At 33.0% G+C, this 121,896-nt stretch overlaps 4 protein-coding genes and 1 long non-coding RNA gene across 15 annotated transcripts; all 5 read right to left on the reverse strand.

The window, feature by feature from the left end:
• Positions 1-56,181: 56,181 nt before the first annotated feature.
• On the reverse strand, positions 56,182-61,558 carry LOC125059204. Its single transcript, XM_047663510.1, has 4 exons — positions 61,086-61,558; positions 60,669-60,932; positions 60,101-60,293; positions 56,182-58,331 (listed from the first exon to the last, which is right to left on the reverse strand). The coding sequence occupies exons 1-4, from the start codon at positions 61,219-61,221 to the stop codon at positions 57,986-57,988; spliced, it is 939 nt and encodes a 312-aa protein (XP_047519466.1). The 5' UTR covers positions 61,222-61,558; the 3' UTR covers positions 56,182-57,985.
• A 1,991-nt stretch (positions 61,559-63,549) lies between these two features.
• On the reverse strand, positions 63,550-68,002 carry LOC125059310. 2 transcript variants are annotated; one of them, XR_007118638.1, is made up of 6 exons: positions 67,972-68,002; positions 67,506-67,656; positions 66,560-66,779; positions 65,886-66,071; positions 65,190-65,367; positions 63,550-64,734 (listed from the first exon to the last, which is right to left on the reverse strand). It is a non-coding gene; the product is annotated as an uncharacterized LOC125059310 (long non-coding RNA). The 2 variants fall into 2 exon arrangements; XR_007118637.1 differs by having other exon boundaries at positions 67,913-67,992.
• An 821-nt stretch (positions 68,003-68,823) lies between these two features.
• On the reverse strand, positions 68,824-74,077 carry LOC125059042 (proton channel OtopLc-like). Its single transcript, XM_047663223.1, has 5 exons — positions 73,009-74,077; positions 72,430-72,618; positions 71,907-72,084; positions 70,085-70,252; positions 68,824-69,736 (listed from the first exon to the last, which is right to left on the reverse strand). Exons 1-5 carry the CDS (start codon positions 73,101-73,103, stop codon positions 69,611-69,613), a joined length of 756 nt encoding a protein of 251 aa, XP_047519179.1. The 5' UTR covers positions 73,104-74,077; the 3' UTR covers positions 68,824-69,610.
• On the reverse strand, positions 72,742-74,076 carry LOC125059043. Its single transcript, XM_047663224.1, is given in 1 exon segment — positions 72,742-74,076. A coding segment is annotated over 1 exon segment (738 nt). The 3' UTR covers positions 72,742-73,338.
• A 1,072-nt stretch (positions 74,078-75,149) lies between the features above and the next one.
• LOC125059041 (proton channel OtopLc) lies at positions 75,150-119,176 on the reverse strand. 10 transcript variants are annotated; one of them, XM_047663215.1, is made up of 16 exons: positions 118,987-119,176; positions 92,251-92,406; positions 91,213-91,376; positions 82,676-82,860; positions 82,252-82,451; positions 81,952-82,029; positions 81,450-81,564; positions 81,104-81,264; positions 80,861-81,026; positions 80,607-80,792; positions 80,155-80,514; positions 79,668-79,884; positions 79,007-79,291; positions 78,485-78,722; positions 77,847-78,014; positions 75,150-77,078 (listed from the first exon to the last, which is right to left on the reverse strand). In XM_047663215.1, exons 2-16 carry the CDS (start codon positions 92,377-92,379, stop codon positions 76,938-76,940), a joined length of 2,793 nt encoding a protein of 930 aa, XP_047519171.1. In that variant the 5' UTR covers positions 92,380-92,406; positions 118,987-119,176; the 3' UTR covers positions 75,150-76,937. The 10 variants fall into 10 exon arrangements, with proteins under 10 accessions (XP_047519171.1, XP_047519173.1, XP_047519175.1 ...); XM_047663217.1 differs by having other exon boundaries at positions 79,007-79,237; positions 92,233-92,406; positions 118,987-119,175; XM_047663219.1 differs by having other exon boundaries at positions 78,485-78,665; positions 92,233-92,406; positions 118,987-119,175.
• Between the last annotated feature and the right edge of the window lie 2,720 nt (positions 119,177-121,896).

Genomic DNA, 121,896 nt, shown 5'->3' on the forward strand with positions numbered 1-121,896 from the left:
CTTAAATTAATATTCTCTTATTTGTTGCAGAAAGCAAGTAGTAGTTTTAGTTTTGGAGAAGCCTCGTAGATGCACAACCAAGTAATGATTAATTTAAAATTACAACCAAAATTCTGATGAAGACATTAGAGTCACTTAAAAATAAATAGTATAATGAAATAAAAATGTTTTAAAGATAAATAGGGTTTTATTTGTTTAATGTAAGAGAATAATAATAAATATTTATTTATTTAATTTTTCAAATGTAAACTGAACTTTATTGACTTTAATGACTCCTTTTCCAGTCTTTGATTATTTAATTGTAATTAATTATTTGCATGCAATCAAAAACTATTTTTAATAATGCCAAAGAAGTATAACTTCTTACGCGCGTACATAAGTACACGCACCCTTTTTTTATATTTATTTATAGAACAGGGGGCAAACGGGCAGGAGGCTCATCTGATGTAAAGTGATACCGCCGCCCATGGACACTCTCAATGCCAGAGGGCTCGCGAGTGCGTGGCCGGCCTTTTAAGAATTGGTACGCTCTTTTCTTGAAGGACCCTAATTCGAATTGGTTCGGAAATACTTCAGTGGGCAGCTGGTTCCACAAAGCATGCCTTGAAAAACGCTTAGTTGTGGAACGGCGGACGTCGAGGTGATACGGATGGAATTTCGTATTCTGCCTCGACGTACGATGATGAAACGCAGCAGCAAATTTCCTTTTTCAAAACACCATCAATGTCTCCTCTTAGTTTGAGGCATGTATTCCATCCATACTTCGTCCGTATCATAGTGTAAAGTCATAAAAATTTGCATTTGTCAAAGCTATTATCGACAAGACAATAGAGTTTTGTCTGCGCAAAAAATTACGATACTATCGTTAAAGCGAAAACTGCCTTCATGCGAAGTCATTTAATCTAATAGCTGCAATTATCCATATGAAATGGCTTAACGGCACTCATGAAGCATAAAGGCTACATTGAGACATAAAACGGCCGCTAATTGGCTCGCCCATCGAACGTACAGCCTAAAATTTAAGGGTCCCTTAAATTTAGGGTGACGATAAATTGACGCCTGTCCGGACATGGGTACGGGCGCCTCTTTAATTAAGTATAAATTTTCAGTGGTCTATAACATTCAAGTGTGAACATAGCCAGGGAATGAATTTGAACTTCGAACGTTTTTCGAACAAAGAAGCTTTGTAAACCCCTTTTTTAGTTGAAAACAAATGAAGGTTGAAAAAAAGTTGTTCAGTTGTACGTGTTAGCATAATTTATTATGCAATGTTTTGAGATTTGTTAATTTTTGAACAGTTAAATATGAAAACGGAAAAGTAAGTAAGTGAAAGATAATAGCATTATATTAAACCTTCTTTAAAAAGCCTAGTACTACTAATCAAATAGATTTCTTCTTCTTCAGTCACACTCTTTATTTCTGAAGGTCGTGTTAGTGTCTGTCTTCGGCAAGCCTCTGCGCCCGGGTGATTGCGTTATGGCCTTTACTTAATCCGTCCAGCGAGTAGGGGGGCCTCGAGGTCTGGTGCCTTCCACTCTGCCAGTCACGATGAGGTTTTTCTAGGCTTTCTGGATCTCTGCGTGTTACATATCCAAAATTTTTTAGAAAGAAGTGGAAAGACTATTTGTTACTTGTAACCGTCTTAGTATGGACACGTTTGTTTCCTTCGCTGTCCAGGGAATACTTAGCCTCCGCCTCCAACACCACATATACAGAGCATCTATTTTTATCATTTCAGATGTCCGTATTGTCCAGGATTCAGCGCTATAAAAAAACCGGAAATACCAGAGTCTCAACCAATATCTTCTTTGTTTTTAAGGAAATGTATCGGTCCTTCCATAAACACGACACATTATTTAACACGTTGCAGCGATACAAATAATTACAATAAATTCATCAATCACTCATTTTAAAAGCTCCTTATTGTATAGATCCCAAAGAACCATCCATAGATTTATACAAAACATACATTTTTTTAAAATCGAATACTCGATCTTAAATTATGCAATTAACATAGATATAAAAGGGACAATTGGGACCAAATTGGGGTTATTTTGTCGTAACTATTAATTAATTTCGATGCAGGGCTCTCCAGTTAATCCTCTATACATTTTAATTGCATCCATTATCAGCTATTTTGCAAAATGCTGACTCAGCACAATGACCGCGCCCCTTTGATATGAGCCCTAATTATCTGAATATAGATTCATAATACTGAAATTTGAGTATCAATTATTTTTGATATCATAGTCAATAATTCTCATGAACCAAATTTAAGATATTTCAAAACGTTGAATCAAAACCTTTTTTTAGCCCAAAAACATTTTCTCGTACAATAATACTTTCAATCTAATTTATAAAATTCCCGTGGTTTGTAATTGAACTCCTCTGAAATGGCTCGACCGATTTTCGTGAAATTTTGTGTGCAAATCGGTGAGGTCTGCGAATCAGACCATATCTATTTTTCATCTCCCTTAATGTTAAGGGTATACCAAATTTATTTTTTTATATTTAGACAAAATTTGTTGTTAATTGTTTTTATGATACAGCATACAAAAATACATACAATCCATAATTTTTACCCCTCTACGATCACCCCCTATTTTTTATTTGTTAATTAAAAGCATTAATTTATTTGGCACATTTATATGAATCTTATATTGTTAAACGCGACCAGTAACCTTATGGCTTCGATCCCCGGCCATGCCACCTATAGGCTATATATATATTACCACCTATATATATTTTACTAGGTCCGAAATTAGACTTGCTCGGTGAAAGATGAAAAGAAAAAACTACAGAGATATTATTCCAATAATTACATTATTAATTAACCTACAATAAAGTCATAATGCACACAACATCATTGGACATAATTTATTTTACCGATTACAATGCAAATGCATCAAGCCCGAGTCATTTACATAAAATATAACAAGCGGGGATAAAATCGACATTTAATTTCTGTAATAAATACTCTTTCCTGTAAATTTCTGGCACGCAAAACGTTTCAATTATATTTCCGGCGTGATTGTATCCCTCGGTGAGATATTTCTACTGTTGTACAAAAACATAGATTGGATAATCCTTTGTTTCAGTTGGCATTCAGACAGATTAATATAATCAGTTGCCCGTTTCCTAATAACGCTTTAGAGGCTACGTCAAAGTTAATCTTTGAATTCAGTCAAAGTTAACTGAAATTTTAAGTACTTAAAGAAACCACGCAGATCAAAGATTACGATATATTTATTTGGAAGATCTTCACAATATATAAGAAAAAAAATTCCATTATTATTAAATAAATGTTTATTCATAATTATAATTATGTTAAGGTTAGTTATTTATTTCAATGTATAATGATAGCATTTATTTATTCGTTATATGTCGTGGAATAAATAATTATAAACATAGTCCGTAACTGAAATATATAAATTACTACCTGAGGGACAATACCAAACTGAATAACTAAATATATAATAGGAGTAAAAGGTTAAACTACGGTAATAATAATAATAATTTAATAATTTATTGTAATATGTGTTTTAACTGCAACCAAATATTATATGAAGGGGTCATTTAGGCTGCAGTATGAGCGATAATTGCTAACATTCTGTTTGACTTCTAATATATATGTAACTTAACTAATGTTAGGTTACATAACTCACGCAACGATTTTATCCATACCTACTGATAGATTTATTCTGCTAAATTCTCTGCATAGTTTTTGCTTGGGGCGGATAAAACAACGACTCTTATTTTCCCATTATGACTCCCTTTATCTGTCTGTCCGTCGTAGCAAAAAGCATTAAGAAAGAAAATTTTAATCTGTTTCACAGAGCACTTACCAGTTCTTTATTTTCTTTAATTTCTTGCCCATTGTTCACTTTAAAAATTCCAGATAGCATGAGTAGAAGCTAGAGTATTTTTTATTAAATACATTTAAAGCGATTCCTATGAACAGCGGAATTGTTGTCTATACGGTGAATATAAACCCACTTTCAACGCTCAATGCTTTTCTCTTCTTCAGAGGCCTTTCCATCTTTAACCACTTAAAAACAAAATTTTCACTTATAATACCACAAGAGCTTCAAAATTATCGGGTATTTCCCGATAGGTTCGTTGCAAACAATTAATATAGTCGTCATGACGACTATAGTCTATATGTTTGCAGGGAACCTTGAGGGAAATGGCCGATAATTTTGAAGCTCGTGTGGTATTCGGGGGATTATTTTTCCGACCCAAATGTCGGCCAATAGAATTGCACCATGAGACGAAATGTACAGTTAACAAATAAGAATTTCATAATGAATAAAACAACTACTTAATACTTTTCTTGAAGCAACGACCAGAGAAAATTTTCACAAAAATTTTTCAGTATAATACCATGTAGGTTGTACCACGTGACGTCGAATGGTGCAATTCTATTGGCCGATATTTGGGTCGGAAAAATAATCACTAACGATTCATAACTTTATACATTATTTATTATTACTATTATTAACACACTGGCAGCTTTTAGTAAGCTGATGCGCGTGTGTCTATTTTTAAAGGTGTTTACAGATGGTGCACTGATCATTCACTAACAATCTTCTCAACCTGTCCTATGCTGAAACGGAAATTATTCCTGTGTAACAGTAGTTCAATTATAAAATTTTAACTAGTAGCTTTTAACTTTTTTCACTAGCTGGTGACACAGGGGATCCTAGTGTAGTGGCTACACTTTTTCTTTTAAATAAACTTTTGTTTTGCTATATGTAATAAAGTTTTTTCTTTCGTTCTTTCAAACCAATATGAAACAAAGATATATGATTAAGTGTTAATACGATACTGTGAACTATTCAGGATTCACTCAAACTTTATATAAATGACAATCAAGCTTAAGTTTGGTTTCAGAAGCTGTCAAACCAGTTCTCCTGTGAGTAGATGCATTTGACAGCGCTAAAGACGAGGATGTAACTTTATATATGAACTAGCCGTTTCGCGCCCGCTTTGCTGGACGAATTAAAATAAATTTTATGTTTCATTATTTAATTTTTTTTTCATATTTTTATTATTCTTCTTTTTAACTTCCCGCTAAGAAAATTGAAATATTTCGAAAATCGAGTTTTTAACAGTTGTTGACGTTTTGCGGTTCTAGGAAGCCTCTTTTGTTTTTATTAGCGGGAAAAATTTTCATAAAAGTAAAACAGAAATAAAAAAATGAAGGAACGTTGGAATTAAAAAAATAAATAGCCAGTAAAATTTCGCATCGAATGGTGGTAGTTTCATGTCGATACGATCAGTGGTTTAAGCGTGAAAGAGCCTCAAACGAACACCATTTTCTTTTTATATATATATAGATTACAATATGGACCTAAGAATATTTTTAAGTTTCAACCTAACAACTATATATTCATTTGTTTTTAATATTATAAATCTGTCAGGATTAAATAAGTCTACGGCACACGTTAATAAATATTACAATTAATTATAAATCAACACGTTTTCATCCAATAAAATATATTTTCCTTAAACATAAACTAATAATAAAAGTAATAAATTTCAACATATATACAACCACAGTGAATAAATAGATTTAAACTTTCCTCAGGAATCACACCATCCATTGGTGAAAACCGTACACCAATCCGTTCTATAGGTTTTATTTTCGTTCTTACAGGCGGACAGTCATTATTTTATACCACGTTATCGTAAAAGACAGTATTGCCAATCAAAAGCTTTGTATGTGGTCTTTGATGATTTCGAATTATGTTTTGATCGAGTTTCCGAGAAAATCGTTTTATGATAGTATTGATAAGATTGAAAAACAGCCGTTTGGCGCCAGCCCCCCACAACGCAAATGGGATTTGCTCTGATTCAGAAGGAATGATATCCTTATTGGGACATAAAACAAATTACATAGACAATGTTAAATGAAAGAGCATTGCTATATCTGCCGTGTGGTTATTATATACATTATATAAATGTATGTTGGGTACAATAAATTGAAAACCAGACGGGGCTCACAGTTGGCCTATTACGTACTGAAAGTCTTGAGAGCATAGTGTATTCAAATCAAATCAAAAATACGTTTATTCAGTTTAGATGCATCTTAGCGTATACTTATGAATGTCAAAAACGTTTACAAAATTCGTGAAAGATGAAGACTACGCCATCCGTACGCAAAACTACCAGGAGCCCTTGTTCTGAGAAGAACGGGTAAGAAACTCAGCTAGTTTTACCCGTCCATTGCATTAAAATTATTCAAAGGAAAATGTCATTAACCCCAACGTCATTATAGTTACAAAAGTAAATAAAATTGCTTAGGCTAGGTTATTAATACAAAAAAGAAAAGCATGAGTCGACCAGACACCGACAGTAGCACCTTTTCACAGGCATGACGCATGACGTGTAGTGTGCAACCCAAGTGTGCTCCAAGAACTGGGTTTGTACCTATGGGATATGTGCAACGGCGAAGGCCTAAGTTATTTGCGATATCAAGGACCAGCCCTGCGATTCTGTAACTCACTTTTCGAACTCGCACAGCGATTTTCGCATCGGCGGTCGCTCTCAAATGAGTCGTGAAGCAGTCATTTTATGATTTGGCATTCTGAAAAGGTGGGAGCTTGTAGTTTATTGTTTATTAGAATGCCAAATCATAAAATGACTGCTTCACGACTGATTGCAGAGCGACCACCGATGCGAAAACCGCTGTGTGAGTTCGAAAAGTGAGTTACAGAATCGCAGGGCAGAACCAGTATGTTGCACAGATCCCCGTTATCAAAGACGTTGCGCCTACTGAATGCTATCTCCGACTCTATCGACATATTTATATGTTCGCAGAGTGAATTCACAGTAGCGATATTGTGTTTAATACTATATTATACGTTATTATATTTTATTTTTCTCGACATCGTATTGGCATAGTTTGTAAGGATAATGTATGTATTTCTGTAATAAATAAATAAAGTTTACTTAGTACATTAGCGACTGGTAAATAGGTTTGATTCCCAACTTAATTTACTCAGTTACGTTTCTTTATGTATGAAAAGACAAACATCAAAGTCCACTTTAATTATTATATTAACTTAAGATATATATAAAAAATGGAGTTAAAATGGATTTACTACTGTAGAGTAAATACTAAAACATTAATGTTTATTTCTAAACTACAATTAGGGTCTGTTTTACAATGTACGGATAAGTTCCGAATTAGCTATTTATTACTTATTGGTAGGATAAACTAAACACTATTGTTGCGTTTCACGACTGTCAGATAGCGCTATACGTCACATAAAGTCCATCATAAGTTATGAGTCTGATGAAGTGTCAAATAGCACAATTTATCTTCCAAATAATTTATGTGTTGCTATTTGGTACTTATCCATACATTGTGAAACCGACCCTTAATCTCTTAATAATCCAAAGCAACCTGAGCTTAGCAGAAACCTATCAAAATATTAGATTTCTTGATTAACATGTCTAAAATGTTATCTATGAAATCCTATGGGTGCTATCGAATAATGCCCTCGTTGGAAGATACTTTCAGGCGTGAAATTTTATCGAGAGAATTAATCTTAAAAGTTACTTGGTCCCTTTTGTTTTCTTAACTGAGCAATAAAATTTATTCCTTCGTTAATCGAAAAAAGAACTTCTAAATGTTTATCTTAATACGGAGAAAGAGCAGATAAAAACTTTATCCGTTCGTGATGTTATTTATTTTATACGCAAACGTTTTGTTCCGTAATAGAAAACAGTATTTAACAATTAACTAAGTCTTGTACAATAAAGTAATATGAAAACCGTAATTATGAAGGTTAATACATAATAGAATTTTAATATTTCTGTCTAGTATTTAAATATATCTAGTTAATTTATCTTCCGTAATACAGGAGGATTTTAATTTCTTTCATTATAAGTCAAAATTCAAAATTCAAAAATCATTTAATCATGTAGGTAACACATTGTACACTTATGACTTGTCAGTAAAGAAATACATATTAATGCTTCTAATTTTACATTTAGTGCCAGTTCTCAAATCAAGGCGTAGAACGGAAGAGAAGAACTGGCAATAAACTCTCCGCCACTCTTTTTAATCGCCTTGTTTTTTTTTTTTTTTACACAACATTTGTAAGGAGCTGCAACCATTAAACCATGTTCCACATGACATCTTAAGTAATTAATAATAATAATATAAATTAAAAACAAAGAGTTGTCCTCTATCAGCAGGAGGCCTGGTGAAATAAGGGAAAAAGTAATACATAGTTATCTATGCCCAGGCATAAAAATGTCATAAATATTTTTAAACTAGTGTGAATATTACTAAATTCATTTAATTTAAAGGAATAAATAGCAATGCTTATGCTTCTGAGATAATACATTTTTGTACGTAATTATCAGAAATATAAAACCTTACAAAATTATTTGAAAACCGGCATTATACTTAAAATATATTGATTTAAGATAGAAAAACAATAAATCTCTCATCTCATATATATATTTATCGGTTCATTAATTACTTATCTCGCAACCCCAAGTGTAAAAAGCCATTCAAGTCTTTCACTAAAACGACTCACCGACATTAATAACGGAACATTTAATTGCATATAACAGTTAGTCGTCGAAATTAAACTCATTACGTCGACAGCAGCGCCTCTGAGCGACCGCAGCTTTTTGTAATTTCAGTGACAAATGAACATCGCATGGACTCAACGAGATCCCGTCGAGAGCTGCTTTAAAAGATAATGTAGCGTAACCATTGGGAATAAAGTGTCAGGAAATAATTTCAGTCCGAAATGAATCTTTCGTAAATCTCCTAGCCAGGTTCAGACTTTGTGGTAGAAATCTGTATTTGTTCTTGTTACTTATAAAAAACCGGTAGAAATAGTAGTTTATCACAATTTTATACAGCACACACGTGCGTAGTATATTAGTAATATCTTAGATTTTTATATCGCAATGCTAAGATAATGTGTAGCGTTGCATTGCATTGGTATAGCAACGTGATGTCTTAATTATTAAGTTACTAGCTGATCCGGCAAACGTCGTTTTGCCATGTCTATCATTTATAATAAAAAATAGGGGTTGATCGTAGAGGGGTAAAAATTAGGGGTTGTATGTATTTTTTAATGCTGTATCATAAAAAAATTAAAAATGTATCTAAAAATTTTAAAAAATTAGGGCTGGATTACCCTTAACATTAGGGAGATGAAAAATAGATGTTGTCCGATTCTCAGACCTGCCCATATGCACAGATATTTATTCCAAAAGTGGAAGCACTTTAAACGTAATAAAATAAAAAACATTAAAAAAATATTTTTAATTATTTCACACGCGGTGAATGGGTAGAAAAATTCATAATTTATAGATAAAAGAACCATAATCGTGTCGATGGTGACATTGTGTGACAAAGGATGTGAGGCCAAATTCGTCGCTACGTTTAATCTCAATAAAACTTGTGTCTTGTGTTTCAATCCATCCATAGATTTTAATCTATGGATGGATTGAAACACAACACAGACAAAGACCTCATGCGCGCGTACGAAGAGGTTTTGAAATCTTTCCAGAAGTTGTCGGCAAGAGTTAAATACGCTTAAACAGTTAAAACGCGACAGACCGATTCAGGGAATGAATTACTCTTATAAGTCAGAATCATCGGTACTTCAAAGTTACACGTTCATAAATAAGTGCATGACTTCACAAGCTTGTTGGTTAATTCGATTTGTTACCTCGAATATGTTCAATGAATAAGGATCCAAACTTTGTCCGATTAAAGTTAGGTGCTCGTTTTCACATCAGTGATAGATTACATTAAAACTTCGCGTATTAACTTAATTATTACTGTTATACACACACATTGATAAGCGCAATGGTTACCCAACGGTTGTGTGACTCATTAACGTTGTGGGTTCGAGGCTGGCTTTTATGGTAGGAAAGTACCTATGGTTGACTGAAGTGGACTTACCAGGCACAAAAGGCAGATGCAAAAGGTCTATAAATTTCATTATTATTTTGGCATTTGTTCTACCTAAGTTAAAAATATGTATATATATGTAAATTACCGATATGAAATCGGTTACATTGCCTCTGTTCCATTGATCATTAAGACATTGCACTCTTATGGTATGGAGTCTTATGTTCTATAACAATCTATGATATGCTTACCACAATTAAACTTTATATTATATCGTTGTACTCGTGTTACGGGTCTCTTACTTCTATTGCTATTTGCTTCACTAAACGTCTGGAGTCAAGGGTAAATTTATTTTTCTAACAATTTAGATTATTAAGACAAGATTAAATATAGATACAAGAATGCACCTCAATGCTTTTGAGATGTAGTGTTACCGTCGTAAGCTTCGCATCAGGTGGATACAAATAGTGATAAATGAAAAAGTCCTTCAACGAAACGGGACGACACCAAAGTTTATGCATAGCACGTGTTTGGTACATAGCCGTATTTCGAACGCACGAACTTCGTCGTACGGAGTCACTTAAGCAGGCCAACACTACTCTCTCACGAAATATTATCAAGGTTAATAAGAATGGCTTGAGCAGTTGGCCTAGTGGCTTCAGTGTGACTCTCATCCCTGAGGTCGTAGGTTCGATCCCCGGCTGTGCACCAGGACTTTCTTTCTATGTGCGCATTTAAAATTTGCTCGAACGGTGAAGGAAAACATCGTGAGGATACTGACTTGTCTTAGACCCAAAAATTCGACGGCGTATGTTAGGCACTGGAAGCTGATCACCTACTTGCCTATTAGATTGAAAAATGATCATGCAACAGATTCAGAAATCTGAGGCCCAGAACTAAAGAGGTTGTAGCCACTGATTTATTTATATTTATTTTTTAATAAAAATTGCTAGCTAAGTGAGACGAAGCAAGAAATTAACAATTTTCTAATGGCATCGTCGGAAAATGTTTAATATTTTAAGTAACAAGATAGTTTATGAAACAAATCTGTAAGGAAATCCTTCGCTCCCTTTTTCAGTCATATCCTCTTGGGCTTTTCTTTTATATCAACTTCGGGGGGAGAAATGTTTGCATTTCGAGGTTGAGTGAAGTGGCAATTCTATTACCTATAAAAATGTATCACTCTGAAATATAAAGTATTTTATAGAGAGAAATAAGAATCTATGGTATTATGAATTGTAATTTTTGGTTTATCCAATTAATAATTTTGAAAATAATACATATAAAAAGAGTCAAACTGACGTCACAATAAAGTGACTGTTTACAAATTTAGAACAAAAATCCGTTTTACTATTAAAGCTTAAAAAATTTAAAATACATCACAAATTTATAAACAAAATACTAATAGTTAGCACGATTATAAAATGAGTATTAAGGATCAAGAAATGTTAATAAAATCGTGTTAACATAAGCGTTATTTATTTATTTATTCATTTATTATATACATGATCTTAAATAGAAAGAAGTTGGTGTGGTGGAAACACAAACTGGACACAGTTTTTCTGTCCACCAGGTCGTCGAACATATTTAAATAATTAACTTATTACATACTTAGGCCAGTGACATACTATACAATATAACTTCTACTATATAAGCGTTATATAGTAGAAGGGATCCACTGATGTGTTAGAATTAAATAACCAAATTAGAAGCAAAATTAGTATTTTTTTATTTTTAAAGGAGATAGCAAAAAGGTTAGTCGACATCACAGGAGACATCTGGCAGCTGCCTCGGACAAAGAATTAGTCTAGCAAATAGCAATTCAAAGGGGGAACGCTGCCAGTATCTTCGGAACCTTGCCTAAAGTCCTTCCTTTAAATAATATATTTTAGTTATTACATTTTAAGGTTAGTTATTGTTTTAGTTAAGAAAATTGTAAATACTGATTTGATTGTTAAAGAAATAAAATCACGTATTTCAAATAACATCTAATATATCCTCTACAAAATATGCGCAATCTCTATAAAGTTCATCGATAAATAGCGTCGCCGGAAAGCCTTGTAATTAACTCTGTAGTTACAACTACATGCCCCTGGCAACGTTCTTAAAGCTCCCAGCCCCGATCACAAAAATCAAAGTAACACAAACACTCGTTGAAAATGCGTTCTAAATAATAAAAAGGTATACCTGAGGTGCGAGGGTTGTCATCACCATTGTAGCAAACCATTTTCCCCTTCACAGCGGTTTATTTCAGATTCAATATGCACTACGCTTCCCTTCCGTGAAATATAATATGTTAACGCAGACACTCGGAAGACAAGCTCTTGAATAGTGATTGTAGTCTATTTCGGTCATATCATTAGTAAATTTTTCATAGATTTTTAGATAAAAGCATTCAAAACCTAGCTTTCTGTCTACCGAAACAATGATTTAATTAGCGAATGACAATTGTTATACGATATAATAGGAATTCTTAGTTGCTACAATATTTTAACACCCCAACGTTAAATAATGTAATAAATTTTAACAGCTGCATTTTAAATGGACTTGTCCCAGTTCGAAACTCTTAACATTCATTTTGAATATTTTGGGTCAACGCCTGCATTTTAATTTTAAAAATGTGGTCATTACTGAAGAACAAGAAACATTAAAAGTATTAAGTTTGTTCTCAACTCTCGTTTAATATATTATGGTGTCTCTTTTGTTAGTTTGTTTTTATGTCATAGATAACCCTATATACATTCTATTTTTATTGCGTTTATTTAAAAAAAGTCAGATTGTGAAAGGATAATAATACTATTAGGATATAACTATAAGAAGGTAACATATTTATTTATAGAAGCATTAATATGTATTTCTTTAATGACGAATCACAAGTGTACATTGTGTTACCTATGAATACCTTGAATACCTTGAATTTGAATTTATTTACAAATTATTGCGAACTTCAATTCATGACGCTATGCACACAATACATTCATTTGTTTAAAATGTCTGAAGAACTAATTGAACTTGTGTTGCCAACACATCTTCGAAGTGACCAAAATATTTTGAACGTTCAAGCGCAGCAATAATTGGATTGATACAGATCAAAAATATAGAAGAGCGGTTAGATCGATTAGATCGAAATTACCTATATACAAAACTGTCGAGATCCATGGAAGTTACCAGTAACTACAGTGTGTATAATAACCGTCCCGACACAATGCAAAGCATCACGTCACAGTAATGCATTTACAGCATAAATTTAAAAACTTATTCAATGACAACAACGTATTCTACGGGTGTCATGGTCCGCGCTAAGTCTCGGCTCTGAATCTATAGATTTTTGTCGATATGCCGTTAACAAATTATAACCTTCGTTTTATATTTCTAATAAAAAATTCAACATGGAATCAATTTCTATGGCTTTACTTAATTAAAAGTGAAACAGCCGTCGCCATGGAGACAACGAAAACAATTGCATGTAATCGGCTTTCCTATTTCAATCCTACGTTGAAGAGCCCTATCTAATTTAGACTGACTCCCACGGGACAATATTATGATGTCTGAAAGAAAACTTAGAAATATTTCCAACTTATTCTGTACGGATTACTGCAATTGCGTGGGTATTACAGTAAGAATAACTAAGGTTTATTGGTAAACATTTATTTCGAAAGCTTATATTATTTAACAGTATTTGACATAAGGCAAACCAATAATTCACACTTACCGTCTTAAAAATGTAAAAATATTTAATACACCACCATAGTTCTGGGCCTAAAACCTCTATCTGTTTGTGCACATTTATTTTTCTTGAGACGATTAGATGATCAGCCTTCTGACACAGGCCGTTAATTTTCGAGTCTAAGGCAAGCCAGTTTCCGACGTTTTTTCCTTCACGCGTTAAATGCACACCTAGAATAATCCATTGGTGCTCAGACGCGATTCGAATATACGACCTCAGGGTTTAGAGGCCCACGTTCAAGCCACTAGGCCCACAGTCCACACTGCTCTTATAAAAACTATGGCTAGGCTAGGTATTCATTGCCTACAGATTCATTTTAATTGTAATAACGATAAAAATAAACTATTTGTCCAATTACTTCTTGTTTTCAATAATTCCAAACAAGTATAATATTTTTATATTATTTTTGTTAAATAAAAGAAACTATAGCAGAGTGCGTGTATATGTATATGTCACCGTAAAATTGTAAAAACCGTTAGATTGTAATCTATCTCGCGAGATTGTAAACTGTCGAAAGATTGTGAACCTCAACGAACTGCTTACAATTTAAGGTATTATTATTCGGTAGTTATATGAAATTGTTGGGAAGTAAAATTAATCTCTAATTGACCAAAGAAGTTTGAATGATAACTAAGTTAGTGTAGTACAATCTACCGAATAATAATACGTTAAATTGTAAGCAGTACGCTGAGGTTCACAATCTTTCGACAGTTTATAATCTCGCGAGATAGATTACAATCTAACGGTGTTTACAATTTTACGTTAACATATATACAGTGGTATATACATGGATTTGTTGAAAGTAATAAACTAAATCGTTTCCATCGTCTCGTTTAATAGTGGTTTAGGGACTTGGATGTTTGGGTTCGATTCCCGAATTACCAATACTTGGTTCATATAAGATAGACGCAGGAATCTGTCTTCTACCGAAATCCCTACTTGTATAGATAATGTCACATATGAAAACGTTCATAGATAAATTTATCATATAACCTATTTATTGTATTTATCTTGTTGTTTATTTCTGTAACGACGGCTAACTAAATGAAACTAATAATAAATGCCATAACAAATCATCTTAACATTGTCTAGAAACTGAGTCCATCACACATAGATCACCGGTGCGCTGGCTTGCTAGCCATTTGGTATAAATAAATCAACATAGTACCACCTACAATTATAATCTGCATACATTCACGACTACTACAGAGCCAAAAGCTTAGAAATTACACTGCCTATTCCACTTGGCTCCGGATCTCTAAACCTACAAATAGATTCTTTGTTTTACAAACTTCAAGGCTGAGAACTGTAATTCGTTGGAGTAGAACAATAGTTTGTTTTACATTGTTACAGTTTATTAATATCTTAATAACAGGTCGTATAGTAAAAAAGGAATTCTACCAAACTTAGTATTTTATAGAAAATAGGTTCACGTTTTTCGCTGAAACATAAAAATCGGATTTATTTGATAAATGTTTGTTGTACAGCACAATCCTGTTAATGGAAATTAAAATGTTATGTAAAATGTTCTTGTGAACCTGTAGGTCTACATGTGTGTATTACTATCACCCAACTATGGCTGATAACTATCACTTGACAACTATGAACCATAAACTAAGATTTCTTTAATTATTACGTATAACGACGAAAATCAATTTTGATATTCTTTTAATATCCGTAGTACTTGTGAGCAGTGTTGGCCTAGTGGCTTTAGCGTGCGACTCTCATACCTGAGGTCGTAGGTTCGATCCCCGGCTGTGCACCAATGGATTTTCTTTCTATGTGCGCATTTAACATTTGCTCGAACGGTGAAGGAAAACATCGTGAGGGAACCGATATGTCTTAGTCCCAAAAAGTCGACAGCGTGTTTAGGCACTGGAGGCTGATCACCGACTTGCCTATTAGATTTAAAAATGATCATGAAACAGATTCAGAAATCTGAGACTAAGGGCTAAAGAGCTTGTAGCGCCACAGATTTATTTTTACTTATTAGTTGATTAGTACTGAAACTTATCATCAGAATCACAGTGGAAGTTAGTTGGTAAGCCTACAGGACTAAATGATCTTCTTCTTAAGAAAGCTATCTACTAGATGTAAGTGGAATAAAATAAGGGTGATCAGTATAATGGGAGCGATGATGAGTTCAATTATCGTTATGAGTTCCGAAGTGTAACGACAGGCACATCTGTGATCCGAGCCTTATTTAGCTTCGTGTAACATAACATAGACAATGTCGCTTATAACAAAAACTTTTATTATACACTATTATAGAATTAATCATCTGTATTTAAAATATATATTTAAGATATAAAGATCTGGTGTTGTTCTATTATTAACGTACATTTAGACTTAATATTACTATACATAAATGCAATTACTGAAATACACTAGAAAACTTACTACAAATGTAATGAAAAATAATGAGTGGCGCTACAACCTTTTTAGGCCTTGGCCTCAGATTTCCGCATCTTCTTCATGATCATTTGTTAATCTAATAGACAAGATCAGCCGTCTGTGCCAGACGCACGCCGTGGATTTTTGGGTCTAAGGCAAGCCGGTTTCCTTCCGATGTTTTCCTTTACCATTCGAGAGAATGTTAATTGCGCACATTGAATGAAAGTACATGAAATGGTGCACAGCCAGGGATCGAACCTACGACTACTACGATACTGCGCTACAAATATAATTACATGCCCTAAAAAGGACCTTTGCTTTTCAGGGTATTTATCCGTTTCAAACTAATTTTATTTACTTTTGAGTTGACTGTGTCGATAAATTGAAAATAATAGTTATAATCATAAAAGCAATAATGTTAGATTTTGAGGAACATAACTATTTAAGGCATCTTGTAAGCATAAAGGGTTAAGGGCATAAGCGATACGCAAACAAGACTTGCAAGTGTTATTTCTACTGCTACTGTTACAAATGTTCTATGCAATATTATTAACGCAAAACTCAAAAAGTCGCGCTTTCTTTTTTTTTAGTCATCATGCTGGAAATAAAACATTCACTATTTAAGTCTTCGTGTAAAATAAAGAGCGTTACGCATACATTTGCATGACAGTATCAATACTCCTAAGCGTTATTTCTACTATTACTAAAGTTCTTTGCATAATTATTAATACAAAACTCAAAAATATTCATTAAAGAAGCGCTTTCATATGTTTTTAAACGTCATGCTGGAAATAAAACATTCATTATTTAAGTCTTCGTGTATGAATAAAGGCGTTACACATACATTTGCATGACAGTATTAACACCCCTAAGCGTTATTTCTACTTCTACTGTTACTAAAGTTCTTTGCATAATTACTAATACAAAACTCAAGAATATTTATTAAAGAAGCGCTTTCATATGTTTTTAAACGTCATGCTAGAAATAAAACATTCACTATTTAAGTCTTCGTGTAAAAATAAAGAGCGTTACGCAAACATTGGCATAACAGTATCAATACTCCTAAGTGTTATTTCTACTTCTAATGTTACTAAAGTCCTTTCCATAATTATTAATACAAAACTCAAGGACATTTATAAAAAAAGCGTTTTCATATGCTTTTCAACGTCATGCTGGAAATAAAGCATTCACTATATAAGTCTTCGTGTAAAAATAAAGAGCGTTACGCATACATTGGCATGACAGTATCAATACTCCTAAGTGTTATTTCTACTTCTACTGTTACTAAAGTTCTTTGCATAATTACTAATACAAAACTCAAGAATATTTATTAAAGAAGCGCTTTCATATGTTTTTAAACGTCATGCTGGAAATAAAACATTCACTATTTAAGTCTTCGTGTAAAAATAAAGAGCGTTACGCAAACATTGGCATAACAGTATCAATACTCCTAAGTGTTATTTCTACTTCTAATGTTACTAAAGTCCTTTCCATAATTATTAATACAAAACTCAAGGACATTTATAAAAAAAGCGTTTTCATATGCTTTTCAACGTCATGCTGGAAATAAAGCATTCACTATATAAGTCTTCGTGTAAAAATAAAGAGCGTTACGCATACATTGGCATGACAGTATCAATACTCCTAAGTGTTATTTCTACTTCTACTGTTACTAAAGTTCTTTGCATAATTACTAATACAAAACTCAAGAATATTTATTAAAGAAGCGCTTTCATATGTTTTTAAACGTCATGCTGGAAATAAAACATTCACTATTTAAGTCTTCGTGTAAAAATAAAGAGCGTTACGCATACATTGGCATGACAATATCAATACTCCTAAGTGTTATTTCTACTTCTAATGTTACTAAAGTTCTTTGCATAATAATTAATACAAAACTCAAGAACATTTATAAAAAAAGCGTTTTCATATGCTTTTCAACGTACGTGTGGAGTACATAGTTTATTCCTATCCAGACAATACGTAAGCAGTAAGCGTCTCGTTATTACCTCCACGGCTAAACAGTCTTTGTTAACGTGCGAACCTTCCCTCCTGAATTTAAATGGGGAATTATTTTCAAGTATTTTTCGGAAGAGAAGTTTTATTGTATTGTTTGATTGCGTGTCACTCTGATAGATGAAGGAATGGCTTCTAAATGGCGTCCCTTTTGTCGTTCGAGCCTGTAGGTAATGTCCTTACGTTTGGATGGATTTATTAAAAAGTTCACCGTCTTGGGACGCCTCGTAAAGTTTAATAGTCGCTTTCAAATTTTCGGTTGAACGCTGAAGTTTCAAAAAGTTATACAATGAGCGTCATACAGCGGCTCACCTCAAGTTCATTTAAGTGGTGAGTAATGATCTGATGCCATTGTTCTAACTTATAACAACTCGCAAATGGATTGGTTTTATTTTTGACCCTTTTTCGTGATTTGACTTAATGTTAGGGCGACGTTAAATTTCCAGGCTTTATAAATGTATAAACAGGATTTAAACCAAAAAATAAAATAAGAATAAAACATATTAACTAACTTTAAAATATAATAACGAAAATATATTAAGAAAAGGAGTCCTTTTTGGCAAGTTTCCGAAGATACTGGCAGCGTTCCCCCTTTGAATAGCTAGACTAATTCTTTGTCCGAGGTAGCTGTCAGCTCTTCGGTCTCAGGTTTAACGTTGTTACCCATGTTTAATACATTGAAATGGATTAAAATGAGTGCCGTTTTCTTTTTCATGTGTCCTTTTTTTGCCAGTTTCACTGTTTTAATTGATTTGTTCCATTAGATTCCTTTAAGTAATTTTATGTGTGAAGTTTTGCACTTATTGCACTCATCTTATCTCATTTAAATTGTTTTCTTACAGTGGTTGGCTGGAAGAGATTGCTGGAAAGCGATCTCAAGTTGCCCTCGTTTTTATTTAGTTACTTTAATTGTACTGTATTTCTGTATGTAACAAAGTGTAAATAAATAAATTTATCAAGATTTTAAAATTAATTATTCTTACTAAAAGTAACATAAATAATTATTCATGTTACTTTACTTCTATTATAATAGAAGTTTACGGGACAGACTTAATCCATACCTTTTTTGCTATAAAGCGTTTAAAATTAAATATATTAAAACGCATAGATTTAAAGGAAAACGTTAGATAATAAAAGTTTACGGAGCTTCATCTCAGAGTAGACTTCATCTGTCTCCTATTCTCGTCGAGAATACTTTATAACATTAAAGTCAATTTAATTGTCGAAACAACGCATTTATTTTCAGCATGTGTCAATGTGCAATGCAAAGTTTGTACAATGAAAACTATGTACAATTCTAAGTATTTTCAGTTGAAAATAGCAAAAAACACCTTCTCACCACTTTTAAAACGACCAAATGAAGCTAAACAAGTGTATTTTGATTAAACTAACATACAACACTAGTTTCAGTGTTGTAACAAGTACTGTATTTAACACAATCAGAGTAATCCAGCTCGACCCAATTTGAACAACGGGTAGAAACACAGCGAAACTTGTATTCCCTAAAGTACAATTGTACCGTTCGTTACCCTACAGATAGACGTATTTAAAGCTAACAATTTTAACCCACGGTTAACTTTCACCGTTAAAATGGAACCCTCAAGGTACTATTCGTCAGTGGTTTAAATGAATTAAGTGTGTGGGATTTATAGATTCGCCTTGGGAATAAAGTATCAATTGCCTATATAGTGCGCATTTTAAGCACCTGCCTTGCGATACTGTAACTCACTTTTCAAACTCTCACAGCGGTTTTCGCAGCGGCGGTCGCGCTCAAATCAGTCGTGAAGCAGTCATTTTACGATTTGACATTCTGATAGCGAGGGAGCTTGTAGTTTATTGTTTATCAGAATCCCAAATCGTAAAATGACTGCTTTACGACTGATTTCGAAAAGTTCGAAAAGTGAGTCACAGAATCGCAAGGCTGGTTTAATGTCTAAAAACAAAAGAAGATCGTCGTTCAAATTCAAATCATGCATACATCTGTAGCGATCGATAATCAGTGCTTATAAATTACTCTGATGACGTCATATCATGAAAGGCGCTAAGTTATTCCGGCCGCTAATATGTTCTCGATCATATTCACTGAGGCTTTCGGCCCACTCAGTGGTAAGATTGGTCGAGAATCCTCTCTTTAGGTTGGAAGACTAGTACATCATCCTTCTTCCACTCGCTCTGTGCTTTAATATATTATGCTCATATCTTTTTAAATTCCTTGAATTTAATCATAAACTATCATACAACAGCAAAATCCTGTTTTAATTGCAAGACCGAAGGCGAAGCAGCGTTTGGCTTCCATCAATGAGGTGGAGGATATATAAATGATAAGATTATTTTAATGTTAAAAATTCCTTGAAATGAGTTCAGTAACTATGATTTGCCATTTAGATAAATTACTGCGTTGAATACATTTGGTTATCTATTGGATCCACATGCAGGTAATTTTTTTAAGTTCAACCAGTTGAACCCGAAGTGATAAAACGACATTTCAAAAATGTTTTTTTATAGAGAGATATTCATTATTATTAACTTAGGTAACTTCTCCACACAGATAATCTTTCATAATTCTATGAAAATACTATTTAAATATACAGTTTAACAATTTCCATTCTCTTAGTTACTGAATAGATAGATAATAGCTGCTTAGCATTTTAAGTAGTGAGAAATAAAGCACATTGCAGTGTTAAGAAATACGAGATTGGTCTCAGGTGTTACAGAAGTTTTCAATCAAATCAGTAGAAGGAAACGAAAGGAAATGCGTGGACTGGCGCTGACTGATTGACAACATTGTAACATTTACGAAAGAGGACGGATTCAGAATTATTTGCGGCCCTAACTCATAAAGATTCGTAAGAATTTGACACATTTTAATGTCTTAAATATGTATTTAAATTTATAATTCTATCGTATCTGTATCTCTTCTACAAACTCTAAACTCTTCTCACTTATTAAATGTTATTTAATAAAAATCACATTATAACATTACTTACCCTCAATTTTTAGACTTACATTGAATTTTAAATAACAAAATACGCTGAATACTTGACCCCAAATGAAAAAAATTGCATGTAGTCAAGTACTATAATAATTAAATTAAGTTTATATTTATTAGTACACGACCTAAGACAGAGGTAAGGCCTCTTGAGGAATTATTTGTTCAATTGTCTAATATGGTAAAATTTTCCAATCATCGCTATCACTTTTATTTCATCTTCCCTGGTTTCTGATGGGCATCCTCTCTTTTGTCTTTCGACTGGGCTAAGTAAAGTTTTGACCCATCTGTCATCACAAACGCGGGCAATGTCGCGGCCCATTTCCAATTTAACTATTTTTAAGTGTGTGTGTGTAAGGCTTCTGTTCTTTTTGTAAGACTTCGTATCTAGTGGAAGTTAAATGCAGGTTGTATCACGCACTATAGTAAACTGTTTTTAAAATATAAAGGTAAAAATATATAGGATAAAGTATACCAAAATAAAAGGTTCGTTCAATGTTTGGGCCCCAAACGAAATGTCCTGTTCGTAACAGTACAGCCTACGCTTTTAGACGCGCGTTCTTATTGTAATTCGAAAACTCTGAAATTTCAACCATTTGTCACACTCACAACAGAATCCATCTGACATACTGATGACTTAACTTTGCAGTGACATTCTTTTTTACAAAACTTCTTTTCTTTACGAGGAGAGAATATGTATTACCCAAAATGTAAGGTAGCTTTTTAAACATTACGTTGTGGTTTGATTAACTACAATCATAAAAAATCTAATATTTTATTTTTTACCAAAACATCATTGTTTTATTACTTTATGTGTTTTTTCGAGACATAAATTTGGGAAAATTACAACGATTCGAAGTGTAAAAGATACTTTAGCCATAATACTGATAACCAATTATTACTAACGAAATACCTATTAAGCGTGAAGACATACAATAATTGAATGTTTGAAATTCGAATGGAATCTATAAATCAAAATCCGATAATTAATGTATCAATAGATATGAAGTTCGTGCGGATGCCCAGCGCAAAGTTAGAAAGTCGCAAACTTCGGGACCACTAGTTACAAAAGTTACTACAAAGTTGCACCAAGTTACACTTCACAACTTACGTTTATTAGAAAACCTTTAGATTCATTAATTTTTTATAGAAAATCCTACAAACTAGGAAACTTTGCTATGCCACCGGTTGATTAAAATAAAACTGTATTACAACTACTCTGAAAAATATTTTTTCTGTTACAAAAGTTGCACCTAAATCAAAATTATCTATGAATTTGTAATTGGTTACTGCAATCTTTACTAGCCTCCATAGCGTAATGGTATAATAGCTTGCAGCCCGTAAAACACCATTGTTGGGAGCTTGTAGTTTATTGTTTATCAGTATGCCAAATCGTAAAATGACTGCTTTACGACTAATTTAAGCGCGACCGCCGCGCCGCGGCGAAAACCGCTGTGTGAGTTCGAAAAGTAAGTTACATAATCGCAAGGCAGTTCGTCAATATGTACGACTTATTTGATTAAATATGTAATGTTTTATTGTAATTAATAATAGTTAATTAATAATAGACAATTATTAAACAACATCGATAATGTATCGGTTGCTTCAAGCCATTGCTGTGATCCACATGAAGTCCGAAACTATTTACCTAAACATAATAAAGTCCTAAATATTATAACGCAAAATATTCGGAGCTTATCGGCAAATTTCGCGAACTTTGAAATTTTACTTACAAATTTTCATACTATCCCGGATATTATCATTCTCACTGAATGTTTTCTAGAAAGCAACCCGGTAATACCAACCATAAAAGGTTTCTCCAGCATCTCTTCCTGTAACCCAGTTAATAAAAATGACGGAGTCCTGGTTTACTATAAAAATTGTATTACAGGCATCTCAATTGAAGAACCCTCTGTAGCAGAAGCCAGCGTTCTCTTAATTAAACTTAATATTGATACTGCAATTTTAGGTATTTATCGACCAAGTGCTTTCAAAAATAAAACGAACTTTATTAACTCTCTAAATACCTTGCTAGAATCTCTTAAAAGTTTCAAAAATATAATAATCTTAGGTGACATAAATATTGATATTACTCCAGAGAATCTTAACCAAGAAGCTGAAGATTATCTTAACATGTTGGTTTACCATGGGCTTCTCCCAACTCATACCTTCCCTACTCGTTTTCCTTCTTCTACGTGTCTTGATCACGGTATTCTTAAATCACCTCTTACTGCTCTTACTCTTGTCATCAATTCTTCAATCACTGATCATAGTTCAGTAGTAATGTCCTTAGATATAAAGAAACGCTACTCTGCTCCTACCCGATCTATCAAAAAAGTGGATCATGATAGCCTCTCACAGTCTCTCCTGAATACAGATTTTTCATCTGTTCTCAATAACACTGACTGTGAAGAAGCAACCAACAATTTGATAGAAATTCTTCAATCAGTTATCTCTATGCACACCTCCGTAATGACTCGCTCTCACCGCACTAAAATCATCAAGCCATGGATGACCCCAGGCTTACTTAAATGTATACGTAATAGAGATAGAATGCATTACAAACTAAAAAAGCAACCTGAAAATGATATTCTGCGTAAAACATACTACAGATACCGGAACTTCTGTAATAGTCTACTGAAGAAATTAAAAAAGAATTATGAAAAAGGTCTACTACTAAATGCAGGAACTAACACCAAAAAACTTTGGACAGCTATAAAAGACGTTAGTAATCTTAATAAAAAACATGATAGACCAAGTGACCTCCTAAAATGTAGAGCGAATCCAAAAGACTCAACAAACCATGTTAACTCTCACTTTGTGGGTATCGGAAAATCGCTTGCCTTAAATATACAATCCAATCATCAACACGACTCTCCACCTCCATTACGGCCAAATCCTCCTTTTCCTCTCCAATCATTCGTCATGCTCGACACTTCTATTGAAGAAGTCGAAATCACTATAAATTCCTTGAAAGAAAGCTGTGCTGCAGGTTGGGACAACATCACGTCTGCCATACTTAAACGCAACCTTAAAATATTAGCTACACCAATCGCCCATGTATGTAACTTAAGTATGCGTACGGGAATCTTCCCATCCGCTTTTAAAAAGGCAATAGTGCATCCCATTTTCAAATCCGGCAACCGTGGCAGTGTCGACAACTATCGCCCCATCTCTATTCTGTCAGCACTGTCCAAGATCCTTGAACGCCTAATAAACAAACGTCTCGTTAGTTATCTGGAAGATAAACAATTACTTTCTCCGAACCAATTCGGTTTCAGAGCTAAAAGATCTTCATCGGATGCCATCCATGAATTAACCGATCACATAGTTAGGAACTTGGACAGCCATAGGAAGTGTCTGGGCATATTCTTAGACCTCGCGAAGGCATTCGACACTGTCTCGGCCCAAATCCTTCTACAGAAACTGGAAGCGCTTGGAGTGAGAGGAGTTCAACTTTCCTTATTTAAAAGTTACCTCAGCGGTCGGAGTCAATGTGTAGTGGTAGATGGCCATGTCAGCTCTTACCTTCCAGTGGAATTCGGAGTCCCCCAGGGCAGCATTCTTGGTCCTACGCTGTTCCTAGTGTACATGAATGATCTGTGTTCCCTGAAAATACCTAATTGCAAATTGGTCTCTTACGCCGACGATACTGCTCTTGTTTTCTCTGCAAAAAGCTGGAGGGAAGCTTTCTCTTATGCACAGACCGGATTTGATATCGTTTCGTGTTGGCTGCGCCAAAATTTATTAACTCTTAATATAGAGAAAACTTGCTATCTTACCTTCTCCATATATACTCCTCCCATAGCCTTAATCCCGTATTCCTTAACTGCCCATACACATTCTTCTGTTCCTTCTGTTCCATGCTCTTGCGCTACATTGAAGAGAGGTTGTACGGTTAAGTATCTTGGCATCACACTAGATAGTCGACTCACGTTTCAGGCCCATCTTATGAATATGTGTGGTAGAGTCCGCAAACTCATGTTTATCTTTAAGAAAATTCGTCATGTTGCCGAGCCTCATATAGTCAGAATGATGTATTTAGCATTATGTCAATCTGTTTTATTATATGCTATCACCACTTGGGGTGGTGCAGCCAAAACCCATCTGCTGTCCCTGGAACGTGCCCAGAGGGCTCTTCTAAAAGTTTGCTTATTCAAACCCATTCTTTTCCCTACTTTCACCCTCTATCAGGAAGCTCAGATACTTACTGTACGTCAACTGTTCATCCTAAACACAGCCCTCAAACAGCATCACGAACATAAACCTAGTCCTTCTTCCTCTCGATCTGCTCGCCGCCCACCCCCTGTTCACCTTCCTTCTCTCTACACTGCCTTTTCCCACCGCTTCTACTGTTACCTCGGCCCTTTTATTTACAACAAACTAAATCGCAAGCTGAATATTCACTTACTCTTATCCTTCAGTTGTAAAAAGAAGGTCACTGCCTACATACAAGGTCTCAACTATGATGAGACTGAAAACTTAATCCAACCAATGGTCTAACTTACAATTTATAGCTTATTTTTGATTTACTATTTATTTTTATACTTATTTAAGTACTGTTATCTATTTATCTAAGTACTAATATATATATATTTATCTAAGTACTAATATATATATATATATAATAATATATATAATAATTAGCACGGATGTTATATCGGCGCGATTGCACACCTACATATTTTAATTAGGTACCTCTTTTCTCCATGTTACATCTGTAAAATGTCCTTATTAATAATTTACTCTTGTTACTGGTTACTTTTTACACCATGTGGGGAGAGGCTGGTGGTCTGAGATACAAGCCCTGCTTAGTTCAGTCACCAGTCTCTCACAATCTTATAATGTTTCCTTGTGACAATATATCTGTTTCTTAATATTAGTTAATATCAATGTAAGATTGTGGAGAAAAAATAAAGATTTGTTTGTTTGTTTGTTTGTTTATTGTACTACAGACTTTTAATATTGATGTCTTTTATAAAACTGTAGTATATCACGTTGCTCTAATTTCAATAGTTGCCACAGCGATATAGGGATTTTTATTGTTATTTTTCTTTACACCTTCGGTTTCATTATCAAAAAATTTTTTTTTAAATTTTATTTAGCTTCTATTATTGAGGGATAATGTAGGGTTCTAATGGTAAAGGAATTCTTCAAATCGGTTCAGTAGTTGTGGAGCAAACAAAGAAACAATTAAATATTTTCTCTTTAATGTATTAATGTAGATCTGTATTTTAATCCAATGTTAATATTTAAGTAAGTGATACTCGCGTCAATAATAAATATATATATATAATATATATGTTAAAACATAATTGTCCGACCTCAAACATATCAAGAATATACTCAACAATGTTAAAAATGATAAATAATTTTTGTACAAAAGAAAACAATGGTATACGAATCTTGATTAAAATTTCAATACAAAGACCGATACGTGAGTAAGCATAATTTTGCATTTCCCCTTGTCTATCATATTTGACTGCATGATTATTACTGGACGTGGGTGAATTAATGACAGCCTCATGGTGGCTTACGCGAAAATAGGACAAAACTTATAAAACATGTACATTTATTATGACGTTATTAAAGTTAAAAATGTCGATCAACTCACCCTTTTCAAACCTTCTAGCGGTAATCTCTTATTCATTAACATGAACAATAAATTAAACACAAATAATTCGGGTTATTGTTAGAAAGTATTGTTTTTTTTTTTAATAATTTTCAATCATGCGCGTTATTCTTAGTAAAAAGATTAAAAAAAAACGTGGCGCTACCACCTTTAATAGGCTGGGATTTCTAGTCTGTTTTTTGATCATTTCTTTTTTTTAATAGGTGATTTTCTGTGCCTATAACACGCTGTTGACTTTTTGGATCTAAGGCATGCCAGTTTCTTCACATGGAAAAACTCACCGTACGAGCAAGTGTTAAATGCGCCCATAGACAAAACATGCCTTGGTGCAAACCCGGGGTTCGACCCAACGTTCTCAGAGATGAGGGTCGACGCTGAAGCCACTAGGCTAGCAGATAATCAAGAGATATTATATTTATGGATATAAGGTTTGATGACCGGATAAGGTGAGCAGTGTTGGCCTAGTGGCATCAGCGGGTGACTCTCATCCCCGGCTGTGCACCAATGGACTTTATTTCTATGTGCGCATTTAACAATTGCTCGAACGGTGAAGGAATACATCGTGAGGAAACCGACTCAAAAAGACGACGGCGTGTGTCAGTTACTGGAGGCTGATCACCTACTTACCTATTAGATTTAAATATGATCATGAAACAGATTCAGAAATTTGAGGCCAAGAACTAAAGAGGTTGTAGCGCCACTGATTTTATAAGGATTGATGCCTTAAGGAGGTTCATCATATTGCACTGAATAGGGAGCGTTCAAGTATTACGTAACGCAATTTTTGGAGATTATTGACCCCCCCCCCCCATGAACTCGCCGTAACGTTTTTCAGTATCCAAGTACAATACTGTACCCAAGTCTAGTAAATCGATTCGTGATCACCTATTGACTCTTTAGTTACTATTATGTGGTGTAAGTAGAAAATAATATTAAAAATAACGCGTAATTCAATCCCCGCCCCGCATCGTAACGTTTTACAAAAGGATGAAAATTCGTTACGTAATACTTGAACGCTCCCATAACCATTTCAAATATATTTTTCCACAATTAAAATCATTACCATTTTATACAGTCTACAATTTCTGTAGGCGCTACGAGTTTTGCTACGAAGTTGAATCGTATAGCCATTTATTAAATATGATTTAATATTCACGTTCTTAAGCTATATCTAAAATAATACAGGTGTAAAGTGATATAAACTATACGAGATTGCTTTATAATATATCGAGTTACCTGCTAGCGTGTCTGCACCCTCATAAACGTCAATGTACTGGACGTGGGTCCTTCTTAAATTTCACAGTACCTTTGTCGTACTCTATTAGAGGCTTCTAAATTCAGCGTAGGTTTTCATTATTTTGACATCGCTTACTTTGTGATCTTAACGTATAACAAATAAACAATTCGTAGTTTTTTTTCTTATTACCAAATATATTATAAATAAACTAACCTTGGTGTCTAAAGGACTACACTACAGTAAAAAAATTAAATTCCTTATTAAAGAGTTAATAAATAAAATTAATACAAAAATTTAAATTACAGCAAACAAATAAAAAAACATCAATTTTTACATATATTAAATATATAAGTTAATCCTACAGCTAACATAAATTAATATAATAAAAAATCAATAACTAACCTTAAAATATAATAATTAAAAGGAGTCACTTAAGGCAAGGTTCCGAAGATACTGGCAGCGTTCCCCCTTTGAATAGCTAGACTTATTATTACGTATTTTTATATATTATACATAATATTACATCTATCTTAAATTTTTGGAGCCAAGCAATCACATACTCGGTTGGCAGAAAGACAAGTTCAAAAAAAGAACGGGCGAGGCAGACGCCATGTTTATAATATTTTGGGCCATAGTGTACCTCTTCATAATCTAAAATCTATTCAATATCTTGGGAACCTTCACGAATAAAATACAATTGGCTCCTAGAGACTATTCCAACACATATATACATATATAAAGGACAATCTTACGATAACAATTATATTACCTAAACTCAAAAATCAAAATCAAAATACGTTTATTCAATTTAGATGCGTCTTAGGGCATGCTTATGAATGTCAAAAACGTTTACAAAATTCGCGAAAGAGCAAGACTACGCCATCCGTTCGCAAAACTACCAGGAGGCCTTGTTCTGAGAAGAACGGGCAAAAAACTCAGCAAGTTTACCCTCCCTCTACATTACAATTATTCAAAGGAAAATGTCATAAACCACAACGTCATTAAAGTTACATAAGTAAAAAAAAATTATTCTGTGATTTACCACATTCACCATTACACACAAATCAAATTATGAGAATATAATTAGAACTATTGCCAAGCGTTTTTTATCTTCCAGGTAGTCATTTATTGTAACCTTTACACATTAAGGTTTTTTGATGTGTTAAACTAATTATAATATAGCCTTATAATATTATTTCCTTATTGTATGTATGTTAAAGTACATCGTAGAACTATACGAAGCATGCATATGTCGGAGTAAATTACAGTACCCTAGAACAGTCCATATCTCTTCGTCAGGCTCGGTGCAGCTCAGCACGGCGAGTCAATTTGTCCCGACGACATTTCACACGAAATATGACTACCTACATTCGCTACGTATGAAGAATGGCTGTGCAGTGTTACCATTATTTAGTGAAATGTATTGTGTGTCGTAAATGGTCGTTAGTTATAAAGTATTGCAAAAACATCTGTATCACTTTAACATTCTTTTCGCAAGGAAAGTTTTTTTAAAAAGTATATAATACTAGCTGACCTGGCAAACGTCATTTGTAATAAAAAATAGGGGTTGATTGTAGAGGGGTGAAAATTAGGGGTTGTATGTATTTTTTAATGTTGTATCATAAAAAAATATAAAAATTAAAATTTATCTAAAAATTAAAAAAAAAAATTTAGGGGTGGACTACCCTTAACATTTAGGAGGATGAAAAATAGATGTTGTCCGATTCTCAGACATATCCAATATACACACAAAATTTCATGAGAATCGGTCGAGCTGTTTCGGAAGAGTTTAACTACAAACACCGCGATACGAGAATTTTATATATTAGATAATGTATATTGAGACTTCTACAGATATATGGCATAGCAACTTTGGCATGGGACAGACGCATTTCGACGTCTATTAATCCGTCACTTTATTGGCGACTTATTAACCTTATATGTAAATATTATTTACATAATGCATATGAAGTGCTGAGTGCGCATTTGTAGCATAAAAGAATAACATGTTAACTCTAAAACAGTATTTTTGCATTACCCGGAAGAAACGTTCTAGTCTATTGGATGTATATGCTGCTAAAAAACTTCACTTATCAATCTAATATATAACATTCTCGTGTCGCGGTGTTTGTGGTTAAACTCCACCGAAACGGCTCGACCGATTCTCATGAAATTTTGTGTGCATATTGGGTATGTCTGAGAATCGGACAACATCTATTTTTCATCCCCCTAAATGTTAAGGGTAGTCCAGTCCAACCCTAAATATTTTATTTTTATATTTTTTTTCTGTTTTTATTTTTTTATGATACAACATTAAAAAATACATACAACCCCTAATTTTCACCCCTCTACGATCAACCCCTATTTTTTACTATAAATGATATACATGGCAAAACGACGTTTGCCGGATCAGCTAGTATTATTATAAATTTGCAGGTAATAATAATAATCAGTGGCACAACAACCTCTATAGGTCTGGGCCTCAGATTTCTGAATCCGTTTCATGATCATTTTTCAATCCAATAGGCAAGGTGATCAGCCTCCAGTGTCTGACACACGCCGTCGACTTTTTGGGTCTAAGACATGTCAGTTTCCTCACGATGTTTTCCTTCACCGTTCGAGCAAATTTTACATGCGCACATAGAAAGAAAATCTATTGGTGCACAGCCGGGGATCGAACCTACGACCTTAGGGATGAAAGTAGCACGCTGAAGCCACTAGGGCCTAGTGACTAGGCCAACACTGCTCAATTTTCAGGTAAGTCCTTATTAATCCTTTTAACATTTCACACTTACAACGCTTTAGTTGGTAACGCGTAAGCAATATCTTCAAGTAAATAGAAGAAAATTTCATCGAAACATGAATCGTGTTCCAGTAATAAAAGTCGTAAATACTTAGGTAATAAGACACGTACTAGCTTAGTTCTATAAAAGTCAACAGGCGTTATTAAAAGAATAGGAGAGTTTAATTTCTGAACTCATTAAAATCTTGTTGACTGCGAGCTCAAGGAAAATACAAAGAAAAGTATGTAATTCTCAGCATCTTGGAAAATTGCATTTGTTACCTGAATCCGCCGTCCACTTGCATTGTTATCATAGAAATGTGTTTGCAGATTTTGAAATATAACTCTTGTAAGGATTCTGGATGGATAAAATATTCGAAACCATTTTTGTTTCACGCGTGTATTTTGAAATGTATTCCATGTAATATCTTATACTACGTATTTGTCAAAAAAATAGTCAATTGCCGTAAAAAGTTTACGATACGTTAGCATCATATCTCTTCTGGTTAATATAAATGTTAGCCAACCCAGAGTAAAATCATTATATCTTACATGATAGATTACATTTAACCGTGTGCTTCTAATTGCTATTAATGGAACCACAGATATTTTTTCACTTATGTATTATTTTATCATCGTACATATCTAACGATCAATCTATATATATATATATATATATATATATATATGTTATGTTGGCTTGTGTACGATTCAAAAACTAAAAAAGTTCTGCACCGATCGAGCTGAAATTTTAGCACAATTTTTTTTTTAATAATCCTCATCTTTTTGTTATTTTTTCCACAAGTATTACAAAATTAAACTTATATGAAATGTATTCTTTGTTTTGTTTCTCATTTCTCAACCATTCAATCACAATGTGCCACAGCGAAGCGTGTCGGGGCAGCTACAGCTACTCGTAGTATTAAATAAAAAAGCAAAAAGTTTAATTGCTTTTACAGTGCAATAAACACTAAACTTTATTAAATAACTTATAAATACTTCGCAGTAGAATGCAATACGTTTTCCGGAGCCTCTCTAGCAGGGCGTTAAAAAACCACTGTTTCTGAATAGCAGAGATTCTGGTGTGGATCGAATCCCATACCCCTGCTTCGCACAGTAGCAATAGCAGATGCGCAAATGTATATCTCGCTCTGATAGAAATATATGACTTTGTCAAACGACGATATACAGTCTCTTCCCGGAGTGATTGGGTTATGCCAAAGCCTTCGGGCATACTCCAAAAGAAATTCCAAGTATTTTTGGTCAAACCTAGAAGTTTCTAACTTTTTAGTCAAACGTCGAAAGTATGTGTTCGAGCTTCGCCTAGTCAATCCTAGAAGCAACTGGCAGACTCGGTCAAAAGTCGACTGTACTTGTAACATGTTGAAACAGGTAGTAAAATGTAATTGTAACAAAAATTATGTAACAGATCTGTGATAAAGACCATGTGAATAAAGACTATTTTTTTAAAATATGAAAATACCAAAACATTTATCATTAAAATAAAAATAAAATATTATACCTTATCTAAGAAACCATTCTAGCACTAAATTGAATTTATGAAATTGGGTTTCAACGTTACCCTGACCAAATTAGGTTCTCCTAGGTTTGATAAAAATTATTTGGTTATATTCCAAAATCTTCATTTGTTTAGGCTTTGACTAAGAACTCAAGTCAGATCTGAGAATTGACTAATCAGACCTAGGAGCGCCGGAGCTTCGAGGTTTGACTATATCATTTATGTACGTACTTACTATGCTGTCACTTTTACTTTTTTATAAAACAGGGGGCAAATGGGCAAGAGGGTCATCTGATGTTAATAGATATTGCCCATGGACACTCTCAATACCAGAGGGCTCGCGAGTGCGTTGCCTTTAAACATGCTACATAACAGAATAAATTATGTGTAACCAATTAATAAAAATGACAATAAGCAAAACAAACGATTTTGATAATTAAACTCGCCTCGGGCTTGAAGCAACACAAATATCAAGATGTGCTCATTCCGACTGCAAATGGCATCCTACATGGTATATTTACATTTCATTTGAGAGAATATTCGCGTTCAAACTTGCGAAGTATTCTCGCTAATGTTTCAGATCTGATAACAGAAAATGTTATTATGTGTAAAATATTTAATGTGGAATAATGTAGAACATTTCATTGTTTAGCTCTTTCGCTTATTAGATTGTTTTGTTTGTATAACTTTGTAATCGCTTTAGATTTCGGAATACTTTGCGAATTTCAGATTATGTTTAAGTTTAATCACATTTTGAAGATTTGTACTATTTTATGTGCCAACGTTGTGTGTATCTTTATATGTATAATGTTACTGTACGTGTGTATGTCACTGAACTCCTCTTAACCGGCTGAATTTGAATGAATTTTTTTGTATGCGTATGGGTGTAGCTCTGGATGGTTTAGATTTACAAATCAGCCCGGCAGATTTCGCTGCTGCCGGTAACTAGGTTATTTATCTATACAGCAAATACAGCAGGTATATAAATCTTCTGTGCATGTGTTCTTAACTAAACAACGGATGGACAGATTTTGATGAATTGTGTGTTCAAGTGGAGTCAGGAATGATTTACATTATTAGATATTTATTTTTGTATGTAAGACGTGTGTACGTCTGTCGAATCTGCTAGTAGTGTTATAAATATATTATTATCGCTTTTTATACGAATTAATTAGATTGTCAATTTATAAATTTTTTAATTTATTAGTTTATTAATTGTATCGTGTATAGATAGATAGTATCGTGTTCTTTGGATATTATTTTATTTCTAGTTTATAATACATATTTAGAATTTAAGTTCAGTAAATCAGGTAAGAAAAAAACTACTTTAAAAAGGTTTATAATATATACTGCTATTTGTAATAAAAACAATTTTAATAATCTTGCTTCTTGAAGTTTTCCCTAACAATTTCGTAACACGTACTCAGTAGAGGCAGTAAAGGCAGGTGTTCCCACTTTCCCTAGACGATTGCATTCGGGATTTAATAAAACTTTCACTGAACGGTAAAGGCTCACATGGGGTCTGATTACATATTTACCTTAAAAACCTTTCTTTGTATAAACGTAACATTTGTAATAGTGTGTATACTTGTAATACACCTAATATTTGGAGTAACTTTAGGAGCTTAATTTGGAGCTTTTATTAAGCTTAGTATTCAAGTAAAGTAAATAAAATAACGTTTTTTTTAATTAGTGTCATTAGTAATCATTTGTTTGTTATTATTTTAATATTATAAAGTTATTTCAACTAAGCTAATTTTTTTTATAAAGTTATGCAATATCCTCGCTGTGAGTCATCTGCACTGTCAAACAGAAGACCCTTAGATCTCTAACAAGTGTTTAGTCCATGTACCACAAGCTTAAAGGTCAATCAGACAGCAAAAAAAAATTGTTTTCAAACTATATTCGACGCGATATTTAAGATAATGCTAAATGCGTTACTTATATTCTTTATATATAATTATACTGTACCTGTGTATGTCACTAAGCTCCTCATAAACGGCAGGACCGATTTGAATGAATTTTTTGTATGCGTAAGGCACCATGGACGGTTTAGATTCACAAATCAGCCCGACAGAAGACGGCGCTGCAGTCGGTAGTTTCATACTTTGTTTAATACAATCGCTTGAAATATCATACTTTATACATATTTTATTTTGTATTTATTAAAGATATTTGCGTCTAGGCCGCGTCTTCAAAAATCTCCATACATAAGCTTAAATGGGTTACAAACAATTCAATTAAATGTGATTTTTGACTTATCTTCATTATATAAATTACGTGTCACGCTGTTTGTCCGCTATGGACTCCTAAACTACTGAACTGATTTGTGTGCAGTTTGATCTAACTTAAAAGATAGGACAGCTTACATCTTCATACTTCACCCGCAATATTATTTTATTGCAAATTATTTGTTTATTATTTGACAGTCACAATTCTAACAGATGGCGCTGTGTTGAAAGTACCATCGTTTCACATAAGCTACAATTTAATGACATAACCTTAACTGGCGTTCGACGTTTCCCTTGAATAGTTTACCACTATGTAATCTAACAAAAACTTTAGCCACAGCACCGCTTGGCCGAGTCTGCTAGTTATATATATGTTAATAAAGTATATTGTAAAAATAAGCCTACTGTTAAAAGAAGTTATCCCGCGAGATATCATTAGATGAATATTACTTATTCCTCACAACCACGAAATCGAAATCGGACCCTGAATCCATTACATGATACGGCTGCGTGTACAATTTCTTTTTTTTTTTTGTGTTCCGTAGTCAAAGTTTCGGCAAAATTGGGGTTCTGAAAATTATTATTATTGGCCTTCAAGGTGAAGTGGTACTGGGTCCTTCAAGATAACAGCGTGCCAATTCTTAAAAAGCCGGCAACGCACTCGCCAACCCTCTGGCATTGAGTGTTCATGGGCGGCAGTTTCACTTAACATCAGATGAGCCAAGACAAGCAATACTTGTGTGTGTATTTTTCGATGCAAAAATTAAATAATTAAGAGGGGAACGGGCAGCCGAATTGGTTTAAAGCGGTCTCTTTCAGGCAACGATTGTAGGAAAGAATACGCATGGTATAGCTTTACACACGTGAATATATAACGTAACACATATATTTAGTGAATTACACACAAATACGCCCTTACCGGAGGTACACTTACAACATTAAAAATCATTATTTTGTTACAGAACACTTCGAAAGTGAGGCCAACCCACACTTGACCGTTTTTTGTATGAAAGCCTTCCCAAGGGCCGTAATGGAGAAAAGTTTTTCCTCCTCAGTAATTGTTAGGGCCGATGTGAAGTAATAAATAACCGCAGGCTGTGGCCCTCTGATTGAACTTGCTAATGAATGAAGGATAAGGAACGATATCGAAACCTTCATTCATAAATGTTCATTCCCTTGAAAAATCGTCCAAGTTTCCCGTTTTCACACTCAAAGAAAATGTTACACCTGTAAGGGGAAGAATGATTTTTAAGTTCGAGTTATAAAGTGTGGTATGTAATTTGATTTCGTTTCTTTTACAACTCCACAAATCATGTTCCGAAATTACGTAGTCTTTATGAAAATTCTTATTTTTAAATTTTACTGCTTCTGTGTAATATTCTAGTTAATTTTGATTTAGACCACTTCTGTAAGCCGTATAAGGTCCTGGTATAATGCCAGTACAACACCTTACCTTGAGTTTAAGTACTTATCTTTAATAGATCAAGTTGTATTTAACTCTATAAACGAAATAGATATATGAACACATGACTTATATATGAAAACCTCCTTTAAGTAAAAGTACCTTTTGTATATTATTATATTATATTATTGTATATTATATATTCCATCTTTGGCTATAACTTAAGTATAAGTTTTGTTATTTATAATTTATGTTAGCTGTTACGAAATAAATAAAGTAAAATCGGAGTGGGATATACTACTAACAAAAATACTATTGATTATTTTTCCGACCCAAATATCGGCCAATAGAATTGCACCATTCGACGTCACGTGGTACAACCTACATGGTATTATACTGATAATTTTTTGTGAAAATTTTCTCTGGTCGTTGCTTCAAGAAAAGTATTAAGTAGTTGTTTTATTCATTATGAAATTCTTATTTGTTAACTGTACATTTCGTCTCATGGTGCAATTCTATTGGCCGACATTTGGGTCGGAAAAATAATCCCCCGAATACCACACGAGCTTCAAAATTATCGGGTATTTCCCTCAAGGTTCGTTGCAAACAAATATAGTCGTCATGACGACTATATTAATTGTTTGCAACGAACCTATCGGGAAATACCCGATAATTTTGAAGCTCGTGTGGTATTACATATGAATATTGTTTGTATTCATGTCTGATCTTTTATCTATTTCACGAGTTTAAAACGGCATTTTCAGCCATTTCATGACATCACATGCAGGCAGAGATGAGGAAACATATTTCTGCTTCAATGCTATATTTTTCTTTACGCACATTCTATTTCTGATAAACCTTGCAATGTCTTCCGTTAGCAAGTATTAATTTCGCAAAAAAACATAAATCTATTTATGCACGACTAATGAACGGAAAGACTCGGGATTGAATATCGTATGCTTAAACAGGTCACATCTGGAACCCCAAAATCAATAAAAAATCAATGTCTGAAACCGGTCTCTCAATCTTTAAGATATGCATTAAAAAGTCACTCTCTCCGACATCAAAGGAATGATGTTTTCCTAACAAAGTGAGTGCGTGACCAGAAAGTCAATGAGACGATTGGCAACCCTATTTTTGTTTAACAACTCACTTTAAAGCCCTGACCGATCGCATCTGGGAATAGGCCCTTCAAATATTTTGTTTGCGTACGCTGTTTGCTGAAAATAAAATGAAACTATCCCGATTGGTAAATAAATATATAGAAATGTGATAACCACCAACAACGTTTCGTAATAGTAGGCACATACCTCAACTTTCCATATAAATAAGAAATAAAACCGATACAGAAATGGGTTTGGTATAAACTTAGTCTTTACCTAATAATAAAACAAATCAAAACCCATAAAAGTGAACAAGTTAACATTTATTTTGATCTATTTTGATCAATACAGAGCGTAGAAGGCCGAAAACCCGGAATTTTAAATACATGACGCGCGCAAAAACTCGACTCGACTCCTTAGACTAACACAAAATATAGGTTCTGTTAAATGCAAAATACTAAGAAGAGACCGAATGATAAGATGTTTGTCTTCACTCTATAAATTTTTCATTTACATATTTTACACACGTACTGTTAGCATTCAAAGCTTAGTCGAGTTCTAGGTGGAGCTACTTAGCACGAACTTTAAGATTTGTCATTCGTAACGTTGACACGACAGCTTGCGTAGTTTACTACACGGATTTTATTCAAACGACGTATTAATAAAATATTCTTCAAACATCGTAGAATTAGGATACAATTTTACTGTGATGTTAAGGTCTGAAAAAGAGATAACGCAGGTCCCACCAGCGGGATCCAACTCGCCCATAAGTATCATGAGGATATTTTCGGAGTAGCTCACCCGGCGGGAGACGCCAAGCCTTTTAAGCAAATAAAGTCCCTTTTTAGGAATGGGGAGATTAGACACTCCCCTGCTGACTAGCTTCTCGGCCACAGACCTGCCTGATCGGGTACCGTTAGGCTACTATGTAGGGTCTGAAAATGTCTAAAATGTATTCTACAAATAAATAAACATATTACATTCCAAAATTATATCAAAGCTTAACAGAGGATTTAGTTTTGACCACGTAAATACCTAAATTTATTATAAACGATTAATACCCTAATTCAAATTACAATTTACATGAATTCATGAAATATATTCAGCGAATTTAACATGTAATTCCCAATTGGATACTAAATTATCTCATATTAACATAAATGAATCATTGAAATAATTAACACTACCAATACATAGAAACGCGTATAATTTACTATCTCATTATATTTTATATATCGGGTTTTACTCTTTCATTAATTTGTAGAATATAAAAAAATACTTGATACATTCAGGGTGTTCCATAATTTTGAATAATATGCAAATGGGTAGAGCACGTTGTGGCGGTTCAGAATTGCCCACGCGGTCGAAAATAGAGAAACTTTTGCGAAACATAATACTTATTTTTCTGAATAATAATTACGCTACACTTGTAGGGTTAGGGTAGTAGGACTCCTTTCTCCGCAATTAGACTCGTAATTGGTCCGTTGTGCGTAGGAGTCCTGGCTAATTTAGCCAGCCTAGCTCCTTCCAGAAGCACAGAAGTCTCCTGGGCACTTCACAGGCTTCCCGGAGCGACCTCACCGTTCCGAGGATTTTTTCACGTTGATTAGCCACAGCCTCGCATTCCAGGACTACGTGGGTGACTGTTTCCTCTGCGCTGAAACAGCCTCTGCACAGGGGGCTGTCTGTCGCGCCTAGGACAAAAATATGTTTATTTAGGAGGCAATGACCCGTTATTGTCCCTATCATTGTTTTAAGGTTGGTTCTATTTAAGCTTAGTAGTCGCTTTGTCAGTTGCGGGTTTACTGCTGGCAGAGCCACTTTGGACTGTCTGCAGGCCGCACCATGCGACCATCGTTGTTGCTGGAGTTCAGCGGATCTCTGGCGAATCCAGGTTCGCACCAGCGAGAAGGGCAAGGGGAGGAGCGGATACGGGCCAGCAGGCATCATTCCGGAGCCTCTTCTCGCAAGCTCGTCTGCAGCATCATTACCGAGAGATCCACTGTGTCCCTTTATCCACTGCAAGGTTACCCTATTGGTTCGGGTTATGACCTCCAGTGCTTCATGACACTCCAGTATTCGTTTGCTGTTGGTTTTTTTGTTTCCGAGCGCCATCAGCACGGATGCACTGTCGGATACGAATTTAATGCAAAAGTCATTAATCCCTAGTTGCACGGCTCTGGCTGCTTCGGTTAAAGCGACACATTCACATTGAAATATCGTGCTCTGTGTGCCCAAGAGTATGTTGATGTTGAGATCAAGAGAGAATATGCCAGCGCCTGCTGCTACACTTGTATAAAAAACTAATTATTTTACATCCTATCTTATAGTGTTAGTGTGTCTGTATTTATAACATCAACGATTATAGATCTCAGCTGTATTATAATCTAAATTAAGTCAATTCAATTCAAACAACAAAAAAATATTTAGTTTGTAAATCTAGTGCGTAGAGTGGGCAAGAAGAACTGGCAAGAAACTCTCAGACACTCTTTTTAATCGATTTTTTGGTTGAGATTATAAACTATTATATACTATAAGGAACTATAACGCCATGTTTCACTTGACAAATTAAAAAAATGTCATTATAATAAAGTAACAAAGGTTTAGCATCAGCGGACAAAATAGTCGCACATACAAACACAGAGTAACACACAAGTAAACGCATCTGTAAAATGTAAAATGCACTAAAATTTAATATGTTTGTGTACAGATTCGTAAAAATATGTTTTAGACCTGTTAAATAAAACGAATGAAGTCGTAAATGCGGCGGTCTTTATATTTTGAATTTCAATTAGAGTCTACGAAGGGGGTACGTTTGGTCATCGTATAACAAAAGTACAAAAAAGCTTATCGGTACCTGGCCAATTAATTATCGGTTCTTCCACAATGTCGACAATTCTATTATTATCCTATTACATGTCTTGTAATTTTCTTTATCTGTTATTCTTTGTAAATACCCTCACTCTATTTATTAAGGTATTGAAGTGATGGATATACCTATATGTTTTCTAAATTTCATTATTTATATATTTCTAAAATTATTTGCATGTATATACAAGAAACTTTTACATACATACACCACTTTTTCGAGATTATTTGATTACCTTTCCCAGAAATAACAGCAAGACCAATATAAATTGAAAATTTTCGCTTACTCTTAAACATTTCCAAATAGATGAAAAGGCTAGATTAACTTTACAACTATTTGAAATTTAAAACGAGACATTACAAATGTATAAAAAAAGGGTGCGTGTACTTATGTGCATTGTACGCGCCTAAGAAGTTATACTTCTTTGGCATTATTAAAAATAGTTTTTGATTGCAAGCAAATAATTAATTACAATTAAATAATCAAAGACTGGAAAAGGAGTCATTATAGTCAATAAGGTTCAGTTTACATTTGAAAAATTAAATGAATAAATATTTATTATTATTCTCTTACATTAAGTGTAACATAAATTATATTATTATTCGAATGTTGTTTTTAAATTATGTCCAATGTCGTAGCATCTTCATTCTGTTAATATTGTGTCACGGTGCGCGCGCATCGTAAAATTTCACTCTCATCAAATTTTCATAACGCGCCTAAAGAAGTATTACTTCAAAAACCTTCAGTTTTTTCATATCCGTAAATATATGGACATAATATAACCACAGACTACATGGATCAGCTTCATTTGTTTTTAATTAAATTCTGACGTCATTGTAATACAGCCCTAACACTGATAGGATACTGGATCCCTACCTGTCAGTGGCAGGCTGAACCACGAGGACTTCATTAGTCAATACGTCACCTAGATCTAGATAAATAATATGATGCGTACTAGAGCTTATGATATTTATATGTATAACTAGCTGACCCGACAAACGTCGTTTTGCCATGTATATCATGTTTAATCAAAAAATAGGGGTTGATCGTAGAGGAGTGAAAATTAGGGGTTGTATGTATTTACTATTTTTTAATGCTGTATCATAAAAAACAGAAAAAAGTATCTAAAAATAAAAAAAAAATATTTAGGGGTGGACTACCCTTAACATTTAGGGGGATGAAAAATAGATGTTGTTCGATTCTCAGACATACCCAATAAGCACACAAAATTTCATGAGAATCGGTTGAGCCGTTTCGGAGGAGTATGGCAACGAAAACTGTGACAGGAGAATTTTATATATTAGATTCCTTACAACTGTACGAAGTGTTAAAAGGGTATACTTAAAACATAACGTAAACGCTAAAAAGTTATTGTTATAATATACGATATGAAATTCCTGTAAATATTACGCAACAACTTTTTTAGGTCTGGGCCTCAGATTTCAGAATGTGTTTTATGATCATTCGTCAACCTAATAGGCAATTAGGTGATCAGCCTCCAGTGCCTGACACACGCCGTCGACTTTTTCGTCTAAACGAAGCCGGTTTCGTCATGATGTTTTCATTCACCGTTCGAGCGAATGTTAAATGTGCAAATAAAAAGTCCATTGGTGCACAGCCGGGGATCGAACCTATGACCTCAGGGATGAAAGTCTGAAACGCAAACTGCTCGCAAAAGATAATGTAACATAATTAATAAGTTTTAATATTCATTATCACTTTAGAGATCATGAATTTACTGAAAAGCAAATTCTTACCATACAATTATTTAGTTTAACTATTAATGCTCTGGTTAATATCAAAAGTAATTTATAATAGAGAAATAAAATCTCCTTCTAAAACCACTATAAAGAACAATAATACGGAAAATATATATCATAACACATTCTAATACAAATCAGTTATAAACAACACTAAATAAATGAAACAAAGCGTTTTATATCCCTATTTGTCATAAATATAATGGCTTATTATAACTAAGAAAATATTGTCGCAAGTAAAGCAATAAGGGGCGTTAGTTAGGAACTTGGCGAACTTTAACAACTATTTTTGTCCGTCATAATAGCTTAAGTTTGCGGCGAGACATACAATCTGTTACTTTCACGATAACAATATTATCTTTATTATTCTTGTTGAATAGCACTAACAATGTATTCTATACATTTTACATAGATTTTTAAGTCCAGCCTTGCGATTCTGTAACTCACTTTTCAAACCTTCACAGCGGTTTTCGCAGCGGCGATCGCGATAAGGAGGGAGCTTGTAGTTTATTGTTTATCAGAATGCCAAATCGTAAAATGACTGCTTCACTGATTTGAGCGCGACCGCCGCTGTGAAAACCGCTGTGAGAGTTCGAAAAGTGACTTACAGAATCGCAAGGCAGTACACAATAGGGCAAGCACATTTCTGCGTCTGTATCATTATTGTCAAAGAAAGTATCCATCCTGCGCATATTGAGTCTTAATTTCCGGTGTCGCCATGAAACGATGTCAGAACCTTCACCTATTATATATTATATTATATTATATTATATTATATTATATTATATTATATTATATTATATTATATTATATTATATTATATTATATTATATTATATTATATTATATTATATTATATTATATTATATTATATTATATTATATTATATTATATTATATTATATTATATTATATTATATTATATTATATTATATTATATTATATTATATTATATTATATTATATTATATTATATTATATTATATTATATTATATTATATTATATTATATTATATTATATTATATTATATTATATTATATTATATTATATTATATTATATTATATTATATTATATTATATTATATTATATTATATTATATTATATTATATTATATTATATTATATTATATTATATTATATTATTATATAACCATCACAAAGATTAAAAATACTTTTTCATTAAAATAAAATAAATCAGTGGCGCTACAACCTCTGTAGGTCTTGGCCTCAGATTTTTGAATCTGTTTCATGATCATTTTTATCTAATAGGCAAGTAGATGATTAGCATCCAGCTAACACACGTCGTCGACTTTTTGGGTCTAAGACATGTCGGTTTCCTCGCGATGTTTCCCTTCACCGTTCGAGCAAATGTTAAATGAGCACAGAGAAAGTCCATTGGTGCACAACCGGGCATCGAACCTACGACCTCAGGTATGAGAGTCGCACGCTGAAGCCACTAGGCCAACACTGCTCTTAGGACTTTTTCATTAGTATGAAGTAAAATATTATCGTTAAAATAGCAAAATCATTCCGATAAGTCCGGTCAAAAACACAAATAATATTTTTTTGGAATTGAAGATTGTTATTTCAATCATTTATCAAAAATAACAATCAATATTACCGTTTACGGGATAATTTAGCAAACAATATAAATAAAATTTTACTACCAATACATTCTCTTCCATACAATTGGACAACTTAGGAAATCTCGTAAAAGTTGAACAATGTCTTTTCCAGACCACAATCGCCGAGAATGGTTGCCCGTTACATCGTTTCTATCGAAAGCAATCAAATAAAGATTTACTTGACAATGAGATTGATATTGATATTATATCTACTATAAATGTGGCTAAACAACCTTTTCATATAAGCGTCATATCCGGATTTTTCATGGTGTTTTGGCTGTTAAAAATGTACAATTAGGTACTTTTATTGTGATTTTGTAATTGTGAGTTTCTAGAAGTAAGATTATGTTGTAATGCCCGTTGGAAAACCTTTTTCAAATAAATAGCCAAAAGTATTGTGAAGTTCATTTATTTAATCACAATTATAATAAATGAACTTAACTAATACTACAATGAACTTTTAATTATTTATTTGCCATCGACATTTAGTACGACGGGCTTTCCCGGGTTGTTTCATCAGCATTTATTTAAGAACACATCATAAGAGCGAGCGTTGTACTCGACCATAATTTTTTTAGTTATTTGAAAATAATATTCTCTTTATAACACTGAACTTTGTTTAAAATAAAACATATTATAAGCATAATCATAAATTTTGTATTAATAATTATGTTTATGAAAACAGCTTCGAAAGTAATGAACTATTTTTATTGAAATATAAAAGTCCAGTCAACATCGCAGACGTTTTTTATGAGGAATAATTACGCCATATATGACTTCTGACTCATCGTGTCATGTATACAAGAGCTATTCGTAATTCGTTGTTTGATATGCCTACATCCCAAATAAATTGTGATAGTTAATAAATTATGAAAACAACGGACCAACAAAAGTCTCCCTTGTATCTTTAAATAGATAATAGCAAAGTACACTGACTAAATCTAAGCTCTTGATTTATAGAAGCAAATCCTTTTTGGACCCGTGTCACTCAATTTGTACTATAAATAATCGTTCGCAGCCATCCTTTCCCGGATATTTGCTTATGTGACCCGAATAGATAATAAACACATTTCTCACCATCTATTATAGAAATAAAATGTATGAATACAATTTCTTGGTATAGTTATATATAAGCATATAATTTGAAATTTTTTGACGTTCAATTCCGATATGTATAAGTGACCATAGAAGATAATTTTACGATTCAATTTTAATAAACAATTTATGTTCTAAAGAGTAAACTGAACGTCGTTACGATCTTATGTCAATGAAGCTAAAACTGACAGATGTCAAATGTCAATATGACAGTCTATTGAATTGGATAATGGAGTAAGTCTTTAAACATGTGTTAGCGATTCTATTATTATTATATATACTTAAAATGTATATATAACTTATAATTTGGTAAAATGCGTAATTTTCTTTATTATAATTTAAAGTGCCATTAGCTGTTGTAAGTATATATTGTACAGGGACCATGAACTTTGGCGCTGCTTCACGGCGAAGCGTAGTTTGCTAACCATCTCTGGTTGCGAAAACTGTTGAGATTTTATGAAAATAATACATGAAACTTCCAGGTCAAAGACAAAACTTAGCGTGACCTCCTAATTTAACTTTTCATGGACAAGGCAATGCAAGGCCTTACAAAATCCATAATAATATTTAGTACCGGAATATAAATTCTGATATTATGTCGCTTTTTTATATTTCTAAGAAAATTGTAGAAAAAAGATCCGTAAATACCAAGTGAGAGTTTATAGCTCCAAATTTACGACATGGCGATACGTGGTTGTCTTACGAAATCGGTTCATACAAAATGTACAAGAAAAATCAGATTTTTGAAATCTGGCTTTTTGCACAAATAATTTTAATAGTAAAATTTCATCGCATTAAGTATATTTTTTAAGAATCTATTCTTAATCCTCAAATGCGTCAACTTATATGTTCGTTGATTTCAATTTTATTTATAAACTATGTTAAATAAATTGTAGTTATTGATATATATGTTTTCGATTCAAAACTAAAAATACAAGATTCTTATTGCACTTTTAAAAAATGTTTCATACAATTCAATTCTAAATTCAAATTAACTTTTCATGTAAAAATAATTTTAGTTACATCGTGTTTTATAATTTCATCTTTAAGTTAATTCTTAAAATAAAATATAGAAAGACAATGTAAAAACTAAATTAAAATTATGTATCCTATAAACAAAACTAGGTACATAGTTTTATTTATTATTTAGTAAATTAGTTCTATATTGGAAAACATTACCACAGAACTAGCAAACCCTATACTAATTACTATTTTTTGTGCACCGTCACGTTTCTCATTATTATAATCTCTTTAAGATAATACACAAACAGCTCGATCCTTGATGAATAAATAAGTACGGACGCCATCTCCATATTCCAAGGAACGCACTTCGGCGCTATTATTTTCTCATTCTGGACGGTTTTTGCTTATTTCTCCTCGTATCGATAGATAATTAAAATGCCTGCAATACCAGACAGCCGTCAGACATGCAAAAAGTCCTTTTCATCTTGTTGGCTTGTTGCTTTAACAATTTTAATTGGTGTTTAAACATCTTTCATTAGTACGTAAAATATACATTTTTTATTTTCTTGGTTTTGGTTTTTGGGCGAGCCATTTTTGTATTGGCATACACACGCCGAAACTATATTCTTCTTTATAATATTGGACGGAGAATAGGTACTATGTTTTGTTAAGTGAGAAGCCTCCTGAGCCTACTGAGAAATTGTTACACTGAGCATCACACCTAGGCAGAAAAATAAGTTTAAATACCAACTTCAATTTAAATGTTTGGAGAACAAATACTTTTGCGCGCTTAAAACTATTTCAAAGAAGTTTTGGCACCATATTAGTCAATATTGTTGGTTGAATTTTAGCAGCTTTGTAAAGTAAAGAAGAAAAGCAATCGCTGAAGTTTTACCAATTTGCCCGAATAAAGCGAGTTTCAATCAAAGTTAGTGGGAACACAAACAAAAGAGTTGCGCTCCGAACACCTCGTACAAACAATGTCGCGAAAGAAATTGGCACATTCTCTATGTAACTTTGAAAACTTTGAGCGTTTATGAAATATTAGACTAATAAATTTTTAGGAAATGAGGTTAGTTTTTTTATATCTAGACTTCATGTGAATACCTTTTGCAGTTTTAACTTCAAAAAGCTACAATAACTTACCTATGCCGTTTTTTTCGGTGTATAAGCGTTTACTATGTCAATTTTGTATCTACGATATGCTGAATCCCGAACTAAGAGTAAGATTTAGGGTATGTTTCACAATGTACGGATAAGTTCTACATAAGTTCCAAATTGGCTATTTATTACTTATTGGTAGGATAAACACTATTGTTGCGTTTCACGACTGTCAGATAGCGCTATTCGTCACATAAAGTCCATCATAAGTTATGAGTCCGATGAAGTGTCAAATAGCACAATTTATGTTCCAAATAATTGATGTGTTGCATAGCTATTTGGTAATTTATCCACACATTGTGAAAGAGACCCTTAGAGACGGGAATTAAAGTAACCTTATATGACACAATCCAATAAATTTTGGACATCCGGGAGTCATACATAGACAAACTTGTTCTGCGCTTCTATCAGTAACTGCCTTTTTAGGCAGTACCTCATCAGCTACAGAAGTTCACACGAAATTGGTTTTAAGGTCGAAGACATCCCGATCCTTTCTTTCATAGCAACTGCAAATAAAATAAAAATTTCGAATACGTCTTCACAGTATTTGAAACGTCTATAATGATTAAACATATAATCAATTAAACATTGTATTTGACGATGAAGATTACGAACGTTTAATTACAAATTAGACAACTCAGCCGACATCAATGGAACATCAATCAGTCTTAGCATGAAACCTTAATTATTAATCTGCGTACCTAATATCACTTACAACCTGTATGTCCGTGATCAATCGAGTAATCGCTGTAATTAATTGCTTTTGACATGCTATTCATGTGGATATAGATCTCGATATCTTACAAATTATCAAATATAGTCCTTTTCATGAAAGAAGTCCCCCAGACGCGGCGCTGCAATCGCATAACGTAATGTTGCCATTAATGAGAAAAAATTTTACCTATTTAATTTTTTAATAATAATAGCAGATGTAATTTATCAAATAATATTATTTTCTGCATACTTCGATGAAACAATATTTCTGTTATGTAAAAAGTATATTTTCATTTACTTATATTAGCGATGTTCTACCTACTTACAGGGAAAAGATGAGAAAATAGGGTAAAGAAAAGCAATACAATTTTTTATTCAGAGTTTTATTGCATAATTGTTGGTTTACAATTTTTTTCGAAGTACACGCCGCTATTATACCTTCGTTTATAATTCTTGTTACAGTTTTCTCTGACACACCTGCAATTGAATTATGAACAATTAAAAATAATAGTAACTTTAAGTTTATAATGCTTATGTAATATGTATATGTTTTAATTTCAGTTACCTAGTTTCATCACGTTATGTATTTATTCAATTTTGTCGCAAAAACGAATTTATATCATAAAAGTCCCATCAATACAGCAAAAAATTATTAAATGGCAACTCTAAAAAGTACCCGTTATGGCGCCAACTCTCTTCCGAACATTGTTTAGTGGTATTAAAACACCTTGTGCGTTTTCCAATTACAGAGCATTTTGCGACTCAGTGCCGCACAATGCCGCATAATGCTGAAGCTTAATTGGAACGTGAATTAGTTTTCAAATGCATCAGTAGAGTGCGCTAAGTCAGTGTTGTAAAAAAAATGTTGAATTTGTATGAATTGAGTTAGCAACCTCATTAATGTATAAATAATGTGGTAAACAATAATAATTGGTTGAAAACTTTTTACGCTTATTTTAATCATCAAATTATTTCATTAACATTTTTTTTATTGAAATAATAGAAAACCTTTAAAGAATATAAGGTTTTAACAAGCTAAATTAACAGTAAAATATTTAGTTTCATGTAAGAAGTTTACATCATTTACGTTTTGAGTAATATTTTTTGATGATTTCTAAAAAAATTATATACTTTTTCAAAACCATTGCAATTTTTTCTAAAGTCCTGTAAAATAAATCCTGTAAAATAAATTTGTTTACAGATCCGAATTTTAAAATAAAATTGTATTCATATTTTAAATGTGGAATATAAAAAAGTAACTATTCATCATCCATACTAATATTTTTTTTTTTTAGCAGTTTGAAATAACTTTAATTATTTTCAAAATCTACGACGAAACGAAAGCCTTACAAATTTTTCAACAATAAATAATATTTACTAACGAAAATTTCGATAAATGCCAACTTAAAGAAAAATACTGGTCAATTTTCTGTCACTGTGTTGGTATTGTTTGCGAGAAGCTCGGAAGAGCATTCGTTTTGAGAGTGCTCAATTGTGCGAAGCGTTGCTGTAGTTGGAACACTCGACGTTGAGCATTATGCCGCAAAATGCGCTCTAGTGCTGTAATTGGAAAACGCACCTTGACTCTTATGTTCCGCTTCACAGAACTCTTTCATCTTTAATATCATTTCTCGAGCCGAACTTTTTACAACTTTTGGCATTGTAATCAATCTTTAAAATGCACTAAGCTAGTTAAAAATTCACAAAAATCTACCACAACAAACGAACTTCATAACATCGACGAATGACAACATTGCCGACCTGTCAAATTTAGTTCCAAAAATCGCCGCGGGACTTCTTTCATGAAAAGCACTATACGAATTGTACATCGTTCGATTATGTCTTATAATCTACAGATAATGTATATTTATTTTTCAATAATAACCTTCAATTGTTTGTTTAAATTATATATTTGGGTACCTTCTATATCACATTAAACTGACCACTTTTTCGACCGATATGTATTTATGTATTTAATACTTGTAGAAATGTTTAAAAAATGTGTTTTTTATTTACACGAGAAACTTAATATAATATAATTATACGAACGAGATACGCGTCGCCATCAGCAATCCCAATTTTAATCTATTAGGCTCATTCTAATATGTATATTTAATGCCCTTTTGAATTGATTAAACACGCTAATATTACGAATTTTAGAGGGTAATTGATTAAATACTTGCACACCCTCATACTCAATAGACTTCTTTAAATAATTTGTGCGCGGTTTCGGCAAGATGAGCAAACTCGCTCGACGAGTATTGAAAGTGGTGGTATTTGATTTGTTTAATTGATAAGCTACTATGGAGAGTTATTCAATATTTTTTTTAATTAAGATATAGGTGCTATAACCATATAGTTGATTGATCGTCATAATTTTGGTTTCTTAATAGATTTTATTAGTAGGTGTTAAAAAATTGTATCTGTTAACGTAAAATTGTAAAAACCGTTAGATTGTAATCTATCGGTTATCGGTATTCGGTAGATTGTACTACACTAACTTAGTTATCATTCAAACTTCTTTGGTCAATTACAGATTAATTTTTCTTCCCAACAATTTCATATAACTACCGAATAATAATACGTTAAATTGCAAGCAGTATGTTGAGTTGACAATCTTTCGACAGTTTACAATCTGACGAGATAGATTACAATCTAACGGTTTTTACAATTTTACGGTGACATATCTAAATAGTGCTTTTATTAATTTATTTTGTAGCGTTTGTATCTTAGAAATTTTGTTTTTGCATGCTGTACCCCATATTTTAATAAGATATATGAAATGTGGCTTGACTAACCTATTATAAATCAAATAACGTACAGATTGTGGAATGCATTTTCATACTGACCAAAATCTGAATAGAAGTCTGTGATAGATATCCTATTATTATATTAAAATTTGTATAGTAGTTATAATAATGTTCTTCACGCTGATTCGGAGTCGTTGAAAATTCTCTTTTAAGAGGGATTATGTACGCAGGAGATTTTGTCCTGCGACATAAGTGCACATTTTACTTCGATGGCACGGGGATCCAACCCAACTGAATTATCACGAGATTCAGTGCTGATAGCATTTCGGGCACGAGTGTAAACCCCAACACAAGGCATGCTTATTAGAAAAACAATGTTTTTTATGTCAAAGTCAAGACCTGAAAAGTAAATCTCGTAGGTATATTTATGACATTTAGGGTCTGTTTCACAATGTATAGATAAAGTACCAAATAGCTATGCAACACATAAATTATTTGGAAGATAAATTGTGCTATTTGACATTCATCGGACTCATAACTTATGATGGACTTAATGTGACGAATAGCGCTATCTGACAGTCGTGAAACGTAACAAAAGTGTTTATCCTACTAATAAGTAATAAATAGCTAACTTGGAACTTATGTAGAACTTATCCGTACATTGTGAAACAGACCATTACAGACTTACATTTAAATTACTGTCTTACTAATTGTGTAATAACCATGTCATAATTATAACACGGAGCCTTCATTCCATAGTGCAGGCACAGGGGACCCTATTTTATATCACCAGTGCAGTGCGACGCTCGGAAGTGTTTATTTTTCATTTCCGCCCGCCCTGACTGAAGGCGGGCATGCCCGAGGCATTGGTGTTTTATATAAAAACGTGTATTTTTAACGGATTCTATGTATATGGAAAATATACATATACCTACTAGCAGACCGGCCAAGCGTTGCTGTGGCTAAGGTTTTTGTTATATTACATAGTAGCAAACTATTCAAGGGAAACGGTAGGAGAACACCAGTCATGGAGACCACCATGCTTTTTTGGTGGTTATGCCATTAAATTGTAGCTTTTGTGAAACGTTGTTACTTTCAACACAGCGCCATCTGTTAGAATTGTGACTATCAAATAATAAACAAATATTTTGCAATAAAATAATATTGTGGGTATAAATTGAGATGTAAGCTGACATGTAATTTATATATATTAAGATTTAACGCCAGACTGCTCATTATTTCCTAGAGGAACTTCAAGTGTCCCGGTATCCGCTCTGTACTCGTACGGTCACTTCCAGTACCAAGAATATAGATAAACATTTTTTTTTAATTCAGGCTCTTTTTGAGAAGACAATTTTTGAAGGTTACAAAATTTAAAACTTCTTTACGAAGATTTTATGTTTTCATAACCTCCTTAGAAAGAGTGAGACTTTAAGTAATGGCTAGAACTGACGTCCCTATGAGTCGATAAGATTTTATTTTGGTCGTAATACCAATTTTGTTACAACGTATAAAATATCTAAAATAGAATATTAAGATTATTGACGTGACAACGTCTTATAATTCGATGGAGCCGGCTGTACGCACGAAAAAACATGACTCATGCGGCGTTACCTCGCTCTGAGGCGTTACCTGGCTCTGAGGCGTTACCTGGCTCTGAGGCGTTCCCTGGCTCTGAGGCGTTACCTCTCTCTGAGGCGTTCCATTTAAAATTGACATGATTGTATTTATGCGTTTAAATAATTGTAACTTAATCAATTTAATTGTGATTTCCATTAAACAATAAAAAAAATCCATTAACAAATAAAATTAAAATTTTCTTTTGAAAAATGCAACCATTCCATCAGTATTTTCTTATGGCTAGGGATGTGAAAAAAATAATCGATTATTAATTAAAATTAATTAAGCAAAAAACGATTTTTTACGCGATTTTATATTTAAAATAATCGATTAATAATCGATTATTTATTATAGGGATATTCGATATACAACGATGTTTACAATGCGATACATTGAATCCGATTCTATGAAGATGTATACTCGATGCATTGATGTTTTTTTGTAAAACATCGAAAGGATGATAAAACCTGTTAATTTTACAAGAACTCAAGTTTGAATGGAACACTATAATTTAAAAGTAAAATCAATTTATTCAGCAGCACAAGACTACATACAATTAAAAAGACAACAAAAATACTGCAATGTGCTACTGAAAAGGCATACACTCAGCATTTATCAAATTTCACGTACAATCTATCAAAACGAGACTTAGAGAAAAGTTACGAGAGAGTTAATTTCGATTTTGATTTTTGATTATTCTTAAACGTTAATTTGTGTTCGTAAATTCTATTGTTTATTTTTAATTAAAAAAAACCATGAAAAATAAAATATTTAGGGTGTTTATTTTGAAATTAATTCAAAAATTATGAAAAAATCGATTAATTAAAAAAGTCGATTATTTTTTTAAGAAAAATCGATCATTTATTAATCGATTATTTTTTTAGCATGAAAAATCGATTTTTCATGCAGAATGTCACATCCCTACTTATGACGTTGTCACGTTCAACTATCGTCAGTAAACCGACTTTACAGACAACCGATTTTTTTCCCTGTATCGTTACAATGTCTTTAACCCTAGAAAGATAACGTTATTTTTTTGTACTGAAAAGATAAGCATGCGCCTGAGAGGCGCACTATTTTAATAGCAGATTTTTTTAATGAATGTCAATTATTTTTATTTCATTCACTACTGTAAATTGTTGAATTATTAATAAGTAAATAAAATACATAAGTACTATCATAAATTTTTATTGAAAATATGAAAATTTGTAGGTATTTATAAACCCTTAACAAAAATTAGAAGTCTTCTGTACTTAGGTAGAAATTTTTAAAAATAGGTAATTTTTATAGTGTTTTTTCTTATTAATTAATTAATTATTATATAATCAGTCACAATTTAAAAAAAATACTGGAAAAATCAACGGCTAAAGACAATTGTTGCAACCATCTTTTTTATGTTCTCCGCACACTGTCTTTTTACATATTGTGCAACTCATCTTGGACATTCTCTTCTTTTTTTTGTATATAAGCTACAGTACCGTCGAATTCTAGCTAGAGGTTCCTCATCAGCTTCTTCAGACATCTCTCGGTTAGTTTGTGGGAGGATATTCTCAATACTTTCTCTTGCATAATCTCGTCAGTTGTAAATATCTCAAAGCATGTAAGTGGTTCAAAAATATTTCGAGACATGCGACTAGGCCCTCTATTGGAATGAACTATATTGATCGCAGACGTTCTTCTGTTATTTTGTCCTTAAGCAGTAGCCCAAACATGCCTATTCTTGCCCCTGATCACATCATTAGGCGGCGTTGGTCATGTCCAGTATTTTCAGAGACATTCTGCGATGAAGGATCATTCGAATGTTCATAAATCATAGCTTCATCTACGTACTCATCATCAGTATCGCTTTGCACATTGTCTTCACTTACATGGTCCTCGATCTCACTGTCACTGCCGACATCTGCGCCTTCATCTTCTTCATTCAATAAAGAAACAATTTCTCTTTCATCCAACACTCTTCTGCTCGCCATGATGCTAAAACGCTCCTAAAAACAATTAATTACAATAAGTATTCACCAATAAAAAAAACCTACCTTTAAACTTACCGTACATTGGTAAAAAATTATAAAAACAAAATCACTATGAAAGTGGCGAAAGTTACACAAAAGATAAACATGCGCCTCCCGAGCGCAACGCATCGCTCTAACAGCAAAACTGTGGTACTTACCGAACAGAAGCAGTAGTCTCTCGGAAGTGATGACCAAGGATTGAATTGGCCCGGAAACACAAACTTGTATGCGCGTCGGTAACAAAATGGCAGCGAAATATATATTTCGCGGGCGCCTCTGAGGCGCACGTTATCTTTCTAGGGTTAATGAGAACGCTATCTTAATATTTTTTTTATTTTTAATAAAGGTAAATTGAACCTTCCAAAAAATATAACAGTTACCTAATTTTTAGTCTCAATAAGTTACACGATTTTTATAAAACACTTTCCTTAAACCTTCATTAATTTATTTTAATTAATTTACCTAAGCGCTTCGTTTTACGCTTAGATGCTTAACCATTCAATTACTTTAGCTACGACCAACTTGTTGGAAGATATTTTTTGGTTTTGAATTATTTCGAAATTGTTTAATTTGTTATATAATATACATGATCTATATAAGATCCGCATTTTACCGTTGGAAAATAATTTAATATAATTTCTAGGAGCTGTCAAATCATGTTTCTATGTGTCATATTTGATTGTGTTCGAGACGTTTGACTTGAGATATGAATAATGAATTAGATTATAGGCAGATTCACAGATTAAAAACGGCCCATACACGTGATTGATTTGTTTTTCTAGTTAAGTTGTATTATTTTAGTTTTGAGTAGGTATATATCATCTAATATATAAAATTCTCGTGTCGCGGTGTTTGTGGTTAAACTCCTCCGAAACGGCTCGACCGATTCTCATGAAATTTTGTGTGCATATTGGGTATGTTTGACAACATCTATTTTTCATCCCCCTAAATGTTAAGGGTAGTCCACCCCTAATTATTTTTTTTCAATTTTTAGATTTTTTTATGATTACATTAAAAAATACATACAACCCCTAATTTTCATCCCTCTACTATTTTTATTGTAAATGATATACGTGGCAAAACGACGGTTGCCGGATCAGCTAGTAATGTATGTACCCATAGTACCTACCCAACAATTTGTAATTACGCATTCATGTAAGAACAATATCAAATAATAAGTAATTCATTCTTTCTTAAGTATGATTGGGCGTGTTCTTAACTTCTTACTCCCAATTATTGAGTAGAAAATTGTCAGGAAAGCCTTTCTTAGATATAAAAAAGTCACATAGTTCAAAATTATATATTACTCTACACAGACGAAGTATACCCAAAAAATGAAAAAGTACTTTAATGAAAAAGTATTTCTTCGCAAAGAAATGACTTAGGTATTATCCCTCTAGATAAACTAATATATAAATGTTTGTACGTATGTATAGTTGTATACATACCTAGATGGCTTTCTATTACAAACAATGCATTTTGTTACTAACGATTCCCGCTTACGAGAGATTTTGCATATAAACACAACAATAACAGATTTAGGTAAAGCTATGGTCGGATTGTAACGGTTCGTTTATCTCAATATCTCAGACAGGTGGACTGTACGTGCCCAATCCCACTAAAATAAACTGTTAGACTGGATATCGACCAATAGATAATAGGTAGATGGATTTTATGTTCAGAATTTCTGTATCAGTAATGTTCGATCACGGATTTTACATAGCATCTGAAAGAAGAAATATTGTTGATTTTCGGTACGTACATGGCTTGCGTGATTTTGAAATTAAATGAACTTGTCAAAACGTTTATTATTGTTCATCAAAAATAATTTGGTACCTACTGATATAAAAATAGTCATAACAAAGACTAGGATAAATTTTATTATATTAAATAATTGCTTAAACATATACATGAGGTATTTATTGGCTATGGTTTCGAACGATGCATGTTCATTTTTCGTTTAGTTCCAGATACGCACACGATGTGCTACTTCAAAGTCAAAAATCATTTATTCATATAGATAACACAATGTACATTAAATGCTCCTAATTTTACATTTACTGCCAGTTCTCAAATCAAGGGCGTAGAACGGAAGAGAAGAACTGGCAATAAACTTTCCGCCACTCTTTTTAATCGCCATTTTTTGTTTTACACAACGTTTGTAAGTAGCTGCAACCATTACACCATGTTCCACATGACATCTTAAGTAATAAATAATAATAAAATAAATTAAAAAACAAAGATTTGTCCTCTATCAGCAGGAGGCATGGTGAAAAAGTAGCACTCACTTACATTTTCGTGGGAACAACACGCAACTTATCCATACGTCTTATGTTTACTTTACAATACATAATAGTCTACGTGGGCACGTTTGAACAATATTTTTTGTACTGAATTAAATTAAATTAGAGGGTTCTAATTAATAAATAAATGACTAACCTTAACATATAATAACTGTAATATATTATTAAAAGGAGTCCCTTTAGGCAAGGTTCCGAAGATACTGGCAGCATTCACCCTTTGAATAGCTAGACAATTCTTTGTCCGAGGTAGCTGCCAGCTCTTCGGTCTCCTGTGATGTTGACTAACCTTTCTTTAAAAAGCCTAGTAGCCTATTTTCTTTACGATTAGATATCGAAGAAAAATAAATAAGATATATGTTAAGCCAAAACTACATAAAATAAAACTCAATATAAAATATCGCATATTTTAATAGTTAAACAGCCTTACACTAAAACATTTAGGCTTAGAAAGATGAGAAATGCGAATCTACGTATAACGTACTAAGATTTAGGAAAATATATTGTACTACGTAGACTCCCATACTACTATCACAGTCCAAAAGCTTAAAATATACTATGATAGTAAGCCCGTACCAAAGACACAACCACTCTAGAAGCTGAATTAGAAACTTATATATTCCATCTACATATTTCCATATCTGCAAAAAAAATGGGTGACAAACACTAGTGTATTTTTATACACATTGTCTATGTACCTAAGTATAGGTACTACATAAAAAAATGTATTCATAGAAAAATATATCTATAAATATAATATATTGTTTAAGTTGCATCTTTGGCACTTGGTAATTTCTGACAGGCTATAGTCACCATTTCCAGGCTAAGATAGTGAATATTAACAAAAGCATATAAAAACTTAAATCATTCATTTCTTTACTTTATTCCTATTTATAAATTCTTCCTTCATTTATAAATAGGTTTAAACATAGTGAGTTATAATGTTTTTATTAACAAGAAAAACCTATTATAACTTGAAATCATTTATGATATTAAAACTAAAATAAATATTGTTTATTTAAATTAGTAACAATGCAACTTGATACTAAACTTTTTTAGGAGTTACAAGCTATAAAATATAAAGTAAGATATGGCAAGTCTAAAGCTTGCAGATTAATAGTTAATAACTATTTCCCATACAATTTTAGTATGGTAATTTTAACATCAAGACCAAATTGTGCAGTCATATCCTAAATATACATACATACACAAAAAGTAATATTCGAAGTTTTTTCATAAATGCAATAGTATTAAACCAATTTTTTTATGTTTTAAAAACTAACCTAAATTTATGGAATATTAATATTTTCTTGCTTTCAAACACACTAATACAATGACACTTAAAATATAGCCAGTTCAAATTATATACATGGGTTTGCCCAGTATATGGCAATACATAAATAACAAGGAGTATTTCGTAAGCTATGTATGTGAAATATAAATAATTTATTTGTATACATGGAGTGATAGAAAAATAAATCTTTTGATAATTACAAAGTTGATAATTTACTGACATTGTTTTATATATTTACAGCCATGATAAGTACTAATTTACTATGAATTTAGCCTACACATCTCATAACAGTTAAAAATAAGAGCCAGTACAAACTGCTTTCTCTCTCATATGGCATAAGATTTTTGTGTGAATTTGAATTGAATATTGCAAAGTTTTTAACATAATCATACTAAAATTAACTAATAATGGGCTAATACTTGATGATCAGCAGTAAAATATTTAACTGTATTGTGCTTATGTAAAGTCATTCTGACATTTGAGTACATCTTTATACAAATTATATCTCTAGAAGATGTCATGAAGATATTGTTTCTTACACAATTTGTTTAGCAATACAAATTGCATTGTTAATACTTGGTAATGTAAAGACCAATTAGTACAATTTCTAAGCCAGGATAATCTTTCAGAACTTTTATCCTGCAATATTTATAAAGTTGAGACAAATTTCAAATCGCTAATAATAATATAAGATACCCAAAAAATTAACTAAAGCGAATTCTACATGCTGTAAAATGTAAGTAAATCGAAGTTAATTAATTGTGTGATGGTGCATAACTCAATAATAGATTTTTAATAAATAAGTTTAGTTCTTTGCGTCTATTTTAAATTTCCTTATAAATCAAAATATGACTCAACCAAACAAAATTCGGGTCAACTTTGTACACAATATCACAATATGTCTTATAATATTGACTTACTCCCACTTCCGGACCAGTTAATCAATTGATCCCCTGATGCATCTTCAATATCTAGAAGCAGATTATTCTTAGATTCATCTTTGGAAGACCGCAGAACAATATCTTCATCATTTGTTTGCAAGTTAACATATGAAAGGGATTTCCTCTTCTGTTCCAAGTCAAATATTTCCAAGTCCTCGTCTTCGTCATCATCAGATTCCATGGTGAGTGGTATCCGGGAGAGCTCAAGATTCTCCCTACGGTCGTCAGAGTGCAATACACCATATCTAAACTGGTTTGAATCGCCGGTACCGTGTGCGTTAGCAGCATCAAACTTTTTGTGCTTATTTCTGAAAAAATAATTAAGCCTCATTACTTATTATATTTATTATTAAGGAATATTTAATATCAGGGCCTGATTAACCCTTAGGCTAATTAGGCTGCAGCCTAGGGCGCGACGATCAAGGGGGGCGCGGGCGCACTGAAATCGTGTCTTCGCCAACATCACCTCCTGCATATTTCAACTAGACCGAGACAAAACACTAAATAAACTGTGAACTGGATCTACAAGCAGATGGCAAATTTTAGTATCGATGGCACTAAAAATCTGTCAAAAACTCGAAAAAAATCAAAGTAAAGAGATCAAAATATGTTGTGCCTTTGGAACTCTGTGCTCGTAAAATTTCAAATCGTTAGTACACAGCTACAAGCAAGTTCTGATGATTTATCTGACGTTGTTACTCTTTATAAGACATTGCTTATCTTAATACGTTGCGTGACGAAAAAGAGTTTAAAAATTTTGAATCAGAGGCAATCAAGAGATGCGAAGTGACCACATACAAAAATCATAATACAGTAAACACAACGTTTTGTTTCTTAAGGTAACTGTATGAACTAGACAACAGTGGATTTATTAGAAGCAAAGCAAAGGAGTTAAAACAACTAACTAAATGATTTAGGAGAAACCTTTGCGTCCATTTGGCACAGTTTTTAAAATCTGACACCAAGGCCTATACTTCTGCCAGAACCCCAAAGGGTCTGTTGCAGTTAATAAAAAGTTTTAATATTTCAGATATGCTCCCGAATGTGGAGATAATATTAAGATTTTTTTGACAATGAGCGACCAACTGCAGCGGCGAAAGGTCTTTTTCAGCACTTAAAAGAGTAAAAAGTTACTTGCGCTCCACACTCCGCCGTCGGAAAAATGACTTTTTACAAGCTATTAAATTTGGAAAAATTGTGGAAAATTTTGATAACGCCAAAGCAAGAAAAATGCCTTTTGTATAAGCTAATAATAATTTGTTACTTAATTTTTTTAACAGTTGACAAAATGTTTCACTTTTTTGATACCTCTCGTCTTTTTTAAAGACAGCAACAGAAGTGTAAATATTTTAAAAATAACTTAAAGTCGAAGCAACATCACACACTAGATGACCACGTCTATGGTTATTAGCTACAACAACTAAGTTGTCCATAGAAACTAAGCCAATAGGAGTAATGTGGCCAAATACGAATTTGATTTGGTTTCCAACTTGGTAGCCAGCCTGTCATGATTTTGGTCGTATAATTTGTGAGGTGCTTGGCTTTTGTGTACGGTCAGGTAAAAATGGTTACAAGTCGTGCAAATGAAAGGACAGCGTTTGTTTCGCTTGCCGATCTGTAAATTTTTATAGATAGTATGAACCATGCTAAAATTTTTACACTAGTAAACAAAGTCAAAACTAATATAAGTACTACTTTTTAGACCGGCCGTAATACACCTGTCACCTGGCGGGGTGCATCCTGATAAATAGCCTAGGGCGGTCAGAACTCTTAATCAGTCTCTGTTTAATATTCATTAATATAATGCTACAGTTTTTGCCAAAAGGTTTAGGTATATATATATATATAACCACAAATTCATAAGGTGTGACAATCAAAATTTACTTCAAGAAACATATGAGAACAATTGTTACCAATAAAAACTACTCAACCAGAAAAATCCAACACTTATAAATATACTTTTTTATAGTTTTATACATATAATCTTAATATGCTACCTTGCAACCATGTCACATAATGCAGTACAGGTATAAAAAGGTGGTTTTGTGGTGTAAAGTATTAAATTACAGAAAATTACCTATAAAATATAAAGTATGCAACAGCAAGTAAAGTCAATCCTCCAAATACAATAAGACCTCGCTTGACAACTCCAGGATTATTAATATCCACCATACTGGGATCCTTAGTGGTAGTGTTAGTAGCTGCTGTATCTTCAATTTTTGAAATTGGTTGGGCCACAACATTTGCTTCACTTGTTTTTGTGTCATTATCTGTAACATTAAAGACTTACATTCAAAATGTTATAAGATGTGTATGTAATCTGTATATTTTTTTTAATATCTTATTGGTTAGTTGATAGCGGTATGTTAGTTCTCAAATCAAGGGCATAGAATGGATAAGAAGAACTGGCAATAAACTCTCTATTTACTCGTTTTAATCACCAAGTTTTTGTTTAACACAACACTTGTACGGAGCTGAAACCATTACATCATGTTCTATATGACACCTTAAGTAATTAATAATAATAAAATAAATTAAAAACAAAGATTTGTCCTCTATCAGCAAGCGGCATGGTGAAATAGGAGCACGCACTTACATTCTATCTAACATAAAATATGTTTCTTCTAAATAATAACATAACATACTTTTAACTATATCTGTCTTGGTGATATTCACTTGGTCCTTCACTGGCTCAGGTTTTTTTTTTAGAGTTATTAGATCTGGTTTGGTATTTAGATCAGGACTTGGAATATCTGCATTTGGTGCCTCATTCACAATACCACCTTCCGTTTGTCCTACCATTGGCTTCAATTCTTGGGTTATTTTCTGTGACTCAGTCTCAACTACACTGGATGACTTCATACTACTCTCTGCTTGCACTTCTGGTAGTACATCTCTTTTTATAACACCTGTGGATACATAAATGTTACTATTTTATAAATCATTAACATCAAGCTTTCATTTTATGATTAAACAGAATTGCTTCACTTGTTGTTCCTTAAATTAAATCTAGTTAAGCTTAACCATTAAAATAAAATTCATTAGCCTTCTTGGTTACTAACTTAGTGCGTTTAAAGCCGCTTTGTAATGAAACGGCCAGTTTTCGTAGTTATAATCATCCGGAACATAGTTTCCTTTCTCGTCGTTTGTAGTCGCACAACTTAAATAGACAAAAATCCATACTAATTGTTTAAGCATTATAAATTGTCTTTTAGAAGTTTAGAGAACAGATTTTGTTTCACACGTGTCGAGTTGTAGACTTATCGTGAAATAATTTTCCTGGTTTTAAAAATATCTTCCTGCTAACAATCAAAGATTCTTTGTTATGCACATGAGTTACACATATTACAGATATCACGCAATTCTAAAATACTTGATAGATAAACGAAAACTGTAACTCGAACGTGTAATTTCATATTTCATTGCCGCTCGATAATTTGCAAATAATACAGCATTTTCTTATTAGTTTTTAAATTGATTTACAAAATATGCGAACGTGCAATAATACTTGAACTTCAACTTTCAACTTTGCTAATGTATGTAGATAACTTGACATTTGACATATAAATATTACTAAAGATGTTTGCATAGATAATGATATCATAGTATATGCTTATAAGTTTCGAATAGTTTTATGCAAGAGATTCACTATAATCTAAAAAAAAATCGTAGGAAAATTTAATTATTTATTAAACACAAGTTTTCATTCAAAGAGAAGTACAGGTACATAGTTACCTTTCAAATTTGTTTGTATGTTATTTGCTTCTAACTATCTTCGTAATAATAAAAATTTAATTATAAAAGCAATGGAAAATTCTGTAAATCAATAATTATTATTGAAATAATGGATAATATTTAAAAGTTTGAATGTTATATTTATTTACCACACATTTGATATGTGTAGTAAATACCAATTACTATCGCACAAGAATTTTAATATTTTTTTTAAACACAGATCAGAATCAATTCTTTTAGATTTTAAGTAGCGCCATCTACTTGCAGTTAGTGGTTTTAAATCAACTTTAATGCCATACACGTTTCTAAACTTAACCAGCATAGTAGGTACTATTGCAATATGAAAAACTATTAATGATGATTACAAGTCAAACACATTATTAAACTAAATAGCTCCATATCAACCTTAATAGCATCATATCTTTCACTTACATTAACTTTGTATAATTGAATATAATTGGGGCATAATTTGTGTTAATATAATATAATATAATGTTAATAGATAAAATTGACAATCAGTACTAAATTAAAATAAAACACTAGGTTAATAGGTTTCAATAATACACACAATAAATTGTTATAATTAATTATTTAATTTACTCAAATATACATTTATATTTTATAATATTTTAAAGTAGAGATTCCAAACATTTATTTTTATAAGTATCTAATTTAACATCGAGAAAACAACATGATTTATTTATTAAGTTACAAATATCGGTACATTTTCCAAACTTTAGGTGCCTTCACTTTACGTACAAAATTTAAGTTAGAAATCATATAGAGTTATAAAAGGGCTTACTAATACTTAAGTGTTAAAAATACCAGCAGTGATAAAACCAAGCCATACACGCAATCTCTTTAATATCGAACATTCACCGCGTAGCCTTTTCAAATGATGGCTATAATTTTTGACGCCAAAATTGATTTCATCTTAAATTTGTATCATAATTTATAATAATTCACTCAAAACTACATTCACTCGCATCTCACAAGGTGAGCTCACACTCTCCGAAACTGTAATCAGATCCTTAAATTTTAAATAAATATATTATTAAATAATATTTTAAGATCTATTTATACGCAATTGGTACGTAACATAATGATATAGCGCTTGACGCCTTCGTTTATGTAATACAGTAATAAGCTCACTATAGTTACAATACTTAAGTAAATTATAAAGATAGCTTATAAAATTAGATTGCACATAAATATTGTTACGAAAATATGACGTAAATATATTATTAGTTAACACAAAAGATTAGAACGTGTAGGTACTTTAGACTTTTAAAATCTACTGAGGTTAGGTTAGTACTTAGTAACAAGTCCGTTCCGCACGAAGTCTCGAAATAAAAGTGAGTCAACGCCGGAGTCCGGACGCCGGTGTTGCCACGCTTTATATAGGTTTCTGCTACAAGATGGCGTTAGTCCGCTAACAATATTATAATGTAAAGACATTTCATGCAATAGAATTTTATATAATTTGGTTTATCTCGTTCGTAGATTGGCGAAATTTACACTAAACATCAGCAATAAATTTTAATCTTTCAGCAAATACAACAATAGATTTATACAATTTCAACGCTAAATATAGTGCTTATAAAATGTGAGCGAATTATTAAAAAAACTATTGCATATAAGCAGTTCCTGTTATATTCCTGCTATTCTTGTGTTTTGGTGTTCTGCTTATAAGCACTTACATCATCTAAATACTATTCGTACGTAACATCCATATTCTACTTATCTCAAATAAGTTGGCTAATAAATTTTTGAAACTTTAATATTATAATACCTACGCAACTACTTCATTAAAATGGAGAACGTCGTGTTTGTTAAAGGCCTTAGAAATTAATGGCCATTATTAATATTTAGTCCTTGTTACGTGTCATAACTTTTTTGATACCTTGTATATATATATAGTTGTATATATATAGATGAAAGACGATGGAAGGATGATATAGGCAGCTAAAGAAATTTTAGCATTGGATTATTTTTTTTTGGGTTTTGAGTGGGAGCACAAAAAGGTGGCCATTGGCACTGAGCTGTGAAAAAAGAACCTTATCTCGAAGGTTTTTGGATTCAATCATATTTAACTATTCCTTATTAACAAAGAGTCTTAACGATTTTTAATTTAATAAATTATTTAAAAGTTGCCGATGATTATTCACAGGTATAAATATATATATTTCATATAGCTGTTAGCTGTTAGACTGTAAAGTGTATATATGGAAGTATTTCAACAACACAATACTATAAGTACACGTTTCCGTACGAAATCGCGTATAATTTTTAATTTTAAAAACCAAATTACTTAATAACTGAGTTTCATTTTGGTAGTTAATTTTATCAAGATGGTATAAGGGAAGAAACCATTCATAACAAATTCTGATTTGTTTTAATTAGCAATATATACGTATTAAATGTTCATCAGACTTGGAAATAAAACTGTAAGTGGAATGTGACTAACCAATTCGACTTAGGGTCCTTCAAGAAAAGAGCGTACCAATTCTTGAAAGGCTGGCAACGCACTTGCGAGCCTTCTGGCATTGTGAGTGTCCATGGGCAGCGGTATCACTTAACATCAGGTGAGCCTCCTGCCCGTTTGCCTCCTATTACATAAAATTATAAAGGAAAAAAAGTATTAATTGTTTTGTCAAATTTTCTTTTTCGTGTCGTGTCTGTTTCCAATATTCCTAAAATGCTATAGTCGGGAGTTTACTTGACGTTCTACCTGCGCTAAATATACCTAGACTGAAATCGAAAAATTACAATTGCTGTCCCGGATAAGGACGAAATCAGTAAAAACCCTCATATCGTATCGGAAACTAAAGCTTATATATCGCAAATATCTAACTAAATCCATTTTGATAGATGGGGATTCACTCAAGTCGAGCTTTGTAGCTTATCTTCCAGATATCGGCGAGGGTGATGGTTGAGTGGAAGCGATGAAGTGCACAGAGGAGCAGAGTTAATCATCTGGAAAATATCGAATCCATAAAACCTCCATCATGACAAGATCCTTCATATGACAGAAAACGCTATGGGAATATTCTCATGGTTAACAAGTAACCATTTCCATACAGATTCTATTGGTGACTGCAGGTATTGGTCTACAGTCTAGGTAAGTGTAAGATACAGAAATGGACTTAACTACGTCTCCCGTATGTCAAAATTCATTACGGTTTTGACATACTGGATACCTAGCGGTGAGTGTCGACTCTGTTCCCTAGGTTTCGTAGGTTAGTTAAATAATATTATTTTAGCATTTAAAAATTGACTGAGTTTCGTGTTATAGCTCATCTAGGTATATTATATTTTTGTTCTAAAATAACAGAAGACCGATCTCCAAGAAATTTCAATTGACGCTTAAAAATTCTTTCTGAAACTTTATTTGAAAAATCTATAATAATAAGTATTAATTTTATTTATACCTGTAGTACGCTCAAGCATCCGGTGATCATTACAAGAAGGTTTGGTTTGTGCGTGAAGGCTCCCATTCCACCAGCAATCACACTGAGCACGGCATATGTTAACAGACCAAACGCCGACACGCGAAGGAGGACATCGTTCTAGTCCCACTGCTCCCAAAGGAACTCCAACGATTGCACCCTGTGAATAGGCTCGGTATAGGAGGGAGGATCTGCGCTCCATCTCATTTTACTACCACTAATCGTAAAAAAACAAACCAAAAATGGCATGAGTTAGAAAAGGAGATGTTAATCACAAATGTGTCGGTTATGAAAATGTCGGAGCTGTTAAGGAAGGAGGATGGGATGAAATGGAAGGGACAAAAAACTAAAATCAATCATAAAAGACATGCAAATTTTAATCCAATGGCGGAACTTTGCGAACATTATAAATTAAATAAAAAACATTATCATGTTTGAAATTCAATAGATTTAATGAAAAAACTGTTTTTAACGGATTAAAGTTTTGTATTATTATTATAAACGCACGCTGTAAAGCACGCGAAACGTCGGATAAATTTAAAATTATGTTAAATAATTGTAAATTTATAATAATACGTAACTTTAATCCGTTAAAAACAGTTTTTTTCATTAAATGTGTAAAGGTTATGTCAATCAAAGACAATATTATTCAATAGATTTATTTTACATACAACTTACCGTTTAAATCCGATCGGAATTACCAGAATAGTAAGCACCATGAGCGCGTAGTAAGCCACATCCGGCAAATAAATCAAGCAGCTGATTGATGCCACCAAGAACAGCAAACCGCAGAAGATGCGGCCTAAAGATGGCCCTGCGCAGTCAATGTGGTGGTCGCGTTGCACCGCTGCTATCGCTTCCGCCCTACGCATATAAGGTGCGCAATATATGTAACATATTTTTACAAGTATAATACTTCTATTGTTTCTATTTCATGTTCTATATCACTAGTATGAGAATTAAAATAAATGGAGTTAGTGATAAATAATGATGGTTAGTTAGTTAATTATTCTGGTGTCACGTAGGGGGGAAATAGCGGGGCATTATGCCAGAGAAATTCTTCTCAGATTAATTCCCAGCCCCACAGTCCACGCGTCAAGCTCGACAACCTTGATGCGGGCCTGCGTAAGCGCATTTTCACCTCATATAAAAAAAAAGTTAATTAATCTGGTTTAGGTATAATGGATGAATGTTTCTGTGAATGATCGACTAAAACGACTGTTTCTGTGAATGATTTTTCTTATACACATCCATGTCAAAAAGTAATTGAAATTGTTCCCTTGATAAATTAATAAAAAATGAACCCATCTAGTTACAATGTATTTTAACTAATGATTTTAACGATGACTTACCCGAAATAGCAGTCAATATGCTTCCACATGACGTAGAGTATCGCAATGGCGGTGACGAATAAGCAATCAATGATTAAGGCGGAAAGATATGGCGCGGGGACACTGACATTTGTTTCCATTATCGTATTCCTTTCAGACACGCTCGTATTATCAATATTAGCGATCAAGGCAGCTGGGTTCATGGTATCGATAGACTCAAACATTTCCTATGAATTGTCCGCTGAAAGAAGGAAATCTAATCATAATTTTCTTGAAATATAGTCAATATTGGACAGAAATTCTAGCCAGGTAAAAAACTTTGATTGCAGATAAATGTGGAATTCTTCCTGACCGACTTGCGGCACTGACTTTGTACGCCATAGTCAACTGAAGGAATCACTCGTAAATATCCGAAATTAAAATACAATCTAAAAACGTGCTACAAATGATAATAAGGAAAAATAGCCGAAACTGAAAATAATGCTACTGGATTAACGTGAGACCGAAGACACATCGAAAGGGTGCAGCTGAATGTGGTAGTTCATCGACACAATTAGTTTTGACACTATTGCCCCAAACATCTCTATCATATCCAAAACTCTCTTAGGTCGTGGGCACCAAATTGGATACCGTACTAACAATAGGTTTCACCGTAGAAGTGTACAGCCATTGGAATACTTCCAACATGGCTGTCTGAGTTTGAGTCGATTTCGTCCCGGGCGTGATCGATGCGTAAGTGGTGAACGGGTTATCATTCGGCCACAACCCAGTAACCCTGTGGTTTTACTTCTTGTCGTACCCATTCGTGCTCATTATTACGTCGATGAACTTTGATTTAGGAGTGAAACCACCACCAAAGTAATATGAGGCATGAGTAGATGAAAATTGTTAGGTAACGTTTATCACGCAGGAAATTTTAGTATGAGAAAAGGCTGGAAGATTTTTATCTATTTCTGATTATACTAACTGGTGGTGAGAGTTACAGTCGGGGTCGAAAAGCTACTGTAATTGCTGCGGATTTAAAGGTGTGGTCGCAGTCGATGCAACAGTGGTAGCAGCCGTCGTTACAGCACCAAAAACACGACCCGCACCTCTCAAAGTCTGATTACGAATTGCTTCTGAAAATTTTAATACATTTTTAACTATAATTATCTTAATTAGCTACAACCGAACACACTTTTGAAAATCAAATAATTTTTCTGGTTCTAAAAATATCTTCCTGCCAACAATCAATAATTCTTTGTTATACACGTAAGTAACACATATTACAGATATCTCGCAATTCTAAAATATTGGATAGATAAACGTTAACTGTAATTCGAACATATAATTTTATATTTCATTGCCGCTCGATAATTTGCAAATAATACCTACAACGTTTTTAAATTGAGTTAGATGCGAAATGCGAACGTCGGACGTCCGATATTACTTACACTTCAACTTTCAACTTTGCTATTTCAGATAACTTGACATTTGACATATAAATGTTACTAATAGATGTTTGCATAGATAATGATATCATAGTAAATGCTCATATGTTATGAATAGCTTTAAGCAAGCGACTCAGTATTATCAAAAAATTACGAAGTTTAAATAATGTAATAATCCTCAACATCTTTCAAATTAGTTTGAATGTTATTTGTTACACTAATTACACTTCTAAAAAAGCTCTTAAAATATATTAAAAAAAGTCAGACTCATCTTTGTTCAAATTAAATCAGTGGAAAATTCTGAAAATCATTAATTACTTATTATTAAAATAATGCAAAATATTTAAAAGTTTAAATATTTAAATCAAATGTGTGGTAACCAATTATTATCGTACAAGAATGTTAATATTTTTTTTAAACTCTCAGATCTAAATTAACACTATGATTTACTGACTGATTCACATTCTTTTAGGTTTTAAGTAGCACCATCTAGTTCCAGTAAGTGGTTTTAAATACACTTATCTAATACCATCCACGTTTCTACACTTAAACACCATTATACTAGTAGTATAATACAATATGAAAAACTGACTACAATATGAAAAAAAAATACTATTGCAATATGAAAAACTATCAATACCAAATATGTACTCCAAGGTTTTTTATTGATTTACAAGACATATACATTTTTAAACTAAATTGCACCATTTCTTTCATTTACATTAACTTTGTATAATTTAAAATAATTGGGGCGTAATTTCTGTTTCATAGATAAAATTGACAATTAGTACCTACTAAATAAAAATTAAACACTAGGTGAATAGGTTTAAATAATACACACAATAAATTGTTATCATTATTTATTTAATTTACTTAAATACACATTTATATTTTATAATCTAATTTAACATCGAGAAAACCACATAATTTCATACACCTAAGATACAAATACAACAACACGCAATCTTTAATATAAAACATTCATCGCGTAGCCTTCTCAAAGAAAAGAAAATATAATTTTTGACGCCAATTTTAATTTCATCTAAAATTTGTATTATAAAAAAAGGATTGTGTGGTTTTATGAAACCACGGTAAAAGTGAAACTTTTTTTCACATTAAAGACATTGAACAAAGATTTTTTGGAATAATATTCCATTAAGGGCATTAAAATCCCTTTATCAATCTTAATTTTTAATTAATTGGAAAATTTGAATGATAAATAACGTTTAAGTTATACAATAATAAACTCATTATTACAATGTATAAGTAAATTATATAGACAGCTTATACAAATAGATTGCACATAAAGGTTTTACATTTCATGCAATAGAATTTTATATAATTTTGTTTATCTCGTTCGTAGATTGGCAAAATTTACACAAAACGTCAACAATAAATTTTACCCTTTGAGCAAATACCATAATAATTCGTATTTATACAATTTCAACGCTGAATACAGTGCTAATAAAATGTGAGCGATGTATAATAAATATACCTAGATTGAAATCGAAAAACTACAATTTCTGTCCCGGATAAGGACGAAATCGGCAAAACCCTCATATCTTATCGGCAACTAAAGCTTATATATCGCCAATATCTTACTAAGTCCATTTTGATGGATGGGAATTCACTCAAGTTGAGCTTAGAAGCTGTTCTTCCAGATATCGATGAGGTTCACGGCTGATTGGAAGCGATGGTATATGCGAAAGGGCAGAGTAAATCCTTGTACGCAGGACCAGGCGACGAATCCGTTGAAATCCAATTGGACCTTGAATTTGGAAGAATTTAATAAAAATTTATTCATAAAAGTAACCGGACGGGCAATGTTAAGTTTTAAAATTATTATAATATAATGTAAAAAATCTACGTTATTAAAAACTAAAAATATTGAAAAGAAAATAAAACTTAAAAGCGCTTAAATTGTATAAACGAGTTTAAAGAATTTAAATTAATATTTTTTAAGGATTAAATTGATGATTGTATCTGAGATAACTTATCCGACAATTATTGTTACTCCGGAAATTGAACCCAAGAAGTTCGGGGGGGGGGGGGGGGGCCAAGTATCAGAGGCCTAACTCCTAAAAATAGGTTATAAACTGTCGATTTACTAACTTACCGGGTTATCAAAAACTTTCTGATCTTCAAGGGCGTATATGAGCCACATGGCTATATTGGAGATGAGCAAGAAGGAGACAACTTCAAGGACTAGCTTGCTGCCCTCTACTTCTGGAAGATGTATTCGACGCCTGGACACATCCGCAATGAAAAGCTGTTGAAGAATCACCTGGGAATTATCGAATCCATTAGTCCTCCATCATGACACTCAACAGAAAACGCTATAGGAATATTCTCATGGTTAACAAGTAACCATTTCCATACATATTCTATGGGTGAGTGCAGGTATAGGTATAGTCTAGGTAAGTGTAAGATAAAGAACTGGACTTAACTACGTCTCCCGTATGTCAAAATCCGTTACGTTTTTAAAATACTGGATACCTATTGATAAGTGTCGATTCTGTTGCCTAGGTTTCGTAGGTTAGTTAAATATTTTGTATGGGAGGAACAAAAAGTTGAATATTTTTAAATATAATATATTTAATTAATCAAAGTATGAAACATTGTTTTCTATGCACTTTTGCCATCTCATAGGTAGGTTCATTGATCCCTTTACTAAAAAACCCAGTCGGACGGGAATCAATAAAATCTGTGAAGGCGATTTGGACTGCTCTATCAGAGTTAAATTTTTTCCCTTGCAAGAAGTCGTCCAAATTTCGAGGATGGAGGACGGAGGATGTCTTAGACATTCCAATTGAAGCTCTTCTAATTTGGTAGCCGTCTGTTGTGCAGTATGTGGTCTAGCATTGTCGTGAAGTAGCAGTGGCGTGGAGCGATTGACCAGCCTAGGTTGTTTAGCCACTAGCTTTTCCATCATGGTTTGTAATTGACTGACAATGAACATCAGCCGTAATATTTTGGCCAGATTTGAGAAAACTGCAATGAACAATACCGGCACTAGAACGAACGCTTACAAGTAACTTTTTTGGGGTTAATTTTCGCTTGGGGCAGGATTTGGCTGTCTGGCTAGGATCCAACCATTGCACTGAGCGCTTCCGATTATCATGAAGTATCCATTTTTCATCACAGGTAATGATTCGGTTTAAAATACCTTCATTATTGTGCTGGTTCAGTAATGTAAGGCAGCAGCCGACGCGCGTTTGCCGGTTTGCTTCAATTCGTGAAGTACCCATCTTTCAAGCTTTTTAATTTTCCCAATTTGCTTCAAGTGAATTAAAACAGTTTTGTCACTAACACCGCAGCCTGCAGCTAACTCGGACGTGGTTTGCGATGGATCCGCTTCCACAATAGCCTTCAATACTTCATTATCAACTTGGGTCTCAGGCCGTCCACGGGGCTTGTTCTGCAGGTCGAAATTTCCAGAACAAAAACATTGGAACCAAAAACGAACTGTGTTTTCTTTTGCAACATGACCGCCATACGCATCATTTACCCTTCGAGTCGTTTCCGCAGCACTAGTGCCACGGCGGAACTCGTACTCGTAAATAATGCGACACTTAAAGTTTTCCATTTTGTAAAATGAGTGACGCAAACAGAAAAAAATCAAATGAATGACGGTCATCGAAGCACAAATACATGAGTAAATAGCTGTACAAATTTGAATTTGGAATTCCTTACCAAAGAGGAGAACATCGTGATTAAAGTGGCCAGTACGATATACCCCAATTTCGTATGAAAGGACCTAATATTATTTTAGCATTTAAAAGTTGACTGAGTTTCGTGTTATAACTCATCTAGGTTTATTATATTTTTTTCCTAAAGTAATAAAAGACCGATCTCCAAGAAATTTCAATTGACAATTAAAAATTATTTCTAAAACTTTATTTGAAAAATCTATAATAATAAATAATATTTATTTATACCTGTAGTACGCTCAAGCATCCGTTGATAATTACAAGAAAGTTTGATTTGTCGGTGAAGGCTCCCATTCCAGCAGCAATCACACTAGATACGGCATATGTTAACAGACCCAACGCTGACAGGCGAAAGAGAGTCAAGTCCGAATGCTCTTCAACTCTGCGGAACTCCAACCATTTCACCCTGTGAATAGGTGCGGTATAAGAAGGAGGATTTGCGCTCCATCTCATTTTACTACCACTAATCGTAAAGAAACAAACCAAAAATGGCAAGAGTTAGAAAAGGAGGTGTTAATCACAAATGTGACGGTCATTCAAATGTCGGAGCCGTTAAGGAAGGAGGATGGGATGTAATGGAAGGGACCAAAAAACAAAAATGAATAAATTAAAAGCAAAACTCATAAAATCAATCATAAAAGACATGCAAATTTCAATTCAATTGCGGAACTTTGTGAACATTACGGTAAATTAAATAAAAAAAACTTTATCATATTTGAAATACAATAGATTTATTATACAGAAAACTTACCGTTTAAATCCAAGCAGAATTACCAAAACAGAAAGCACCATCAGCGCGCAGTGAACCAAATCCGGAAAATAAAACAAGTAGATGAAAAATTCCAGCGGGAACTCCAAATCGCTGGAGATGTGGCCTTCAGATGCGTCTGCCCGAACAACGCGGATGTCGCGTTGCGCCGCTGTTATCGCATCGGCAACTCTGCAACCAAACGAGTTTTCATCTTTATATCATTTTTAATTGTTGTTTTTTTACAAGAGACCTTTATTGGTGATATTTTTACGAGTATTATTCTATTGTTTCTATTTCATGCTCTATTTATCATTAGTATGAAATTAAAATAAATGGAGTTAGTGATAAATAATGATGGTTAGAAAGTAATTAATCTGGTATAGGTATAATGGATGAATGTATCTGTGAATGATCGACTAAAACTAAAATGCAGGTGTCGTTGCATTAGTCATATTTGGGGTGATATTTTCTTATTAATATGTGTAAAAAAGTAATTGAAATTGTTCCCTTAATATATAATAAAAAATGAACATATATAGTTCAAATGTATGTTAACTAATGATTTTGACGACAACTTACCCGAAAAAGCGAACAATAAACATTACGTTAATAAATGCGCCGATGACAGAATATTCAATGATGAAGTGGTAAAGATCGCTGACAATCGTTCCCATTATCGGATTCCTTCCACACACACTCGAATTATAAATATTAGCGATCAAGGTAGCTTGATTTAACGTATCGAAAGCCTCAAATATTTCCGATGCAATGTCCGCTGAAAGAAGGAAATCGTAACATAATTATCTTGAAATATAATCAATATTGGACAGATATTCTTGCTGGGTAACAGACTTTGTAAATTTGGAATTCTTCCTGACCGACTTGCAGCACTGACTTTCAACGCCATAGTCAACTCAAGGACTCACTCGTAAACATGCGAAAATACAATCTAAAAACGTGCTCAAAATGATAATGATGAAAAAAAGCCGAAACTGAAAAGAATGCTACGAAGAAACATCGAAAAACTTGCTGAATGTCGTGGTTCATCGACACGATTATTTTCGACACTATAGCCACAAAATCTCTATCATATCCAAAACTCTCTTGGGTCATGGGCACCAAATTGGATACCGTAATAACAATAGGTTTCACCGTAGAAGTGTACAGCTTTTGGAAAACTTCCAACAAGGTTCTCAGGTTGGGTCGGTCGGTTATCGATGCGTACGTGGTGAACGGGTTATCATTTGGCCACAAACCTCTAAGCCCGTGGTTTTGATTCTTGTCGAACCCTATCGTACTCTTTATTACGTCGATGAACTTTGATTTAGGAGTGAAACCACGAAAGTAATATGAGGCATGAGTAGATGAAAATTGTTAGGTAAGGTTTATTATCATGCAAGAAATTTTAGTATGAGAAAAGGCTGGAAGATTTTTCTCTATTTCTGATTATACTAACTGGTGTTGAGAGTTATAGTCGGGGTCGAAAAGCTACTGTAATTGCTGCGGATTTAAAGGTGTGGTCGCAGTCGATGCAACAGTTGTAGCAGCCGTCGTTACAGCACCAAAAACACGACCAGCATGTCACAAAATTTGTTTACGAATGGCTTCTGCAAATTTAAATACGGTTTTAACTATAATTATCTTCATTAGCAACAACCGAACACAATCTTGGAAATCAAATAGTTTTCCTGGTTCTAAAAATATCTTCCTGCTATCAATCAATAATTCTTTGTTATACACATGAGTTACACATATTACAGATATTTCGCAATTCTAAAATACTTGATAGATAAACGATAACTGTTATTCGAACATATAATTTCATATTTCATTGCAGCTCGATAAATTGCAAATAATACCTACGTTTTCTTAATAGTTTTTGCGTTAAATTAACGTTTTAAATGAGTTAAATGCGAACGTCCAATATAACTTACACTTCAACTTTCAACTTTGCTATTTTAGATAACTTGACATTTGGCATATAAATATTACTAATCGATGTTTGCATAGGTAACGTTATTAGAGTATATGATTATTTGTTTTCAATAGCTTTATGCAAGAGACTCACTACTATCTAATAAAAATAATAAGTTTAAATAATTCATTTATTCTCAATCCTTTTAAATTAGTTTGTATGTTATTTGCTTCTAACATTTCTTGAAAATCCCTTAAAAAAAATAAAAAAAAATCAGACTCATCTTTGTAATAATGAAAATTCAATTATAAAAGCAGTGGAAAATTCTGTACATCAATAATTAATATTTAAACAATGGATAATATATAAAAGTTTGAATATTTAAATCAAATGTGAGGTAAATACCAACTATTATCGTACATGAATGTTAATTTTTTTTAATTTCTCAGATCTAAATCAAGACTATGATTACTGATTCACAGTCTTTTAAGTTTTAACTGGCGCCATCTAGTTGCAGTTAGTACTTTTCGAATGCTATCTACGTTTCTACACTTAACCGGCATAGTTAAGTACTATTGCACCCTGAAAAACTATTAATACCAAATAGGTACTAAAAGGATTTTTATTTTCTTTCAGATTACAAGACAAAAACACTTTTAAACTAAATAGCACCAGTTCTTTAATTTATATGCACTTTGAATAATTAAATATAATTGGGGCTTATTTGTGTTTAATAGATAAAATTGACAATTTGTACTCAATTAAAATTAAACAATAGGTTAGTAGGTTAAAATAATACACACAATAAATTGTTATCATTAATTATTTAATTTACGCAAATAGACATTTTTTTATAATATTTTAAAGTAGAGATTCCAAACATTTATTTTTGGTAAGTATCTAATTTAACATCGAGAAAACCACATAATTTGATAAACCTAAGATACAAATATCGGTACATTTTCCAAACTTTAGGTACACAGTAAATATTACCTACAAAATTTAAGTTAGAAATCGTATAGAGTTATAAAAGGGCTTACTAATAAGTGTTAAAAATACCGGCAGTGATAAAACCAAGCCAAACACGCAATCTCTTTAATATCGAACATTCACCGCGTAGCCTTCTCAAAGGATAGGCTATAATTTTTGACGCCAATTTTAATTTCATCTAAAATTTGTATTATAATAATCCACTCAAAACTACATTCACTCGCATCTCACAAGGTGAGCACACACTCTCCGAAACTGTAATCAGATCCTTAAATTTTAAATAAATATATTATTAAATAATATTTTAAGATCTATTTATACACAATCCGTACGTAACATAATGATATAGCGCTTGACGCCTTCGTTTAATTAATACAATAATAAACTCATTCTAGGTACAGTGCCTAAGTAAATTATATAGACAGCTTATAAAAATAGATTGCACATAAAGGTTGTTACGAAAATATTTGTAAAGACATTTCATGCAACAGAATTTTATATAATTTTGTTTATCTCGTTCGTAGATCGGCGTAATTTACACAAAACGTCAACAATAAATTTTACCCTTTCAGCAAATACAATACTAGATTTATACAATTTCAACGCTAAATATAGTGCTTATAAAATGTGAGCGATGTATTAAAAAAATTGTATTGTATGGCCCCTTGCAATCAAAATATTTATACTCAATGTGGTTAAGCAGTTCCTGTTATATTCCTGCAATTTTTGTGTTTTGGTGTTCTGCTTATTAAGTACTTACATCATCTAAATACTATTCGTACGTAACATCCATATTCTACTTATCTCAAATATGTTGGCTAATAAATTTTTGAAACTTTAATATTATAATGCTTACGCAACTACTTTATTAAATTGGAGAACGTCGTGTTTGTTGACGGCCTTAGAAATTAATGGCCATTATTAATACGTTACGTTTGATAACTTTCTTGATACCTTGTTAATAATGGTAGATTCAATTTTTTTGGGTTTTGAGTGGAGCCACAAAAAAGGTGGGAGTTAGCACTGAGCTGTGAAAAAACGACCTTATCTCGAAGATTTTTGGATCCACTCATATTTATCTATTCCGTATTAACAAAGAGCCTTTAAGATGTTTAATTTAGGTATTTAATTATTTATAAGTTGCCGTTAGACTGTATGGAAGTATTTCAACCACCCAATACTGTAAGTACACGTTTCCGTACGAAATCGCGTGTAATTTTTAATTTTTAAAACTAAATTACTTCATAACCGAGTTTTATTTTGGTAGTTTATTTTTAAACGAAATTTATTGATAATGAAAATATTGTCAAATTTATCAAGATGGTTTAAGGAGGGAACAATTCACAACAAATTCTGATTCGTTTTTATGAGCAATATACGTATTAAATGTTCATCAGTCTTGGAAATAAAACTGTAAGTGGAATGTGATTTGAATGTTCCTCAAAGGCTATACCCGGGAGTTTAACCTGACGTTCTACCTACGCTAAATATACCTAGACTGAAATCGAAAAACTACAATTGCTGTCCCGGATGAGGACGAAATCGGTAAAACCCTCATATATATCGCCAATATCTTACTATATCCATTTTAATGAATGGGAATTCACTCAAGTCGAGCTTTGTAGCTGGTCTTCCAGATCTCGGCGAGGGTCACTGCGGAGTGGAAGCGATGGAATATGCAGAGTGGCAGAGTGAATCGTTGTACGAGTGACCAGGCGACGAATCCGTAGAAGTCCAATTGGACCTTCAATTTGGAAGAATTTAATAAAAATTTATTCATAAAGGTACCCGGACGGGTGTTTTAAGTTTTAAAATTTTAAATTATTATAATATGTAAAACAAAGTGTGCGTGTACTTATGTACGCGCGTAAGAAGTTATACTTCTTTGGCATTATTAAAAATAGTTTTTGATTGCAAATAATGCAAATAATTAATTACAATTAAATAATCAAAGACTGGTAAAGGAGTCATTATAGTCAATAGAGTTCAGTTTACATTTGAAAAATTAAATAAATAAATATTTATTATTATTCTCGTACATTAAGTGTAACATAAATTCTATTATTATTCGAATGTTGTTTTTAAATTATGTCCAATGCCGTAGCATCTTCCGTGGGCAACTTCATTCTGTTAATTTTGTGTAACGGTGCGTGCGCATCGTAAAATTTCTCTCATAAATTTTTCATAACGCACCTAAAGAAGTATAACTTCAGAAAAAAATTAAACTGCAAATAAAACTTAAAGAAAAAACACTTAAATTCTTTACATGAGTTTTTAGTTTATATGTCATAAATATTTTTTTAAGGCGAATTAATGATCGGACTTTGCCAACTAAACCGACAATTATTGTTACTCCGGGAAAATAACCCAGAACATTCGGGGCATGCGATAACCAAGTATCAGACGCCTAACCCTTTCAATTCTTTGAAAATTCCCTTTACGTCGTGTTTATATCTAATACGTTCTATTCATTAAACAACAGGTTCTAAACTATTTCGATCTACCAACTTACCGGGTTAGCCAGAACTTTCTGAGCCTCGACGGTGTATATGAGCCACATGGTTACGTTGCAGATGAGCAGGAAGGTGACGGCTTGACGGGCTGGTTTGCTGCGCTCTTGTTCTGGAAGATGTACTCGACGTCTTGAGACATCCGCAATGAAGAGTAGTTGAAGAATAACCTGGAAAATATCGAATCCATGAGTCCTCCATCATGACTCTCGACAGAAAACGCTATGGGAATATTCTCATGGTTAACAAGTAACCATTTCCATACATATTCTATGGGTGACTGCAGGTATAGGTATAGTCTAGGTAAGTGTAAGATACAGAACTGGACTAAGCCTGAACTACGTCTCCCGTATGTCAAAATCCGTTACGTTTGTGACATACGAGATACTTTGCGATAAGTATCGATTCTGTTGCCCTAGGTTTCGTTGGTTAGTTAAATTTCAGCGTTTAAAAGTTACTGAGGAATTATTTCGTGTTATGGCTCATCCTGGTTTAGGTATGAGCTTTATTTCAAACTGCTAGTAATATATTTGTAGTAAAGTTATAGAAGACCGATCTTCAAGAAATTTCAACTGACGATTAAAAATTATTTCTGAAACTTTATTTGAGAAAGCTAATTATTTATTGTATTGATATTCACCTGTAGTACGCTCAAGCATCCGGTGATCATTACAAGAAGGTTTGGTTCGTGGGTGAAGGCTCCCATTCCACCAGCAATCACACTGAACACGGCATATGTGAACAGTCCAAACGCCGACACGCGAAGGAGGATATCGTTCAAGTCCGACTGCTCTTCAGAACGGAACTTCAACGATTGCACCCTGTGAATAGGCTCGGTATAGGAGGGAGGATCTGCGCTCCATTTCATTTTACTACCACTAATCGTAAAGAAACAAACCAAAAATGGTAAGAGTTAGAAAAGGAGGTGTTAATCACAAATGTGACGGTCATGAAAATGTCGAAGCCGTTAGGGAAGGAGGAAGGGATGTAATGGAAGGGACAAAAAACAAAAATAAATAAACTAAAACAAAACTCATAAAATCAATCATAAAAGACATGCAAATTTTAATTAAATGGCGGAACTTTGCAAACATTATGGTAAATTAAATAAAAAACTATATCATATTTGAAATTCAATAGATTTATTTTACATAAAACTTACCGTATAAATCCAATCAGAATTGCCAGAATAGAAAGCACCATCAGAGCGCAGTGAGACACATCCGCCAAATAAATCGATAAACGCTTGAAATCTTGGTGTCTGATCAGCACGAAGAAGAGAATCAAGCAGATGAGTGATGCCACCAAGAACAGCAAACCGCAGAAGAGGCCTTTAGATGCGCCTGCGCAGTCTACGCGGTTGCCGCGTTGCGCCGCTGCCATAGCTGCCGCCCTGCGGGATAGAACAGCCTCCAGACGTCTTTCCAGATCTTCGTCATTGGCAACTCTGCAACCAAACGAGTATTTATCTTTATATCATTTTTAATTGTTGATATTTTTACAAGAGACACTTTTTGGTGATATTTTTAAGAGTATTATTCTATTGTTCTATTTCATGCTCTATATCACTAGTATGAGAATTAAAATAAATGGAGTTAGTGATAAATAATGATGGTTAGTTAGTTAATTAATCTGGTAATGGGTGAATGTTTATGTGAATGATCGACTAAAACTAAAATACAGGTTTGGTTGCATTAGTCACATTTGGGGTGATTTTTCCTTATACACATAGAAAGGAATTAAAGTTCCCTTAATATATGTATAAAAAGTCATCCCTTCTAGTTAAAATCTATGTTAACTAATGATTTTTAACGATAACATACCCGGGATAGCGGCCAATATGCTTCCACATGACGTAGATAACTGCGGCGCCGATGAGAGAATATTCAATGATGAAGGGGTAAAGATATGGCGCGGAGTCACTGACAATAGTTCCCATTATCGGATTCCTTCCACACACGCTCGTATTATCAATATTAGCGATCAAGGCAGCCGGGTTTAAGGTATCGAAAGACTCAAATATTTCTGATGCATTGTCCGCTGAAAGAAGGAAATCGTATCATAATTATCTTGACATATAGTCAACATTGGGCAGGTAAAAAACATTGTATGCAGATAAATTCGGAATTCTTCCAGACCGACTTGCGGCACTAACTTTCCATGCCATAGTCCACTGAAGGGCTCACTCGTAAACATGCGAAATGAAAATACAATCTAATAACGTGCTACAAATGATAACAATTAAAAATAGCCGAAACTGAAAAGAGTGCTACTGGAACAAAACGTGAGACCGAAGACACATCGACAAACCTGCTGAATGTGGTGGTTCATCGACACGATAAGTTTCGACACTATTGCCCCAAACATCTCTATCATATCCAAAACTCTCTTGGGTCGGGGGCACCAAATTGGATACCGTACTAACAATAGGTTTCACCGTAGAAGTGTACAGCCATTGGAAAACTTCCAACATGGCTGTCTCAGTTTGGGTCGGTTTCGTCCCGGGTGTGATCGATGCGTACGTGGTGAACGGGTTATCATTCGGCCACGAACCTCTAAGACCGTGGTTTTGATGCTTGTCGTACCCTATCGTACTCTTTATTACGTCGATGAACTTTGATTTAGGAGTGAAACCTCCACCACCACCAAAGTAATATGAGGCATGAGTAGCTGAAAATTGTTAGGTAACGTTTATTATCATGCAGGAAATGTTAGTATGAGAAAAGGCTGGAAGATGTCTCTCTATATCTGATTATACTAACTGGTGGTTAGAGTTGTAGTCGGGGTCGAAGCGGTAGACGTTGCTGCTGTAATTACTGCGGATTTAACGGTAGTGGTCGCAGTAGATGCAACAGTGGTAGCAGCCGTCGTTACAGCACCAAGAACACGACCAGCATGTCTCAAAGTTTGCTTACGAATGGCTTCTGCAAATTTTAATACAGTTTTAACTATAATTATCTTCATTAGCAAATACCGAACACACTCTTGGAAATCAATAAATAGAAATTTAATTTACTTCCGAGTACGCCTTCTCCGGACACTCCTTGAGGATTCTTTAAGTGGTAGTCTGTGATTTCCTTCAGAGATTCGAGTACCAAGGTGCGAATCCAAACGCAGATGTTAGTTGCGACCACGTGCATCAGACCGAATCGAGCGATAACTTTGAATCGATGAATGTTTAGCTAAAATATAAAAACGTATTAAAGTAATTTTTTGTTAAGGAAATATAATTTTTGAAACTGAATCAGAATAAACTTACACGAGAATTCATAAAAATAAAATACATCTGCATGAAAGTGAAAACCATTTGTAAAACGGGGTTTACTCCTTTCAAGATAAGATAACACGGAGATGTCAGCGGTAGTTCAAAGAATGTCCCGAACTCCAGCCCATTATAAATCATTGTTCCGAGACCAAAAGCTGTAATGAAATTTTATAATTAACGCAGATATATCTTTAGACTAATTAAGATTTCAAAAATAATAGGTATATGTATATCTAATAATAGTAATTTTACTGACTATACCCAATTTTGCATTACTTTAATTAAGGAATACCCAAACCACCACAAAATAATAAAAAGTGTTGTTAAACAGAGTCCTTACCTATAGCTCCTATTCTAAGGAAGAAACTGCCATGGCTGTGATCATTCTGCGATGTCTTGCGCCTGCGTACTGGTCTAGCGACAGGGCCTGCCTCGAGCTCCACGACGTCTTGTTGCTAAGTAAAGGCGTGAAACGATATTTAAAGCAATCAAATAGTAGAAAGCCAGAAATCCACAAATTAATTTCCCATATAATAAAATATTGTTTATTCATTGGTCCATGAAGATATCGTTATTAAACTTGTTGAATTTAAAATAACAAACTCGAAAATCCATCTACTGAATAATAAGAAATAGATGTTTTAACGACAACTCCATGGTCATATTTTATTAGTATGGTGCAAATACAGATTGATGTTAACATATTAATCAGGACCACGCAGGAAAACGCATCTCGAAATTTCGAAAGCAAACTGGGAAATAGCAGAATGAATTAAGCTATGCATACACAGCACATCCAAAGCAAACCACGACAATTTAAGCAGGTTTTTCAACAACCTCACCTGTTCGGAGGCATACAATAGCGCCATTTGTATTTCCTGTTGTCGAACTTTATCACGCATCTTACGGGGATACACCTCCTGCCCAAATGAATATGGAAAAAACAAAAGAATAGGCAGCGTAAACAAAAAAGGTTCATGCGGCCGCGTCCTAACAAAGCTACACGTGTGAGTAAAAAAAATTGGAAGTGCAAAAACAAAGATTATTTACATCACAATACTCAAAATTATTGTTAACTAATGATGGGGACATGACAATGTGCTGATGATGTGCTGTGTATTATTAACATGAAAGTGCCTTACCTGGAAGCTTTGTTTCTTGCTATCTTTGGTTGATTTATCCATTTCCTTATCTTTGTCCTTGGCTTTTCCGTCTTTCTTATCTTTCTTTCCATCTTTACCATCTTTTGTTTCTTTGGTTTTCTTTTCCTTCTCTTTCTTCGGCTTCTTTTCCTTTGGCGGTGGTTTCGGCTTGGGAGGACTTCCGTTACAGCATGAACTTTCTAATATAACAAACAACGTATTACAGACACCAAATTTAACAAAGACTTATTGTTTTCTATAACATACAGCAGTTTAAATAATGGTTTTTGTTATAAGAGCCGGATACAGCTTTATCTGTTTTGTGTTACAAAACATTGACCTCAAAGAAAAATTTGTATTTTTTGATAAGTATGGGTTTTTATGCATACATATTATCAAAATATATTCACTTAGCTATATTTACCTTGAAGTAAGAAGCAGAAGACGTACAATAGGAAGAGAATACTCATTCCGTAGAGGTACGTGAAGAAACCCTCATAATAGTAGAGGGGAAGGTTATGGGTTATCACATCGCTGATGACATAGGCAATGCAAACAACCACCAATAGCTTCGCGTAGATGAAGCTGGAGATGATGAACAGAGATGTTCTGGAATAAAAATTTTTGGTTAGCTAAAGATCGTCTTGAAATACTTAATAATTTTCAAACACATTATGTATTTGAAAATTATGAAGATGAAGACACGTTTTTAATTCTGCAATTTTACATTATCAAGTATGTAGTGACGTGAAGCAGTTGTCACTGCTTGTCTTAGGTATTAAGTTTGGTACATAATTTAAATTAATTACCAAACGAGCTGCGTTATTTAGCTGGTAATCAAATCCTCGTTTGATAACACGATGATATTTATACATGTTTATGTTTAGACAAGCCTTCCCGAATACAAACTCTGAAATTTGCATAATTTTATTCAATCCTACTTTTCGCAGTATTATTGAATTTTAGAATGAAGGAAACATTTTTCCAGTTATATACTTTGTCATTTTCAAGCGCAGTGGGTCAATAGTTTTTTGTTTGAACAGCGCCGACCTAGTTATAATGAAAGCACGTCCTATAAAATTATATTTTATTGTCGTTTTTATACAACCGTCCGGTTTTTCATTCGGATATTTAAGCACTCCTAACCCCGTAAGCTATACTGTTAACAATGAAATCGTTACCATTTTGTCTTTACATAAAAATATCTACTTATTAAAGCCTGTATGACTTCATTTCTTTGATTTTCATTATTTCAGATTTTTGTTTTTATGTTACAGGAGGCAGATACCACCGCCCATAGACACTCGCACTGCCAGAAGGCCTGCAAGCGCGCTGCCGGTCTTTTAAGAATTGGTACGCTCTTTTCTTGAAGGACCCTAAGTCGAATTGGTTCGGAAGTACTTGCTCTATAGAGAACGAATTCTAATATTAGTATCTTAGATGTTTTACCTAAAATGCCTAAGGGAAAATTTCATGTCGGCAACTACGTAGTATGTATAAAAGCCAGAGATAGTATGAATAAACATCATAGAATCATTTTTGGTAAGTCCACTAGACACACTAGAATTGCAGCTTTAAAAAATCTTCCACAGTACAAAGTTTGATATAATTTTTACCGCATAAAATCATAAACTTATTTCTAGGAAAACGACTCGTACATACATCGCGCGGTTAGTATTTCATGACACAAAGCATGTAATTAAGAACCCGCTATAAATTTCAGAATTTCAAATAAATAAATCGTAATTTATTTAAGTAAAGTTGGTAGGTTTTCCTTTTTCATATTTCTATGTTGTGTACGCCCCAGTTAAAGACAATACATTTCTCATTGAAACTTTAATATGGACCGTTCGAAGACAAAGACTTTCTTCACTGTCACTGTCACTACGCAACGGTATAGATTATATAGCTGTTATATATGTTAACGTAAAATTGTAAAAACCGTTAGATTGTAATCTATCGGTTATCGGTTATCGGTATTCGGTAGATTGTACTACACTAACTTAGTTATCATTCAAACTTCTTTGGTCAATTACAGATTAATTTTACTTCCCAACAATTTCATATAACTACCGAATAATAATACGTTAAATTGCAAGCAGTATGTTGAGTTGACAATCTTTCGACAGTTTACAATCTCGCGAGATAGATTACAATCTAACGGTTTTTACAATTTTACGGTGACATATACATCGTTCTTCATAATGTAGAATTTAGTAAAGGTATTAGCGGAGATTTTCTTTTTATTATTGTGTGAAACTTTAATGACGTAATTTTGAGTAAAACATAATAGAACTTATTACCAGTAGTATATTGGAAGATTTAAGGGGTGTCCACCCAATCCAATAAAACAGTATTTTGGCTCTAAGAATAATAATAAAAGTGTTCAAACTTAAACTAAAAAAAAAAATTATCAATATATTATTTGTGATAATGGATTATAAATTCAACTCGGAACGTACTTCTTTGACGGCTTCGGCTGGACGCACTTCAGCTCCATCTCCTTATTAGCATTGTTATGCTTCTCAGCAATTGCGATATCGCTACCCTGCTGGCGGTGCTGTCCCACGGGTAACGTTGCCATATTATCCACCGACTCAAGTTCCACAGTCGCCACTTTCACTTCAGCCTCGGTTGGCTGGTGCTTATCTTTACCCATCGCGGTGTGAAACGAACACTTCACAATATTACGGGCATCTTAAGAGTCTTTGGGATTAAGGACAGGGTAAGGGTGGGATTCGCGAAGAGCTCCTTTAATATAAAAAGGCTCCGGAAGCGAAAAGGTGCGGCTCCAGCTCGGTACCCGCGGCTCGAGTGTGGCGAGAGTTGCGCAGTAATGGATGCTGCGCGCATAAGGACTTCGTAGGGGCGACAATCGCACCCCTCCGATTAAATTGTACTCTTAATATAGAGGGTCGGTATTTTATGATTTTAAAGAGGGGCAGTTATTATGAGGGACAAACGCCATTAGACACAAAATGCCCACATCTAATTTATGCAATCAAAACTTAATAGTATCTATAAAAAGCGTGTCCTCTTTTACAAGTGTAAAGTCACCGCTTAGGTAATTATAATTATATTATAATGCTAAAACTGAGTTGTTTAAATAAAGCCCAATTGGATTTCAAATTTAAGCTTTTGACAGCCCTAGCTTGGCGGCAAGCGGTCGATAGAGGCGCGTCTCTCCCGGTAAACTTTGGGAGGCTGCGCGAGCGACCCACTGACCCGGCCTCAACTGAATACTCCTAACAAAACGCCTCCATTACTGAAGTACTACTCCATGTCTACGTTGCAACCCTAATTATTCATATTAGAATGCAAACGCACGTGTGTCATAAGACGTCGGACAAGTAAAAAGGCATTTAATGGTCTCAAAGGATGAAAGGCGACGCGCATGCTCGCTCCTGATTGAATAGGAACTGTGGGAGGGGTCGGCGAACTCCAATACAAACACAACACAATAGCACTATTTCGAATTGGCACATTATGTGAATTTGTTAACATTATTTGTTACGATATATTACTCGATCCTTATTATAGAACGTGGAATTAACATACTACGGTATTTGTTAACAATATTACTATTTATATTTCGTAATCTACAAATAAATAAAAATTAATTACCAATATTTTTTTTTTTTTTTTTTTTTTTTTTAAAGACAATTCACACCAATTGACCGAGTCCCATGCTAAGCTGGTGAAGCTTGTGTTATGGGTACTAGGCAACGGATATACATACATATTATAGATAGATAGACATATAAATACATATTTAAACACCCAAGACCTAAGCACAACACCAAATGCTCATCACATCGATGTTCGTCTCAGCCGGGGATCGAACCCGGGACCCATGGATTCGCAGTCAGGGGTACTAACCACTAGACCAATGAGTCGTCGATATTAATATGATGAATATTAATCTAATGTAAAACCATAAGTCTTAATGCACACGTTTCTTTATTTATTTGTTGTGTTTTATTTGTTAAATTACTTCTATTTATCAAATAAAACACAAATACTTACCACACACACGTGCATTGTTGTTGTTCCTAGTGTACTTTTATATTGATATATTTTACAATCTACTACTTTACTCTCCTCTACTCTACTCTCAACTGTCATGCTGACAATATGTTTTAGAACTTATAAATAAATTGTGTCATCTTTGTGTTGTGTAACTGTTAATAGTCGGTGCAAAGATATTAATTATTACCTAATTTAATTATTATTAGAATTATATTTAGTTTTATTAATTGTTAATTAATATTTCGGTCTAAAGAAACTTAAAGATTATATAACCATAATCTTATTCTTACAACACAGAAGAAGTCAGGCAATACAAGCATTACAATATGGGTCAAAAAGACGCTAAGTTCTATTTAGTCTAATTAGCAATGCCTATAAGTTATGTCTTGCTAAAATCGTCGCCCCTACTCGAATCTTACGACATCTGTTATCCTCTATTAGACCTAGTATGTTATTATTGCATAATATAACCAAGGAGGGTAGACACCGCTATAGTGCAACAAGTTTAAATCAGGTCGTCTAACGATCATATTTAATATTACATATGTATGAAAAGGCTGAGAAATGTTTTCGAATTCAAATCGGCCGCGGCGTATAGGAACTGACATACAATATGTTATTAAAGTCACCGAAGAACCTTATAGATAATTCCCCTACAAGTTTAATTACCAATCTAAGCTTTATCTTGGTCTGGCGAAGTTAATCTTTCAGGGCCGGGTCGTGACTTCTCAGTTAAATGAATAACTAATCCCCTTATTCTTAAAAACAAAATAGGTTTCATTACTCGTTATAATACTTTAATGTACCTTTTTATCCAACTGTATTTACGCTGTGATAGAAAAAGAGAACATTAGTAAAAACGGTGCATTTAAACTGATTTATTTTGTATCGAAATAGACTGGTATAGCTGCCTATTAGAATTCAGGATTGCATACAAAATGTTTCATGCATATGTTTTATCTATACTTACAGAATTATTGTTTGCGGAAATTCAGTCGAACAAAGGAAGGGTATTTAATAAGTCCATATACGTTCACAAAAACATAAATATTTTTTAGTCAACGGAAAAGGACAACTGCCGAAATAGACATGGGGAGAAATTGGTTTTGCAAAAAATTAATCTCGAATTGTTTAGGATAAACACTTCTTGTATCGCAATCAAGGTTTATAATAATTAATTTACCGAAAACATTCAACGATCTTCCTACTAGGAAAATCGACTAAATGCTACTTTTGGAAACAGAATATTATTCTATTAATTGAGGGAAACATTTTACTTAATATATATTAATAGTGTCTTGTTGTAGTGATAAAATAATATAAAAACTGACTATGATGATATGATTATATGATAATGTAATATTAAACTACTATGTAAAATTCTACCTTTTAATTTATTATTATAAAATTATAACGCGTAACGCGTTAAGTCTTGATGCAACAATGATAATAATCTAAGGTAACATTGCATTCAACAAGTGTTGCGTAATGTAATTAATCCCAATGGTAATTCTATAATAGCATGCTATTAAAAGTAATTTTCTACGATATAATAGAGACTTTAAAAAATCACGTGAGATCTACTTGTGTTTTGCTGTTTCTTATTCATTTTACTTTTGTGAACTTCAGTTGTGCTCATTGTGGTCTAATAAATTAATGATTCATTAAATACATTTACATTAAATATATAAAGGAACGGTGCGATCCGACTTTGGTATAGGCCGATAACCGATTTAGGTATAGTGAAGTCACAGAACACAGTACATGTGACCGAACATGAACATAGTACATGTTTGATCTATAGAATCTGTGGATCTAATGGAATACATTTTTCGGTTTAGTAGGCACGGCATATACAATATCAATGCCAGACATTTAATCCTATGTCCTATTGTGGTAAAGACAATAAAAATCTTAACCATTCAGAATTGAATAGAAAATATGAGAAAGTCAAAAGGTAAAAATTTTAAATCCTATCTATTGTCCTATACGATTTTAACAATTACATAGCGAATTAAATAAGCATAAATAAAATTAAATAAGAATCGTTACAGGATAAATAAAAAAAACGTTTTTCAGTATACTTTTAAGTACCATCAACAAAGAAAAATGGACTAAGGATGTAATTGAGTGGTATCCGAGGAACGGAAAAGAAAACGAGGAAGTCTAATTAAAAGATGGGAGGATCTACCAAAAGGATGGAGAAGGTCTGCCAAGGATAGAGAGACGTGGAAACGATTGGGGGAGGCCTATGTCGACAGACAACCTGACCAAAGTGGTTGCTAATAAATTATTATTTTCGCTATATAAATTAGATTTAAGAATACTACTATATAATATACTAGCTGATCCGGCAAACGTCGTTTTGCCATGTTTATCATTTATAATAAAAAATAGGGGTTGATCGTAGAGGGGTGAAAATTAGGGGTTGTGTGTATATTTTAATGCTGTATCATAAAAAAATATTTTATTTTATCTAAGAATTAAAAAAAAATAGGGATGGACTATCCTTTAACATTTAGGGGGATGAAAAATAGATGTTGTCCGATTCTCAGACATACCCAATATGCACACAAAATTTCGTGAGAATCGGTCAAGCCGTTTCGGAGGAGTTTAACCACAAACACCGCGACACGAGAATTTTATATATTAGTTTAAAATTGTCAACGAATAAAGGGCTTTTATTATTATTAAGTACCATCAATAAATGGCCACTATGGCCTAAAAGTTTGATGCAGCATCCGAACAATTTAATGTCCACTGGAAACGCTTTGATTGTGGCTTCCTGTCCTTTTTTAAATTACTCTTTGTTGGGTCATGGCTGTGATAATTTGTCCCCTATGGATTAATATGTCAATATCAGCTAACATGAAAGTGTCAATAAGAACGATAAGAGGGAAACATCGTTGAGTGTGCTTCGTTTTAGAACGACTTAAGTCAATGGCTCTTACAAAGGTAATGTTGTGTATTCTTTAAGAATCCAGTGAACCTTTGATTTGGACTTCAGATTTCTGTATCGTGAATATACGATTTTAAAAAAATGGTGACTTTCAGCAACATAATACTGGAAACAGAACTAATTTAAGCGTACGACCATCCAGGCTCCAGAAGATAAACCACTCCGTATATGGAAATTGTATTCGATTTTACAACAAACTCCCAAGCGAAATTAGAGATTTATCACTGAATAAACTCAAAGCTATCCTAAAGTAAATAAATCAATAAAGCTTTTTATAAATTTAACGAATATTTAAATGATCCTAATCCTTGGGATTGATTTGCTCCAGTTCAAACAATGAGACTCAAAACTTAGCGATTAAAATGAGTGGCGGAGGGTTTCTTACCAGTTCTTGCCCCTTGACTTGCGAACTGGTAGTAAATTTAAATTTGGAAATAAAGTTATTTTGAGTTTGAGTTTGATCATTTAGCTTTCTTAATATAGGTATAGGTTCTTAGTATAGGATAGCCTTCTGGCCGTGACAGACGCCGTCGACGTTTTTGGGTCTAAGGCATGTCAGTTTCCTCACGATGGTTTCCTTCACGGTACGCTAGATCCATGACATAAAGTAAGTCGAGTTTTTAAATGTACCTGGAGAGTCAATATCTCTTTAGGTATTTTAAACTAAAATTCCGAAATTGTATCAAATCCAATTGTTAAGATTCTTGGATATAATAACTCAATAAAGTTTCATACCAAAATCCCTCTTAAAAGTGTTGATTGAATTTTTTGTAAATTATAGCCTATCTGAGCAATAGCAAATTCTAAAATACATACAATTACGCTTTTGCAGTAATAGTACAATTGTATGACTAGGGTATTGTATGAGAATAACTTTTCTAATCAACTAGCAGACCGGCCAAGCGTTGCTGTGGCTAAGGTTTTTGTTATATTACATAGTAGCAAACTATTCAAGAGAAACGGTAGGAGAACACCAGTCACGGGGACCACCATGCTGTTTTGGTGGTTATGCCATTAAATTGTAGCTTATGTGAAACGTTGGTACTTTCAACACAGCGCCATCTATTAGAATTGTGTGAAATTATTAAAAAATAATTTGCAATAACATAATATTGCGGGTATAAATTAAGATGTAAGCTATCCTATCTTTTAAGTTGGATCAAACTACAAACGGTGTTCAAATTTGATTAATATCGGTTTGGTAGTTTAGGAGTCCATAGCGGACAAACAACGTGACACGTAATTTATATATATTAAGATTTGTACTCGCTTCAGGGTAGCCTATTTATTGTGCTCGCTTAGCGACGTACGTTTACGTACTACATTTAATTAGTTATACAAATGTACTTTATATTTAGATAATGATATTAATATTTCCGTATCGAGTCTACATAGCAATAACATTATTGGTAATTGTCTCAAAATATACCAATTAAATTTTATCAATTGTAAATACACCTTAATATTTATAAAATAATATTAAAAAAACGTATGGCACTCGGGGACTGCAGCTATTGCATAATTTTTCTTTTCAACTTATGCAATTATAATTATTTATTTATGCAGTATTTTTTTTCTTTGATATTAATGCAAGTTTTTTCTTTGATAAATTAATTCAATCTACCAGACTCAGACTAACTCGCCTATATAGTCTGTCTCACTCTAAGGCGCACCGGCTGCACCGATCTCGTCAGAGAGATGTGAATACGCAGTATGCGTTCTGTCCTGCTCTAACGCGTAAGGTTTTTTTCGTTACGGAATTTCTGGATTCGGTCTCCACGCTCGAGGCCCGCGATAGCAATAGCTCAAAAATGTCATCCGAATCTACTATTGACAAGATTGTTATTTTACAGTTCTTTTAAATTAATTAAGAAATATTCACACAAGTGGAACACATGTTCATGAGCATGTAAGTAGCTTAGGGATAAAAATTCATGGTATAGCTGTGAAAATAACTTAAATAAAAGACTTACTTGGCATTTTTAGGTCTTGTATTGGGCTGGCAGCAGGCTCTATACCGTAGTATTGCCTCGGTGGGTGTCAGGGCATCAGTTTCATCCGCCGGCACCTCACACTCGTCAGTGACGAGTGGAGCGCGTGCCGGCGAAGTATGTGATCCGTACCCGTCGGAATTCAGCTAAAAACAATTGAAAATCAATTATTTTTTAAATTGGGATGAGTTTTCTATATTGGAGAGATAGTAACAATTTTTTTTACGCCAGAAAGGAAACTTCGTCGTGAAAAGTTCTAACTTGGCTTTTAGATAATCTTTTAGTTTTTTTTTTACGAAATGCAATTGTTATTAATTCACTGCAGTTAATATACTCAACTCGTTTGTTCGGTAGATTATTTTTAAGAAGATAATCACGAAATATTTGTTTTCCCGTTATCGCACCCAAGACTAGCTATATGTATCCGTTTACCACTGAGCTATGGTGGCAGTATCTGCTTCCATGTATTTAAAAATACACCCACATCAAACAACAAAGAATACCAAAGCAACAAACTACGTTTACGCGAAAGAAAATCTAAAGTCGTAAGATCGTTTATTATTAACAAATACATTATTAAAGTGCTAGGCAACGCGTGCAATATTTTGTTCTATATCATGCCTCTACAAATAACAATAATGAATGATGAATTAACGAAACAGTCAATTAAATTACTTATCGTGTTGTGTTCAAAGAAATATTTATTTAAATATTATTTACCAAATTTAGTACTAATTAAACTTAAATTAATAATAAAACTATATATATTGACTAACTTACCCTATTCAACGCCCAATAATGTACAATAATAATGCGTTTTAGTTTTAATTTACATGTTCTACTTAGGTACGTCATTAAACTTCTGATCAAGACATAGTTAGCAATGTCTATCTAGTAAAATATTTGTATATATATTGTCATAATAATAATAATATATATTGTAATATAGAATAATTTATATAAATTGTAAAAAAAAATGAATGATGATGTAGATGATCTTACTTTGACGATGGTGCCGACCTGGGTGTCTGGTGGGGGTGGGGCGTGATCCACTTGATCACGGGATTGATCTTTGTCACGTTCGATTCCGTCAGCTGGTGCGCCAAGCAGCCGCTCCTTCATCTCGTGGATGTAGGGGCAACGCTGCATCGCGATGTAGAATTCGCGGACGCGCACCTGTATTCAATTAAAATTCGATTAAAACAAGGCACTCTTTGCACTAAAATCCATTTTTGTATGTTATGTTTGGTTATATACAGCTTATTTATAAAACAATCTGCTATTCAAGCTTGAGTGTTTTTTAGTAGTTAGGTAGCGATTCCAATAAGGAATTAATTATACAAAACGTTTTAAGCAATTATTGTAAATCAGTATCGGTTTCAAAAAAGTTCGCGGAGTTAAAAGAATTCTTCACTACAGAGTCACTTTCTTAATGGTTCGTATTATTTATTACATGATACTAGCCTGAACAACTCTCTGTTGGCTATTCTTTTAAAAATAACACGAAAAACGATATAATAAAAAGTGATTGGCGCCAAAGCCGCAAAATGGGCGCCACAGATAAATCGAAATTGGAACATGCCATAGAGTATAAAAGAACTGCGAACTAGCAAAAAATAAAAATGAATACTCTTTGGTGATACCTACTTCGTGTTCTTTTGACCTTTGACGCTTATTGAACATTAATTTGACTGAGCAATAGTTTCTTTTAGGATTAAAAACCTTAATAAACTTTGATATACATACATACTTATTCTAGTCAACTTATTTGAATGTTACATGGGCTAAGCATGATTATTTTTATGAATACCACAGAATGTATATCAAATAATTACACTGCGAATAATATAGTGTTATTGGCAGACGTTATCCTATAGCCAGGGCATTGCACTGCCAAACTAGTTCCGTAAGTCTGAAGATAATAAACACGGGCGAATACCGTGAAATATCTAGGTTTCATTTGAATTCTAATTAAGTTTTTGCCTACCAGAATTTGTTATTGTTTTAAATTTTAACGACGTTTCAGGCGATAAATATTATAAAAGTATATATAAATGTTTAATGGGTATGTTATTATTACTTGCTAGACAGTTTGGTATGAAAACCCGGAATGATTGCTTAAAAAGGAGGATATATTTTTTATTTAATAATGTTAAAAAAATAGAATAAGTTAACATTAAACTACATACATATATATAAAAGTTAAAAACTAATAATCGTGACTGTTAAAATAAAAAACTATATCATTCTCTCTCTCGCTCTAGTATTTATTCAAAGTTAACATTCATCAATCTATATTTATTTTAGGGCCATATATTATTTTTATTGGGAATTTTCCAAAAGTAGGATCCTCGACAGTGGGAATATATTTACTAAGATGAAGTGTTAAAGTGACAAATGACAGATTACATATCAGTCACCATGCCAATTAAAAATATTTTAAAATACACCAGTGCAAACTAGCGAGCTACCAAAATTACATCGCACAGCTCGCATTTCCATCGCTACGGTACGAATAACAATTTTCATCGTGTACATACTACAGAGAAACACTAGAAAATACTTTATGATGAAAACATTCTATGACAGGTCAACATTTTTGTAAATTCACCGGTGGTATACAAAGCTAAATCTTTAATATATATAAATTACGTGTCACGTTGTTTGTCCGCTATGGACTCCTAAACTACTGAACCGATTTCAATCAAATTTGCACACCGTGTGCGGTTTGATCTAACTTAAAAGATACGATAGCTTACATCTCAATTTATACCCGCAATATTATTTTATTGCAAATTATTTGTTAATTATTTGATAGTCACAATTCTAACAGATGGCGCTGTGTTGAAAGTACCAACGTTTCACATAAGCTACAATTTAATGGCATTACCACCAAAAAAGCATGATGGTCCCCATGACTGGTGATCTCCTACCGTTTCCCTTGAATAGTTTACTACTATGTAATATAACAAAAACCTTAGCCACAGCAAGGCTTGGCCGGTCTGCTAATGTATACTAAAAAGAACAGTCTGAATACATTTCATGGCATTCACTAAGAACGAGGTTGATTAAAAACAGTACATTTCTAATTCTACTACAGTACATGTCCCGTCGAGGCTGTAGACTGTTTTTGTTATACGTTTCTATTATGTTAGAAAATACCAGGACAGTTCCATCCGCTTGCATGTGGGTGGCATACTATACTATAAATGGTATAATTGCTTCTAACACCTAAGCGATTCCTTCACGCGCCCTTTTTTTAGAACAAGATGCAAACGGGCAGGAGGCTTATCTCATTTTAAGTGATACCCATGGACAAAGCAAGTGCGTTGCCTGCTTTTAAAGAATAAAAGAAAATCTTTAATATGATTTCAACATTTTCATTTCTTTTACGTTAAAATTTGAGATATCACTTTTAATTAGTATCGTTTGTGTTAGGGACCAGAATATTTGGGAACGAGGTGCTATTCTGAATTAATTGACCCAATTTTTATACCAAAACATCTGTAAGATTCTGGTAGATTTTTTTGTGCCTCTCTAATTACTGAAAGTTCTCCGTTATCTCTTGTTTCTTCACAATCTAAACAGTTGTTTCACTGTTTTGTGTATAACCAGGTTTGTGTATAACTCCATTTTTTTTTAATTTCACAAATGAAACTAATGTTGTTTTCCGCATCACCTCGACGTCCGTCGTTCCACAACTGAGCGTTTTTAAGGAAGTTTTTGTTATGTGGAACCAGCTGCCGACTGAATTATTTCAGAACCAATTCGATTTAGAGTCCTTCAAGAAAAGAGCGTACCAATTCTTAAAAGGCCTGCAACGCACTTGCGTGTCTTCTAGCAATGTTTGTGTCCATGGGGATATGACTTAACAGCAGCAGGTTTGTTATAAAACAATAATTATAATATGTATTTTTAAAAAGTCAAAAATAATATAGTAAATGGAAATACTACTATAAAAACCATTCTAACAGTGGAATGCATTTATAAAATAAAACAATTATGGAAATGATCACTGCAAACACCATCGATTGACCAAAATGAGGCCAGTAGGGCGCTGGACATGAAACTTGATACTAACAAAGCGTTATGAGTATGTTAGCAACAAATTAAATTGTCACAACCTTATATACCACAGACAAGATCCATAGTCAGTAACTCTATATCCGACAAAGAAGGTTTCAATTAATTCATCATGCGTTATAGACTGTCATTGAATGAATATTACATCACCCAAGATTATATGTACTGAGTTTTACTAGTTTAAACCGTAATTGCTACGAGTTTTAGGATAAGAATGACTTTCGTCCCGTATGTAAAAAAAACTATACTTACTACATATTTTAACAGTCATAGTTAGAGCTTAGTATCAACTCTGAATCTTACCATTAGGGTTAATTACCTACATTCTATACAGACAGAGTAATTTATTTATTTATTTTACAGTTTATTGACAATCCACAGCTTTTTTCTTTGATATTTTCAATATTTAAATTAAAAAATATAGACAAATCGGATTACACCATATGAGTTATTACTTAAACAAGACAATTTACTTATAATTAAACTGGTTGAGGTGTGTGTGGAAATGTATAATATGTAAGGGTGTTTAAGTGTGTGAGTGTGCGTTTTAAATCTTTACAAAACCGTACTACGTCATAGACCATAATAATTTGAATTTAGAATCTGGGTGTTAGACCAACACAGAGCATCGTTAATTATCTGCGTAAAATAAGGTTGAGGTGCTATTCACTATATATTCATACGCGCATAAATTAGTTACTCCGCTATTATACGATATTTCTGAGTTATTACTTTTAAATTTACTTCAGTTTTCATAATAATGTTATTTAGCTTAGCTTGGGTGGGTAACAATAACTCAAAAACAAGGCTGATGAAAGATAAGTTATAATTGTGTGAAAACAGTATTATGCTATTTAAATTTACGAAATTTAAATAAAATTTCACAATCTTTTTAATTGTCATCATAACTTGTTCATTACGCGCAAACAAAGAACTTTATAAAAAATACTAGCTGACCCGGCAAACGATTGTTTTGCAATGTATATTATTTCTAGGCAACATTTTGTAGCTCAATAAAAATAACTATCAACAATAGTAAAAAATAGGGGTTGATCGTAGAGGGGTGAAAATTAGGGGTTGTAGGTATTTGTATATGCTGTATCATGAAAAAATAAAAATATTTTTTTTTGTCTAAAAATTCAAAAATTATAATTTTGGGGTAAAAAAAGATATTAGCCGATTCTCCGACTTACTGAATATGCTTAAAAACATTCATAAGAATCGAATCGAGCTGTTTTGGAGGAGTATGGGCACGAATATTATGACATGAGAATTTTATATATTTTATAAGAATTTGATCTCATCATTCCGGTCCGTAATAGGTACATACCTACTTGATTTAAAAGTATCTATAAGACAATCGATTTGTCTGCCCAGTACTGGTGTACAGAAGATAAAGAAGTCTTTAAATTAAATGTTTCAGAAAATTAAATCAATAATTCGCTCAACGAATAAGTATCGCTAATACAGCGAAGAAATGCTGCCAGAATTTGTACATCGCCACAGGGACCAAACATTTTAAATTTCTATTAATTTTTTAATATTATTACTAGATTAATAATATTGTAAATAAAATTAAATAGATTTTCATCTTATATTGTCTTTGGTTTACCCATGTAAATTTTATTCTCAACGTTTCGTGCGCTTTTCAGCAACATTCAGCGATATTGAAATGTTTAAATAAAATTGAGTTTCAATTTACAATATTTCTAAAACCAGAACTTATGAGTAACTGATATAAATACATGCACGATAAACAGAAAGGCGTAAAAAGAACAATAGAAATAGGTCGAACGGCGAGTAATAGCCCATTAATAGGCTATAATAACCCCAAAGCGTAAATACATCGCCTCAATAGAGTTACAAGAGTATCAACAGGTGCTAAACATACCTGCTTAGTTCGGTAGCATAGCATCCGCATATATAGTTTCTTATTTTTTATAAAGCAAGAAGTATTTCTGAACCAATTCGACTTAGGGTCCTTCAAGAAAAGATCGTATCAATTATTAAAAGGCCAGCAACGCACTTGCGAGCCTTCTGGCAAGCGTCCATGGGCCGCGGCACTCAGAAAAACATTCCTGGTTATTGGATTACTAAAATAAAAATTACTATGCAACAAAAGTCGAATCCATACACCCTTCAGTTTTTTAAGTCGGTAAAATGGTAGGGATCTTCAAGAAGTGTCAATTTTTAAAAATAAGACACTAAGAAACGTATAATATTTTATTTATAAGGCCCGTTATAATCGATTCTAGGAAAATTGCAATTTTAAAGTCGATGTCATGTATTAAACACAAGCGAAATCTTTCGCTTGACTTCACAGCCTTAATCCCTGACATCTGAATAGATTCATTCAGTAAGATTCAAGTGCTCTCTGAGACATGGCTCCAAACGAGTTCCACTTCTTGTGAACGGCGGATCATAAAAGATACGGCCTCAAATACTTACGCGTGCTTTAAGGCAAACATAATCTTATGAGACATTATCTTCAACTTTTTACGGTGTCTTAATCATTATTAACATCGTTTTTATATGCTGACCTCGAATCGGCCGCACTTCGCAATGATTAAAACTAAACGTAAATCTTTTTGAAAATAGAACGAGTATAAATAAGACGAAATTAAAACTAGAACAATACAAGAACAAAGTTGTTTGAAATTCGAATTGATGAAAACCGAGCTCGAAATTTAAATGAAGAACAAGAAAATCAGTGACGAATAAATCAATGACCGTTAATAGCTGTAGTTATGGCTAGAAGTTTTTGAAATAAGAACATTCCTTTAAATAAAATATTGCGCAATTAATTAAACAAGAAACAAATTATTATTGGTAGACAGTTTTCACAAATAAATCCTGTTTAATTATATTTAAAAACAAAAGATTAAACCACACCACAAGAAACTAACGGCTCGGGGTAACAGATGGCGCGAGCTTCCATTAAATGTGGCTTTCAATTCAATGAGCAAATACAATCGACACGTTAGTCATGCAATCCAGGCTATAGAGCACTCGAAACGTCAAAATAATTTATAGATTTTAATGCGATTTCGAAGCTATTAATTACTTTTACCACAGTAGTTTAAATTATTCAACTTTGGGCTCCTTGCAATTACATATTTTAATTATAGTTAAAACTTTGCGAACAATACCAAATAATAATAACAGCCAAATCTTAGTAGAAATATTGACTCCCGTTCATATACACCAATGTGGGTGACGTTAGTCAATCTATATTTAAAAAACTCTTATTATACTTAACACATAAAATATTTATCTACGATTCTAAACAGTGATTTTCTAAATACGATATAAGCATATTTATCTCATTCCGTTAGAGGCCTGTAGCTAACGTGAAAATCACGATAGCTGAATTTTCATTCAGGATAGATGCATTTTACAGATACACAGATTTTATCCTTACTTGAACAGGATCGTACGTTCTTGTTAAGCCCATTATTGATCCAATTTTATTTATGGAACCTTAAGTGTCATTTACTTCGTACAGATAATAATCTTATTGAACTTTGAAATTCGGCCAGAGATACTAGAAGTGGAATTCTTTATTCAAATGAAGATAACGTCAGCTTTTAAAATTTTGTAATAATTTTTTTTTTATCAACTTCATTCACCTCTGGTTTGTTGTCTTTGGTATGTTTTTCTATTGTACTGGCAATTTATATCAAATGAAGACGCTCTTACAATACTATCTACATTCCTTTATATAATGTACCTAAAATAGTTTTTAAAGCATAAACTTTATGAAAGTTTGTTTGTCTGTCAGCTCTTTGCAAATAAAAAACGTAAACTATTATGGATAGAGGCATATATAGTTTATGCATAAGACCAAGATTATTCCATACCAAAAATTAATTCGTCAAGGTGTCAATTGACGCAATCGCAATTTTAAGGATTCATAACGTCCTTGCCGCAGGTGCAAAATCAGCATGACGCACGTTTCAAATAAACATTATTTATAAAACTTACAAGTATTTACATTTATAAATATTTCAAAGCTGGTCGCCGATCGGGCGGAAAATAATAAATGCCTCAAATATAAGTCTCCCCAATTTCGATTTTGTTCCCTTTGGAGTAGAGATTGTTGGGCCGTGGGGTTAAAATGCACCGACGCGCTTACGCTAATTAAAATTTTGAGATGAAGTCTGGTAGATACAGCGAGAAAATGCTGCCAGCGTAAATGGTACACTGCCACAGGGACCAAACTTTTTAAATTTGTTTTAATTTTCTATTTATTAATTTCTAATTATTTTTATTACTCTGTAGGTTAAAAAAATTGTAAATTCTGTACTGTGTGTTGGATAAAACATGTTTCAAAGTGTACCTTTAAACATGAAGCCCTAAAACGTGTTTCGCAGTTTGTGGCTTACAAAATATGTGGCTCAATTACATATGGGGCTGATACTTTAGCCATAGGACTTGGGGTAAACAAGCAGGCAATTACTTGCTAACCACTACTCATGGCAACACTAGGAATGCAAGAGCTGTTAAGGTAAATATTTATATCAAAAATTACAATTTTCTGTGGGTAGGTAGGCAGAAGGCACTTCTTAACAAATTCAAATAGACGAAATTCTGCCTCGTTATTATAATAAATTTATAACGTTACTAGCTGCGCCCGCGAATTTCGTTTCTCCTTAATCTGATTTCACTTACCTACCAACATGGAACATTTTGCTTTTTCCTCAGAGACTGTTCGGTTTTCTGGTTAGAATTTTTTTAGGTTTTTCAGTGAATTTTTCTCTATAAACCTCAGAGTTCAAGTCATAAGTTTTTAATTAACAAATGAAAAATAGGGGTTGATCGTGGAGGGGTGAAAATTAAGTGTTGTATTTATTTCTTAATGCCACATAATAGCAAAAAAGAAAAAACAAATTATCCCAAAAATTTTTTTTTTTTTGGGGTGGATACTATTAGATAGTAGCCGATTCTCAGGCTTACTAAATATGCATAAAAAATTTCATAAGAATCGGTCGAGCCGTTTCGGAAGAGTATGGAACGAACATTGTGATACGAATTTTATATATTAGATTCATAAAAACTAAGTCAAAGTAATATTTGGACTCTATATGTTAAATTTATTTACGATGTGAGGTAAAATGGTGACATTAGAATTTTGATATATATCCATATCTTAAATACGTTAAGACTGATTAAAGATAAGAAAATAATGTGCAAAACCGTTTTTCTTTCGACGAAATATTTGAAAGTGCGCTAAAATGAAAAACTGGGTAATTTGAGCTCGGAATTAATTACAGAAACTCGGCAAGTTTGTCGTTAAAGTACTGCCTGTTGCTCATCACAGCGTTAAAATATTTTCAAAGCCTTATTTGCGTTGCTTGCCAGACTATGAGATTTGTTATGAAGTTTTAACTAATGGGATAAACTAGGAACTTTGACTACGTTGATTAAAATAGTTGCGATAACTTTTATTTTGACATTCGATTTCTAATATTAGGTTAGTTGGACAATAAAAATATATAATGCTTGTCGTAAAAATATAATTTTTACTAGTAACTCCAAGAATATTGAATTTTGTTATTCACAAATTTCAATATTAAATCATTATTATATCCTATAAATATATACAGTGTAAAGTCTTTATAACGAATTTCAAGTGACCGAGCATTTTTAATCGTTATAGAGAGGTGACGTTATAGGGAGAGCAGGAGTAATGTATGGGTATTGGGTTAAACCAAATAAATTAAAAAGAAAGAAGAGTTTCCACTGTATTTCAATAGACTGTCATCACAATATATTATATAATACTTTTCTGACATTCTGATGTGTCAGTTTCTCGATGACCACGATTGCTGAAACGCATTCAAAATATCGATTTAGGTGAAGAATCTAATTAACTCGTATATATATTATATTTAATGACATTTTAATTTCAACTACTGGTGTTAATCAGAGACAGTTATACCGTGCCTGTTATTCATACGTTATACAATTAAGGTTTTATTGTATAGTTATATTAATAACGACAATTAAAAATAAGAATTTATTAAAAAGTGTGTCGATAAAAGCAACCTTTGTTCATTAAAGCGTCGTAAACTGCTTACGTCCGCCCTCTAATTTTCCGCTTGATAATCTATGGAGGTCCTGTGAGGAAGGACTTTAAATGAATGACCTACTTGAACTTTTCTATACATAAATAATAACTTTTTTAATACTCATCAAAATGTATAATAATGGTAATGGCCTATACAAAATAAAGTCTCAAATAGCTATTTAATGTTTTCCCTATTTACAACTTTAAAATAAAAGCGTTGATTATCTACTATATAAAAATAAGTCGGGTTTTCCTTCCTGACGCTATAACTCCAGAACGCACGAACCGATTTCCACGGTTTTGCATTCGTTGGAAAGGTCTCGGGCTCCGTGAGGTTTATAGCAAAGGAAATTCAGGAAAAATTTCAACAGAAAAGCGGGATCACCAAACGAAATGTTACATAAAACGAAGCCATCTGGTGGCGAAACGGAGTTCGCCGAGTTTGCTAGTTCAATATAAAAGTTATTAGAAGATTACCTACTAGGTATATTTCGTTACGATTATTTTTTTATCCAAAAATTACGAAAAGTAGTTTTTATGCGCGGTAACATAAAAATATTATTCCAACATTCCGTTGGAACTACACAAAAAATATATCTATGAAAAAATGTTTGACTTATTAATAATATAATTATTAAAATACGTACTTAATTGACCATTAAAACGCGAAAGCGAACACGAACACAAAAGACTACATTTATGAATACATTCTCTGATTAAAGTAGGTTAAAAAGAATTTATTTGACCCACTTTTCATTACCTCGGGGAAAATCGAAGGACGCGTAGATGCAACAAATGGCTGTGCTTTGTCTTTTTTGTTACAGCTTTTAATTGGTTTACATAACGTTAAGTTCATTGTTCATTTTTGTGTGTATTTGCTGAGAGTTTGTGATTTGTGTGTATACTGCATTTGTATCATAAAGTTATATTTACCTATGTGCTTTATAGAACCATGAATTGTTAATATTTATTAGGTGAAATGTAATTTTGCGATTCTGAACAGATTTTTCTATTTGTGTAATTAGGTCTGTCTTCGGAAAACATCTTGAGGAAACTGGTGTGCCTTATAGACAAAAATCTTTGTGTTGGCTAGAGACTACTCGACAATTATTATGAAAAAACGTCACTATGTCCAGTTGGGGGTGCACTAGTCATACTAGTACAAAAAAATGCTTTAATAGTGCAGTGGTAAAGTTTATAAAAAGTTACTGTTTTCAGGCAATGAACCCGTTTCAGAGCCACGTTTCCGCCATACATAAAACATACGTTTTTGTACAGGCGTAGTTTTCCAGACATGGTCATGAATATCTTAGTGCTCTAAGTGATTTCAATGCCTGGCACCTCATTTCGTAAACAAATTAGATTCCGTCTGGTTTTAACATTGCTTATTATATAACCTACGGTGCCTATTCTAGGCGTAGTCAAAGGATCTCATAATTTAGTCATGACCGTACTGAAACGTAGCGGTTACTTGGCAAACCTTTCGCATTGGTTTTTTTTTTTTTAAAGACATTTCACACCAATTGACCGAGTCCCATGCTAAGCTGGTGAAGCTTGTGTTATGGGTACTAGGCAACGGATATACATACATATTATAAATAGATAGATATAAATACATATATAAACACCCAAGACCTAAGCAGAACACCAAATGCGCATCACATCGATGTTCGTCTCAGCCGGGGATCGAACCCGGGACCCATGGATTCGCAGTCAGGGGTACTAACCACTAAACCAATGAGTCGTCAAATGCAGCATCTATGCGAAAGGGATTTCGAAATTGCACAATAACCAACGATAAACAGTGATGTCATCGAAGTATTGTGCGCATTATATTTCTGGGACATGACATATCCCTTGGCGTGATTTAGATAGAACATGAGCGCAATCTAATTTCGTAAAAGACGCAATAAATGTACTCGTATTTAGATCAGTTCCTTTTCCGTTGCTGTGTTATTGAATCAGTCATCGAAATAAAACTGGAATTTTATTCACCCGATTAGTATGGGGACTTCGAAACTTGTTATAATTTATTATGAAGATACGTTGGGGGAACTATTTAAGGGCGTTAGATGATGTCCCGCAAGACGCAATTCTGCACGAGATGTGAATTTCATTGTATAAGATACCATATAATATATCAACTCTATAATTATGGTTTATACTTAATAATTATTAAGACGAGTTTCTCGCATATAACTGAATTACACACCACATAGTTATTCCGTTAACTCGTTGACATACTTATTATCTGCATATTAGGGTTGTCTACGATAACTTGAAAGCGCACGAGGAAATTACTTTTGCGTTTATCAGAGCGGATGTCTGTTATCAGGGGGTGCGATCGGGGACCTTATAGTTCTGGTGGGAGGGTTGATTTTGGGTTGTAAGAAAGGGTCACCAACCTTTTGACACTGAATTTCTGTCACGGTGGCCGTGTTATCTGCGGTCGATTCGGAAAACGTAACACCGCGGCGAGCGCGGCGTACGTCGAGCGCCAGGGCGCAAGCGTGGCGGGTTCGCTTCGGCGCGCGACCGTCTGCGCTCGCGGGCCGAGACTGGCGTACGGTTCGCGCGTTTTCCCTCCCGCGCTTTCCCTCAGCATGCGCACATCAAGCCTGCATTGTTCTGCAAATAGCGAGCGAGGGCTGGGCAACTATTCAAGCGTGCTTTCGGGCTGATACTGGACCGTTGCCTCTACTCCACCAAAAAAACCGTTTAACCTCGCTCGTTGCACAATCGACGCCGCTGAGTGCAATAGTGCATGTATGTTGTAAAGAATCAACACGTAGTAAGATAAAAGCCAGATTCGCTCTTGTTTACATCATTATCACCGATATAAACCTCGTTTTTTAATAGCTTCTTTAGGAAAATTTAAGCACGGTCAGTAATAAATAATATTAAGAAGCCTTGACGCATATATGACCTACTTTTAAGTAGGTACATATCGTATTACAGTGAAAACTGTCCCCACAGCTATTTCAAGAACGCATAAACGATCGGAGCCGTTTACAATCGGAGTATAAACACGAATTGCCATCCATATAGAATGTCGATTGTCGGTAAACAATACGTTTCTAAGTAAACTCAGCTTATTGACTTGTTAATAATATATAACAAATCAAGTTTTGACAAGAAAGAAACGACTCGACTTTAATATCTAATATATATTATATATGAAAATGTCGCTAAACCCCGAGAATATTAAATATTTGTGGAAGTTCAGGGAAGGTTTGAAAACCGTTGTAAAGAAAAATACTAAAACGGCATTGGAATGTTCAATCAAAACTTGAACTGGGAAATATTTAATGCCTTTTGTCTTTATAGTAATAAAAAATTGTGACTTGGTTGTCATATATTTATAGAATTCAGAAATTTGTTTTTCATAGCTGTAGTATGAGGTGCAACCTCTTTGGGCTGTTTTAAAAATTGTATCGAGTTTTGACACATATGTTTCATACATAGTATAAAAAAAAACTGGTGTTCTTATTTCAAAATACAGTTTATATGTCTCGGTATTATTCAGTCTCATTATGTACAGTTTATATGTCTCGGTATTATTCAGTCTCATTATGAACTCTGTTCCATCGAGTATTGGCTGACATCCAAACGACAGCAATCAGAGGCAATAGATTGCTTTCAAGTGCAGAATGTGGTTTGTCGTACTCAACTTGACCTTAACTATAAATGTGTTTTATTCCTATATCATAGTAGGAGTACTAAAACGAAAATTTTAATAATGAGTTTAAAATACTCTTAATTTTAACATAATAATATTTTAAGCTTTAATTAGTATCAAGGTTAAACGCATTATAACATAGAACGTTTCCTTTACGACGTAAACCTTCACCAAACGACGATATGGAATATCCTCCAAAATATAATAATAATTAAATATTCAAGATATTTCCCCGTTTTAGATAGAACGCCAGTGGTATAGATGGAGTTTAAACACACGATTTCAGGGTTCATAATCGCTTAACCACTAGAGAAACACCGCTACTTGTTTCTGTTTTATTGCTATTAATTAAAAATACAGCAGTGAGCAGTGTTGGCCTAGCGACTTCAGCGTGCGATTCTCATTCCTCAGGACGTATGTTCGATCCCCGTTTGTGTACCAATGGATATATCTATGTGCGTATTTACCACTCTCTCGTAAGGATAACATCGGAAACCTTATACTACCTAGAAGACAAAACCGCGTGGCAATTGTTATAATTTCTTTTGTTAAGAAGTGTTGTGAATATGTGTGTAATGGTGAATGTGGTAAATCACAGAACAGATTTTTATTTTATTTTTAGTTATGTAACTTTAATGACGTGGTTTATGACATTTTCCTTTGAATAATTGTAATATCCTCTACATTAGGGGTAAAACTTGCTGAGTTTCTTGCCCGTTCTTCTCAGAACAAGGCCTCCTGGTAGTTTTGCGAACGGATGGCGTAGTCCTGCTCGATCGCGCATTATGTAAACGTTTTTGACATTCATAAGCATGCCCTAAGACGCATCTAAACTGAATAAACGTATTTTGATTTGACTTGATGATTTATGTCTTAGACCTAAAAAGTTGACGTCTCAGGCAAAGAAGGTTGATCACCTACTTGCTAATTAGAAATGATCACGGAGACAGAAATCTGTGGCCTAGAACTAAAAGGTTGTAGCGCCATTGGTATAATATATATTATTTAAAAATACATGTTTACTATTGACTTGTTGCAATCACGTAACGTAGGTGTAACATCTATTCTAAGCATCATGTCAATGGCAACGCTGTATGGCATAATAAATAGCAATTAATTACAACACAATTAAGTAGGTATCGGCCTACGATAATTCATTTCACAAAACGAATACCACGCCTTGATGGAAATTGACCGTTTTTGGCTTATTTACGGTTGTTTCTCCTATGGCAAACAGCGCAATAACGGTATTAGGTAATTACTAATTATATTAATTAGTGTGTTTTATTCCTCCTAAATGAATTAAAATAAGATTTAGTATAACTAAAATGGAAGTATTTTAAGAAGTTGTTATGACCGAAGGAAATAATAAACAAAAGAAGGGTAATGAATCTAAAGGATGACCGGGCACTGCCCTTTAAGCCATGTCATCCTGGCTCCTCCTGCTAGATGGGTGCTAAGAAGAACACATAGTGCAAAAAAGACAAGTTAAGTTAGAACATTTCCATTACGGACTTCCATCGGGACCTTGAGGACGTTCCAAATTAATAAAAAAGATTGCTGGAGCCCTCGAACAAAGGATCGACTATCACGTGAATGTAAAGGCTTTTCATCTTCTTGACACCACGGGCCTAGTGAGAAGATTGATATGGACAAAACCATTTGAATTAGTGTTAGTACACGTTAGTGTTAAGTGGTAATGCGCGGTAAATGAAAAAACAAACACAAGAACAGAGTGTCTTGCCCTTAATAGAGACTGTAAGTAGTGTTATTGGACACTTTCTTATGTTAAATATATTTTAGCTAATTAGCTACAATTATTTATTCGTCTTAAGTAAGGTTAGATCGTAATGTTTCAAGATGTCTCAGTGATAAGACAATCTCATCGTGAAACATATTTAAAAAAATGCTTAAGCATTATAATTGAAATAGACGTTAATAAACATTATTTAATTATCGTTATAGCGAATGTATCAAAGAATTAAAAAATCCAATCAAGTATTGAAAAGGAATAGTACTTCCTTGTGAATAAAATGCTTTTTTAATTAAGTTCACGATCGAAAAGGAGGTCGGCACTCAACAATGTAAAGTATTTAGCAATTGCGTTGGTATAACATTTTTTTTTGGATTTCATAACGCGGGAAATTATGTTGACGTAAAATTATTATTGTTACTGACTTCATTGGATAGGCTCTTGATATGAATTAAACAAAGCTTAGGATTATTATTTATAAATTTAAAAAAATTATGTCTATATATAATAATAATAGTATTCTTGTGTCGGTTACAAATTTAAAATAATTTATATTAAAACAAATGGTCTACTTAATATTATAAAGTGGAACACTTTTATGATACAGGGCATGAAACACACACTGTTTGTGTATTGTTAGATTTATTAAAGCAGATAATAACATTAAGTTCATAGGTTGTTATTTTAGTTATAATTCGCGGACTCGAAGGCTGAGAGAGTTCGAAAAGTGAGTTACAGAATCGCAAGGCAGGTCTAATTGAACCTTAAAAAAATTTGGCAAGCTTTAACTATTCTATAAAAGTAATTTTAATAATACGTACAAATAATGTCAATAATTTTTACGTACACACGATAAACAAAACACAATAGTGTCATTGTTGTACAAATTGTATTAACAGTTAGTGTGTGAATTGCGTAAATGAAAATAGGAAATATAAGATAATATGTATTTTTGAATCAAAAATTGTTAAGTGTGAAATAAAAACAAAAGTTATTTCCAAATTAATGTACTTAATATTATTATTAAGTAATTATTAATATTAATAATATTTTGGTTTAAATTGTATTCATTAAAATATTTTTCTTTTAATCAAAGATAAAAGAACACTAAAAAGTCTGTAGTCTGTAACTTGGATTGGTGTTTTTGTATTAAATAACAATTCAATAAAATCATGTGATATTTTGTATGAAAATGGTTACAATTTGAAGATAAACATTCATATTAAAACCTATAACTAACGCCTATTGCACACCAAACAAATAACAGTAGTAATTCCAAACTATAAAGTATCTTAATTCTCCTAACTAGTAAACTTAACCATAAATTAACTTAGAACTCACATTATGTGTACTTCAGTAGAATTCCTATTTCACAAACAGCATACATAAATTATTTATAAACAATATTGGTAACACAAATAAATCGCAACATTGTTCGACCATAGCTAGGAAGCTTTTGACACGTTCGTCTTGCGCACCATATAAGCGAGCTTTCAATCTCAAAATGTTTTTGTCTGTGGGAACGAGACAGGACAAAAAAAAACATAAACTTTCGGCCGAGTTCGGCTCCTTCCGGAAAGTGCATTCATCGGATAGAAAAGTATGGAGTCGACTTTGGATTAGACTTGGATTTCCCATTTGCGATCAGATTACTGGATTTGCATTAAGCCGTCTAGGATTTTCACATTGCTTTGGATGTTATCTCAAAACTGTGAACAAAATTTTTAAGTAAAAATTACGTTAGTTGTATACTTAAATAGTGTTTGAGTTTGAGGTTTCGTCTGTTGTAATGTTATTTTATTTATAGGCAGTTAGAAAAACAGCTATATTTGCCTGCTTGTCAAGAAAAATTGTCTCTGGTATATTTGGACTATAAGCAAATAAAAACACTTTCCATAATAGTATGTAAGCGAAAAGTACTTATTTTTGTGAATAACACTTACTCTTTACGTCTTATTTCAACAAAACAGAAGTCAAAAGTAAATAATTAACTACAGTTAAATTTCATCACGTTTAAAATTGTTCTTTACAGTAAATCGCATTCCATATTTTATTACCGCCATGGAGCTTAATGGCTTCAGAAAACAGATGGGGGCGGGGAAAGCGGGGTGAGGGGCACAAGTTAACCCATAGAGCATAGAGGATAGTGCAGTAATGGCTTTATGTCATTCAAATAAATGAATAGTCACACATTGTGAAAGACTTCTCGTACAATTCCCATCGGGTTGAGGCACGATAAATGCTTCACTTTTACTTTTATTTCTCGAAAACATTTATTTGGCTATATTCGTTTTATATTTATTTTAAATGATTAATTGTTAATGCTTTATATGCCTATTTAAATATTTATGTTTACTTGTATATATTAAAAAAAGATATCTATTTAAGATTACTTGATCAAACTCATCTATAAACGTTAAATTTATGTTTATTAATAAGATATTCATTTTTTTACCGTGAGTACTTAAAATATTTAAATAAGAAATCTGAACGTTAAGACACAATTATGTTAATAACTTTGTCAAAATCAGGTAGACTTTCAGAACTGTCAACGTCAAAAAACACACTAATAATATTTTTAATATGCAAAATGTTTTGAATGTGTTACATAGATATACAACAACAAAACATCAAAGGAAATCTCGTTCACCAAGCAGACCTAGACCACAATACCAGTTCCATAAAAAATTCAAACATACTTTTATTATCATAAACATCTTGACACAGGTAATGCGATCTTTGAGGATACAGGATATACTCTTTTAGTTCATATTGTTAAAAAGCTAATAAAGATTGTTTACTATTGTGAAATGACCTATAAATTCATGCATCGTCGTGAAATGAACATAATCTGTTGGCTCACGATTCTTTCTCAGAATATCGAGCCCATTGACCGACGCGGTAGATCTAAACAAACATCTCAGAAGAGCATGCGCGTGCACTGGCAACTGTCAAAACAGTGTCCAGAACTTTAATAGAACATCTAATTGGTTCCATATTCAAAGCGTTTAATTGAATTAATATGTAATAATATTAGCAATGATTCCTACTACTAAAAGTATTGAAATATTCTTATTAGACACTGAAATGAATTAATATTATGATAAAAACTAATAAACTTTTACTATAGATGGTTTTTTTAAGATATTTTCACTAAAAATAGGATTGTCAAGAGCTAAGAATAGTAATAATAATAAATAAACACTCCTTTTTAATATTCATGTTTTTCTTTTTTTTGCACCTGTAGGTTTTGGTTTTATGTCAAGGCTAGTGTTTAAGCTAAGTAATATAATAAGTTGAGAAACAATTGAAAAATTACCTAAAAAGCGGAAATTTACCAAAAACAAAATAAAATTTTTACTCCTAAATTACAAAAATCTTAGAACATACATTATTCGGTTTCCTCTAAGGGTGCTCTATCTCTGGACCACACCGCTTGACACTCTTTTTTGGGACACCCTGTATAAGTCAATCTGTAGTAAGCAGTTATTACATTATTTAAAAATCTATTTAGGTACAATAACTAGAAATTAGGTCAAATATTATAAAATTCATATATTTCTCTAAACATCTCCACTTTTACTGATAACTAATCATTGAGCAATAAGCTTGAGAGCCACTTGATATCTCATTGCTTCAATAAATGTCATGAAAGTTATCAACATGTATCATATAATTCATGTGTAAGCCCCGGAAGTAAGTTCATCGGCCGCTTTATACAATCACAATACAAGCTGGACAAGATTACATCTTTCGTTAAGTTATTTAATGCTATTAAATATAGATGCTTTCAGTCAGATGAATAGATGCATGGGGAGCGGGTACTCCATGCCCCAAAGACTCAAAATTCAAGACTGGACAGCAAAATTCTTATTCTTTAAGAAAACAATTCAAGATACCATGACAAAACGATTGCTTCAAATAAGATACATTCAAGCATTTGGAGCCAATTAAATCAAGGAGTTTAAGATCGAATGTGGAATGTAACCTCAACCAAATAGTTAAGGAAGTTATATAGAGAGGAAATCTATTGTGTTGTTTTTATATTTATTAAAGAAAAATAACAGAGTTATATAATGCTTCATTGTTAGACAAGTACAATGATTTTGAACAGCAAAAGTGTTCTCATAAACCAAATGAAAATCGAATGACAAATCAACGATTTGAACAAGAATCGATAGAAATATGTAACCGTTCTAGGATACTTTCCGTGCATCATGTATTTATTTATAAGTTATCTTACAGCTACACATATTATAAAAAAGAAAACACTTCAATAGTATACAAAACCAAAACAGATTAAATTGTTAAAATATACGAAACAAAAAACGTAGGTCAATTAAGTACATGAGGAGATAAAGATACTGAAATTAAACATTGGACAAAATACAAATTAATGTTTAAAAGAAAAAATAAATCATTACTACTGCTAAATAAAGTCAAAGTCTTCTCGCATCCTACAATATTTTTTCACAGTATCTTTAGTTAGGTGGAAAATGTCAATATCTTTATATATTGTACGTAGCTAAAAACCTAAATATTGGCGAATTACGCAGGTAATTCGTGTTCGTTCGTACCAGGAAAAATTGTCAATATCTTGTCGCATGCATATATAACACACTTTGTATTGAAACACAATTTCTTCTCATCCAATCACTGTGTGTTATTGAATAGCAAACAAATGTTACAATAACAACAGCTATAACTCATAACTGACAAGTAGCACGGTGTGTACCAAAGTTGTTTATTATGCAATATGGTAATGACACGCCCTGAGCGGATATTACTAAGACAAGTACGCCTACACATTTTCTATAGTATTTTCATACACCTGTCTGTGTGGGCCGAACAATGTGCTTATGAATAGATAAAAATTGGAACACTAACACTTCATCATGTTAGTCGAAACGCATGTTTGCACGAGTAATAATTCGTTTTGTTAATAGACGAGACGTGAGGTGTAGAACCCGCTATTGTGGACTCACAAACTCTGCTCACTTACAACCGTTTATGTTTTATCATACAACAAATTAATTATGCAAATGGACAGAACAATTGGCCATTTTAAGTATAACTCAACATATACAACGTCCCACGAAAGGAACGAAACAAAAGATAGTATGATTTCAAATTAAGAATTATGAAGTCAGTATCAACAATGAAAGAAATCGTTTCTCGTATAGTTTGTTATAAAATGTTTATGTTTAATAAATTATTTAGATAAATAAAAACGTATTTTTATTTATGTTTTATATTTGCTCAGAAGTTATGCGTGACAACCATCGGTTACCGCATCGAATTATTATTCGTGATCACGCGCTTCGCTGCCGTAATGGGACCTTCGTCATAGGAAGTCTTTAATAGAATAACATTTCCTATGGATCTTTTGATAAATTCAAGACTGTAGTAGCTGTTAATGTTTGTAAGAAAAAAGAAAATTACCAATAAAACATTGTCTTTAGTTATTATTCTAAGAATATTGTAATCAACGTTATAAATAAAAATTGGATTGATTATTTCATTTTGATTTAATGAGAATAATGTACTTTTTATAATTTAATATAACTTTTGCAATAGCATGTCAATTGTATGTCAGTAAAAGGTTTATTTCGTGGCGTTTTTGAAGTTATACTTCTTTAGGCGCGTTATGAAGCGTTATTAACAGAATGAAGTTGCCCACGGAAGATGCTACGGCATTGGACATAATTTAAAAACGACATTCGAATAATAATAGAATTTATGTTACACTTAATGTAAGAGAATAATAATAAATATTTATTTATTTAATGTTTCAAATGTAAACTGAACTTTATTGTCTATAATGACTCCTTTTCCAGTCTTTGCTTATTTAATTGTAATTAGTTATTCGCATGTAATCAAAAACTATTTTTAATAATGCCAAAGAAGTATAACTTCTTACGCGCGTACATAAGTACACGCACCCTTTTTTGTATAATAATAATGTGTATTTGTTTGTTTTTAATGATAATTTTATTTAATTAGCCATCTAAAGCAATTGAGTTACAATTTACATAAAGATTAATACTCGCTTTTGGAATGATTTGATGCCTGTATCTTTTAGCATAAACATCGCAAACATTCTGTTGGTTTATGAAAAGCGACAGATTTTCAACATTGTACAATGGAAAAGGCAAACAATGAGGACTAAATGCCTGTGCTTACGAAGCATAATTGCGTAACAGCTACCTTTAGTGTAGGGTGACTACCCCTCGGAGGGTGAACGTCCTCACCAAAACAAACCCCACCTGTAGACTGGTACCACGATCGATATTGACGCCCACGGTCAGAGTGTCTACTAATTACATATCGTTGATATAACAAGTGTATCACGCTAAGGGTTATATAAAACGAAAGCTAACGTTTGGTATATTAGAAGTATATCTAATATCTATACTTATATTATAGAGAGGCAAGATTTGTATGTTTGTAACGAATTGGCTCAAAAAGTACTGGACCGATTTTAATAAATTTTTCACCATTTGAATGCTACATTATTACTGATTAATATAGGCTAATAATGATCCCTACTAAAACCCAAGGTGTAAACAAAATGCCTATAAAATATCTTTCATCGCATACGCTGTGAAAACTATTGATGATAGAACGAAAGAAATGTTCCACAATATTAAAGAACATATTAATATCAAGAATTTTTTTTAAAAAGCCGTGCGAAGCCGGGACAGGTCGCTAGTTGTTTATATTCGAGCAGTATTAAGCGTAAATCTCTAAACAAGGCACTGCATTCTTCTTTTTATGCTATTGCTTGTTTGTACATAAGGAAAACATTGTAAGGAAACTGACAGACCCAAAATTGAAAGTGTAAAGACTGATATGGCCCTAGTCAAAATTAAGGATACGATATATTATCTAGACTTTCTATCCTTCATCATATTCTACCATTTTGCAGGCTTACATATTACAGAAGATGTATTTTACATTAATTTGCATTATAAAAGACTTAACACGTAGAATGCAAAGGAGACATTAAAGACTGCGAAGACTGCAATTATCATTATGGCTAAACAAAGAGCTTGCATCGTGACTGTTTGGAAGCGAAACAACATATGATTTTATTATTGAAACATAGATATGAAATTTTATTATATAGTAATTACAATTTTCTTAACCTACAAAGTAATAATAAAAATAAATAAAATCAAAATAAATTTAAAAAATTTGGTCCCTGTGGCAGTGTACCTTAAAACATTAAATTAAAGTGATTGCATTTAATAGTTATAAGTATTAATACTTCGGACCTGACAGACGATGTACTGTGTCAAGTACAAAAAATCATCTAATTGTTAATCTTAAATATATCTAATCTAATCCTCGAATCCACTTGAACGCATATAAAATTCAAAATCAATCCGGCACAGAATATTTCTAGCTACAAAGTTTATATACGTTTTGCATTTCTGACTTTTATTTTCTTTTTAACTTTCGTGCCAATTACCTGAAGGAAATTGCTTATTACCCGTTGCACTCATCGAGAACTATGTACATTGTACGAAGGAGCAAGAATGTAACTTTAGATTTTATAAATTACATACGAGTTAAGTTCACTAGAAGTCATGGGGTCTGTTACGCTTAACCTTAGGCTACAAAGAACCTACTCATGGCACTAATCCATACATGGTACGGATGATAGCTGATGAATGTTGTATTCCAGGTTTAAATAGTTATTATTTGTAATAATTCTATACCCCGGAACATTAAAATATTGCGTCTTTATTTTCACGTTACGCAACCGGAAATGAACAACAATACAAGTAAAGTATAAAAAATCATAAAAGAGGGCGGAAGTTTAACCCGACTGCAAGTTTTCATTGCTTTTCCAACAATATTGTTTCCGTTCCGCGAAAAACACAAAAATGCACTTCGCGCTGGCTATTTATTAAACTTTTAAAATTTTACTGAACGACTGAATTTCTGTCTGTGAATTTATCTATGTTCTAGTAAAGCGGTATATTTTTAAAGTAGGAATTTGGTGAAAAGAAAGTTTTGTGAGTCTACTTATAAGGAACTTAAACATTTTTTTAACACGAATAAAAAATATTCTTTTCAACCATCTTATTTGCTGTTTTATTTATATAAGCATTTGCTGGCACCTATAACCTATAACTAGTCACGAACTTAATTTTAAGTCACTAAAAAATCAAAATCAAAAATAATTTATTCATATAGGTAAAACAATGTACAATGTACATTTATGAACGTCAAAAAAAGAAATAAACATTAAATGCATTTACATTTACTGCCAGTTCTCAAATCAAGGGCGTAGAACGGAAAAGAAGAACTGACATTAAACTCTCCGCCACTCTTTTTAATCGCCAACTTTTTTGTTTTACACAATGTTTGTAAGGAGCTGCAACCATTACACCATGTTACACATGACATCTTAAGTAATAAACAATAATAAAATAAATTAAAAACAAAGATTTGTCCTCTATCAGCAGGAGGCATGGTGAAATAGGAGCACGCACTTACATACTAGTGTTCTTAATGCCAATAAAAAATGTATCATTATTACCTAATGAGCTATGTGTATAGTGTATAATTATATAATATATTTCAAAGAGTTATGAGTACTACACATGCCTTTCCGGAAACATAAAGTAATTGAGTTTCATATAGCACACATGGGATTAAACTAATCACCACTCCTCCATATTAAAATAAAAACAAAACATAAATTTCTCAAGAGAACACGAAGTGCTCTTTGCAGGATATTAATTAGACGTACGATAGTCACGGCTCACGAATCGTATGAAAATAGGGGAACATTCAAATTACTTTTAAATAATTTAAATATTAACGTAATGGAATAAGGTCCATTTTGGCACTTACACTTGTGAATTTGTTAAGCTTTTCATAATTAAGCACCAAAAATCTAAAGGAATGAATGTGTTTGTTTCAATGAATTTTATGTTTTGCATAGCTATTTTTTTTGTTGATATGCAACCTAGACAAAACGTTATGGCATGTTTTTATGATACAAGGATGTTTTTATATATAGAACTGGGGGCAAACGGGTAGGAGGCTCACCTAATGTTAGGTGTAACCGCTGCCCATGGACACTCTCAATGCCAGAAGGCTCGCGAGTGCGTTACCGGCCTTTTAATAATTGGTAGCTTTCTTTTTTGAAGGACCCTAAGTCGAATTGGTTCGGAAATACTTCAGTGGGCAGCTGGTTCCACATAATGGCGGTGCGGCAAAAACTTCCTTAAAAAACGCTCAGTTGTGGAACGGCAGACGTCGAGGTGATATATACGTACATAGATGTTATATGCATTAGTAAAAGTACAAGGAATATATAAGTAACTAAAAACCTTGTTATTCCATACAAACAAACAGGTAAAATTAGTCGATAAATTTAATAATTAATTAATTAATTAATGTCAATTAAAATTAATTCATACTAGATAGACAACGGTCAAAAACGGCAAAGTCGCTCATTGGTGTACTATTTCGGTAGGATTAACATAACATCAGATTTTTCGAAAAAGCAAAAATTTAGACTTCTAGAACGCATTAAATAGATATAAACGCAAGTAATGTACAGGCTTACAAGAACCTATATATAAGGTTATACTTAAAAAACAAATACCATTACAGATGTAATAATCGTTTTATTGCATTGGAATATAGAGAATGGAGTCCGTTATGTCACATAAGCCTTGAACCCTATCTGCCGAGGTGAAACGCGTTGCCAATCATTCCAAGGTGGCTTTTACTATTATTAATACTGCCTTTTGTGTTTTTTGCTTTTTGTTACTAATTTAGATAAAAAACATTGCCATTATTTATTATTTCATACAATTTGCAACAGTGATAATATATTAGTGATTAAGACAATTAATATGAATAATTTTTAACAAAAAAAACGAATTTTGAAAGAATTCCCCTCGATTACTCTGGGATACTATCATCATATCTGTAGCACAAAGAACGGTTCGGTGGCCATCGATACACAATTTTAGACTAAAATAATAAGTCCTGAGTACATACCTCGTCTCAATAAATCTTTAAGAAAGGCACACAATTGTCAGTCGTAAGGATATGGAGAAATTGAATTAGTTTGGGAACAATAAGAGAGGTTAGACTGATACCTTGCCTTACAATAGTCACAAAACGCACAAAACACTCACTACAAAATTATAATATGTATTGATGACGTGACAGGTAACAAGTATAATTGGCAAAAAAAATAAAAACGCGTCCAATACAATCCAAATGAAACAAAGCAGTAAGGTGACGATCAATCAATCGAAAAATGTGACGATTGGCCAAATTAAAAATTTTTGATCACCCGCATCAACTATGAAACAAAAGTAATGTATTTCGAACAATATCCTGGTTTCCTCATTTATCATGGTACCCTCTTGGTCATATCTCATTTAAACAAAAAAAGAATCATCAAAATCAGTTCAGAAGAGACGACGTCAACTCCTCCTTCTTCATGTTACCTAAGAAATGCTTGTAAGCTTCTTAAAATATGTTATAGTAAAATTATAGCATATATGAATGACAGCTCCTTCAAAATCTAACAATTGACACCAAACAATCACGACTACAGCCGTAAATCTTTAAAATAATAATAAATACTTTTTGTATATATATGTATTTATATAATACTATATTTCAATATACCCTTTTTTTAAATTAAATTATAAAGTTATTTATATTACATATATTTTAAAGTTTTATTCTTTATATTATAAAGTTTTAGTATGTCACAAAATTATAACATACACGTTCAAGGGTATTGCATAATTAAAAGTCATAAGTACAAACCTTGTATTACCCAAGTATTGTTGGGTATCGAATTACACTCACTGGAACGGATGACCGATCAATATTTACCGAGAATACACATTATGAGAATTGTTACAACATAAAACTGACAGCCCTTTACGGTTTTATGGCCGATTTACATTATCTTAGTGTTTAGGAGAGTGCTTTAGTACAACTTGAAAGGCAAGTTCTTTAGCGTAGCGTTTACTAAAGCAAGTAGCGTTTACATGTTTCAACTAAAGTACTATCCTAAACCGCTCTCCTAAACACTAAGATAATGTAAATCGGCCTTTACAGTGTGACCCTAAAATTAATAATAAAAATCAAGTAGGTGTTACAAAACAAATGATTACAGTAAATATCACGTGTGGGAATAATACAACAATTAACTTGATCTTGAGTTCGGACCTTGAATGAGCAAAACCTGTCTTGCAATTTGCGTGCCGTCTGACAGTCGTAAAGTTTACAAATATCCCATTGACTTGTATGAGATCTTCAGGACAAAGGGACATAAGAAAAATGTTCTGTTGGAAAGCGACATTCAAGATTTTATCTACAATTTTATGAGTAAAGTTATTATACAATAAAAATCTTAAACAAATGAAAACATAATTTAGAAAATATAGATGCGTACTAGAGCATGTTTTGAATTTTGAATTTAAATTTAGAGATTGGACTATATGGAGACAATATTTTTTAAATTTACATTTTGTATAAGGTTGTTATTAGATGTTCCAAGTAGCTTGAGCAAATAGTAGTTATCGGATATGAGTACGATGGAGAAACTATGTCACATTCTAATAAGCAGATCCTGTAAACGCAACTAGACCAGAACAGTTAGTTGGTTTCTTAAAACGTTTCCTTAAAGGGATAAATTCTATAATTAACTGATATTAGACACACACAACCATAGACAATGACATATTATATTAATATTTGACAATGTTTAAAAAACTTAAATTATTACAAAGCTACACAAATAACTATAACGAAATTAAACTCCAACATAACGCATAATATCTATTAAGCATTTAAAATGCAAAGCCCGAGAATTTTATGTATAAAGTTAATAAATTTAACATTTTCTATACCTAAACATCTGTTTAACATACTGGTAGTAACAAGAAACGATCAAGGAAATATTTAAGTTGGTATGTTATTTTTACTTACAAGCAATTACCTTCTAGTTATTTTCTTTACTTTCATCCGTTAACCATCCTGTCTTAGGCTCATTATTTCTTATTAGATCGTCTCAAACAGCTAGGTATAACTACTTATTACATAAACATGCGGTTTCTGCGGTCGCTATACTCCGTAAAAAGGTTACAAACTTATCAACTTAAAATATCAACTCACCTTTTCATTTTCCCGATGCAAATATCACTCTTGGAAAAGTTTCGTACACTCACTGGCAACACTTATACATCACACTGAGGCGTCAATTTCAACAAAATTGACTGTGTAATATAATGATGCGCGTAAATTATTACGAACGCGCGATCAAGACCAAAGCTCGACGCAAACTCGCGTCAGCCGCGTTTCGAACAGACACAACACACACTACGGACTTACGGGGTCCTTTGTGCCATAGACGCCAGACACGCTACCCCTCTAATAACTATACATTTTTCTTCATTTTCTCATCGATTTTTTGGTTATAAACTACGCTGTGTAATAACCAAGCAAACGCTTTAGGCTTTTAGTTTTTGTTGTCAGTCTGACAATTACAGTTATGCGGGTTCCATTAGTTATGGCCAAAGCCGAATCCTAATTAGATTTGGCTTACTTGTTAATTTACCAACTCGCCCGTAAACATTACACAGTACAAAGAAGATAAATTTAGATGTTACTGTAATCGTAAAGTGCATCTGTTTTTGAGACAGGCTTGATAAAGTTAAAATAGCTATTTAATTTTCGTAATTATTAAAAAAAACATTTTAACATGTGTTTGGTCATCGTAGGAATGTTTATTTTCGGACGTATATGACAATACGCATTGTTATACGTATCTTTAAGATTCATTGTATTAGTGTCTTTTATCACTGATATCAAGCTCTCTGAAATGGCGAAATATATAAAAGAAATAAAAAAATAGATTTTAAATTGTTTTACTGATAATTTTCCTTTGTCGCGAAATAATTCTTGTTTTGTGATCCAACCCATTGATACTTACTTTGCGTTAACCACAAAGCTATATAATAATATCATAGTAACTTACCCTACTTTAATAATTGTTAGTTTCCGTTGCACAGCCTAAAATAATACGATTGTAGATAGAGCGGGTAATATTGTTAAACCATTATTTGGAACGCAACCTAGAAACTTAACGGTGAAAGCAACGAAGCTATTATTCTCTTATTATGAGTTTAATTATCGTTATTATATATCTTCTATAGAAACGAAATTTGATTCGATTGTGGCAGATTATTCCATGCATTTTAATTTATATTTTAGGCTTATCTTAGCTAGCTGATTTTATTCAGTTTTATATTTGGTTAACTATTCAATACGTTGACGTAAATTTATCACTGACAAAGACAACAAGATTTCATCATTGTTTTCATTTTTTGCTAATTGTAATAAGACTTTTACTTAAATACATTCAAATGTATTTTGAACGCTACACTGACCTTCATTGAGTTTACGGAAATAAATATAATTGTTCTATTTCGAATGCATACCCAACCACACAGCTATCCCTACACCTAGTATTAGAAGGTTTTTTATAGAACTCAGGGGAAAGGAGAGGAGTCTCACATGTTAAGAAATAATTGCCAATGGGCACTCACAGTGTCACAAATTTGATTACTTCTACCCACGGGTGACTTACAACCTGCCACCGACCATGAACACCTGCAACCACCTGCTGGAGGTTAAGAAGCGCAATACGGCCTTTAATATACCGCTCTTCTTGAAGGCCCCTAAGGTTACCGAATCGGAAATACCTGGAATGGCAGCTGGTTCCATAAAGAGGTGGTGCGCGGCAAGAGGTGTCTTTAAAAGCGCTCTGTCGTGAGACTTCAAGTAGGAAAGAATGTAATTTCACATTCAGTCTTGACGTCCGACCGTCCGGCCGCAGGTTACTCGGAAGGTTTCTCTTATAATTCCTGCAATTTGCACCGAATTATAATTGTTTACTATTATAATTCGGTGTTATCGTTTTAAAATCTGTAGATATACGACATTTGATTGTTCCTTGTAACATAAATTAAACGCAATACATTTTGTTCTATGCTAGCCGATATACTTTCTGTGGCTTTCCAACCTGAAAAAATAAAAGCTTGTGTTACTAAGCCACAGAGGCGGTTTACAATATAAATTGAAAGAAAACATATCACAACACTTTTATTAACGCAATTTAAACCTTATTTCGTTACTAGAAAGCCGACGACAATATGAATTTGTTCGCAATATTAGTCTACACTTATTTTTTTCTACTTGAACCTACAGCCATATTAAACGTACTACTACGCATTTGACTTTGTTAATAAATAAACTTGGCTATTAATAACATTATTTATCAACTCCAAATTTTACATTAGGTAAATAAAGTGAACTCCAAGAGGCAAATAACGACACGAGGGTGTTCTGATGAAGCAAATGAGATGAGGGTGAGGTAGGGTACGATTGAAATATGAGGGTACATCGGGACATGTATGAACATTCAAAATATTAAGGTGTACAACGATTGGATGTGCGAAATGTAATTTATAGATTAGCCTAAACTAGATATAGTATATGTTTAGCATCTACAATTAATATAAATAAACGTAGCAATTCATTAGGAAAAAAAACTAAAGAATAATTAAACATATACAATTATAAAGTAAAAAGTAAAGTAAGTATTGTTTTGATCCAAACTTATAACTACTCTGTACTTGAAGCGACTTTAAACTAATGAAGAAGGAGGTTAACAATTCCTTTCAATGAATGAGGAATCAGCGCCCGTACTCAATAACTTCCAATAGCGATACGGATCCCCACGTTTTTGTATGTAGGTCTTTCAAAGTCAGCTGATGATGCAACCATAAGCTCGCGGAACATAAACTTATTATTGAAATCGGGTTTGCTGGAGGATTTATAGTTAATTGTTGTAAGTGAAGTTGTTTTAAGTAAGCGTTTGGTAGATTACCTCTTTGAAAATCGATGTAATCGATGTAATATCAATGCCTTGGCAAAAGGTAACATGTATTTAATTCAAACCATGTAGCATCCGAAACGATTTAACGTTAGTTTTACTGCTGCAGTTGTCCTATAAGGTTTTGT

This window comes from Pieris napi, chromosome 19, assembly GCF_905475465.1.
Source record: "Pieris napi chromosome 19, ilPieNapi1.2, whole genome shotgun sequence".
Classification (NCBI taxonomy): Eukaryota; Metazoa; Arthropoda; class Insecta; order Lepidoptera; family Pieridae; genus Pieris; species Pieris napi.

Coding starts and splice junctions, on each gene's coding strand:
- LOC125059204 (XM_047663510.1), bottom strand. CDS start 61,221: ATGCTTAAACAATTAGTATGGATTTTTGTCTATTTAAGTTGTGCGACT. Junction 60,294..60,668: donor CAAGACAGATATAGTTAAAA/GTATGTTATGTT, acceptor TTAATGTTACAG/ATAATGACACAAAAACAAGT. Junction 58,332..60,100: donor GCATACTTTATATTTTATAG/GTAATTTTCTGT, acceptor TTATTTTTTCAG/AAATAAGCACAAAAAGTTTG.
- LOC125059042 (XM_047663223.1), bottom strand. CDS start 73,103: ATGGGAACGATTGTCAGCGATCTTTACCACTTCATCATTGAATATTCT. Junction 72,619..73,008: donor TTTATTGTTCGCTTTTTCGG/GTAAGTTGTCGT, acceptor GTTTGGTTGCAG/AGTTGCCGATGCGATAACAG. Junction 70,253..71,906: donor GATGCTTGAGCGTACTACAG/GTATAAATAAAT, acceptor GATAATTCCCAG/GTGATTCTTCAACAGCTTTT.
- LOC125059041 (XM_047663212.1), bottom strand. CDS start 92,379: ATGCAGCGTTGCCCCTACATCCACGAGATGAAGGAGCGGCTGCTTGGC. Junction 91,377..92,232: donor AGGTCGGCACCATCGTCAAA/GTAAGATCATCT, acceptor AATTGTTTTTAG/CTGAATTCCGACGGGTACGG. Junction 77,079..77,846: donor AGAAAGTTCTGGCTAACCCG/GTAAGTTGGTAG, acceptor TCCAAATTGAAG/GTCCAATTGGACTTCTACGG.